General features: G+C 37.9%; 1 protein-coding gene across 6 annotated transcripts; it reads left to right on the top strand.

Annotated features, from left to right (window-relative positions):
- The first annotated feature begins 55967 nt into the window (after positions 1 to 55967).
- LOC149794364 (uncharacterized) lies at positions 55968 to 134448 on the top strand. 6 transcript variants are annotated; one of them, XM_089968532.1, is made up of 18 exons: positions 55968 to 56099; positions 69048 to 69834; positions 70909 to 71011; positions 73802 to 73947; positions 80607 to 80756; positions 81108 to 81202; positions 91223 to 91366; positions 101422 to 101562; positions 109752 to 109888; positions 110509 to 110739; positions 111543 to 111667; positions 112672 to 112896; positions 116791 to 116881; positions 117422 to 117673; positions 118128 to 118284; positions 118939 to 119067; positions 119861 to 120046; positions 130580 to 130720. In XM_089968532.1, the coding sequence occupies exons 2-18, from the start codon at positions 69062 to 69064 to the stop codon at positions 130588 to 130590; spliced, it is 3096 nt and encodes a 1031-aa protein (XP_089824658.1). In that variant the 5' UTR covers positions 55968 to 56099; positions 69048 to 69061; the 3' UTR covers positions 130591 to 130720. The 6 variants fall into 6 exon arrangements, with proteins under 6 accessions (XP_089824658.1, XP_089824657.1, XP_089824656.1 ...); XM_089968531.1 differs by having other exon boundaries at positions 110509 to 110763; XM_089968530.1 differs by having other exon boundaries at positions 110509 to 110772.
- The last annotated feature ends 9731 nt before the right edge of the window (positions 134449 to 144179 follow it).

Genomic DNA, 144179 nt, shown 5'->3' with positions numbered 1-144179 from the left:
ATTGTGAATGGATTGTAACTATTGATAAAAGAATACATTAATTATATAAGGTAAGTGTCTTTGAGTTCTGATTTTAAAATAAGAACGTACACTCACGCATCATATACAAGTACTATATGGGTAAAATGTTTTTTTTTTTTTTTTTTTTTTTTTTTTTAGTTATTGGCAATTGAAATTGTATTTCTTTTGGAGAGAAGTGGGTGGCCCTGAAAAGGGACTTTGGTTTTTTTTGGTGTAGGGGTGAGTTTAAGCAATCAACTTTAACTGTCTTAAGCCTTTGCCACGGCCGATGCCTACTTCTGGACTGTGTGCTGTTGATGATGATGATGATGATTTGGTTGAAATCACTAAGGGTGGTACGGTAGGCTTAGTCACAGGGTTGACGTGTTTAGCTCGGGAAGGTCGTATTCTCTTTGGTCGTAATAAAGAAGTCTGATACATTTGTTTCAGACTTCTTAACTCCGCTAAAATGTCCAACAGTACCGTGACCGTTTGATTTTCACCCTCTTGTTTCTTTGCTGCTACTTCTTGTTGTTGTTGTTGTTTTTTTCTTACCTCTTCTTTTTGCTGCTGTTGCTGTAGGAGAAAAGCTTGTTCCGCTTCCTTTTGTCGTTGTATAAATTTCTCCAATTCTTCTTTCTGTCTCTGTCTAAAATTCTCCACTTGCGGCAATGAAAAAGGTAACGAAGGTTCCGGAACAAATTCTTGCGAGGTAAGAAAATCCACAAAATCCCAATTTACCTCTTCTGAAAGTAAGTCCGGGTTCCCTTGGGCGGTCTCCACTGCTGGTGCACCCCAATGGATCGTTTTCTGAGTTTCCGTCATGTTGAATCACTGTCGCATAGACTGACTACACACAGGCTCTAGCGAATCTATATAGACCACGTGACGTCACAGACTGTTCTCTTCGGATTGGATGCGGGCTGACTGAATTTGTAACGCGTGTTCGGATTGGTGAATGAACTCAATCCGTTTCAATCCTTCCTCTACCTATAAATAAGCGCAGTTCACTGCATTGATTCACCTGTTCTCGTCGCCTCAAGATGTGGACCACAGTTGAATCATCCACCCTTGTGTCTTCAATGATATTTAGGACGGACATGCTAATGTATGTCCGATCCAAGTGGACCGTTGTCCACAGGACAGACACCAGTCTGTGGATACGTAGGATCTACGTAGAAAGACAAGGATGCCTCAAAAGAGTGCTGATTTACGGTCCAACAGTGAGACGCAGCCTAAGGACAAGAAGAAGACCAATGCGGTGCCCTTTATGTTAATGGATACATTAACATAAACCCAAAGGCCATTTTCAGGGCCACTCATAGGTCTCGAAAAGAGATTGACTTTCGATTGCCTACCCTTTTTTTAAACAAAATTTTTAGAAAAAAATCCCATGTTAAATTCCCCTTGTCCCTAGACAAGCCCAAACTCTATTCCCCATGTTCAATTCCCATTTGTCCTTAGACAGACCCACACTATAGTTCCATGTTAAATTCCCCTTGTCGCTAGAGTGACCCAACAATTTTCCCCATCTTAATTTCCCTTGTCGCTCAACAGACCCACGATTTATTCCCATGTTAATATCCCTTGTCGCTAGAGTGACCCATGATTTTTCCCCATGTTAAATTTCCATTGTCGCTAGAGTGACCCAGGGGTGTTTTTAATGCTAATTCCCATTGTCGCTAGGGTGACCCCATTCACTACTGCTAGGGAATCGTACCTAATAAAGGATTCAATGGTTGTCGAAAATGGGAGGGAATATCTTGAGGTCGATTATACATTCATTCTATTGGAGCTGTGCGGCGTGTTTCTACATCGCGACATTCGGGAAATGTGAAGACCGCTGAACCCGAAGCAAATGGAATCCGTATTAACTTTACATTCGGAAATGACTTCGCCTTTAGCGCCACCTTCGTATCTGCCGTTAGTACCGTTAGCACCATCTTCGCTAATACCTGCGGAATCTGGAAGGGCACCCTCGTCAGTACCGAGTCCATCCAGGAGGGGATCATAGCTATTAACCGATCTATCAAAAGCGATGAAGACGAAAGCGAGACGGAGATGTCTTGAAGCGTATGAAGCAGAGTACAGTGTGATCTCTAATTTCTTTGATAGTCCACTACACGACACGGATCCAGTTGTCATAATACGCCCGCTTTCGATCAATTGGAAACGGGACGTGTTGTCATCGCCATCGCCTGACAGTGAAGCAAACTTATTTTTGTCTTAGCTTTGGTTGCTTTATTTACCGACTGAGTATATCTTACGGGATGAATCGGGAGGTGATTTTACCATCAGAGTATAACATCTGTGTATCCCTAGCACTTAAAAAGTATCCCTTTGTTAGGCTCCGTGGTGGGCGGGGAGCAACAGGTGCTAGATTTTAACCAAAGCAACATGGAGAATAAAAAAACTGAAACGAGTCATTCCCACGCTGCATGGTGATACAGTCAAAAGATGTCTCAAGACCGCTTTCGACACACTCTCAGTTTGTAATTGAAATGAGCATTAAGGGATCGATTGGCATACCAAAATGTATACAAAAAGTTAAAATCGGGCTGCCTACTGGTTGAGTGTGAGCGACGAGGAAAAACAGAAAATACACAGAAAATGAAAACTTTCTTTGATATTCCAATAACCTCATTCGCTCATACAATACTCAATACGTCCAAAGGCGTAATTCTCTGTCGTGACTAGGATGGAGTCAGCAATACAGAAATCATCGAAGGGATGATAAATGAAGGTGTTACTGCCGTACGTAGAATTCGCATTAAACGTAATAACAATTTGAAGGACATCAACACCATTATTCTTACGTTTTCAAAACCCACAATACCTAGAGTAGTCAAGGATGGTTTTCTACGAGTTAAGGTTGAGATATACATTCATAATCATCTTCGGTGTGTTAGGTGCCAGAAATACGGCCATCATGAAGACCGATGTTCGAAAAGCCAAATATGTGGCCGATGCGGAGACCCTTCTTTTCGGGAATCCGAGTGTGGAACAACTCCGCATTGTTTCAGCTGTGGAAAGGAGCACGATGCCAATTCCAAGGATTGTGATACCTGGAAACAAGAGAAGGAAATACAGAGGGTAAAGTACACTTCCAACGTCCCCTATCCTGAGGTCAGAAAGCTTGTATAAGCTAGAACATACCACCCTGGCCAAGCTTCTCAACAGTGGTGAAAAACAATCTAAAAACAACCAAGGACGTGCAAACACAAACAAATCCACCTGCTTCACCATCAAGCTCCAACACGCCACATTATACAGCTCAATAGAACACAGTTTCTACTCAAACAACATTCAACAACACTCCACCAAAAAAATCACCAAACAGTAAGAAAGATCTCAAGGAAATGTGATGCAATTGATGGCAGCTATCAAATAGATCTTGAAAAATCAAATTAGGCTCAACAAGGATATATTTTATATACATTTACACCGCATGTAGCTCCTGGATATTTAATCGTACAAGAACCTATTAATCCTGTTTATCTACGGTGTCATAATAATTTATTATCGCGAATACATTCCAAACTTACTGACCAGTCCGGACACCTTATTGATTTTCGTGGAGAATTTCTTAGTATAAATCTGTATGTGAAATCATAGCGTTTTAATCTTAACGAATTGAAGACCATGGATCTTCACGTTGTTGATTGATTCATAATCAGGGAAATAAAATATTACAGAATTTGTTTTTTTTACGATTCTCGTTCAGGTTTCAGATATATAATAATCAACCTTTGACTGTCAAGACAGCCTGATTTCATAATTTGATGGGGTATAATAGTACTAAAATAATGAAAATCAGTTAGATTTCATAATTTGATGGGGTATATAGTACTAAAATAATGAAAATCAGTTAGATTTTATAATTTGATGGGGTATAATAGTACTAAAACAATGAAAATCCTACTGAAAACAGAAAAAATAAAATATTACATAATACGTTCACCCTTGAAAGCCAAGGAACAACTAAATATATAACAAAATTTATTTTTTTAATGACCATTTGTCAGATTTTATAATGTGACAGTTATATTACCCATAATGTTTCAGATTATCAAACAATTTCATCAAGTTGATGGGTATATTACCCATAATAGTTCAGATTATCAAACAATTTCATGAATTTGATGAGGTATATAGTACCAAAATAATGAAAATCTTACTGAGAACAGAAATTTTTTTTAATAATAACCCTTGAAAGTCAAGGAACAAAAAATATATTATAACAGGATTTATTTTCTACTGATTCTCGTCCAGATATTAGGTAAATGATACTCAACCTTGACAAGTCAAGGCAGTCTGATTTTATAATTTGATAGGGTATATGGTACTCGTAATTGTGAAAATAATACTGAAAACAGAAAATTACATAATAAAAATTATTATCAGAGTAAATATTACAATCTTATTCTTCACTGATTCTCAAATTTGATAGTGTATATGGTACTCGTAATTGTGAAAATCTTACTAAAAACAGAAAATTACATAATCCCTTGATAAACACTATTATCAGAATAAATATTATAATCTGAACCCCTTGATAGTCAAGGATAAATACTATTATCAGAATAAAAACTAAAAATCTTATTCTTCACTAATTATCGAATTTGATTGGGTATATAACACTAAAATAATAATTATAGGACTGATTTCATAACTTGTTGGGGTATATAGTACTAAAATAATGAAAATCATTCAGACTTTTATAATTTGATGGGGTAATAGGTTCTAAAATAATGAAAATCTTACTGAAAACAGAAAAATTATATAATAAAAATAATCTGAATCCCTTGAATCTTGACAGTAAGAGGATAAATATTATAATCTGAATAGTTATTCACTTTCACTTTCACAATCCACTTTAGAAATGACGTTGTTAATAAAGTCACTGACGGCACTTTCAATTTCATTATCATTATGGTCATTTGTGACTTTGTCAATATTTTCACTTTCACTATGGATCGTTTCACCAGTAACAGAGTTACTTGCAGACATAATCTTTTGTAATTGTCTTATACGAGTGTTAATAGCATTTTTTTGTTTCGTATTCGTGAGATAATCATGATCTAAATTTTTCGATAGCGCTTGAGAGAAATACGAATTTTCCAACTTCAGTTTCTTTGACAATAGTCAGCGATCGGAACATAGCTTGCTGAATGAGTTTAATAAACTTGTATTTTGATGGTAGTGTATATCTATCTTCAAATTTACGTTCTTGTAATGATTAAAAATCAGAAATAAGTTTTTGAGGATTAAGTTAATCAGATATTTTTATGCCGTCATGTTTTATTTTTTTGTATTGCAGAAATAATAGCGTTGATATTTTCATAGTTCATTATACAGTATATAATGTACACACACACACACACACACACTCACACACACACACACACACACAGAGATATATATATATATATATATATATATATATATATATATATATATATATATATATATATATATATATATATATATATATATATATATATATATATATATATATATATATATATATATATATATATATATATGTATATATGTATATATATATATATATATATATATATATATATATATATATATATATATATATATATATATATATATATATATATATATATATATATATATATATATATATATATATATATAATAAAATAAAGTCATCTTTGACCGTTTTTTTTTGTTTTGGACGGCACAACATACAATGTTTGAGTTAATTCTATCACAACATACAATTTTATTTAACTTAATTCTGTCACAGCACAACATATTTGTTTGATTTAATTCTATCATAGCACAACATACAATTTTATCTAGCTTAATTAAGACGGCACAACATACATTGTTTCATTTAATTCTATCACAGCACAACATATTTATTTGGTTTAATTCTATCACGGCACAACTTACAATATCTGATTTAATTCTAATACAGCACAACATATTTGTTTGGTTTAGTTCTATCACAGCACAACATACAATATCTGATTTAATTCTATCACAGCACAACATATTTGTTTGATTTAATTCTAGCACAGCACAACATACAATGTTTGATTTAATTCTGTCACAGCACAACATATAATTTTATCTAACCTAATTCTATAACAGCACAACATATTTGTTTGATTTAATTCTATCATAGCACAACATACACTTTTATCTAACTTAATTAAGACGGCACAACATACATTGTTCCATTTAATTCTATCACAGCACAACATATTTGTTTGGTTTAATTCTATCACGGCACAACTTATAATATCTGATTTAATTCTATCACAGCACAACATATTTGTTTGGTTTAGTTCTATCACAGCACAACATACAATATCTGATTTAATTCTATCACAGCACAACATATTTGTTTGATTTAATTCTAGCACAGCACAACATACAATGTTTGATTTAATTCTGTCACAGCACAACATATAATTTTATCTAACCTAATTCTATAACAGCACAACATATTTGTTTCATTTAATTCTATCACAGCACAACATACAATTTTGCTTGATTTAATTCTCTCAAGATACATTAACTTACTTCTGATGGCACAACATACTTTTATCTACTTTTGTTCTGACGGCACAGAGCTCACGTAATGGGCGTGGCTTTTTTGCTGTTGGTATTTGTATTTTCTATATATTATTATCGCTGACAAAATCTAAATGAAACAAGAAATGTGACTGATTAAAAAAATAAAGATAATGGTTTTTAAAAAAACAATCAGAAAGAAACAGCAAAAAAAAATAATTTATTTAAAAACACAATGGGGAGAAAAACAACCCAAAAAATATAATTTATTTATAAACGAATAAAATACAGGGAGATAACTTTAATCGCTCATCGTATCCTGGATAGAGTTATCTCCCTTAAATAATGCTGAAATTTGTCACACCAACGATAAAAACTTGAGATTTAGCGATGAAGAATATATATAAAAAATTAAACAAATAGTAATTATTATATTAGTAGCAACTGCCAGGGATATTTTTATATTTGTTGGAAAACGCCGATCTGGTAATATTATCTGCAACATGTTTTACCCAACGCATTGAAATATCAAAATATTTTCTAGCTGAATTCATTGATTGAAATATAATTTCTTCACCAGTCTCTATATTTCCGGATTTAACAAGTCTTGCAATTTTCGAATGATTGCCAGTATTTCCAAATCGGCTGTTCTGGCTTTGTGTGATAGCGCGTACATTATTTAAATGATTATCGATTTTTATACCGTTGATATAATCGATCACAAGACCGTCTTCAATTAATCCATGATGACACCCGTAAATAAATTTATGAGAAAGATAGTGCTTATTTCCCTTAGTATTAGTCATGAGATAACCAGTATTAGTGATATTTCCGACTGGCCTTTTTAGTCGACAGTTTCTAATTACACCATCACGGGATGCTTCGTAATTCGTTTTGATAGATCTCGAACAAATTCATTTTGCTCCAGTTATATATAATAATATTATTTGTCTAAATAATAATTTGTCTAAATCTGGCTAGATAATCTTTTACATTTCTTATAACTTTATCATCATTTATTTTATCATCCTTGACGCTGTCAGTGTTGTTATTTCTTTTTATCATAATATCGCTTCAGCTCTCTGTATTTTTACCACCACATTACACACACAATTGCTTTTCACCTCTAACCCCAACACCACATCGTAAACACGGTTTTGGTCCATAACTCCCTCTTCGTACACTTTGTAAATGAAGTCCGCAGAATTCATTTACGCAGGCTTTGTTACAAGGAGTTGTAGAACCTATCATTAACTAACTGCATTTATTCTTTGTCTGAATCATTACATATACAGTTATATTTCAATTTAAATGTATATTTGTCTCAATTATGACATGGAGGAGTTTGAGAGATTATCTAAAATCGAGCCTTGGTAAAGGAAGTTTCCTAAATCCAGATTCGATCTTGACAGAAGAACCCTTGACTTACCGAGGCGATCTCTGGTTGATCCGACGAAAACTCTGATTAAAAGTATTCGTGACGCCAAGAAAGAATTGTGTGACAATAGTGCATCTCATGTGTGGTCTACGTTTAAAATTATTAACAATAAAAATGTTATTGATGCTACAATGAACGACAAACGAGCGGCAACGATTATTAATTATCTCGACAATCAAAGATATCTTTTCAGAGTAAAATTTATTGTATTCGATGATACTTGGATTATCCGTGACCCTGTCCTTCATAATGAAAAAATTGTTACGTTAAATAAAAATTCCAAACCAGGAATAGTGACTGGTATTGACAAACTGTATTATGAGCGAGCGTATCCTCTAACTGCAGTTATTTATGCAATATATCCACTGAATGACAAACCTAACGTTAATGATCTCAAACCAATGCAATTTTCGTCCTCCTTTACATTAAATTGTGTAGACGAGCGAATTACAAAACACTTCACAAACGCGAAGCGTGGAAATAAACTTACAGATCTACGACGTGAAAAAAATATACAAATGGCTGAATCAGTCAAGGATAAAGGAACTACAATAAACGACATTGCTAAGTTCGTAAAAACACTAAAATTTCCATCAACGGTAAAAACAAAAACAGGAGAAGTTTTATACGAATCAAGATATAAATCGAAAGGAGCTCCGATAAATATCGTTGATCACAATGCGCACGCTTGGACTTCTGAGGTGACAATATTTCCACAAGATCGAACTGTTAAATTTTATAACGGTGATATGTTTGATTTTATTAACGAAATAAGTAAGAACGACCCTATATCAGTATAGTTATTTCAATGCTCCGATGGAAACTATGACCAATTTTTACGGCCTAATGGCTTTATTTATCGTACAGATTCTCTCCATGAAGAAATGAAAAATATTGAGTTGAAATACACTGACCCTGACGATGTTACTGAACAATTATTAAATTGTTGTTTTACTGTTCCATCTGTTGCGGCTCATTTTGCTAGAGAGAAAAATTCGTGGAAACCGACTCGATTTGATTTTCTAGATGATATAACATCAAGTTGTATCGAATATGGACACGATGGATTATGGAATACTAAATACGATTATAAAAATAAGATATCACTCGATATGGTTGCATGTTATCCCGGAAGTTTTCTTGGATATGGAGAATGTTCGAAATATTTTAACAGATTTGGACATCCTCCACACGAAATGACCACAGTGTCGATAAATGGACCTCTACCAGATTTTGACTTAACTGGAATTTCTTGTATCGAGTCATTTAAAGTTGCCGAAGATCTCCATATGATTTGTTATGTCTGGTTTGTCAAACATTTTTCAGAGAAAATTTGGGCACCAATAGTATTATTACGAAATATGCCTGATTCAAAAATATTGATTGAGTTGATTGTAAATGAGGCAATTATATCGTATAGTTCGCAGAAAGAAGTTTGGTTACCACAACAAAATAAATATTCTGATGATGAAAATCCTGATATAACCGATTATGAGAATAAAATCGCAAAAGATCGTGGCAGACAAATAATTGGTAAATTTACCCAAGGAGGATCATATGATCATAAGCGACATTGCACGAGACTGATTATATGTGATGCTGAACTAGATTTTATAATTGCTGATACAACAAAGAAAAATACTTTTATAAGTCGAAGTGATGTAACTTATGGGACGGAAATAAATTAGATACAATTATTAGTTATACTGATGGTGAGTCACCGCAGTTTACTCATTTAAGATCTTCGATGTTGGCTTATGTTTCTGTAAATCTGTTATCGATGGCGAACGTATTTTCTAAGTCCGCAGTTAGAGTCGCCACGGATTCATTCAATGTCATTAAAGACACAGAACTGATAAATGTATGCAATCTTGCATCATGGGGTGAATGGAGAATAAAAAATGAGAAGATACTATGTTATTCCGAATCTGCAGATGTTCCAATTAAGGATAGTTATTACAAAACTAACAATATATCAAAATTGTCGTCTGCACCGACGGTATATGATCCTATAGTTCGGCATCAAACAGTTTATCTCAATGAACCAGGCAGTTGTGGTAAAACAACACGTGTGATTTAATTATTTCTTCGTAATACTTTGTATTGTGTTGATACGATTATTTTAACACATACACAAATACTCGCCAGATAAATAAACGAACGAGGAGTGAAATCTTGTACTTATCACAGCTTTTGTCGATGGAAAGGAGATTCATGGACTCCTGAATGAATGGTGAAAAATATATTGCAAGGATTATTATTTGGGATTAAATATATACAGTATCAATAGAAACAGTGAAAATATTTCTTGATTGGCTATTGTTGATTAATACTGCAGTAATAATGTGTGGCGATCATGGTCAACCACCACCTTTTGTTGGATTGTCTCCGCATGAATGGTAAAGGAGTTTTGTTGATTATTATGAAGAAATAACCGATGATCATAGAGCAGGTGATCCAGAATTAAGAGAGCTTAATAAATTAATCCGACTACGACCAAATAAATTTCATAGTGAAATAATACGTAAAATAATTTCAGAAACTCCTATTAACGATTTTATGCAAATGTGGAGACCAGATGATCTGATAGTTGCAAGTAGAAAGATAGTTCGTGATACACTTCAAAAACAATTATTTATGTTACTTAAAGAAAAGTCTTCAAACCTACATGTACCATTGTGTTATCGCCCAGCAGATACGCGATGACTAATTATTGAAGTTGAAATTCAGGATCGTCAGAAAAACAATATCTTGTGTTAAATGATATTGTTTTAGTTCCTGTCAGTGTTGTTGAGAGCGCATTAACTTCTGACTCCGTCAAGGACAAATTTCCATGGACGCAAGGATATGCTATAACGATTCATTCATCGCAAGGATTAATCATCTCTGGTACAAATGTTTGGATTATTGATGACCGTATCGAATGGTCAAATTTAGTTTATCTTGCAGTATCTAGAGTTAGGAGAATATCTCAGCTACATAGGGTTATCATACATTTTACAGAAAATCGCGAAGACAACAACGAAGTTGCTGTTGGTGATAAAATAAGAAAAAAATTAGTTATAAACAGTGTGATAAAAAATACACAATTTTGATCTGGATGTTAAATTTATCATGACGTTAAAACAACAACATAATAATCATTGTACAAGCTGTTACACGGTAATGTTGTGGAACAATATTCTTAATAATTCAAGACAATTTACCGTAGATAGAATCAATAGTAGTCTTGGTCATACACGCGAAAATGTAATGATGACCTGTCTTGAGTGCAATAGACGTCGAGGTGCTAGCACGTTACAAAAGTGAATGCGGCGGTAATTGGGTATCTTCAGGAATTGCTTGTAATTGTTCACATACAAATCCACGTTGAGGAGCAGATGAATTTAATCTGTATATTTCAGGTCTACCCGTGGATCTTACCACGTTAGACATTTTATGTGCCTTAATACTCCAAACAGTAGTTTGCCAGGTTCATATAAATATCTTACAGTCACATTACTTAATACTGGTTGTTTTGAAAATTCATGTCGCTGTATTGGTATGTGTTTCTTTTTGTAATTACATTAATAGGTTTCATGACAGTTGTTCGAGTAATATCGTTTTTTAACGCACCTATTACACTTGGTAATCTTGCAACCCATTCGCGAGATCTTATATCTTTCTGAATTATTTCCTTGGCATATTGATATCCAAATAACCGCTCGGCAAGTGTTCGATTAAATCGTTCAACGATTGCATGATTACGATGAATTGCAGTATGTCCTTGTCTGATTTTGAGGTTATGTTTTCTCAACAACGACGATACTGCACCAAGAAATTCTTTACCAGGATCAAATTGTAGTAACTGTGGCCATTGCAAGGGTCCTCGTTGATAAATTAGTTCAAACGCAGATACAACTTCAGCTGCTGTTTTAGTTGCTAGTGGTTCTACTTCTTTATACTTATTTGCAACGTCAATGACACTTAATGCATATTTGTACGTTGACTGACGTCTACCAATTTTGATAGTATCGTGTTTTAAAAACAAAATATCTGCTTGATGAACATCATTGGGAATGCTGACATCAAAATTGCGTACTAATTCGTTTTAGATGGTGGTAGTTAATTTTCCATATTGCCTGTCGTGCTAACCACGCTGCGGCGGCACAACGTTGACATTTGCTGCATCAGCGAGTGTACTAATCGCTGCTCTACCTTTCCAATATCCTCTTGGGCTATAATAAATCGATTCCATTATAATAATCGGTTGATTAATTACCAACTCCGAATAATAATTTACCTTTCATCGCAGATCTTATCAACCAATTAGACAATAATTCTTTTAAAGATTTATTTTTTTATGGGATTTAATGCATGAATCAACTTCACATCTGCAATATGTCGTTGTTGTAAATTTTTTTTTTTAGTAGCCATTTCATGAATATGACATGCTTTGTCAATAGCGTTTATTGGATATTCACCAGGCCTTGGTTGATCTTGTTCATCAAGTCGGATATCAAGCCGTGTTCCAGGACCGCAATAATTATATCCAGGAAGGTGTTTTTCTCCAGGGTATTTAGCCCATGGAGTTCCTGGTAATTTTCCTAATGAAGTAATGATATCACCACCGCCAGTAAAATTACCGGTAGTGTTACGAATATCTGATTTAATTCATATTTATTTTACTTTAATAATGGTAAATTTTGGTGCAAACACGATCACATTATACCCCCCTTTCGATATCGCAATTCCGGTTTTCCATTACGCACATTTGTTAGTTTTAATAGAGATGCTTTGAGAGAGATTTCTCAGTTTTGGGCTTTTTATACTGATGTCAAGTTATTTTGTTGTAGCCCGGTTTATAGTTCTAATTATCTTCAAGATCAGTTTGATTTCGAAAGGATTAATTCTTTATTCTCTGGAAATATTTTAAGGAGTGCTCACGGAAAGTTTGGAAAGACATTGCTTAGAAGTTTAATTTGGATTTCCAACACCGGAGTGCCATTATTTGTATTTCTACAAGGAACTGTAGATAACCACAGTACTGCCTACAGCATACGTCATCGTCATCCATCTTGGAATTTCCATCACGATTCGAACTTGAAATTATTAGAACATTTATTACTAGGACTTTTGCAATTTAATTCGTGGATTATTCTTAAATTATTTTGGATTTGATTCTTGAAACCGTAAGTTCTTCTCCTTTTTTCATTTTTACAGAATCTTTCCAGGGAAATAAATTATTTGTTAAATTTTGAAAAGCTTGTTGTTTTCACTCTTTCTGTATTACTGTTTATTCGAGCCTAAACACGTAATAGTGGAAATAAATTTATATTTTTTCGTACAACATCGCACACATTTACCTTATTTTTATTATTGTTGCTAGTCCACGCGTGGATGTAAATGCTCTACATCGAACACAATATAGATCCATATTATTTATTATATTTATATAACATGGATGTCAGTGATTTCTCAGCGACACGAAAGCAAGAACCAGTCAAACATCGTCCAGCGCTACCCAATTCTATCAGAATGATAATAATAGGTCCATCTGGAAGTGGTAAGACACAATTATTACTTAATTTGATAATGAGATGACTCAAATGGGATAAGTTGTATTTAGTAGCTTCGTCAGTTGATGATCAGAGATGCTACGAAGTGATTAATGATTTTAAAGAAAATGCAAAATTACTGGACGAAGATGGCGATGATATTATTAATTTTGTCACCGATATTGATGAAGCACCATCCGTAGACGACCTTGATTGATTTATTAATAATTTAGTTGTATACGATGATGTGATGCTGAACAAACAATCAAATCTAGCTAGAATATTTTCACGAGGCAGACACAAAAACACGGATGCGATTTATGTTACTCAACGATATACACAGATACCAAAAGTGATCAGAGACAACTGTAATATTTTAGTTGTATTTAATGGAGTTGATACGCATACGTTGCGAAATATTCATCAGACTTCGCGACATGGATATAATTAAATTTTTAAACTTATTTTCGCGAGCACAGTCAACCCCACACGGATTTATAACAATAAATTTACATGATCCTCGATCACCATATCGTGTAAGTATTGATAAAATATTTGGTTGAGAGATTGATTTAATTACTCACACAATTATAGCAGCAGAGAGGGTGCGACCTCAAGTTGGTTCAATTTTGTAATATATTTGCGTATTATATATTTTCAGTTCGGGAAAAAGCAAAATAATAAAATGAACTAACCCAATTACAGAAGCCTCCACTGGTGGTTAGAAGGCTCAATGTTAGCGTTATTAACGTTATTTAATCGTCTTTTTTTTACAAGAATTTATTTCAATGTTGGACCCTTCCAAAAAGTTGTATGTTCGCCCTCTCTGCTGCTATTTAATATCTCCGTTTCAAAGTGGCTTTCGATATGGCCGCAGCACAAATAACCATCTGGTTAGGCTGGAAACATTTATTCGCTGCTTTTGTATCACGGATGAACATTTAGTAGCGGTTTCTTTGATTTAGAAAAGGCCTATGACACGACATGGAAGAACGGGATACTGAATAGCCTGCACGATCTGGATCTAAAAGGCCGTATGCCCTCTTTTATATCAAACTTTCTCTCAAACAGAGAATTCAAGGTACGAGTCGGTTCTACCCTGTCAGATATGTACGAGCAAGAGATGGGTGTGCCCCATGCAGTATGTTATCTGTAAGGCTTTTCAACATAAATTAATAGCACCACCAAATGTTTAGCTCCTGGTGTGGATTGTTCTCTATACGTTGATAATTTCTTAATATGTTATCGATCAATGCACACGCATACAATTGAAAGTAAACTTCAACAAAATATAAAAGAGGATTCAAAATTGGCCAGTGCCAATGGTTCCAAATTGTCAAAGGCAAAAACAGTATGCATACATTTCTGTCAGTTATGAAGACACCAGATATACCACTTGTTGAAGAAACAAAATTTCTAGGAATTATCTTCGACAAAAAATGACCTTCATTCCACACATAAAGAAGTTGAAAGCTATATGCTTGAAATCTCTGGATTTACTTAAAGTAGTAGCGCACACTGACTACGGTACTGATAGAAGAGTCACCCTCAATTTATATAGAACGTTTATTCGCTACAAACTGGGCTATGGTTGCGTTGTTTATGATTTAGACAGAAAGTCATATATGAAGATGCTTGACCCAATTCATCAGCCAGAAATAAGATTCGCTTTTGGAGCATTTAAGACATCTCCATGTGAAAGCCTTCTAGCTGAAGCGAACGAACCACCTTTATCACATCGTAGAGAAATGCTTTCCGTACAGTGTGCTCTCAAATTAAGACCAAACTATTGAACTCTACCTTTTCGGCTGTATTTTAACCCAAATACAAAACATTGTACCAAAACAAATTATATACCATACCTTCCTTTGGCATTAGAATATCATTCAGCCCTGACAGTATAAAAATGGGTCTTTCTAAAATTCAGAAAACATGCAGTTTCAAAACACCTCCCTGGCTACTTAAGCATCCAAAAGTACTTTCTCCGCTACAAAATGGAAAAATAATCTGAGACAAACCCTCCCATCTTCCACATTTCCCATCATGAACTCCTTACGGAATTTAAAACCTACACAATAATTTATACTGATGGATCCATGAAGAGTAAATGGCTGCTGCAGCCTTCTTTACTGGAAAACGTACAAGAAGAGTTCGCTTACCAAATGGTACATCGATTGTTTTGAGCCGAAATCAGATTTTCAACGTTGCAACTTGAATGACCTTTGATAAGTATTTTAAAGGCCATTTAAATAACTATTTGAATAAGTGTACATTTTACAGCTTGTAACATATCTGTCATTAACTAGAATAAACTGTTTAAGGGACACTACATGAATTACATGTGAATAAACAAATACCTATTGTGATGTAAAATTTGCATTTGGAAACAAATAGATGCTCTCAGAAATGTCATGTCCATCATTTACTTGCCAACGTAGTAGTGTAATTTTAAAACTAAAGGCTGACCATACTATCTAGGGGAAAAATAACCAGTTCATTATTTCTGAATCCAAGTATTTCGCACGAAGAAAGAAAGGAGATGTTACGATTCTTGTAGCTTATCATTAATGGAGCTTTCTAATATGCACATAAAAATTTGCTGAGAAAGATTTGATTAACAAATATCATTGTGTTTACATTAACTATTTTTGCGTATATAAAGAAGGATTGAAAATCATTCAAATATATTTGCATTTCCACCTGTATACAGATATATTCTGAAATTTGTAGAAAATGCCAGAATTATGTTCATCAGATCATATACAAAGTGTGTGTGCGTGTGATTTGGATTTTTTTAAACGTAGCTTTAACAATTGTTATGTCATATCGCTACGATGTCTGCAGTGTGGCAGTTTATAGCGATGTCTAGCACTGGGGCGTCATGCCGCAGACATGTAGCATGATGTCCCACCCAGTCACATTATCCTGACACCAGGCCGACCAGTCCTAACACTAACATCTTAATGCTGAGCGCCTGGCGAGGCAGCTTTTAGTACCATTTTTATAACTCTTTGGTATGACTCTGCCGGGGTTCGAACCCAAGACCTCTCGCATCCGAGGCGGACTCATAAAAAGACAGTCCCCCGGATTACATTTCAACATATACGTTCTATACGTTTGGAGTTGTGATAGAAAGTTTAGGATTGTTTGGGATTTATTTCACAATACTGTAAGTTCCTCTTATATTTTTATAACTCAGAGAATTAAATTATTTGTTGGTTCTACACAAGTTGTTGGTTTTGCTTTTACTGTCTTTTTAGTTTAAGACCTACAGTATAAACAGTATATCTGTGATGGGAGGCTTTAAATTCGTTGAACTTGTTATGAAATGAAGCGACTTTGTTAATTACTTTTTAATTCGCAAATGTAAACTCTTTTGGGAGGTTCTGATAACCACAACAGTAGAGTTTTTAGTCGATCGACTTGGCTCACTGATGGTATAATGATGGTATTTTGTATTTTTATGAAAATGTCAATACAGTGTATTATAGAGTTAGCATCCGGCATTTGTCTGAAGTCTGAACCTCTATGGTTTTGTTGGAATTGGCTTTCTTAAGAAATAAAATACTGCAGTGCTATCATTTTTTTTTCAACCAAGGAAGGAGATTTGTCCAGCGCAGAGTAACAGACATGTTAAATCATATGGCGAAATCTCTGTTCAGTAATCCAGGTCGTAATAGCATTATAGTCAATAGAAACTGACGCTCTGAAGTAATCTTTCTTTTAAGGCCAAATCGGGGCCCTGAATGGCCGAGTTGTCTAAAGCGCTCACCGTTACGGATCACTGCCATATCATCTCTGTATGCGGCGGGTTCAAGTCTGGGCTAGGCCAATGTTTGTACGCTAGAAAGCTTGCCAGTAGGTTCTCGTGGGTCGGTCGTTCTTTCATGTTTTTCCGGGTTCTTCCTCCACCAATTATACTGGCCACCATGTAAAGCCTATCGTCTGCTACAAAATGGCGTTGAACACCATAACAACAACACAATAATTACAACGTCATTAAGGCAAAATCTCCTCTGATGCCTTGAAAATTTATGAATAGTCTTTGCAACTGTGTGTGTACCAGCCATCTTCTGTTCACTAAAGATAAAATATATGCACACAGCTTGTCAAATGTGAATTTTAACTTGAGTATTGTATACACCATCATGTGTTTTCAAGAGCCGGTCTAAATCTTTATATCTTTATCTGTATTGAGCTACGGTCCTTCTGCCTAATGTTTCAACCTCCTTATGAAACCAAAAACCTATTTTTATTATATGTATACCACTGTGGTTCAGTGCATGCAGTTTCCTCCATAACTTCTGTAAGAATGATTTTGCAGTCATTTTCTTTTCTTTCTTGATTTGGAGATTATTTGTCATGTAATATAGATCTTAAAAAAATAGAGGAATGCATCTGTATTAAAGTATGTTGTTTATTATAATTTATAAAACAACCGAAAATGGAAAAGTAATAAAATTATAACCGTACTGATCCTTAAATAATAGTGGCATACTGTTTCTCTTAAAATGTTTAATCTTTTCAGCAATAAATTACTCAACGACACTTTCTTCATTATTATATTTTAGATTGGAGCTCTATTTATTGTTGTAAAGGAGAGAAATCCAGGACAAACATTTGGTCCCAATTTGGGTTATATTTTTCATCTTTGGCGACAAGTGCCATATAATCGAAGAAATATTAAGTCTGAATTTTCTCTGGGCTGATTTTAAACTAGTGAAACAGTACATAAAAAAAAATATTGCCGGAATGGAAGTGGATACATATTTCGTTATGCTTGGTCTTCTATCTGGTGATCAGCTGCTAGTTATAGAAGTGGTAAGTCAGGTATATGAACATCTCTTTAGATTAACCCTTCCTGCTTTTGATTCTTTTCGATAATAAGGAAAAACATAACAATAGTAGTTTCTTAATGTATCTTAGAAATAACATTTTCCTTTCAAATGCCATGATATATGGTTGAAGTTCAAAGCACATGCACAAATATTTTAAAATTTCGTTTCTTGGAACTAATTTTATTGCCCCAGTATCTTTTTAGAGACGTAAATGACAATGTGAATGCTTACCAGAGTGTTCTTTATGCTTTAAATAATAATATAGTTTTAATTCAGCTGGGCATTGTTTTTGCTGTCAGACAGGATATGTAATCCAATTTTTACATTTAAAAAAGACTAACAGAGTTGCTAATACAGAAAACAAAACACGTTATCATTGTAAATTGTTTTCGTAATCATAAATATAACACACTGATCTGAAGGTGCTGATATTTATTATTTTTAAAGGAAACTCTTTTATTACGAAAATGGCTAACACTGAACACATGGAAATCGAAGCACCGTGAAGAGGACGAGAAGTATCGATTGGTATTTAACTCCTTCCTCCAGCCAGTGTATGCAGTCAACGGCATTGCTGAAGAAACACAGATACTGAGTTGCATAGGTATTATATAGATCAAATGTTTTTGTTTGCTATGAGTTTCGATACATGTCATTTTGGCGATGTAGTTTTTCATATTTTACAGGAATACAGACAAAAGAATGACTCCAAAATAGGAATGAAATCTGATTGCTTAGTCCCTTCGTTATATATACCTATGACGACTATATTTCCCAGCATGCCTGCACGTGATAGATCGTACTACTGAATTTATTTCAAAATTGCCTATTCATGTGACCTAGTCTAACCAATGGGAAATTACTAGATTCTTGTAAAACAGTCCAAACCCAAGCATCCAGTGAGAAGTTAACCCAAAGTTGTCAACAAGTCTTATTATGGGTAATTGTCAACACCTACGTAAGTATCTATTTATAGATCCTATGTAATGGTACGCTCTTAATATTCATAAAACAGACCCTAGTCAGTTAGGCAAAATCTAGAACACTTGTTTCCATTCAAAAATGTGTGCGTTTTACTGACTACGTTTCTTTTATTTTTTACCACTGTGGACTGCTTATTATCAATACGTGCGAATACATCATGGCTGCTCCTCCAATTGTAAATCTGCATACGACACTCCTTCTGGTTAAAAGTTCTGCAATTTCTGATCGATACCACTCCACCTCTGTGTGAAGAAAGATTTGTGATGCTTTATTGACTGTTTATACTTATAAAGAAATGTCTGTAGCATGTGACGTACACTAAAATTGAAAGATGTATGTGGGAGAGAGGTTTCGGCTTAAGGCTTGGGCGCATAAACTGGCTAAATATCAAAAAGATTTGTGTGAATAGAATTTATTCAAGAAAAGAACCAAACGTGAACATGACATTTAAGCCAATGTTATCAAAAGGGGCAGAAGAACCCGTCACAGAGGCAAACCAGGTTCAGGATGGTACCGTCGTCCACATTGTCGAGGCAGATACATGGGAGAAAGGATTAGAGACAGTGAATGGTGGTGTAGGGACTAAAAGAACATTATAGGGTGTCCCTTGATTTCCTAGGAAATATGTTCAACGAAAATATTATATAGTGACTAGTTTGTATTCCGCTTTGACAATTTTAATTTGCATCTTTTTGATGAACATAGTAATTTGGCTTTTAGATGTTGTCGCATATTAATAGTTTTGCACAAGCAATAAAGGTGTCCTCGTAGTATAAAATCTCTTGTGTTGTCTATGTTATTCTCAGAATTCCGAACACCACAGTTATGGCTATCTCTACCTTACCTTTACTCTTCTCAAAATAACTGACAAAAAGTTAGTCAAAGTTGAGGGACACTATCTGTGCTATCATTTTAATATGTTGATTGGTGGACTGAATGGTTCAGGCAAAACATAATTTGTCAAATGTGTGATTTAATATAAAGACCATTTGATTAATCGAGGACCCCAACGTATCTTGTGGTGCTGGAAAGTGTGGCAAGAGGCTTTTCAAACCGAAAATACCCATCAGTCAAAAGAAAATGTCGGTGGTTCAACGCGGAGGATTTCTACCAATGCTGATATTACCTTTGCATAAAGGAGTGGCTTTTCCGTTATTAGGTTCCATTGTTGGACAATTGTTAGGAAGCACCAAGAGATACAGAGGAAGAAGATATTAAGGAGACCTTTTCTGGAAAGACGTCATAGATGTACTTTGGAATATTATGGAAAGACGAAAGCTAACTTTAGTGCCCTACAATCGATAGATGAACTCCATCGTTAGGAACAAAAAATCCGGACCCCTCATTTACCTCCGAATCCAATTCTCAGCGGGATATCAGTTACAAAAATCCAGGAATTCATAAACCGTACTGAGTTGTCAGAAACGGAAGAAAAAAATTGGTACTGCTAAATATTGCAACATCTTCAACTCTTTCACGAGAAAGTTTTAGACGAAACACAGCTAAACCAACTCTAAAAGATTTCAAGGCGATTATGAAAAGCAAAAATCCAAACGTAACGAAGACAGAGGCGGCTAGCAAGATGCAAGATGAAGAATAAGGCTCACGAGAAGTATTTCAAACTCCGTCTGCTCTCATATCCATCATCGAGTCCCTTGCAGATACCTTCCCTACTCCCTGACGAGAAGAAATAAAAGCTTGGGCCAAAAAGATGATATAGACTTCTTTGCCAGAAGTAAAAAGAATGAATGGAAGACAGAAGTGAAAAAAGACGTCAAAAACACACTCAGTTTCTACTCATGTGGCGCGTCAGACACGCAAAGCAGTCTTCAAACAACACGAAACAAAGAACAGTACCAGTGAGTAGTGGGTGATCAATTGTAGAGCCATCATGGAGAGCCCTTTAGCAAGCATTTATTAAAGTACTACCCATGCGGAGAGTTCAAAAATTGTATCGTGCTGCTAAAACTAGACCTACAAATGTACGTTGTAAGGCGATGACTACTAGAACCAGTTAATTACACGTTGCACAAACCCATTTAACGAAATCTTTCCAGACGTCAAAGCAAAATGGATGTCATCGATCATTAATGGCAAACGTTAGCAGATGTCTATCATTTATCAGCCTACAATCGCGGTTACAAATATTCGTTTTGTGTCATTGACCTCTTTTTCAAATTTGCTCGGTTCATTCCTTTGATTTCCAAAACATGGTGCGAAATTATTCAAGCTTTACAATTGGTGTTGAAATAAAAGAGTCATCATTCTCTCCGATGGCAAACAGGCAAAAACACATGATATCTGAATCAAGCTTTTCAAGACGAATTGAAAACGAAAAATATCCACTGTTTTGCTACCGCCTATCCGTAAACGAAAGCAAGTGTCGTAGAAAATATTCAGCGCACTTTAAAAGAATGTATCTCGAAATACTTTACAACCAACACACTTTCAAGTACATCGACATATTACTTCGTCTCGTCAAAACTCAATCAATCGTACCATCGCAACATCGGATTGGTACCCGAGAAAGTAACCCATTAGAACAAAGTGGCTGTGTTTGATCGCATTTGTGGAATGTCTCCTTCTACCACCAAGAAACATGGACTGTTAAAGACTGGATATTGGGTTAACATTGGAAAAAACAAAGTAAGCGCACCTTGGACCAAAGTTATTTACCTGCCTAAACCAGCGAATTGTTTTATGTCACTGGACAAATATGTGGACGTGATATTGTCATCTATAAGTTGGGAGACATAAACGGTGAAATGTTAAAAGGAACTTTTCACTATCAAGAGTTACAACGAATAACTAGAAGAGATGACGAAGAGTACGATATCGAAAACATCATCGATCAACAAACACGTAAAGTGAGCAAACGTTGACTCAAAGAAGTGAGAGAGTTGTCGGAAATGATATCCAACGAGGTTTGTTTCTTTGATTGCTGCTTCAACCGTCGTTGACTATTAAAAGAAGCATACATCATATCGTTCAACATAGCAGCTACCTCTCCTTCTCAGTGTTCCTCTCTTCAAGAATATAAAAGCAGCCTTTGTGAGTGTTCTCTGGAGAACGTGTACCTAAAACACAAAGCGTGTTTTTCTGCCATTTGATTGTGGCGTATTGTGTCACTGGAACAGTCATCACCAATTTGTGTTTGCAACAAGGCGACAAATAATTGCGGACAATGTTACTCAGCAGCTGCATCGATTACCTTCTTCACAATCCTTCCATGAATTATTCTACAGGCAGTATAAACGGTAGCCTTGCCGCTGACACCAGTCACCTTAACAGCTACAGCAACAACAACCCTATTCTTTATACTCATTTGAAAGCAGAACCATCGAACTATGAATAATCAATTTTATTTAACTTTACTCAGTGACAGTTCTATGGATCTGTTTCCCAGCAACACTTTATGTTATTTCAAATTACTTCAGGCTATACAATTTGATCAAAACGCTCCTTGGGAAGTTGATTATGTCAATTGTCCTGAACTTTGCCTCTATGCTCAACAAACAGTTTAGCAATGCCCTAGAGAAAGCGAACAGGGGCCCCGAGTGGCCGAGTGGTCTAAATCGCTCTCCGTCACGGATCACTGACATCTCACCTCTGTCTGCGTGGGTTCGAGTCTCGGGCTCGACAAATGTGGATATGTGAGAAAGCTTGCCGGTAGCTTCTCGTGGGTCGGTGGTTCTTTCCGGGGTTTTCCTGGTTATTCCTTCACCATTAATACTGGCCGCCATGTATAGCCTATCTTGTGCTGAAAAATGGCGTTAAACCCTATAACAACAACAACAACAAAAAGAGAAAGCGAACAAAGCTGTCAAGATTGATTACCATCCAATTACTCATTGTCTGATAATCCGTTTTATGGATGTAAAAACAGTAACCATTACTTTTTGTCCTGTTTTATTTGATATTTTGGGTGGGATCCCTACCAAACCTCTCAATGAAGACGGCAAAAGCAACGAGAAATTCTTCAAGTGGAGATAAATGAAGGAATCATCTTAATGTTTGTGTACTCCGTTGTGGTCGAGTACAGCGTGGTAGGAGACACAGAAGCGCCGTTACTGAGAGTCATTCCTTTCAAAGTGGATTATGCCACCGATGCTTGCGAAGAAGATAGATCACGTATCACGTTCAACGTGAATTTGTACATCCGCATTATTTCTTGTCAGTATGTCTTATTTTGACAGTTTCAAACTTGGTATAAAAGGAGATTTGGAACAAATTGTTCCATTCTCCGAAGGAAAAGTAACGGTGAAACTACATTTAAGAAACAGATGCTCTATCGAATTGATACACATTTATCCAGTTTATCAGGGGGTCGCTAGACAGCAAGAATGATATGCTCACATCTTATTTTCGTTCGGTGGTCCCATATTAAAACCAATTGTGACTGGAGGATTGCACGCTTTGAAAGATGCCGCTTTGAGCAAGGCAAATCAAATATCCAGATGACATCATCGACAAAGAAAGTCAAAAGTCAGGTGTGAATTGATGAGTCATTATTACCTTTGGAAACATGAATGGATACATGGGAATTTCATTTCCTTCTGAAGCACATTTGGTGCACTGCTTGTTCTAATTATGTGGTGTGTGCTACAATGAATGTCTTCGATGCAAACAATGATAATACGTTGAAATTATATAATAATCACTCAGAAGGATGATATTATAAAATGATCTAGTCTTACTGAAGGTAGTTGAAGTTGAAAGAAAAGAAGCCAATATGAGAACAAGCACACGTGTTGATGTTGGTTGAATGTATGGGAAAAGCATAGATTCTTTCCCCGAAGGATTAATAAAATTGTCAATCTTACTTGTTTTGCGTAATCACGCACTTATTTTGATGTAATTTATTTCTGAAATCAAGTTAGGCTCGCTGCTAACCCTATGCGCTGGTCGATATAGAATGGCGGGCAGCTTGGCTCCTGGATGCTGGACTCCTAGCTGGTCGTAACTGGATGATGGGCTTCTGGGCGGGCTGCTAGGCCACCGCGCTGGTCGGTACTGGATGGCGGGCTGCTGATTCTCGACTGCTGGTCGATCGGCTGGGTGGGCTGCAATGTCTGATGGTATGACTCAGTAGTTATAGGCTTGAATACCCCTATATGATATAATATGTAGCAGTGTGAAGTGGTTTGCTCTCATCGTGTGCAGGTGAATGAATCGAATGAATGATAGAGAGGACGCCATATTAAGATACGCGGCAAAAATCTCTAGTCAAGAAATGACTCATCCAACAAGGAGAGCCTTCGAAAAATGCAATATACCATTTAGCCGGATACTTGTCCCATTACAACCAGGGGGAAAACATTTAAACTATCAAAGGAATTATAATTAAACAGCATCCAAGATGAAGAACCCAAATATTTTGATCCAACAGACTCCAGTAATGGATTTTGAAGCAACGTCTCTAGGAAATAAAACTGAAAACATAATACTTTCTTTAATAGAAAGTACAAACACAGGATATACAAAAATATTTACAGACTGGTCAAAGTCAAAAGAATTAAACAGAAAGCAGGTGCAATTTATATACAAGGAAAACATTGTGTCAGGAAACATATAACCTAATGACTGCTCAATATGTTGTTGGCTTGACTTCGCTTGCGAAGATTAGAAAGGGGTATGTCCATGTTTATTGCACGCGCGCTGGTGGCTGACGAGCCCTATACGTGACAGGCACGTCCGTCCACAGAGGTTGCGGGGGAATGCATGGGTTGTGGTGGGTGCTGCCGATGGTTCCCGGATTTTTCTTTGCCATCGTTTTTCCTCCAAGATGGCCCGTCTGTTTTGTTTAAAAGTGACAGCGGCCTGGTGAACTGTACGTCGCCAGCTTTCACGGTCAGCAGCTGGTAATGCCCATTGGCGGTGATCGATGCCACAGGTGGTGAGGTTTTTCTTAAGGTGTCTTTATATCTCTTTCGAGGTGCCCCTCTATTACGACGGCCAGTTGACAGCTCACCATACAGTGCGATTTTTGGCAGGCGATGATCCGCCATCCTGAAGACATGATCTGCCCAGCGAAGCTGTATCTTCATGAGCGTGGCCTCAACGCTGGTGATCCCTGCTTGTTTGAGGACTTCAATGTTGGTGATGAAGTCACTCCAGTGGAAGTTAAGGATGGTGCGGATGCAGCGGTGATGGAAGCGTTCAAGGAGGCAGAGGTGGCGGCGTAGGTGACCCAGGATTCGGCGCCATATAGGAAGGTGGTCAGTACGACAGCTCTGTAGGCACTGATCTTTGTATCTCTCTTGAGACTGGCTTTGTGCCAGACTCGTTTATAGAGTCTGCCGAAGGCGCTGTTTGCATTGGCCAGTCTGTTGTTTATTTCTTTGTCGATCTTGGCATCAGAGGATAGCACACAGCCCAGGTAGGCGAACTGGTGAACTACGTTCAGCTTTGTCTGGTCAGTGAAGATGCTTGGTGGTCGATACTCTTCCTTGGGAGCAGACTGGTGAAGTACCTTAGTTTTCTTTAGGTTGACCTCAAGACCAAAGAGCTGGCAAGTTTCTGCAAAGCAAGATGTTACGCGCTGTAAGGCAGCTTCCGTGTGGCCAGCAATGGCGTTGTCGTCTGCAAAGAGAAGTTCTTTAATCAGTTTTTTCAAGGTCTTGGTGTGGGCATGAAGTCATCAGTCCGAAATCGGATATAGATGCCATCTTCGTCATCAAGGTCTTCTGTTGCTTCTTGGAGCATCATGCTGAAGAAGATTGAGAACAGTGTGGGGTTCTAAAACGCAGCCCTCTTTCACGCCATTTGCAGTGGGGAAGGTCTGTGACAGGTCGTTATTGTTTCTGACCTGACCAAGCTTGTCTTCATGTAGTTGGATGACCATGGTAAATAATTTAGGAGGACAGCCGAGCTTTTTAAGGTTTTACCACAGTCCAGTTCTGCTCACCTTATCAAATGTCTTCGCCAGGTCCACAAATGTGATGTACAGTCCTTTGTTTTGTTCTTGGCATTTTTCCTGAACTGTCTCAGGACGAACACTGTGTCAGTTGAGCCCCTATTGGCTCTGAAGCCACATTGACTCTCTGGAGCATGTTCTTCTGCAATGGTGGGCACCAGTCTGTTTAGTAACACTCTATCATGGATTTTGCCTGCAATGGAGAGCAGAGTTATCCCACGGTAGTTTGAGCAGTCAGACTTTTCCCCCTTGTTTTTGTACAAGGTGATGGTCACTGCATCTCGGAGGTCTTGTGGAAGTTTCCCTCGCTCCCAGCAGCAAACGAAGAACTCGTTGAGTTTGGTGTGCAATGCTAGGCCTCCTCTCTTCCATATCTCTGGTGGGATACCATGTTTTCCTTATTGCCTTTCCTGTCTTCAGCTGTTCTATGGCTTTTACAGTCTCTTGCATCAAGTTTCATCTTAGGTGGCTGTTGTGGGATGCGATCAATAACTGCCTCCTGGACTGTACGGCTAGTGCTGAAGAGGGTGTGGAAGTGCTCTGATCAGCGGTTCAGGATAGATTCTCTGTCAGTGAGTAGCTCTTGGCCATCTGCACTCCGTAAGGGGCTCTGTATTGGGAAGGAAGGACCATACACTGCTTTCAGCGCTTCATAGAAATCCGTGTAGACACCAGTGTCACCGTACATCTGGGTTCTTTCTGCAAGCTTTGTCCACCATTCATTTTGTATGTCTCGGAGACTGCACTAGAGGGAGCTGCAGTTAAGGCGGAAGGCTGCTTTCTTCTGTGGACAGGATGGTTGTGCGAGATGCGCTTGGTACGCTGATCTCTTTTTGGCAAGCCGTTCTTGGATTTCTTGGTTGTTTTTATAAAACCAGTCTTTGTTGTTCTTAGTGGTGAATCCAAGGATTTCTTCTGAGGTTTGCATAATTGCAACTTTGATGTGATTCCACATCTTTTCCGGAGGTAGAACTGGCGGAAGATTAAGTTCTTCAAGTCTAGACTGCAGGCTCTCTTGAAAATCTGTCTTGATGTCTTCAGACAACAGGTTTTTGATCTAGACCTTCCTTTTCGGGGTACGTCCTTGTTGTCTGGGCCTGGGCTTGAAGTGGAAGTCGAGCTTGCATTGGACATGACGATGGACTGTTTGGCACTGTGTACTGGGCATCACTCTGGTATGAAGGACATCTTTTAAGTCCCTCTGGCGTACTATGATGCAATCGATTAGGTGCCAGTGTTTTAATCTAGGATGCATCCAAGTAGTTTTCAGGCTGTCTTTCTGTTGAAATACGGTGTTTGCGATGGTGAGCTGTAATTCTGAGCAAAATTCAAGAAGCAGGCGCCCATTGTCATTGCAGTCACCCAAGCCATGTTTCCCAAGGACGGCTTTCCAGGCTTCTAAGTCTCGTCCCACTCTGGCATTGAAGTCTCCGAGGATGATTATTTTTCGCTCTCTGGGACGCTCTTGATAAGCCTGCGCAGGTCAGCGTAGAATGTATCCTTTTCAAAAGGATCTGCTTGGAGTGTTGAAGCATATACACTGAAGTGTGGCGTGTTGTTGGTTCCCTAACGAGAGACGCATGGACATGATGCGGTCGTTGTGACTAATGGGAAGGTTTGTTAACTTGACCATGAAACCGACTCCTGAAAGTCATTTTTTCTGTTTTTGGTTTTCCTGACCAGTACAGAATGTATCCAGCGCCCAGTTCTCTGAAACTTCCCTCCTCTGAAAGGTTTACTTCGCCAAGTGCAGCAATGTCAACAGTAAGGCGAGATAGTTCGTGTACGATTAAGGCAGAGCGTCGTTCTGGTCTATTACTGTTGGTTGAGTCTAGCATTGTTCTGATGTTCCAACAAGCCAGTTTTAGTCTTTTGCCATTATGTGAATCAGGTGGGGCATGCCTTGTTTTTTCTGTTAAGTTTCGACCGCGTTGGAAGATGCATGTTGGCTGCGTCAGGCCAATTGGAGGGGGGAGACGAGCTTTGGTTAGGTCACCTTTTTTAGGCCCCTCTCCACGCGGAGCAAGCAGTGCTGTCCCCAGAAAAGGCTGCTTGGTGACTCATGCTGATGCCGGGTGATGGTGTCGTCTCCCGATGTACACCAGACGGCCAAAGGCCTGAGTCGCCTGCATGTAGGATTGGGACTGCGGGTTACAGTGACATCTTTCACCTTCCGTTTTCGCCCTTTTCCCATCGCTGCAGGGCTTGATAGATTCGAACCTAAACAGTAGACAGCAGACAGTTCCTTAATGTCTGCGCAATGGAGCTTTTAGGTGGAGTGCAGTCTGCGCAAACTGACCCCACCCTTTAAACCAGTGGTTCATCTGCCATGGCTCAGCAAGCCAGGACGGTGACTGCGAGTTCCGCGGGCCGTAGGTTTTATATCGGAGTTTCACTTTCCTAGGCAGATGGCCAACCATGACTGAAGAGATCTGCCTTTCCTGCTATTTCGAACCATAGCTGTCGCCACAGCCGCAATCCACTAATACATGTGGTGCGTCCTGGTCCCGAACACTTGGTCGTTGATCTGTAGAGACCTTCCACCCTAGCCGGTGACTTCCCTGTAGAAGTTCATACGCCTAGTGATGCAGTGTTAACATCACACCCTCAACGTCGTTTGGCTGCCAGCTTAAACGGTGTACCGGGGTATGCCAGGAATAATTCCTTCTTGGAGGCAGACGTGAGAGATTTGGGAGCTGGATGAGGACCAATGCGTCGTCCACTCAGAGAATCTTGCGGCCATACAACAAAGGTACTACCTCTATCTAGAGCCCCTTATACCGCTCAATGACTGCTTAATATATACTGTTGTATTTTGGGCAATTACAGAAGCCATCAAATGGATACTGGACATCAAAACCCAGAAAGCAGTCATACTTAGTGACTCCTTAAATGTTTTAAGAATCCAACAATTCACAAAGCATATCTATTTTGCTATAAGAGACAAATCTAATCCTTAAAAAACTGGACCAAGCTCAACAAGCAGTAGAATTCATGTAGATCGCATCCCACAGAGACATCCCGGGAAACGAAAGAGCAGATAAGGAGGCTAAAGTAAAGCTACAAGAAGGAGAAAGCAAGGGAATTAAGTACAGCGTACATAAAATTTACAGCATATTTATAAGGAAAATTGACGCAAAATGCCAATCTATTTGGAACACCACTAAAAAGGGAAAAATGTTGTTCACGATCCAAAATCAAGTCCATCGAAGCATCACACACCCCAAAATAAACGACATCTAGGATATAAGAATAACCAACCGGATCAAAACAGGAAAAACACTTTTAGGGGGCAGTTTTGGCAAAAGCTCAAGGGAAACTTTGTGTCCCCACTGATCAAGATTAGAAGACTTACAACATGTCTTCATTGAGTGTATACATTATACAACACAAAGGAAACACGTCCAGGACAACCAGTAAGAAAACCCATGTCCGGAATTATTAATGCCATCTTGTAAATACAAAACGTTGATTTATCACAAAATTCTTAATTTTCTTTCAGAGATAGGAAGAAAAGGTAAAATATAGGTCCCATCTCAACAATTAATTGACCCAATTTGTAAGCATTCACTCCTCCACTTCCCCATATCCATTCCACATTTACATACCTAACTCTTGGCAGGCCTTGTGAGAGGGGCAGGGAGAATAGAACAATTGATGGAGGACGCGGGATGTCGGGTCGCATAGGGCCCAGTTCTGCTTGTGTGCAGATTCAGACCCAACATCAATTTCGACAGGGTCCGCTGCCTCTTGTACGTCTACCAGTTGTAGAGGACTCTGCCTATTGGGGTAATGCACATGTGAACGGGCCTAGAACAGTGGTGTTACATTAGAAAGTTAATTTTTAATAAAAAACAAAATCTTTAAATTTTCAATTTTTTTAGCACACATCATCGCAATTATTCTCATTTATGACCTGTTGGTGGGTTAACATTAACATTAACGTTAACCCACGTAAGAAGAAATACGGCCATTTGATTCGTCATTATTATATTATATTGCAATATAGAAATAAAACCTTAAAGAATCTTCAAAAAAAAACCCCAACAACAACATAAGGATATAAAGATCTATACATAGCAAGATTGGTGTATTGGTGTACCCCTAAGAAATCTGGTTCTTAAATTAGGACTAATAAGGTGATTAAGGCATAAAACCATCAGGCCCGGTCTCACAATGAGACAACTTTGGAATTATTCAATTAAAAACTTGAGATATTATTCATGTCAGTTACAATAGGTAGTAATTAACCCATCAACGGATCATAGCCAATTCACCATAACGTACAAGAGAGTCAATATGCATTATTCCAAACTTCGGCAAGACGGCAAATATTACGTTCGGAATAGGGGGCAAATTAGTACCGACGGATTTGGATCACCGTCTTGGAGCCTTGGTGACTCTCTTGCCCCCCCCCCCTTCCTCACCTTCCAATGCCGGACATAGAAACTGACGAGTGAGCGGTGCTCGCATTAAGGCGTAGGGGGTGATGCTCTGATTCCCATCGTGCGAATAACTAAAGATCTCGCGGTGTTGGAATGAACGAGACGCACCTGCCCGAATGGGTAAACGCGATTATAATTAAAGGTGAGTCGGTCAGTCAGTCAGCCTAGATTCCATTCATTCATTCATTCGATCGGCAGCGGGGAGAAAAGAAGTATCGCATAACGACAAATGGAGCAAGCGATGGATTTTATCCCTGCTCTGGCCACGAGTGCGATAAGAGGATCCAGAGGAGAGAACTATACAAGTTGTCAAGTTACATTTGCCACAGTAATATGCAATAACATGATTTCACATCCCAATTTAGAAGGCCAGGACAAACTTGCATTCGCTGTATCAACTGAAAACCCATTTATAGCTGATTAGATCAATCCAGGAGATTCAAGAATCTATAGTTGAAGATCATGGACTATCCTAGACCACTTGAAGTCAGTCTTCTAAGTAACAACTTAAAACAAACAGTGCGTGTAAGAGCTTAAAGAGTGGAGCCAAATTTACCTAAGGGTTCCCATGTTGGCTTGGGAACCGATTCGAAGCAACCATTTCTTTTTATCAACTAATTTGAGAGATTAGCACACCGTTTGAAAGTTATTAAGTTCCCTATCTCGACTTCGAAAATGTTGTGGGTCGCTGAGACCAGTTATCGGATTTGTCGGACATTGATGTACACTTTGTTTACAAAATTCCAAATGATATAATAGGATGGATAAATTTTAACTTACTTAACTTACAATTATGGCTAACACAGAACTGGCACATAGGAAATGTCCAATAGGAAAACATGGCAGAATTTGACCATTGTACAACCATGTCGTTTCAGGTAACATTCTTGGTAGCGTTGTGCCTCCTGTCCGGGTCCCTTCATCGCCTTTCCTACCAGGACATGCAAAGACGAGAGTGTGGGACGTGTTCACCACGTTTAATAATCAAATGCCTCCGAGAGTGTGTACGCACGGAACCGTGAGTGGGGTATGAATCCCCACCGAGCGTCTTAAACTGATACACACTGTATCAAGAAGAGTATGTGCGTAGTTCAATTCCCAATTCATCATATTTCCCTTGGGACTTTATTGTCCTCAACTGAACATAATACTATGTATGCATTAAGTTTAGCACATACAGGGTGGTTAGAAACCATAATCGTCAGACTCTGTCACACAATGTGGTAACGAATATTATACAAATTACAATGAAGAAGAAAAGTTGCCAAAGATTGGGGCAAGATCCAATATCACGAAGTTAAATCCAAACAGCCAATAAGCACAGATCCAGCTTTTTCAAAGTTCAGTGAAAGGCAACAATTTTTGAACCAAAGAACCCTGGATGGAGTGGTTCCAACCTGTAACAGCGCACCTCTTGTCGATGCTTTCACTCCCAGACTATAGCCAGACATGAATAAGGACGAATGTGTGCAACGATTTCCATTCGTCATGTACTCAAATACCCCCTAAGTGAGTGCCTGTTCAGTACCAAAGTGTTGTTAGGTGTGAGGCTCCTTTCCCTCCTGACGATTAATTAAGTAGTATTCTAGGCGTACATTAAAGTGTCGGCTGGCACCATTATTATGCCTACCACCTGTTGAGAAACTAGGTAGTTAGTTTTGCTAACTCTAGTAAGTCGCACATGTTCGAATGGGCAAAAGCGACCATAATCCAAGACTGACAGACATACAGACAGTCGTACCAGTAACAAATAGAATAACGAACTTAGATATAAATCATAGTTAAATGATAATTATACTTTATTAAAACGTACAAGTAGCAAATACTTCAACTTTCTCCTAAATAAAATATAATTCTTCAACGACTACTTATTATTCTTTTAATCCTATTTTTTTGCACAGTAAATCAATCCAAGAATAACCCATCTGTTATTAATCTTCACACGTATCAAGATGGTTACACCCCAAATTATCATACCCCGCTAGATAATGTGGAAATGATTTTCAAATACAAATATAGAGCCCCTAGAACTATGAAAACGGAATATCAAATTTACATTAAGAAGGTAGTCCAACATCTAAGACCATCAGGACCAGCTGCATGATTCGGCAAAGGTTACCAGTAAATTAAAATTAACACCGTCAAGTTTAGGTCCCTAAATTTACAAGATGTAAGGGGGTTAAAATCCTAGACCACCAGGGCCCTCCACGGAAAGCGGAATAAATTTATATAATGTTTAGGAAACGTTGAACCCAACTGATTGTATCAACTAAATTTAACCTATAAGAAATAATACATAAGGTGGTTAAATTCAGAGTCCATCAGGTCAGACTGCATAGGGTGCCGAATTTTAGATCAAAATTGAAACTCAAAACCTAACGTCGGGGTCAGCAATTACCAAAATGCCACAATCTACTTCTTACTCATATAAAATAAGCTCTCTATCATCGTGTCTCCCTAATATAATACAAGTATTGAGATTCTCTACCACACTGCAACACAACAACATCCTTAAATTTCGGACAAAGAAGCAAACCAAAATTATACCCATGGATTAAGGCGTGCCCTAATATATGGTTGCTGCGGCCCTTGTCCCCTTTCTCCTCCCGACCATGACGGACTTGGCAATTACGAAGTGTGCTGTGCGCACATAAACGTGTGCAGGAGTATGGCTCTAATTTCTTCCAGTACGATACATTAAGATCCCAGGGGATAACTCGTCGCTGATGCCGGATTGGGCGAAATTTAAAATCAGTCAGTCAATTGTACAATTCGTCGTCAGTCAGACAAAAATGGCCACAGACCAACCTTACAAGATTGGAAAGTTGCAAGAAGCAGTAGATGTCATGGTGGACATAGAGCGGTTACTAGAACAAGTAGAGGCTCAATGGTACACACTAAGACGTTCGCCCGGACGCCGTTGCACTTCAGAGAGCTAAGAGTTAATTAAAGAATAGATTGATGAGGAAGCTAAGAAACCCAAAGCTACCTTGACCAAATATAGAAAGCAAAAGGAAAACGAGAATAACAAAAAGACTTCCACCGCCTGAATTCTGATTGGATCAAGGTCCAGGAGAAATTCAGGAAGATGGATCATGCCGACTGGATCCCTGATAACGGAGAAAAACCTAACAGACGGTGAAAGTTCAGAGACTCCATACAGAGAGGGGAAGACTTGGAGGTTAGGGAGGAAGATTTAAAAGAAGGACACCCAAAGTCCTTTTTCAGGGGCCCCTATGATCTTTAGAAAAGTGAGATACTATTCCAATATTGCTTTTGCCTCGGTGTTGTGGGTATGTGTGTGTTGTTGTTTATGTTCACAATTAAACCCTTTTACATTACCATTTTCACTACACCACAAAAATCCTTCTGCAATGTAAAACCTTCTGCCTGATGTATCCTTCAGTCCCATAAAACTTTTGACAAACAAGCACTTCTCTCCCTATAGAGGATACCACATGTTAATTCGATGGACAGATTTAACATAGGTTTGCCCAAAGTGGCACATACCGTGATGAGTTAGGATACTCTTACTATGTCACCCCAAAACTGGGTTCAGCAAATCATTGCACTTTTTCCATTTGCTTCATAAACACTTCTGTCTCTATAGAGGCTCCTACATGTTAACCATATTGGCACATTTAACATACGATTTCCCTTTGGGGCCCAAGTGGTTCCCACTACATAAATTAGAATGATTAATATTCCTCTGGATCCCCTTAGTCGGCTTATATTTTAGTAAATCTACCCTTAATTATGGAAAAAGGTCAACCACACAATCCACATTAAATATACATAACATATAATCATGGACAAAATCGAACGCACAATACAAATTAAATGCAATTAACATCATGTGTATTAGAAGTAAACACCCTGTTCATAAATTGTGTTTAATGCTTTTGTTAGATGCATTCCCACCCGGCTTTAATCACGTTGAAGTGGAAAACCTTTCTTTTCTTCCTAAGCAATTATGAAAATTACCCAAAACACAGATTAAGCCAGGTGAAGGAAATCAGATAAAGAAACCTTGTAACTTTAGAACAAAGGGGATCATCGCATAGGCCTGCTACTTTATGCTAGGTAGAGGACTGACGGTGTCCAGAAAAGTAAAAAAGTACAACAATACTTAAACATTGTTAAACTAGGCTGTTGAAATGTTCAGTTTAAGGTCTTCTACCTAAATCTCTCTATCCCTTTTGCAAATGTGGCAATGTAAAATTATCTGTCTCTGTCTTTCTGTATAAAATTATCTGTCTCTGTCTTTCTGTATAAAATTATCTGTCTCTGTCTTTCTGTATAAAATTATCTGTCTCTGTCTTTCTGTATATATATATATATATATATATATATATATATATATATATATATATATATATATATATATATATATATATATATATATATGCAGAAAGACAGAGACAGATAATTTTACATTTTACACACACACACACACACACACATATATATCTCTCTATCCCTTTTGCAAATATTCGTTTTTACCATATTATTTCGCTTTGCATGTTATAGCTTATTTCATATGTTGCAGCAAGTTCATATCTCCGAGGGAACGTTCAGTTTTCCGGTCCGCTTACCGTGGACAAGGTGACTTATACACTTTTAAAGACCTGTTTAGTTATGCAGGCGAGGAATTGTCTAAATACTGACATGAGCGTTTTGATGTTTGTGATAAACTCGCATTTATGTTGGGGGTGATTTAAACTGAATGAATTTCTGTAACATTCCTTTTACAATTTCTGACCAAAATGAGAATCTTGTATTATATATATGTAATATGTATTCATTGGTAGTATTTTCTGTCATTATGTGTTATGTATAATTGTAATTTGTAATTGAACGTTTCCAAAATCAATTTTATTGTTTATCTGACTAGGTATACTGATTTTAGTTAACAATCTAAAGTTTTATTCTAATGTGAGTGAATGACATTGGTAATTTCCCATGCAAAACGGGTGTAACTGACGTTTAAGGCAAACTTTGTTGTAAGTTTAGTAACAAACCTTGTCTTGTTCACAACTTAGATTGTTCGAGAAATGAAATTTGACCCACAGCCTGGTTCTGTTATTGTGTGTTAAATTTTTATTTATACTGTTAGCTTGAAAAATTATTCATTTTTGCTTTAACAGTTTGCAGCACAATTGTTCTTATTGTTGTCTTCAGGTTTTGATTTTGTTGGAATTATTTTCTCAAAATGTTATTCTCTGAAATTACAAAGTGCTCAATAATATTCTTGAACAGAAATATTAAATCGGAATTATAGTGAATTCAGACAAGGAGATCTTGTTGACAGATCTCCACGCTACAGGCCACTACAGACACATCAACATTCGGAGTTGAAGTTTTTGTTAAATTTAATTAGAGTTTTTTTCATTAGAACTTGTCAAAGAACGTTTAGGACTATTTGGATTTAACTCATAAATAATAATTGATCAAGTCGACATTTTAAACCTAACATGCATTGCAAAATTGGCAATTTTAGCTCTCAGTACTTTTTTCAAATGGATTGGTTATTGATATTTACATGTTTTGGTAAATATTCAAAATTTGCATCTTACCACTTTACTGAAATACTAGACAACTAGAGACGCTTAATAATAACAAATATCCTGAAGGGATGGGTAAATTAAATCAGAAGATGTTTGGAGCTCAGGAAAAAAGGTCGAAGGAAAACGTAATGAAGAGGTGTGTTAATGACCAAATGATAATGAAAAAATGTTGTCGGAAGAGTATGTATTGCCAAGCACAGAAAGTACATCCAGGCGAAGTGACTTCACTGAATAATAAAAGGAATAAAATGCGTCTAATTTTCGAGAGAATGAGGATGTGTACTTATGGTTAGCATTTCCCAATCAGCTGGGGTAATCTCCTTTGATAAATATTTGATTTGTCCATGACGTAATCTTCAGATTGTAAGTCTACTTCGTGTAATGTGTGAAGTACCACTGATGTAGTTTGTATCTAATAAAGTTACCTGGAGCAATTTCTGAAATGTCTCTGAAATAATCTTCATCATGTATTTCTACTCGAAATAATGTCTTTACCTCGTAAGTCAACTTGGACTTACGTGTGACCTGTTACTGAAATAGTCTTCATCTATTAAGTCTACTTGGAGTAGTATCTGAACTGCCTTTGAAATAATGTTTGCCTTGTTGGACTAATTAAGTAATGTTTGCAGTGACACTAAAATAGTCTTCATCTGACAAGTCTACTTTGATTAATGTCTGACTTATCCCTGAAATAATCTTCAGGAAGTAAGTCTTTATGGAATAATTTCTTGTATCGATATTTAATTTATACTAAGTGATTTTCGTCCATGATTGAAAATTGCAAATATAATGTCTACATGGCCGACTTTTGTCAATGATTGTTAGTAGAAAACAAGTGCGTACAACCATTTGTGTTGAATGTTTTTTTTTTTTTTACAATCGTATTAGGGTTTTCAATTGGATTGTTTCAGATTTTGTAACGTCATAGGACAAGATAAAATGTGTATGAATAGAGATTGATAACAATTAATTCATATCTGTTTAAATATAAAGTAGTCTTCAAGAACGACAATCTTCGTATAATTAAAATTAGTAATTTATTTCATTACAATACAACGTGAAAGAATTAAAAATAATTTACATTATGGTATGAATGCCTATTTCATAATATGATCTATCAATTCCAAGAGATCCGAGGTAATCAGAAGACGTTAGTAGTGAAGTGGGATACTATAGCCTCAATGGGAATTAGCATTACAGACCCTCCCCCTGGGAACATATAGCCTCAATGGAAATTTAACATGGAGAAAAATCGTGGGAACATATAGCCTCAAGGGAATTTAACATGGAGAAAAATCGTGGGACGATATAGCCTCAAGAGGAATTGAACATGGGAATAAGGACTGTATAGCGTCAAAGGAATTTAAACAGGGTGGGACTGTATAGCGTCAAGGGAAATTGAACATGGGTTTTTTTTTTTTAAATTGTTTTTAAAAAAAAGGGGTAGGCAATTGAAAGTCATTCTCTTTTCGAGAAATGTGGGTGGCCCTGAAAAGGGCCTTTGGGTTTCTTCTGTTTCTTCTTCTATTTCCTCCATTTCCTCATCCAGCCCCTAATCTTTTCCCAAATTCCTTTGTTCTTCTCTTTCTTTTTCTGGTAACCAGTCTGGGTGACCCATAGCCCTGAACTTCTCTTGTATCTTGATCCAATTTTGATTGACTTTGTCAAAGGCCTCTTTCTTCTTTATTGTTTCCTTATCCTGTCTTTCTTGACTCCATTTTTCTTTTATCTTTTTCACCTCTTCAGTCATCACCTGTTTCATTATTTCTTCTCCTTTTTTCAACCTGTCCAGTCCCCTCTTCACATATGACAACTCCGTCCAATACGCTATATGTTCTAGGAAGCACCGGACTTGGATGACATAATCCAGTGCTTCCTTCAAACTCCCCACTCTGACATAAGGTGGGTCAATAAATCCTCTTGATTTGTTGACTTCATCTTCTATCATTCCTTCTATTATACGTCTGGCGGCCTTTAGACGTTCGACTTGACTGGTTACCAAGTGTTCTTTATCTTCATACTTCCATTCCTTTTGTATCCTTTCTATAGCATATTCTGCATCTATCATCCAGAAATAGATATGCCTCAATTGATTAAATAAATCAGTCACTTGCGTCATCTTGTCTAGATTATTCTGTAGAATGGTGCGAACGACGAACTTTGTAGGTTCTTATAGTTAAAGCGCGGACGTGAAGGAAAACATCCCTTAAGACATAAAATTGATATTACCTAGATCATGACCAAACAACGCGCGGACGTGAAGGAAAACATCCCCCTACTTTCTCATTTCGTATAATAAAACCCAAACTATACTCTCCACATACGCTAAGAAACAATAAACTAACCCATAATGTACTATTCACACTAACTTACGTGAGCGGTTACAAACACAAACACACAAACACATACACTCGCACTATAAAAAAGAGTCAGTGTTTATATTCACACTACTCTACCTACACATATTGGCAAATTGATTGTTATTTCTTTTCTAGAGTATTGGGTAGCCCTGAAAAGGGCTGTTTTATTTTTTGGAACTTCATGGACACCTGGTTAATGATGGCACCTTCCAGGCCTGGCGCCACATACACATCTTGTTCTCCAGTTGCTTTTTACTTTTTTTTGGGGAGAGAGCAGAGGCGGGATAAATAGCTTCAGAATCCCAATTTTCTGTTTCTGGGATTCTGAAATTTCTTCTCTCCTTTTCCTCCTCTTCTTTGTTTCTTCTCTCCTCTTCTTTGTATCTTCTCTCCGCCTCTTCTTTGTATCTTCTCTCCTCCTCTTCTTTGTTTCTTCTCTCCTCTTCTTTGTATCTTCTCTCCGCCTCTTCTTTGTATCTTCTCTCCTCCTCTTCTTTGTTTCTTCTCTCCTCCTCTCTCATCCTTCCCTCTTCCACAATGGCTTCCGCGGCCAGTTCGTTCAACAGGCGCCTGGCATATTCCAGATGCACATGAAGTTCCAACAGTTTCGCTAGTCTGGTGTTCATTCTGGTGTTGATCAATCAACAAGGGTAGCTGGACTGACGAGTGACTTTTAATTTGTACTAAAAGCGCGGACGTGAAGGAAAACATCCCCCTAAAAACATAAAAGTGATCTTATCTAGATCATGACCAAAACAACCCACGGACCTAAAAGAAACACTCACTCACTTTTTTATGCTACCCATTCCTATTCTAAAAAAATTTTCATTAATCACCTCAATATACTATTCACATACGTAAAGCAATCCAATCAAACCCCCAAATCTACTCTCCCCACACCTCTAACAGCAACAAAAAAAAAGACATGATCTTAATCTACTATCCACACCAACGTACGTGAGCACTTACAAACACACAATCCTATACACAAACACATACCCTCACACTATAAAAAAAGAGTTAGTGTTTATATTCACACTACTCTACATACACACATTGGCAAATCGATGGTTATTTCTTTTCTAGAGTATTGGGTAGCCCTGAAAAGGGCTGTTTTTTTTGTTTGCTATGGCAATCTTTTAGTTTCTAAGAATGCGACGTCCTCTGAGGATAGACTTTCTAACGATAGGTCTGCTTCTTCGGAAAGAGAAGAAGAACTCTTTGGTGTCGATACGACAATCGACAAAGCCTCTGTCAGGTTCAGGTTCCTGCTGCTGCTGCTGCTGCTGTTGTTGTTGTTGTTGCTGTTGCTGCTGCTGTCTCTGAAGTCTGTACTTCTCTGTCCATTCTTCTTTCTCCCTGTTCACTTCTTCTCTGAAGAGCTCTTCTATTAGGTCTTCAGTGACTTTTAACATTCTCACATTCTCTATCTCTTCTGGCTTCGGTATCAGACTGTGTCTGACCCTATGCAAATTCACGTAAGCTTCGTTTAGCTTAGCTAGTTTGGAGCACATCTTCGTAGGAGGATGAGTCGACAATGGATGGTTAGACTGGAAACTGACCCGGTTCTTAAAGTTAAAGCGCGGACGTGAAGGAAAACATCCCTCCACGGTTTTCGAGTCGCAACGTTCAATGAGTGTCATGAGAGGGATAGTAAGAAGTCAAAGAGCATCAATCAAACATTCTTATAGCCAAACAAACGACAAAGGCATTTTTTTCAAAACACAACATTTTTGATTCAAAAATCACTTAACACTAACCAACAACTCTAACATTTTTTAAACAATAATCCAACCATATAACATCAAACAATTTTTCAAATCTCTAACAATTTTTTCAAATCACAAACATTTTTTTCAATTTACACTCTACTTTAAACAGGGCTGACAACGTTGTGAATGAAATTGTGATTTCCACTGTTGGAAATCATTAGGCCATTGATGGACACTACGTTTCCTAGCTTGAGACAAAAGATAAGCATAATGGTCACAAAACCATCGATCTACTTTCACATCGTTTCTAGAAGAAGAACGAGGATCAAAATGAGTCACTAAATGTTCTAAGGAATAGCCCAGGCTGCGATGATGCAGAGAATACACACAGTACTGTCCACACACCAAGGAATCTGTGCCTTGTAATTTCACATTATTGAATCGGGTTGTCTGAGCATTTCTTCTCATAAAGTCAATGATATCGTCTTCCAAAGGGGGCAATCCGTACGAATCTAAATATTCCACACATCCTTCTTGAGGAAAGTAGACGGCTACCCAGTGGGTTCCTGGGAGATGACTGTCGTCCGTGTTGATCACATAAGCTAGATGGTCTTGAGGTTTGCGATGAGTGAGTTCATCTTTAGCACAGACGACAGGATTCCAAGAAGCCGTATACGAACTGTGGTTCAAAAGGTAATAAAGTTCCCAGGTATCCATGTTTTGTGTGGTTTTTTCTTCTTCTTCACAGGTAATAATAAGTCATCAATTCGATCCTGACTTTTTGCTTGAAAATGTCTGACAAATAACCGTTTCTTCGTTTCGTCTCCTCACTATGATTCAGGAGAACTTCGATACGATCGATCTCTTGAGTGGCTAATGGTGGACAAGAATGTTCACTCAAGTGTTTATACCACTGATGCAACACGACTTCGTCCGAGATGAGACTCCAAGCTTCGTCCAGATACTCGTCCAATTTTTCTTCTTGACTCAACATCAAGCATTTATTGTGTTGAATTTGACTGGGATGATCGTTTTGACATCCATAGCAATCTTTCTTGATCAATTCCGTTTGGCAAAACAGGAGACTAAATGGGCTTCTTGTTCTGGCCATCTCGACTTCATCATGACAACGTCTTCTTCTTTGTCTTGAGATTCTTTTTCCACGCTCACCTCACATTCCATGTTCAAAGTTTCTCCACTAGGTAAAGAGGGATAACAGTCTTCCATAGCTTCTAATAATCTAGAATGACTTCTCTCAAACTGTTGATTTCTATGGTATTATCGAATTCTGCATACAGGATGACGTTCACTGTCTCTGGCAGCTCTTTTGCAAACTGAAGTTTCACACGAATCTAGCCAGATTTTATAGGGTGGAAATGTCCCTCGTCGCTGCCTTGGTCTGGAGTGAAATCGAAAGCCCACAAAGCATAGCCTCCTGCGTAATCGTCGTACCTAATGCCGTGACTGGTGTTGGTTCCTAACTGTCCGGTGGCTTCGTACAGGGACAAGTACGATCTCAAGTAATTCATCTTCTCGTCACTAAAGTCAGATTCGAAAGGTCTGGTACACAAGGTCTTGCCATCGCGACTGACTTCGATTTTCTTCACTTTGAAGTGTTGAAAGTTGAAAGGATTTTGATGGAAGGCTCCGTTGAAGGCTGAATTCAGGACCATACCAAGGATTAAACGCTTGGGTAACTGTCCCTGAAACAGATGATCTTCGATTATGGAATGCTGTCCAGCAGGAATGGCGAACGTTTTCACTTCCACGCGTCGTATGGGATACTTGGCGGTCGTTCTGCTCAACGTCTGACTGATGTCATTTCCCACTTTAGGTAACACTTCCACGCGTCGTGCGTAGAGTTTGGCCTCCTCGATTTTGCTTTTAGGATTGCCACCAGTAGTAGCATCAGCATCAGCCAACAAATGGAAAGCGGTACTGCTACGATTCAGTCTCAAGCGGACATTTACCCCGTTCAGCAAATATTTCTCTTGCAACCACATGTCCAAATGCAAACGATCCATCAGTTCTAAACTCTTTCCACCTAGGATTTTGCTTCGTCTTTCCACAACGCCGTCATTGTCTTTATCTGTTTCGTCAAACGCCTTCGCTTCGTCAGGTTCCCATAGCACGCAAGCATTGAGATGGGCGTTCTTGGCATCTATTCCATACGTCAAGAGATTTTCCAGGTAGGCACGGTAAGGGTAAGTATCCATGCTGCTGCTGACCAGTTTGTTATTCAAGTACAAATCCACTGAGCTGAACAAGGAATGCATGAAATTGTTGACGGGAGCTACTTTCTCGTCACCGTCTATAGCACTTCCATTCTTATCTAGAACTTTGATTTTCAAGTACAAGTAACTGCTATTCAGATCGATGTAATCTTCGGGCTGTCCTTTGATTTCAAACTCGATGGGAGCGGATTGTTGTCAATGTCTGCTATGTGAATCTTTTTGGTCTGCTTATCCGTGACCAAATTGAGGTCTCCACCCAAAATGTCATACAATTCAGGGCAAAATTTAATACGTATACTTCTATCCTCACTTTCAAATCTGATGAGTAGACGGTGAGACAGTTTGTGGTACTCCATGGTGACACGTTTATTTAGTTTGGTCAGAACTTTGTCAAATGCTGCATAGAATTTGTCAGCGATGGCCTCCACCAGATGTTGACCACTAAAATAATGGCCTGAGTTAATTTTAAAGTGATAAACGTAAAGAGGAGGAGAAGTGTCACTGCTGTTACGGGGTAATGGCTCCTTCGCAAGAAATAATCTATGTTGAGGACTGTTCATCATGTTTTGCTGCACTGTTGGGTCCAGAATTTCGACGTCAAAAGTGTTTTGAGTTTCAGTGATGTTTTTGATTTGTGTTGGGTGAATCATTTCTACCAAAGGCACTTCCCAATGAGCTTCGTGATCTAAGGGGATGGCCTGAGGTAATTTGGCCGTGTAACAGCACAACGTGTTGTGGGGAAACACCTCCATGGAACTGTCACTGGGTAAGGTTAAGTAAAATTGGTTTTGGTGACTCATAATTCCAGAGTTCTGTGGCTGTGCGAGGAGTTAGTGGACGTCAGAGGCGTGTCTCCGCCCAAAATGGGGTTGTTGTTATTGGAGTGGTGACTGACACTGGCACTGGACACAAGGTTCCCGTGGTTCCCGTTCGAAGAGAATTTCAGGGAGGGATTGGGAAGCAGGTAACCGATGCAACAGCTCAATAAAATGGTCCACAATTGTTTGTCTCCTTGTTGCAAACTCAAATTGGCAATGGCTGCCCCGATGACACAATACACCACGAAGATTTGGCAGAAAAAGACGATTTGCGTTTTAGGCACACGTTCTCCGCACCACACCCACAAAGGTTGTTTTTGTAAATCTTGCACAGAAGAACTAGGTGAAGGAGTGGTCGACGTAGCTGCGTCTGTGTGGAAGGGCATGAAAGTCACTTCTTTTTATAGTCGATGACTTGCGAAGGGTCGATCCAAGAATCAAAACTGGGTGGATATCCTTTCCAACGTACTTTCAATTCTTTGACACGTCGTTTGCCTACTTTACGGGTTCTGCGTTCGAGAATGCTTTCGATGTCGTACACGTCGTCTTCTTTTTTGGTGACACGTTGTAACTCGGGTAAATAAAACGTTCCTTTGAGCACTTCTCCGTTCATGTCTTCCAATTTATAGACGGCAGGATGACGACCATGCACTCGTCCAGTGACACGAAACAATTCGGTGGTCCAGTTAGGTAAGTAACCTTTGTCGAAAGTTCGTTTGGTTTTGCCAATGCGCATCCAATCTCCTACGGCCAATTCTCCACTTTTCTTGGGGACAGCCCTCGTCGTGGACGTTCCAAACAGGCGCTCAAACACCAACACTTCGTTGTCGGGAGTCACTTCTTGCGGGGCACGTCCGATGCTTCGATGGTAAGATTGGTTGTACGCTTGCACCAGGTGCGGTAAGATGTCGATGTACTTCAGAGTGTGGTGATACGTAAAATATTTACACATGCATTCTTTCAAAGTGCGTTGAAAACGTTCCACGATGCTGGCTTTGGTTTCGGGATTCTCGGTGGTAAAAAAATGAATGTCACGTTTCTTTAATTCTTTTTGGAAAGCTTGGTTCAGAAATTCGGTACCTTTGTCCGTTTGCCATCGAAGCGGGTGACGACCGCTTTGTTTCAACACCCGTTGCAGGGCTCGCACTAACTCGCTGCTCGATTTGGAAGTCAAGGGTACGACCCAGGCAAATTTGGAAAAGACGTCGATGACACAAAACAAATATTTGTAGCCACGATTGTAGCTGGCCAAATGAGAGACATCGGCTAAATCAGCTTGCCATTGATGATCGATGCCTTCCACTCGGGTGCGACTTCTGGCAAACTTGCGTCGAATGGGTTTGTGTAAAGTGTAGGTAGCTTGTTCTTGTAACCATCGTTGCACTTGAGGTAAACGGAGACTTTTCAGTCGCGTTTTGGCAGCACGATACAATTTTTGAACTCCTGCGTAACCTGCAGGATGCGAGGGATCGTAGTAAATGCTGGCTAAGACTTTTTCCATTTTTTTGTGTTGGTTGGTGTGTTAATAAGACACCCACTCTTGGAGGATGCTACTCTTTTTCTCTTGGGGTATTTTCTTGGATTGCAATGCTTTGCGTGTGCGACCAGCAATAGGTGTTGAAGAGGAGGATGTCTGAGCGGGGGATATCGGTTCTTGTTTCACTTCTGTCTTCACTTTCTTTTTCTCTTGTGATGAAGAAGGGGTGGCCATCATCTTTTTAATCCATCCAATTCTGGAGGTAGGTGGTGTTGTTAACTTGCATACTTTTTCTGGTGGAGTTTGAAACCCTTCTTCTTCTTCTTCTCCTTTTTCTGTCTTGGTCACTGGTACTGGTACTGGTACTGGTACTGGTGATGGTGCTAGACTTTTCATCAAGGTCTTAAAATCTTTCAGAGTGGGTAGAGCTGTTTCGTCTAAAGCTTTTTGGTGAAAGAGTTGCAGTCGTTGCAAGAGTTGACCGTACTTTTGCGATTTTTCTGTTTCGGACAAATCTTGAAGATCCATCAAGGACTGCAATTCGTGCTTTAACTGGGACATCTCGCTCAAATGGGGATTGGGAGGGAAATGCGGGGTGCGTTGTTCTTGCCACCGATGGTATTCCATCCATCGTTTGTAAGGCACTAAAGCTAGTTTTCGTCCTTCCATGGGGTTGTCAGGGGTCGATTCTGAGATCTTGGGACTTCCGAGGGCCTTTTTATCTTGCTCCCACCAGTCCTCCCAACATGGTTCCCAAGACTCCTTTCAGCAAGGGACCTAACAATAGGGGTAAAATACCTCCACGTTGGAGCAACATCTTCTTTTTTTGAGGAATGGGAATTTTCTTTTGAACCATTTTCCGAAGAACGTGACGATGTTTGCTTAAGCATTGTTTCTGGTGTTTGGACAAAGGGATCGTGCCTTTCAAGACGTTCAAACAGCATTCGCACACGGTATTGATGACCTCTTTGGAGGCCGATTGAATAAGTATTTTTCGTAGAGGTGGAGAAGCTTTGGACAGGACAGATAACATGTCCCCATGTTTGACTAAACGAGGAGGTAGTCCTTTTCTTTTCTTTCCTTGTGGCTGTTTAGAAGAGGGATGTTTTCTGGAGGATGACATCTTTGAGTCTTCAGGAGCACCAAAAACACTGATACCCCCGACTTGGTCACAGGCCTTTTTTATACTGGAACGCGTCGCCACTGATTGTCTTTACGTCGTATCAGTTTGAGGACAGGCATGACACGTCGTGCAGGGGTACGCAACGGACTAAATCGAGCCAGTTCTTGCTTGGACAAATCCAGTAAACTTTGTAACATGCCCGATCTTTCTTGGACTTTGATTTTGGGAGAAGGTACTTTGTGAGCAGCAGCCACTGCCACTAAATTGGAGGGTCCTGCCACTGGGGAAGTTCTTTTTGGGGTCATCAACGGAGAAGTTCTTGGTGTGATCAACGTCTCCAAGTATTCTTCAGTTCTTGGTGTCATCAACGGAGAAGTGGATGAACGTGAGGCTGCCGGAGACGCAGTCACCGCCGTGGCAGGTCGTGGTTTGCGAGTGTAAGGTTGCGTCCTGGCCGAAGAAGTGCCTCTTTTGCGACTAGTTTTCTTCTGTGGGCTTTTCTTTTTCTGGGGACTTTTTCTCTGTTTCTTTTTCTGGGGGCTTCTTTTCTTTTTCCGGGGTGGTGGTGGTGTCTGGTAAGAGGAGGGTCCCGCCACTGGAGAAGTTCTCCTTCTTGGGGTCCTGGTCTTTTTCTTCTTCTTGGGGCTTCGTTGGACTTTTTTCTTGGGGAGAAGTTTGGGGGCATTAGGATCCCATCTTAAGAGAGAGCGAATGATGACCCCTCCTAGAGTACCGCTCCCTCCAGGTTTCAAAATGATTTGTTTTTTGGTTTGAGTGTCGATGCGGGGATCGGCCAGTTGGACCAAAGCGACTTTGTTTCGATCAAAAAAGCGTTTGGTTTGATGAGGAATCTGAATGATTCCTTGGAGTAATTGACGTGCCGTCACCGTGAACCATCGTAAGACTTCTTTGAGACTAGCTTCTAAGACACGAGCTCGTATTTGTGGATTTTTTTCTCGACTGATGCCATACAAGGCACGAATCAATTTGACGGGAAGATGCGACTGAAGGGACGTGATGTTGACGTTGTGTGAGACAGACGAGAAGGGTGTGAGGTTTTTATAGATTTTTTTTATGTGAAGTGAAATTAAGTCGAGGACGGAGACGTGTACAGGACAGGCCCTCCATCTTGGCACCAGTGGTGAAACAAGTGGGTAAGAAATCGCAAATCATCGGGGGTCGTAGGTTTCAAATCGACGAGTAAATAGGCGTGTGGAGTTTGAGTGGCATCGCGTACGCCTGAGTCAGCCAAGGTGTTCCTAACTGTTTGGCTAAGACTTGCACTTGCGATTTATCTCCAGGGCTTTTAAACAAGACCACGTAATGTGCATTGAGACTGATGGTGCGATGGGCTTTACTTTGTTGAAACAAATTTTGGGTGATGTAAACGACACTGGCATTACGGTGATGCCCTTTGCGCGTGAACCACAGTTTAATTTCTTCTTCGTCTTCTCCTAACATGTCGTCGAAAATGACCAAATGGGTTTGACGGGAGTCAGAGACGATGCCGTCGTCTTCTTTAGGAATGCCTTCCACAAACACGATGGAATCGCCTTGACTTTCTCGCAAGAGGCTGTACGCCGATTGCCACTCTTTGTAACACCACACGATCCGTTGAGGTGGCCGATCGATCAAATGATGTTTATGTTCGATCAAACGTTTGACGAATTCGGTTTTGCCTGAACCGCTAGGTCCAGCAATGAGCATGTTAAAAGGATGGCGTTTGACACGCACAGCATCCCTTTCCATGATAGGGGTAGTGACACTAAAGTTCCCATGATGCTTTACGGCATCGCTAAGGTCACAACGTACAGCATCGTACCGATCGCAAGGCTCACAATCGCATTCCACTTCAGAAGCCTCACACTTGAATTGTGCCTTTCTAAACAACTTGTTTTGTGTTTCTCTGAAAGTATTCATCTTGTTCGCTCGGTCTTGATAGTCACAATGAACTATCGATCTTACCTAGGGTTCCTTTTTATATACAGACCAATACCGACGTGTCCATACGGTAAGGTGAAATGATTGGGAAGTCGAACTCGCTTCTGGTACACGATTTGATAGACTTTTTCCAAGCGCCGACTGACGATGTGGTGAGTGGGTAAACGTACAAACTTGTTCGGTTGATAGATGGTCACTTGAAAGTTTGCATCCTCTCCCGACTGCAAGGCTTCTTTCAATACCCCAAAGTTGACCACACGACTGGTACGATAATTCAGAGTCAGTCCTTTCACTTTGCACGTCGTGTGCACTTCTCCATGTGGGTCCCGGTATTCGTAGCCGTAATTTTTGGGACCGCCACTGACGAAACTTAGAATCTTGTCGTCGGGATGCTCGTCTGTCCAGGCTCCTAAACGGTCTCCTTCGATGTCAGGGTGCTGTTGACTCGGGTGATGGATGTAAATGCAACTGTCCGTGTCAAAGTACAGGACGCGTTCCCCTAACAGTTCTAAAGCTTCGTACAATTTTAAGCGAGCATGAGCTGTCACGTAAGCCGCAATGATGACATTTCCAAAAGGGTCGTCTTGTACAAAGTCCAGATCTTCTTCGTAATTGACCAAGATCAAATCCTCACGAACGACGTCCACGTGTTTCATGTATTTGGTTTTGTCGTGAATCATCTGGAAGTAGCGGGAAGGTTCTGTCAAATATTCCGTCTTGGGTAAACACGGTCGTTGTGCCATTTTACCCCACAAGCAGTTTAACATCACTTTGGCAAACGATCGCCTGCTTCGTTTTTCTCGATGTGGTCTAAAGTGATGCCTTCTTGTTCATAGTATTTCTCTTTGAATTGTATTTGGTCTTCGGGAGTGTGACACCAGGAAGGATAGCCGCTGGCTTCTTGTTTCAGTTTCAAAAAGGCATCCACGTAGTCGGCGAAAATGCCATTCTGACTGGGATCACCGTTGTGGTATTGTTGTGTCTTGGGAAAGTGGCAAATTTCGTACACTTTCTAACAGTTGGTATCCCATGTCCAGAGCTTTGAACAATTCCACGCTGACCCAGGTTCCCGTCAAAGCCCGTTCTTCCTGGGTGTGCTGACAAGGCTGATCTTGGTTGCACGTTTCGGCACAAGTACGGCACAATGGAAACATCAGTTTGCCTTGACAATGGTGAGGTAACATGGGATGGTACAAGTCTGTGGGCGGCAAAACTTTGCATTTGATCAGACCTTCGTATTGTCGAATGTTTTTCAGGTCGATGTGTTCCGTCAGCAATTGTGGGTGCCCTACAGGAAAGCGACAATATTTGCACACGTAGGGATACAGCGAACACACGTCCAAGTATTTGATTTCTTCTCCTTTCTCTTCGTCGGCTTGGTACAGCAAACAGGTGTCATTGGTCCTTCCTCCGTACAAACTATCCCTCGGGTTCAGTGGGTCCATGAACTGGTAACTTTCCACGAGGCGTTTAAACTCGGGATCGGTTTTCATACGGTGATCGTACTCGTGTTCCCACATTTCCACCACTTGGTATCCTTGCTGTTCTAACTTTAGGCGTCGCTGACAAGTGTCCTGGTACAAGTCTTCCATGGTTCGTTGTAAAAACTGATTTTTAGTGCCACGGTCAGGGTAACAGACGGGACATCCGTGAAATAAGCAACCGTTAAACTCGTACACGATCTTGGGGTTTTCTAAGTCTCAGCCATCTACCGAATACGTTCCGATGGTCTTTTCACCCCCTCCGTTGCGAGCATGCTGAATCCACTTGTCTTCCTTGTCGCACAAGTAATGTAACCAACGTAGGGCTTTGACCGAGTATTGACGTTTGACATAGTGGGTCGTTTGAGGACTGATGACAGCTACGGTGTTTTCAGGCATGAATCGTTGCCGGTACACTTAGGAACACGCTTTGGCATTGGTGCAAGCTTCTTTCAAAGGATCGACCCCTCCGTGTTCCATGAACAGTTCTCGAAATTTTCCACAGCAACGCCGTAAAATGTCCACGTCGGAACGACAATACTTTAACATTTCTTCCTGAAAGTCGAAAGGGTCCGAGGCGTGAGCCTGGTACCAAGCGTAGAAATCTTCTCGTTGTTCGGTACGCATGTTGTCGGGGTCGTAATAGTGAGCCTCAGGTAAATGGGGTAGAACGGCGTGTTGATTGGCTTCCGTATTGAAAAAGTGTGGAAAGTACCCTTTAGCCATTTCTGTCATTCCAAAGGTTTTAGGCATTCGGCTCAAAGGCATGGCCAAATAGCTCATCGAATCTTTAAACTGTACTTGTCCCACTTGCATGAAAATGATTTTGGCTCCGTTCAAAGTCACTTTAGGACGCTCGGTGCCTTGTTCCGTATAGTATCTCAAAAGAAACTGTCCATCGTATCCGGAAAAATTGTGAGCCATCACCGTGGCATGACGATGACAATCTCCGTAACGTTCGATGTCCTCTTGGCTCCACGTCTTGTCGATGGGGTCTAAAACCCATTGGGCAAAATCGGCTAACGTGTTCGGTCCTCGAAAATTTTTTTCATGCCCTCCGGGAATCTTGCTGCAGTGAGGGCAATGACTGAAAATAGGTTCTTGAATGCACTTCTCGCACGCTCGATGAGCCACGCAGAAATTAGGAATGTGAATGCCAGTCTCTTGCATGCATTCGAAATCAAAAAAGATGAAATTGCCTTTCTTCTTGCGACCGTCCTCTTTCTCTGATTGGGGTTGGTATTTTTGCACGTAACATTGGTGTTCCAAGTCCACGATGTGGTGACAAATGTGACATTTTTTCTTTGCTCGACATACGTGTGCCTTGGCATTATTGGTAAGTATGCCTTGTCCACAGGTAGGGCACAATCTCAGCAGTTGACAAGCACATTTCTTCTGTGAACCTTGCGTCTTCAAATGTTGTTGGTAGCAGGTAGGGCTGACAAACGTGCGCAGACAGGTTGAACAAGGCACTGGTCCTTCGCTCAGACAGGGTGGAGAGGCCAAACATCCTGAGCATTTCAATCCGCAATGCTTGTGTTGCTCTCGATTATTAAAACCATGGTCACATATCTCACAGTAATAACCGTATCCCAGGAATCCGGTGATACTGGTAATGGTATCGAAATGGTCATCGTGATAATAGACATGAATGTATTTTCCGTCCTTAAAGTCTTGGCCTCGAAACAACAGAGGTCCGCGCACTTATTGAGGGTACACTTTCAAGGTGTATCGTGGAGCTAGGGCATCTTGCAATGTTTGCATCTCATGAATGCCACAGGGTGTGTCTTTGGATAGGTCAGCTTGTTGCATCAGGAGTTCTGCTTCGTTTCGTTGTTTGGCTTGGTCCGATTGTCGAATAGTTTTCCAGGCTCTTTTCCATTCTGTCGTGTCGTTCTTGTTGGCATAGGTTCGTCCCACCACGATGGCTCGGGCTAAACACATCTGGTCTTGAGGGTTGTGAATTTGGACGAGGCTACGCTTAATGCTGCGAAGCTCGTTCACCAATAACATCTTTTTGCGTCCGGTCCCTTGAGGAGGAGAGACGTGAGTCATGTCCAGTGTGGCTTTTCCATCGGTGATGTCAAACTGGTCATTGGATTGTTGCACGTGTTGAATCTTGTCCATGACTTTGGAAGCGGTCAATTCTGCAGGGGTGCTAAACTCGATCCAAACAGGGGATTTCAAACCGTCGTGTTGTATGTAAAGTCTCAAGCGATCGTGTTCTTTGGGTTGACATTGTCGCTTGAGTGCGGTGAGCAAAGAATCCCACACCCCAGTGATGAACCCTTCTGCTTTCTCTAACGGTACTTCAGCCTTGAAATCTTTAAACTTCACCGTGTATTTGTAAGCCGTGGTTCTAAATTTTCTAGAGGAGCACTTTTCCGTCTCTCGAATGGAATAGTATTTTTCAGGGTTGACTAAGGGTGGTGAACTTGGTTTAGAGGGTTCGGATTCTGGTTCACTCATGTCCTCTTCAAAATCACTATCATGAATTTGTGCCAAGACTTCAGCTCTGGTACGAGGCGATAGATCACGTTTCTGCCTCTTACTTTCTTCTTCTTTCTTCTCAAATGAATAGGATCGTTTCATCTTGAGTGAAAAACGTCAAATGACTCAAGTTTAAACACCATGGACTAATTTATAGTCATGGCAGACCAGCGTATATAAAAGGGTGTGTGTCTTGTCCTTTCACTATTTATTTCACTCTCTAACCGAGCACAACGATGGAGGAGACTACGCAGATGGAACGTTTCGTCAGAGCTTTGTGAGGGGTCATTAGAAAATTCTCTTCAGACCAGCCGACGGACTACTCTCCTTCCTTTCGAGATAAAAGTCAAGATACTTGCTATATCTGTCAGAAGAAAGGGCATTGGTCTTCAGAGTGTCCAGACCGTCAAAAAAAAAAAAAGGGGCTAAAAATGACAGAAGTCAAGATACCTGTTATTATTGTCAAGAAAAATGACATTGGTCTCCAGATTGCCCAAAAAAGAAACAAGAGGAGTCAGAAGAAAAGAGGGATTCTTCAGAAGAAGAGGGGGATTCTTCGGAAGAAGAGAGGGATTTTTCAGAGGAAGAAAGCAGACAGGTGAAGAAAAAGAAACAGGAGAAGAAAAGAAGAAGGGAAGAAAGCGAGGAGGAAGAAGAGGAAAAGAGTGTGACGGCGAAGAAATTTAAAAAACAGAGAGACTAAACAAGGAGAAAGAAGAAGTCAATGAACTTTTTAAAGTGTTCTGTTGTGAATTGTGAATTGGATTGTAACAATGGATAAAAGAATAAATTAATTATATAAGGTAAGTGTTTTTGAGTTTTGATTTTAAAATAAGAACGTACACTCACGCACTCATACACAGACACGTGCTATAAGGGTAAAATGTTTTTTTTTTTTTTGATTTTTGAGTTATTGGCAAATTGAAAGGCTATCTCTTTTCGAGAGAAGTGGGTGGCCCTGAAAAGGGCCTTTTTTTGGTGCAGGGGTGAGTTTAAGCAATCAACTTTAACTGTCTTAAGCCTTTGCCACGGCCAAGGCCTACTTCTGGACTGCGTAATGTTGATGATGATGATTGGGTTGAAATAACTAAGGGTGGTACGGTAGGCTTAGTCACAGGGTTGACGTGTTTAACTCGGTAATGTCGTATTCTCTTCGGTCGTAATAAAGAAGTCTGATACATTTGTTTCAGACTTCTTAACTCCGCTAAAATGTCCAACAGTACCGTGACCGTTTGATTTTCACCCTCTTGTTTCTTTGCTGCTACTTCTTGTTGTTGTTGTTGTTTTTTTTTTCTTACCTCTTCTTCTTGCTGCTGTTGCTGTAGGAGAAAAGCTTGTTCCGCTTCCTTTTGTCGTTGTATAAATTTCTCCAATTCTTCTTTCTGTCTCTGTCTAAAATTCTCCACTTGCGGTAATGAAGAAGGTAACGAAGGTTCCGGAACAAATTCTTGCGAGGTAAGAAAATCCACAAAATCCCAATTCACCTCTTCTGAAAGTAAGTCCGGGTTCCCTTGGGCGGTCTCCACTGCTGGTGCACCCCAATGGATCGTTTTCTGAGTTTCCGTCATGTTGAATCACTGTCGCATAAATTGACTGCACACAAGCGCTAACGGATCTATATAGACCGCGTGACGTCACAGACTGCTCTCTTCGGATTGGATGCGGGCTGACTGAATTTTGTAACGCGTGTTCGGATTGGTGAATGAACTCAATCCGTTTCAATCCTTCCTCTACCTATAAATAAGCGCAGTTCACTGCATTGATTCACCTGTTCTCGTCGCCTCACGATGTGGACCACAGTTGAATCATCCACCCTTGTGTCTTCAATGATGTTTAGGACGGACATGCTCATGTATGTCCGGTCCAAGGGGACTGTTGTTGATAGGACAGATGCTAGTCTATGGATGAGAAGAGTTTACATAGAAAGACAAGGATGTCTCAAGAGAGTACTTGTGTATGGACCTGCAGTTAGAAGGAGTTGAAGAAGAAGAAGAAGATGTGACAGATGCCATCTATGTTAATATTAATATTAATATTAACATAAACCCAAAGGCCCTTTTCAGGGCCACCCACATTTCTCAAAAAGAGAATGACTTTCAATTGCCTACCCCTTTTTTTAAAAAAAAATTTAAAAAAAAATCCCATGTTCAATTTCCCTTGACGCTATACAGTCCCACCCTGTTTAAATTCCTTTGACGCTATACAGTCCCTATTCCCATGTTCAATTCCTCTTAAGGCTATATCGCCCACGATTTTTCTCCATGTTTAATTCCCTTGAGGCTATATGTTCCCACGATTTTTCTCCATGTTAAATTCCCTTGAGGCTATATGTTCCCACGATTTTTCTCCATGTTAAATTTCCATTGAGGCTATATGTTCCCAGGGGAGGTCTGTAATGCTAATTCCCATTGAGGCTATAGTATCCCACTTCACTACTGACGTTCCCAATGGTATTCCGAATGATAAAGATAGTATACTAATTTGTCAACAGTGCAGAATAAGTCACTGTTTTAAATCCAAATGTATGTATGTGAATTCACCGTAGAATCAAAAGTCCTCACTTTGTACGACTTCTCATAACAATATATGAACAATCCGTGCGATAGGCTTTTTCCTGGTAAATCTACTTGGAGTAATCTCGCAACTGTCTTTGAAGTGGTCTTCAACTGATCTTATACTTAAATTAATATCTGAACTGGCCCTGAAGTATTCTTCACTCACTGAGTCAGCTTGAAGTACTGACTGAACAGTCAATGAAACTGGCTTCACCTAGTTAGTCTCCTTCGAGAATTGTCTGAAATGTTCACGATATCATCATTACCACACAAGTTTACTTGTAGCAATTTCTTAACTATCCATTCAGTGGTTTTCAAGTGGGAAGTCTGCTTGTAGTGATGTCAGACCCATCCATGGCACTGCCTTAGCCTTGTACATGTACTTTGAGCAGTGTCTGATCTGTTCCAGAAGAAGTCTTCACTTAACAGTTCTACTCTGGGCAATGTCTGGACTGTCAATTAAACAGTTTATACCTAGTAAGTCTATCTGGAGTAATTACTGATATGTCCAAAAACGTTTTCACCTGGATTGTCTAATTGCAGTAATATCTGAAATGCCCGTGGTGTATTCGACAGGTGATACGTCTACTTACACTAAATTTAAATATCTCCCTGACGGAATATTCAAAATACGTCCTCAGTGAGTAAGCCTCAGCTGTCCATGAAATAATCTTTGTCAGGTACGTGTAGTTGGAATGATGTCTGAACGGTGATTGAAACAGTCTTTACCAAATAAACCCATTTTTTAAAAATGTCTGTTTGTTCATCATAATTATTTTAGATTCTGCCATTGCCTCTTATTCATAAGTTGCAAACCATTTTATTGAGGGGGTGGAGTTGAGATTACGTTGAGCCGGGCTATTTCGCTTTATTTTACGTCAAATTCGTTTATGGTCCCAGAAATATAATGAATATATTCGTTTGCTGTTTTCTTTTGCTGGTGTTCGGTGATATAAACCATAGCAAGACTATTTTATTTTCAAGATATGTGAGAGTCCGTAGTTCAAATTTCAAAACATACACCACTTTCTAAGTAAACTTAAATGGTCCATCCATAATAATCGATGTGACATGTATCTGTACTTGCATCCATGTTTTCAATGTACATATGGATACGTATATGTTCATTTGTCATTAATTATGGCACAAAGCACTGGACAGCAATTCTACTGTTTATGAAGGAGTAGTCATTTATCTTATTTATAATATTATTAAAGTTCCTCGTGGGAGTCTTCACGGTACTCATACCTGTGATTAAATATTACGTTTCCATCAGTGTAAACGATTAAGCGAATAAATGAAACTAGACGGTTCATATCATAAATAAATCACGTTTATAATCACATGAATGTGAACAAAGTTTCAAACGGGTAGCTCTCTAGAGGGTTCGAGACTATAATAATTAACAAAATGTTAAACGCCTCCTGATTGGCTACAATTTAAAACTACTGCAAATACTGTTTACGATAAGTACCCGAGGTAGCTGCCTCAGTATGCTATTACTGCGTGGATGTCTGGGGCTGGTTATGTTCGGCCTACTGGTGTATGTAAGCTGAAAACCCCTTCTCTGTGTATACATTAGACGATGGCCATGTCGAGGGGAAACGTTATTTCTTAAAGGTTGGAAGGTAAGGCGAATTTGATGCAGGCAGTCACTTTCACAGTCAAGTATCTGAGGTCAAAACTGATGTTAAATTATTTATGCTGCACTATAGTTTGCGATATCAGTGTTGATTGTCACATATAACTCAAGAGGAAGCCTCCTTCCTTATGTGTGAAGCTGTCTTCTGCATTGTTGTTCCGGACCTTTTTGTCTACTTGTATGTGCGCCTGACAATACAACAGACGAATAAGGTTTAATTCATCTCATATTGCATTTGATAATTGTCCGACCCCTCATCAGCCGGTGGATTGGTCGAGAATGTGTTAATGAGGTAAATTTGAGTGATATTTAAGAACTAATGTCATAGTAAGAGGGTGGGAGTGCGTAGCAGTCTAAGTACATGAGACAACATATTAATCAGCAGAGCTTGTTCTGTCCCTTGAATCTGGTTGTATGTGCCCCTGACTGTAAGACAAGCGATTTAGACTCGTTCCCCACCGCCCCGCTTTAACTTTGTATCCACTTCCGTTACCTTTTCATTACATATAGTACATAAATTATTTTATTGTTAAATTTTCAAACAATGATACCTGTTCCTGCGATCATAATTATCAGGGTGGACGACTTACATTTCAGGACTAAACATAAACATAAACGTGACAGAAGCGTCATCGCTGCAACCATCTTGGGGATATTAATTCTTTGAATGCTGGATATAATGTGGAGTAAGTTATCTGTGCAGCTTGGTTGATGTTATATCTGTAAATTGTATTTTAATTTTGTATTGCTCGATATAAAGCCTGACTTTGGAAAGTATTCTTCCATTAACCGGTTACTACTTTTATCGGATGAGAGATGAGATTCACGTCCCTTGTATATGGTCAGAGGTCATTTAAAGTGACATTTTAGTGTCTGTTTGTTGGACATTTTAGCGTCCATATGCAGGAACATGTTCGCACTTGACAGTAGACATCACATTTTCAAAGCGTAGAAAACTATAACGTCATCAAGTTTGGTACATTGTCTACATAAAATTATACTTAAAATTAGAGGCGTTTAACTTAAATAACACATGTACTTATGAGCAATTAATTTGGGAGATCGTTTAATTTCCGCTACATAAAATATTACGTTATTTTTATTTGATATTTAAACACAGATCAGTTTTTTATTATTTTACGAATAAAAATAGAATTGATAACAACAATGTATACATGAAATAAATAAAGTACATAAATGAAATAAATAAATACATACTATTCTGGTATGTACTGCAGTACAGTTCTGTGTTATGTATGGAAAACAGGAATGCAGATTTATTGTATAGTTAATAAAAAAATTGCAAAAATGTCTATCTCAGTATGAATCACAAATTGTAATCGGTTCCGTCTTTAGCGGGAAATTACCAGAAATGTTGAACAACACACGAGTGAATAATGTACTATTAAATCATCGGAATTGCTATTAAAAAGTGCTGATAGAAGCGTTACCAATACTGAAACTATCTCGTGCGCCCTCGTTTGATTGTCATACCAGTGACTTATTGAGCAGATAACAGTTCTGCAGTCGTAAAATTCGGAATACCTAGACTTGTAAAGGTATTGAGAAAAAATATGTGTTGCAGCCAGCTGCACGGCAAAACACAAAACAACGTTTCTCTCCATACATTTCCTAAAGAACTAAGGCTAGATGTTCGGATGCAAGGGATTTGCAAAAAGCTAGAAGCTAGGACAATACTTAAGCAATGACAACTTTTACACCTGCAAGCTGTCCGTTACAATATCATATACAACAATCCATGAAGTTCTCTTTCTCTAAACAGATGTGTTCTTGGATCTTGTGCTCATAATTCACACTGTTACATCAGGTAAGAGGAAAAGTAGGCCTAAATGGCCGATACTGAACTATACAGGACGGTTACTTGTCACTTTTAACATAAGCATCGCCACTGTTGGCATCCATGCTAATCATATCTCCGCGTAGGGAAAAAAACAAAAAACAAGTGCATTCTGACAAAGGGAGCATGCAAGGGTAAGCTAACAGTGAAATTATTGATCTATAACCATACTCGATCTTTCACACCAACAATTAGTTAATTTAGGATTTATAATTATATTCTTAGGTAGAAAACATTACAAGAACTTTCTATAAACCCACACAGTCAGTTGCATAATCTGATAATGCACTTTCATAAAGGAACGTTACAGTACTTTGTACTACAGTTATGCTAGGAACATATGCTCTGTATAGCTGTATCGAACTAACTTATATAATCAGTTGTCACAGCTGTGAATGATGAAATATAGATATCACTAATCAGAAACAAGATATGACATACTAATGTACCCTTGTACATACGTGCACGTGTGTGGTTTCCTACTTTTAATCACTCAGAGACACGATAGGGCATATCACTGAACTTTAGCGTATATGTATTTGTGTTTTCCAGCTTCTAATCACGCAGGGACAAGATATAACATACTGATGAACCCTTGAAAAGGGTGCGTGTGTTTTCCTACTTGTTATCACTTATCAGAGGCAAAATATGGTATACTATTGAACCCTTTATTGTTTTCTACATGTGAGTTATCAGAACAGGAGTATTTGAAAATTGATTTTGACGGAAGGGATCTCTGCTGTTTAAGAGTTAAGTCTCTTCACTTAATAACTTTCTTTACATTCTTGAAACTGAACATCATTTACACATCCCTGACCTCATGCCTTTGCAGATCAAAGCAATTCAAGATAAAGAAAAAAGTAAAGAAAAAATGTAAGCAATAATTGAAAAATATCCTCAATATTTAAGATATAATGTGCCAGTTTGAAATATATATATATATATATATATATATATATATATATATATATATATATATATATATATATATATATATATATATAGGTATGAATCTATGGTCATAAAGTAGACAAGAGAACAAGAGAGAAAAGCATAACCAATATGATATGTAAAACTTACAAAATAATTTAATCCTCTAACTTAAAAATGAAAATATAAGAGGGACTTACAGAATTATGAACTAAAACCAAAATAATCCTAAGCAGCTCCTTACAAGTTCATAAGAATCAAGTTTTCAACGCTTATTTATAGCTCTATATCTTGAAAATAGAGTATATACCTATATATCCATGGACTAAATATTTTCTATACTACATCTTGTTTATAGATGATCATTAAAATTTACAGTGATTAAAAAAAATACAATCAATAGAGGTACAGTCATGTACCATAGGTTACACAATATATATATATATATATATATATATATATATATATATATATATATATTGATAGATACATAGATATTGTAGATATTGGTGGGTGGGTGAACTATAAAAAATATATTAATGAAATGGTTTTCATATGTTTTTGAATACTATATTTTGACATACGAAAAAAATATTATCAGTTCACCATCATGCCGGGCAAAACTTCACCTGTGTTCGCCTAAAGAATTTATGTTAACTGTTGAAACCAAGCATCTGTGCAATTAAAGCAATAACGGGTCAACGTGTCATCTTGTAGCCATATCGTTTACTATTTGCAGAAGGCATTTGACTTGCCACCGTTCATTTTTATAGGAAGTTATGCCCCCCTGTCAAACGATGTTGAACATCCAGTGTGCTGCATAACTCACTCTGTCCTCCTTTATGATTTGATACGGTAAACGTTTAGACAAAATATTAGGATCTATATTACTACTTTATCAACACGTCCATAAAATGTGTTGCTTATTGGACCCCGCACTGTGATCAATCATTTCGACCCCAAGATAATATTATTTTCTTATCATGACATGCTTAATAGGTCCACCTCGCTCATACTGTAATAAAGCTGTAATACTAATCTGACTTGCGTTTGACAGGAAAACAAATATCAAATTTTTATCAACTCATTTATTGCTCTGCGTCAAGGAGTCAAGTATATTGATTTCGGAGGGTATTTATGACATCTTGAGACAATAAATTCAGGCAAATTCGAACGAGAAAGATTACCCGACTTCTTCAAAATGGAAAGGATACAAGTGCAAGGAACAGGTTATATATACAAATTTAATGCCTCATCCATCTGCCTAATTTAAACAAAATCATACACAATAAAATAAATAAGTGATGTCAACTAGGCCCATATTTTGGATAGCTGTATTAAAACATAGCATAAGATAAGATTATTATTCACATGACCTGGAAAGTTAATGGCAGTTCATATGAAAATAAGTTTATGCACCCCAATCCCAAATTTATACCTCCAAGTTTCACATTCGAAGGTCAATTTTGACAAGAATTGATGCAATCGGGGCAAACACAAAGCCGTTTTATATGTGATAATTCTGAAAAACATTATGTACTAAACAGTTTGATGCTGTTCAAAGTAGTTGTCACCCAGTCTGCTTTTGAAATATTCTACTTTCCTTGAACCCACATGTCTGCTGCTATGAGTGGCTGACGCATCTTCCTAGCCGACTATTGTTATTTCACAGTTTACATACCGCTGTGTAACTATGTTAATTGTGTATGCCTCACACCAGTTTCAAGAGCAACACAAACCCGAAACACATAATTCACAAATACATCAATCTCTTTAATTATTAAAACTAATATCTGAAATGGTCACATCATAGCCTTAACTTAAGAAATTGGACAGGTGCCAATTTACCAACCAACCACCTGCCACCATAAACATTTGGCTTAAAATAATTTGTCAAAAGTTGTCCACATATTACATATTAAATATTCTTTTACAATGGTATAAAAGAAAACGTATTGCTTGCAAAACTAACTGTTCTTACTCTTTTAGAAAAGTGACCACTTTGCGGTAAAAACATTATATCGTGTACATTGCGAGTTCCGACGGACTGTGTATTTCCTTAAATATTTGAAATGTGTGCAACCTCACTTGCTTCGTGTATTTATCACTATAGCATCAGAACAGAACCATACCTCCTTTACAATAGTGCTTGAATGCCAAGAATGGGTTTTGAGTAAAATTTTTTAGGAAGGAATGACACAAATGATATGTTAGTCGTCAGTGACAAAGCTGAAAAGGCTATCTAAACTGATGCAACTTTACAGAAGAAACGTCACAGTCAAGTAAATAATATGCTCTAGAAGTAACTTTTGATATAAAAGAAATAGCTTCTAACCTTTCATTATTGGTCTGGAGATGCTAATAGCGGCAACAATATTTGTGTGTGTGTGTGTGTGTGTGTGTGTGTTGGTGGAGGGTAATCGCAACAGTCGAGTTAATCAGGAGAGATTAACGTTTAATCCACAAACATTAGGCCATGTTTGAACATGGATATACTGCTTTGTAGGAAGTGACATATCACATAAATTCAATGATACATGCCCAATGAAGATGACTGTACATATGCAAATAATTCATACGAATGACTTTAATGATTTCTGGAGTTTAGAAAATAATAGTAAATAGTGAGATAAGGTTTATAACAAATATTCATTGTAGAAAATTCAGTTCGAGATAAGAACCATTTCAACTATTTGGCTTATAATACGTGCAGAACAATAATCTGCTGCAGAAGCTAAATATGTCCACGAAGGTACATTTAGATCAGAATGTAGTTCAAACTAATGCTTCCGTCATCATGACTGACCAGTTAATCCTAATGTTTTGCCATGCATCTTGAGACCTGCAAAATGACAAGTAAAAAGTAACGAACTTTTAATAACTTTTAATAATCAATAAAAACTTTAGAATTTCCTAGGAGAAACTGTATTGTTAACTGCAGCAAACTTTCTGAACAAATTAGAATGTTTCAATCCCATGAATGTGAAAAGGTGTTTCCTGTTGTGAACATCGGTGAAATACAAGGTATGTACCTTTATCTTCAGCTGATAAAGGCAGAGTAATTGATATTGGCTAGGAGAATCAGTATGTCAAGAGGAAATAATTATCGGCTCTTTTAACAACTTACATTCTGTGTATCAAACGAATTGTTGATAGACTGCCTTGAGGACATCACGAGTTTGGTACAGAGAAAGCTTGGTATACAAGTCAAAAGAAACAAAGTAACATGAAATTATAAGCAAGTTCATTTTCCATGACTGCTCAGCCATGACAAGCAATGAACATACATAAGGCTTAACCCAACAAAATATTTACATCATAAGATGCATTTAGCTCAATCATTATATCCAACAGATTATGTCACTTATTTGTAAGCCTTTTCCCCTTTGATAACTGACCCTAGAATTTGTAAGACATATGCATAATATTGACACATTTCTTATAATCGCTCAAATGTGAGATAGTAATCACTGATGTCAACTTGACAGTGGGGTCATGAAGGTAAAATCTATGCTGAAATTTACATTCTTCTCTCCCAAGTATAGCCCGCAAAAAAATCCCATATGCATCACTGCAAAACCATCTACTGGTGGCATTCACCATTCACAACGGTATGTTAATTTGTGATTCCTCTGAAGTGCATCTGCACCTGTGGAGTTTAATTAATTTTTAGAATGCGTGTTGACATGCTTTGCAAATGTTTCTGTGTGTCAGTACTAAAATATGAATAATATTCATTGCAATAGGGGTGCATATATCAACACTTACATAGAGAGCAAGAAAATGCATTATAATTCCCATTATATTCTCATATCTAGCAAGTTAAGTCTGATCTATGCTTCTATGTCATGAGAAATATAGTTCTAACGTTAAAGTGCAAAACGCAGTTACCTCCCCTCCAACTGTGTCTTACATACACTTGTTGTTGTTGTTGTAGGGTTTAACGCCATTTTTCAGCACACGATAGGCTACACATGGCGGCCAGTATTAATGGTGGAGGAAGAACCCGGGAAAACCCCGGAAAGAACCACCGACCCACGAGAAGCTACTGGCAAGCTTTCTCACATGCCCACATTGGCTGACATACACTTGAGAGTGGTATGTGGAAAAAAGGAAGGTAGTATAATAAGGTTAATCCATAAGATTACTTACATATTACAAAGACAAAGACAATTATAAAAGAAGTGGCAGACTGGCAAATCACATTTTTATATTAATGGTGTAAGGAAAGGGTATTTCTCACAAACGTAACGCCGCATTCACCTGCCTAATATGAAAACAAAATATATGGAAAGAAAAAATTCACAAGTGAGACCAGTAAGGTCTATTTGTGTGGATAGCTAGATTAAAACAAAGAATACGAAAACTATTCACTTGACCTGAGACGTCCATGGCTTTTCATATCAAAAGAAGTTTATGGAATCCATCTCCAAGTTTATTCCTGCATTTTTCACGTCCGAATGACATTTTTGACACCATTTGATGCTCACAGTACAAACACAAACCCTTTCCCTATGTGATAATTCTGACAACATTGTGTACGAAACAGCTTAATGAAATCGAAAATACTTTACATCCATGTCGTTTTTGAGATATTCAACTTGCCTTAGCCGGCATATCGACAGACATAAGTGACTAGCTCTTCAAGACTGGTTTACATACCGGATATTAACCATGGGATGTATACATACCTCCCATCAATTTCAAGAATACAAACCCGAAACACTTAATTCCAAAAATATCTGAAATAAATGCACAATATAGTCTTAATTAAGAAATTTGACAGGGCAAAGTAAAGAAAACATCACCTGCCACTAAAGCCGACAAGCCGACATACAGTTATAGCACTAACTTACTGTCTTCTATGTGTGTAAGCCGAGCATGCGTTTTTTTTTTTATTTTATAGCACTTTGAGTTGGGTACGAAGATGTCAGTTGCATGAGTGTTTTTGTGTATACCAACAGGGCTTCAACACTAGGATACATATTTTATAACTTCATTTGACGGCAGTCTACGTTGCATTCAGAAATGTCAAAAGTTTCATATAGCACAACTAAATTCACATGATATACATAGAGGGAATTATGACAATAAGTTTATTGAGATGTATTAAGCAAGTCAGTTTTATACCAACCTGACATGATTATTATACTCATTTGACATGTAAGGGAGGGAACTTGTGTTAGAACTAAACTATCTAGCCTGGGCATACAGTTGGATCTGAAAAATGTGCCAGTTATTGCAAGAAAATAAATAATATTGCGCTGTCTCCTAGCTTTACTAAAGGAAAATCCAACATTCACGCTACAATTACAGTACTACTGCGGGCTCCGTTACGGATCACTGCCATCTCACCTCTGTCTGTGTGGGTTCGAGTGTCCGATTCGGCCAATGTTGGTATGCGAGAAAGCTTGCCAGTAGCTTCTCGTGGGTCGGTGGTTCTTCCCGGGGTTTTCCTGGGTTCTTCCTTCACCATTAATACTGGCCGCCATGTATAGCCTATCGTGTGCTGAAAAATGGCATTAAACCAAACAACAACAACAACAACAACAATACTACTCCTGCATTAAATGATTACAGGACCTAATTCGCTTCCCTCCTGGAATTTATTTTGTTATGTTTATTTCAAACCAAAACGAATTAAATGTGAAAGTGCGTTTAAAGCTAATGCTTGTATAATGTATAAATATATCCATTAACGTATGCTTTATCACATGATACCAATGAACTTGTTTCAGGTACTTTTTCAAATATTTGGAAAGACAGAAATGGGCGATAGACATATCAGTATCAATAACTAAAATAATTTATATTGTTTATGTTTATGAGGAGATTCCGAAAGGGCAATCGAGAACAGGAAGAAATGGACAGAATTGGTGGTGAAGTCATCTCAGGTGCCCCAATGACCTGGTGTGTTACAGGAAAGATGATAATGATATTTATGAAACTTAATTTCTGTATCAGATACCACTGGCATGGCTGTACTCCAAAGAAAATGGAATGAGGGTATAAGCCAGATCCATATAATTGCGACAAATGGTAGAATGCGATTTTCCCAAAACATGAAAAGTATACAGTAAGAGAAGTTAAAGTGGACACACATTAGTTAAGTGTCGACAATGTGTTCAGTTGTCTGAAATAGATTACACACACACACACACACACACACACACACACACATATATATATATATATATATATATATATATATATATATATATATATATATATATATATATATATACATGACTTTTGTAATTACTAACATCTAAACTCTAATAAGTCAAAATGATCATCAAAAAAAGTCCAAACAGCAAAACAAACTTGCATGTTTTTTTCTTAATCTTGATATGAAGATGGAAATATTTAATCATCGTATAGAGGCTCCCTGCAGTATGGAGGACACCACATAGATCACAAAGTGATTATGAATGGAACTGTTAGTACGAACACGTTTGTCAGAGAAACGATGTACAAAATCTAGAAAATGCTATCTGAATATAAAGCTAATAAATGTATAGTAAGGTTTGACCCTCATGCTCATTGTCATATATTGATATCCATTTACAGGTTATGTTCATAATATAATGCATAATATTATTTCACTGGCAAGTGCTTGTCGCATGTCATTCACTCAAGATCCTATATTACAGCCTGCCTCACCACCATTGTGCATCTCTTATCAGAAATCAAATAAAGCCATACCAAATACATCGTTTTTATGTTCACTATAAACAGACTGAATAAATTGTAGCACGACATCACCTGAGAACTGGTTACTTTGTTTGGATTACATTTATGATGAATGATTATGGTGGACCAAATGTCCATATCTTCGTATACATGAAATGTATGTTTAACATAAAGAGAAAGTAAACTCACATCATTATATTATTAATTAATAAACAGCTAAGACATTTTAATAACGCTGGCAAACGGGCTATTTCGGCCATGGTCTGGACGTTCATCGTGACAAGCAGAAAGCAGTATAGTTCCTATTAGCAGCTGGAGATGTATGACGAATCAGATCTGAGACACAGGATGAAAGTACACCTCTGATTTTATTTTCGAAGTATCTTCGTAGTCACCGAGTTGGCTGATGTTATGTTGTATATCTACAGGATCTAAAATGGATACAACTATGAAAGTTTGACATCACGACAATACAAGTTGTTTCTCTCTTTGAATGGCAAAATGCAGTGTACATATCGTTCGTCTGACAATCTATTTATCTTGATTATTAATTTATTGTCTTATTTCTTCTCCCTCTACGACGTTAACGTATGAATTAAATCTTGGATTTCAGTTTTATGCGATTAAATGTCATATCATAGTTCCACAATAAACAAGCTAATATACAAATCTCTCAATTATAACCACACTCAATATTTATGATAATTGTTTAATGTCATTTAATACAATGGCAAGTTTTTCGTTTGTTGCTTTAGGACCTAGAAACACAAGTAGGTTATTTAGTGCTGAAGCATTTGGAGTAAAGTGCCTAGCACAAGGACACATCTAGGTGGCTGTCGTAGGATGGTCCAATCCAATGGTAGGATTCAAAGCATCACCCTTTCAATCGTGAGTTAACACGCTAATCACTGGGCCACCCCAGCTCCGTTACTCGTAACGGCGTTCATTATGTTCTTATCCTGGGTTTTTCATGATACACCAGGCGGTACCTGCATGAGTTATATTACCAAATATTTAAACATTTGACAGAAAGCAACAGATATATATATATATATATATATATATATATATATATATATATATATATATATATATATATATATATATATATATATATTACATCTACATATGCCCTAGAGAGTAAGAAAACTTCTACTACCCTTGTATTTAGCGACGCTTTAAATTCGAAAAAATGTGAAATTTTGTTACTTGGACTGAACTGATAAAAATTAGTGCGAAAGATGAAGTCGGAAGTCAATGAACTAAACAATTATGACCGAAATCCAATCTTGCGCCTGAGTAAGAATTGTAAATTCGAACAAAGGTCTGTTTTTATGCAATTTTAGAAAAATTAAATCCTTTCTGTAAAAACATAAATATCATCCAAAACCTACATGGTAATAATCTTGCTAAATTTGCAAGATCACGAACTAAAACGTAATTAACTTCCCGTTGCAAAAATACATTTGCCTCAAATTTCTAGAAAAATATTGCAACATTGAACCAAACAATATATGCGTATGTTTGAGATAATTGATCTGTACGCATCATGTCGAAGTAACTGCTTTCACTCGGGGTACATTGTTTTCGATTACCCAAGCAGGAAATAAAGCTGATGAATATTGCTTTGTACAACTGGATCTGATTCATTAATGTACAGCAGCGAATGGGTCAGCAATATAGGTGCAGATAGATATGAAATTGAAATGTTTCACTATTTACTATAAAAGAGTCACTGTTCGCTATGCATAATCTTAACGTTTCAATTGATAATACACTTTTCGTCTGAGCTGCACGGTGGCATAAATTAACTCTCATGCTAATTTCACGGGAGAAGTCCATCTGTAGTAGCCACTGTATTATGTGTAATTAATGATAACATGGCTGCTTGTCTCAAATTCACAGGTTAACATGATCTAATTGAATATTAGGCCGTCATATAGGGCTACATGTACATATTTTATTCAATATTGCTTTAGAAAATTACTTGATACGCTTTACTATAAAATGAGGTGTGAGGCAGTCATTTACTTTACAGCTGGCTCTCATATTACTAGAGATGACCAATACTCAGGGACAGACACTAAAGATTATGAACAGTGTTAAATATGTTTGCAAAATCGGCAATTTTTGTTGCAGAAACAGTAGATGGGCCAGTGTTAGAAACTGGCGATTATAGACGACATACAATATCAAAGAATTATATTCGTTTTCTTCGTTTGTAGATATGGACTTTGCATAATGATTAACAGTATTACAGTCAACAAGTCACTGAATAGAGGTCAAGCAAAATAAACGGGATTTTAATGGAACAATGTATTATATTACAATAACGCAGTTATTTGTATAAACTGTACCAGTTTGACACAGTCCTTGGCTAATTTAGTGCTCTTTTTATTAAAATGTAACATAGTATCACATCTAGTTTTGTTGCTTGTTAACTACGCGAGGATTTGCGTCCAATCCCACCACACCATACCCCAGCCACGTACGTTAAAAACAAACTAATAGTTTAATGGTATCTAAACGCCTTTACAATTTCTCAAAATCTTTCATTGAAATTTACGACAAAATATGGCAGTATCCCCAGTTTTTCTTGGTATGCCGAAATGTTTTCGCATTAAGATAAACAAGTTTCCATTTTAGGACATTTAATGGCTGAATTCCATCCTAGTTTACCAGTTGACTATATATATATATATATATATATATATATATATATATATATATATATATATATATATATATATACGTGTGTGTGTGTGTAGAGAGAACTATAGATCATTATTAAATTCACATGGTTCTTGCATCCATACGACCCTACCTGCTGTACAATAGGATGGAACGTGTAGCGTGGAAAAATAGGAATCGAAAGAGGGAACCCTCTAATACTGTTAGTAACAAGGGAGTGTGCTCGATATTTCTGCTTAAAATATAATTTATCTATACAGAACGGGTCCAATTCAGTAGAAATTTGGCTAAAGTTGAAAGGCCATCACGATTGTAACAACTTTCTTGTTTACATATTCTATTTGATTCAAAACGTATTTGATATATTCAAGGATAAGGATTTTGACTATAACGAAGTCAGTTATCGCGTAAATGTTATTCACATTTTCTAACGGTTTATATTATTTTAATTGATGCCGCCATTCAACATTTAGTGTTTTGACTAAACAGTTAATTCAAGTAAGAAACTAAAAAAATACGACAGTTAGAGTGGGCATATGTTTAAAGCTTTGTTATGTCTTATCAGTCCCTAGATTTGATAGTGTTTCAATGGACCAATATAAATAAATGACAATTTCGCTGCATTGATCGTCATGAATCCAAATCTAAAATCCCCGTATGACTTTATTTCAATTTCGAACACTGAGCATAAAATGCACCAATATCGTTCATTCCTATTTTGATACATCTTAACATGTTGCAATGCATCTTGTGTTTGCCTAGGTTTATTGACTGAGATGTACAGGATAACATCAAATCCAAGTATAAACAGCTTTTACTTCAAGGGCCGATATCTTTATCCATATGGAAACTCACCAGCTATTGATCTCACAGGAGGCTGTGAGATACAACAGGATGTGGATTTCCTCTTACTAGCGTGTGGTGATATTCGTAATATTCTGTTCACACTCAAGACTCTAGATGACCTGAATATAAAGCCCACAACTCTCAGTTTTCATGTTAATGATATTGCAGATGTCATCCTCGCCAGGAATTTAGTTCTTCTTGCTATTTTGGACAAAATAGATCCTGAAGAAAATGAGGACATCAATTTTCTATGGTCTGTATGGTATGACATGGCAATATCAGGAGAATCCCTACAAAAAGTTAGGCACATATTCAAAGAGCTTATTCAACACGGACATCCACGGGTAACATTCATGACACAGGAATGTAGCGAAGAAATAAAAAATGTCTTGAATTATTGGTTGGAAAGAAAATTTTCCCTCAAACGCATCACGCATAAGCGAAATGCAGAATTTGAAGAACGTTTGGTAAACGCAAAGGAGACGGAAAAAAATATCATACCATTTGCACTTTATGGGGATGCTCACTATAGAAATTGGGCACAGGAAGTTGGATACTTTGTGGAAACAGGATCAACCTATAGGGGAGAACATATGCAAAGGTTCAACAATCTTGTGGCAAATCCAACACTGATCTGTCCTCATGTAGATGGCTGGAGGGTTCACCCTAGTGGAACTCCTTTCCATTCATACAAGCTTTTTGGGTAAGAATTTCCTAACATTAATAATGTAACAATGCATTAAGTGTTATTTTTATTTATACATTTGATTTTTTTGGGGTGGATTTTGAAAACCCATACGTACTGAGCAAAACTTTAAGTAGTTTTTTCTACAGAATTAGTATCACTTAATATACATGAACTATTACATGGATCAAATAATTTTACATTTCAAAAATCGCGTATCTTTCCTTGAGTAATTTGAAATCCACGGTTCGATGCCTACATTATTGTTCATTCATATATTGGTGAGTAGAAAACCTCTATCAAAAACTTTGCTGTTTCATATATCTATGATTGAAAACTTAAGTTTTTACACATTATTTTCCTTGTTTTGATTGACATCAGCTTGTACTTGTGTACATATCTGCAACAATTTCTTTTTCTAAGCTGAACATTTGTCGGTGAAATTGCCTGCTCGAGGTGGGTAAAGGTATGATGTTTCTGAATATATGAGGGATTTAATGAAGTAGTAAAATAAAACATGCTATTTTAATGCATTCGGTTGAAGCGTTTGAGAGATGTTTGCTTAAAGGAGGCAAAACATGTAAAAAGGAGTCGTATAAAAGGCCCTGGCTTGTGTCTACTTGCTCTGATATTTGCATTTCAGATTTAAATTGTGCAGTGTTAATAATGCCATGCCAGTTCTTTTGGGTATTCCATATGTTTTGCATCACCACTGAGTATAATGAAATCAAATATGCACATTTGGACCTGAAAATGCTCTTTGTGAATGACCATTTAAAAAGAGTCCTAAAACGACGATTTCACAAATTATTATGTAATTTCAAAAGAAGAAATGGTTATAAATGAAGAGTCATAATAAAACAAATAGGAACAAATGAACACATATAATTTAATGACTTCAGTTGGACTCATGGCATCCCTAGACAATTTTAAAAAGACATTTATCGCCGTTACTTTGATTAGAAAGTTTTGTACGATTTCAACTGCCTTCCTTTATAAAATCTAAATCTAGACATTTGAGTTTTGCTCTAAAATCACTTTTAGTATATACGCAAATTAACGGAACAACCTTCATTTCTTTCTACGACACAGGCTGACGGAAGGAAAGAGCCTTTTTGAAAATTGTCTCTCCCAGTTGAAGATAATGGTTCAGGCATGGAAGAAGTGTAGTGCAACAAATAGTCCTTGCCTCTCGGTAATTTGTCACAGTACCAAACCTTCACACACACTTATACTGAGATGGCTATATAAACAACGAATTCACAAATTTCAGTTCCTTTTACTGAGATGTGTCTTTTTGCACACATTTGTTTTCGTATTCCTAAATCAAAATACACAGAAGTGCTCTTGATAAGGTGCAATAACATTCGTTCAAAGGACTTCAAATCACTCTCTTGTTCTACCTCAATCATATTTATGTTCTTAAAGATTTAGACGGTTTAATATTGACGTTTTATGTCTTCATGTATTGCTGCAGTGAAAGTAGGTTGGTCAGTCGAAGATAAGACACATATTATCTGTATATGTATCAAACTGCAATATACACATATTAACACAATAGTTAATCATAAATAGTTTAATATACGAGAACTATATATATATATATATATATATATATATATATATATATATATATATATATATATATATATATATATATATATATATATAAAGGGATAACGACAGATTCTTGGAAGTTTTCCTCTTATAGAATATTTGCAAATACAATGGCCGCGAGAAATGAATCTTACAAAGCTCGTTGTCTCCAACCAAATATCAAGTCCCGTTGATCCTTCCTAACTATATCTCTCACACATAGAGGGACGGACCGAGACAGAGACAGAGACAGAAGAATACAATGAGAGAGTTAGAGTGAGAGAAAAAACATCAATTTTAAAGTCATATATGTTAGATTGTGATATTTCGTTCTGAACGCGTATCGGGTAAGTACACCGGCATGCTTCTATAACTAATATAGTACAGAAAAATATTGCAAGAGTGTGTTTGAGGTACAGACAAGCTAGTCAAGCGAAAATTAAAACTATACTAAATGAAAAACCCTCTTGGGTTTATACACACATCGATCGATCTGGTGAAGGTATTTGGATCTATGATCCATAACATTCCTTTGAAGTGGACTGCATCCAGCAGGAGTCAACGTGAATCAAGGGTTTATTAAGATAAATGTAATCAATCCATAACGAGCAATGAAAGACTACTTTTAACTAGCCGACGATGAAAAATGGAGAAAATGAAATGATTGATCGGGTACCATTTATCTTGTTCTACTACCACACAACCCATAAGTAGGTCAAACTATCCAGAAAACTGGACCATCTTTGAATCGTGTGACACATAAAGTTACACCTCCCGCAAAAACAAGTAGTAGCCTATGGCAGTAAAATAAAAAAATCATAGACATCCAGGCCAATCGCTGCCAGGAAATACAGACCGCAGCATCCACCGGAAACGTCCGCGGCATGTACGACGGGATCAAAAGAGCACTCATCCTCACTATCACCAAAGTCTACCAGTTGAAGGTACCCAGAACAAACCAGTAGTAGCCTATATCAGACCGAATAGAGTTACAGACATCCTAGTCCGTATAAATTTAGTATCAATCATATTACAAGATCATATTTATGCATATGGGTTTTAAGGTTATAATATGTACAAAACTTATAAGTATCGAGTTTGTCATTGCAGGTACTTGGCGTGTGTCGCAATGGGTAAACCAAACTCTGCAGTTTGAAATAACCTCGGCTAAAAATAAACACTGTATGCGGAAGCGAAACCAGAGTACAATGTTGGCTCATATATAAGGCATAAATATCTTACCGCACACATTTGAGTGACACATCTGGATAGATGGCGAGTGTGTGTGTATGTGTTTTGGATTTTTAACCTAGCGTTAAGCCTTTAACAATCATATCGCTACGATGTCTGCAGTGTGACAGTTTATAGTGATCTATAACACTGGGGTATCATGTCGCAGACATCATTTCCCACCCAATCACATTATCCTGACATCGGGCCGACCAGTCCTAACACTGACCTCTTAAGTCTTTGGTATGGCTCGATCTGGGTTCGAACCCGCGATCTCCCGCATCCGAGGCGGAGGCTCTAACAACTAGGCCACCATATCGGTCGATGGACGGCGATAAGGCTCCTACGTAGGTCAGTAAGAACTAGGTTGCATTTTATCATTGCGATTCCAACTAATAAGTCGCGACATCATCCATAATCAAACAATACTTCTTTTAAGCTGCAAATATGTATAGTCTTTTTGAAATACAGCGCATTTGTTTGTAGTTATATCCTGTCTTATTTTTGCTAGGTATGAATTATAACGTTCTAACGTATTTAGGTGATATTAGTTACATTCTATAACAATTTGCCCCATATTATAGTGTACTCGTAGAGAAAATGTAGGACCCAATTTAACACGTTTCTGTCTGTTTTATTTATAAAATCAGAGTTTGAGGCACATACATAAGGTTTATAAGCAGACATTGAACCAATAGTTTTAGAACGTTGGTGCGTGGGAAGAAAATTAATCTCTTTAACGTGACAAATCATTTACATGATATAAGCATGATTTCATGCATACAATATTTCCCAACTTGGAATAGTCTGGATCTTTTCTGTAGATATCGTGTTAACGGTATTTTTGACAATGATTCATTTAAACGTTCATTTATCATTGTTAATTAACACAGCAATTTTACTTCGCAATACCAGGATATCTACTCACATTGAACAAACCATTTACAAACTTTTAGAATTTTTCGAAATATAGTTTCTTTAAAACAGAAAAACTGTAGATATGAAGATGTTACATGTGTCTTTTGAACTGCCTGAATCAGAATAATATCAAACTGACATAAAAAATTGGTAATAAAATAAAAACCCTATTTATCTGGTCCCTTTCTTAATTAGATTTATATTGTTTACCTTTCTTCAAAATGAGTCATTTACATTAAAGGTGTCATTTTGGCTTGGTGATTGCTTGACGCTCTGCAATCACACCCTACCATCCGATGTGAAGTTTGACTTCATTCATACATCTAATATTCAAGACCACGTGGGCTTACTGAACCTTCTTGCATCATGCTCAGGCCGATTGAAATCGTAAGCATAAAAGCCACAATAATTATGAAAGTCAGACAACAATAACTGAAAAGGTCAAAGAAACTGTAAATATTTTGTTTGGTGCATAATTTAAATGTGAGAGTCACTTAACGTTCAGTGTTCATCGAAGTATCCTTGCTGCTCAGTTCAAACACTGTTTTTTCTTAATATGATTTCAATATTTAAATAATTACAAGTTATTTAACTATGTGCATGTGTGTGTGTGTGTGTGTGTGTGTGTGTGTGTGTGTGTGGTGTTCAAAGTACGCAAGTAGTATCCTTGTTTGTTGTTGAAATTCAATTGATATTATGCAAGGTGTAACTTTATAAAGAAAATTATTAATGCAAACATTAGATGTAAATGTTGTTCCAGGAAATAAATGTTGCTTTGTGCAATTAGAAAGAAATTTAAAATTACAATTATTTCTCAAACGCAACTTCGTATATTCATATGAAACATTATCTGGCATGAAAAGGAAATAGGTTATATGTGCGTTACAATAGGCAGAACTTATGCAGTATCTTACTCATTTGTTCATCGTAAAAGAAATGCTAAATGGGAATATAAGTGCTGAAGTTTTTAACTTTTTGTAAATAAGCATGATTGCAGGCAGGTATGTATTAGTTTTCATCATAATCGTTTTCGTCTTCTAGTTCTTATAACTTTACTTGTATTTTGTGAGGAAATTCCTATTTGATTATTTACTGGTACATAGCAAGTTGATAAATTAGTCTAATTTTGTATATTTCCAGTAAAACTTATTATTTTTAAAGTGTGATAAAGAATTTAATCTCTCTGACCTATTTTCGTGTAAATTGATTCATATTATACACCCCCATCCACCCCCTATATATATATATATATATATATATATATATATATATATATATATATATATATATATATATATATATATATATATATGTGATGTGTTCATGCACATGTAGAAGAGGGGTGTAAGTAACTGTCAAATTGAGAAAGTGAATGAAAACGATGGTTTTGTATTATTAACTTGTTTGATGAGGTTGTAAAATTAAATGTGCATACACCAGCCTACTCTTTCCGACATCGATAGAGTTGAGAGGAAAATAGAGAGTGAAAGGACCGAATACCCTAGGTCAGTCATGCAAATATTACAAAGTCAAAGTATATGGGTACATAATTAAAACAAAGACAAAAGTTGTGTTTGATGCTGGCCACTTTCGTGATTTTGTATTGAACATAAATTATATTAGTGAACCAAAAAATTTACAACATAACTATGTGGACAAAGTCTATAGCGTAAACGTGCTACGAAATTGAACAATGAGACAGCGTGTAATACAGAAATTTTTTGAGGCTGCAACCGCCATTAACAGAAATACAGCAAATAATAGAGCTTGCTGTATTTCTGGCAGCCACGAAAAGGTAGGTGGGGCAAAGAACAAAAATGTCCAGCATCAAAGAAAAAATCAATGTTGATCAAAATTAAACAGGTGTTTTCTGTATTGCAGGGGCAGTAGATAACCCTCATATTCCCCTGTAGTTAGGATATATCCTTTTGCCTAACCTTATGTATTTCTTAAATGCATCTGAAAGGGCATATTGGGTATTGAAACTGGGACAGAGAATTCGGTCAAATTGTCTGATGTGAACTCTTTATATAGCGACCAAGCCCGCTTATACGTGGTTTGTGTAGCTGGGTGTAGGAAGTTTTTAAGCAAATGGTCAAGCGTAAGCATCGACGAGTCTGTTACGTATACCCAGTATATGTTATGCCCTAACCAATATATTTATTTTAAAGCAAGAGAGTACAAATTAGCAAATGAAATGCATGATTTTTGTGTCCTTGGAGGATTGCTTGTTTATGATTTCAACTAAGGCTTGATTGTCAGTGTGGAAATAGATACATTTATTGGATAAGTGTTCTCCCAAGACCTCAACTGCCAGAACGATGGAGTAGAATTCTATAAGCGTTATATTTTGATATGCCCATGTCTGATCCCAGATACCATATAAATAGTGTGTGCCTAGGATGGCACCGTATCCGACTGAGGCAGAAGCATCTGTGGACAAGTCCAACGTGTCGGAGGTCAGCCAAATATCAGGTAATAAAAAAAATCTACCGTTAAAGCCGGTTAAAAAGTTTTGCCAGGCCCTTAAATCTTTCTTTACCTCTATTGTTAATCTAATGTGGTTTTGAGATGCCAATTATCAAGTTGATGAGTCGCCTAAGAAAAGCTCGTCACGGCAAAATAACTGCGCAAGAAAAGTTAAGAGTACCTATAATGGATTGCAGCTCCCTGAGAGTAATTTCATTTCAATCCATATATAAAAGTACGAGTTTATTACATTTTTCTAGTCTGTCCGTGGGAAGGCGAACCTCCATTCTCACGGAATCCAATTCGTATCAGAGTTGCGTCATGGTTGTTGTCGGGGCAAATGTTTTATCCGCAGCCATAGGAACGCCGATGTCGGCACATACAGTCAGGGAGAGATCGTGCTTATGCTGGCATTGGACACCAGTTGCATCTAGTATCAAAAATCGCCCAAAATATGCGTCATGTGTGTTATAGATAACTTTGTGTTCGTTATCCATTGAAGAGAATTGCTAAAGGTCTCAAATATCTGGCAACTGGAACTACAACCCATTGGTAAGTATTTGTCAAAATACTACATGTTGCGCCACAAAAAGCCAAAACAATGATATTCCATGGGACAAATAGGAAGAATACGGAAGCATTTCATATGTCTGTTTTTGCCATAAAACACCCCATACCCAGCTGTTTTATACATGTAGTGGCATTATCAGTGCCTTCGTAATGTACTGCTTATTGTTGAGTTGGAATTCCATCGTTAACCGAATCGTCCGGTGGGAAGTAAGGGTGATGAATTAGTCAGGAATTTTCTTTTCGACTAGACCATGGGGCGAAATGTGTAAATTGAGAAATGGTTATGTACGAAAAGGCCATGCAAAGCGACCCGCTGACAATTATTTCTGTATCTTTTCTTCAGTAATTTGGGCATTAGTTTGAGCTGATTTCAGATTATTACATCGTGTGTTTACAATGTCCCCTTAAACCTCACATGAAAACCTTTTGAAAACCTAAATGCAGGAATTACTTTGTAGCAGGATCAAAATCGTAGAGCAAATATTGCAAATGGTCAGATTTGACCGGGGTGGGCAAAGGATCAGCACTATTTGCGACAGGTTTCTTGTTGTTCGGGTTAGTGGTTCGAGGTTGTTTGGATCGTTGGAAACGATAAAGCTGGTTGTTAGGTCGCTGCAAGTGCTGGCTGTATTGTGGAAGTACCTTAAAGGCAGAGAAATTGGTTTGGGACAGCGAATGAATGAGTGTCCCCCTAAAAAATTGAAGCACTTGTGCTGAAAATTGCATGAAAATCCCGATGAACAATGATCGCTTTTGTGGTAACTAAAACAAACTCCTTTCGGATACTTTATGTTTGTAATTTGTGAAGGATTGTTTTCTGTGTAGTTTTTATGACTCGACACTAACACAGCCTTCATGTAGAGTTCTAGATTCGTGGTACCCCATTTAGCTTCCCCTTTTGCAACCAATTGTCTATATTTTTCATCATAGTACCTCTAATCAGCGCGTCTCTCCTCAAGTTTAAGCACAGTTTCCGTGTGGTTGGGAAGAGAGGTACTACCAGGGGATATTTGTCACATGGGACACTAGTGAACCTGTTCCAAGCGAGAATCCACTGTCCTATTGTGAGATGGACGTTCCTAATGTTTGGGACAATGGTAAGTACAGGACCAGTACTGTGCGTATCTAACTGAAATTTGAAACCAGCATCCTGCGAGTTATTCATGTGGGTAGAAAAATCTATGTATGAGCCCGCCCATATGTTTGCCTTAACTTTATCAGGGATTAGAGTTGATGGTGTGACCGACGAGCTTACAAATTTTGACTGTGAATGCCTCCCGGAGGCAGAAACGATTTGGACAACGTTACCTGTATCCACAGCTGTACTTGTAAGTGAAGCCGTGGTTTCCACTATGGCGCGGGAGACCATGGATGCTGCGTATGTGTTGTCTGTTGCTATGGAGGGTCCAAGTTGAAACCCAGTTTGTAGACTATTTTTCGTGGACGGCCTGCGCATAGCTACTAGCTGATCATAATTGTCATGGATCTCCTGTGTCACTTGGGTGGTGAGCCTTCGCTGGATGTTCCAGGTTGAGGGTTGGCGGCCGTTGGTGTTGACAACGGTGCCTTCTTTCTGGGCCTATTCACCGCCTCTTGGATTTTGGATCTTGATGGTCTCGCTGTCTTCACTGCCATTTGGGATGCTGCCGCAGCTTTCTTTGTAGGGGGCATTCTGTACGGAACTATCTGGTAAACACACAGACCAGTGATACGGAATCAACTGGTAATCATAAAATCCAGTGGTACGGAACCAACTGGTAAACACACAAACCAGTGATACGGAATCAACTGGTAATCATAAATTTCAGCGGTACGGAACCAACTGGGAAACAGAAGGCTAACATAAAATCCAGTGGTACGGAACCAGCTGGCTAACACACAATCCAGTGGTATGGAACCAGCTGGAAAACACAAACTAGTGGTACGGAACCAAATGAAAGAAAAGGGTCCTACTGAATACTGCTAAGCCCGAAAAAGCCACACAAAGCCTCACAAAACCATGTAAAGTCAAATCAAAAAAGTGCACTTACATTGTCAATTACATTGATGAACAAACCAATCAAACCGAAAGACCACCTGTCAACACAGTTATGTAGAACGAAATGACAGAAAATTGGGCGACAAAGTTCGAATTTCGAACAATCATAAAGTATTGACAAAATATGACACAGTCATGTTGGAAATGTTTGTTATTATTCCACAAACGGCTCCTATGACCGACCATCGACAGAAAATGCAATCTTCCAATATATGTTACAACGAGTTGTCAATTTTTATCTACTTTCGCTATATTCGACACCGCATAACAAAGATACACAAAGTCAGAAAAAGTCTTATTAGGAAGGTGCACCTATGCTGCAATATCAGACCGATGAATAAATCAACCAAACCGAAAGACTAGGGTTATACATATATCCCCATTAATATTCCGCGAATTGGTAGATAAATTAATTTGGATATCTGAACTTAAGTGCAACAATTTGGCACACTAATGCTATACTATTTGAGCTGTTGAAGCTTGCAACAAACGTGGAGTCGTTTGCAAATCCTATTCGAAAGTATTTTAACAGTGTAACAAGGAAAAGAGACGGACAAAGTACTATTAGGCACATATGTTGATGAAATGAATTTATGCAAGAGACGATGGGAAGTATATTTACGTATAGTTTTATGGTTCTCTGGATTAATTTTGCGTACGACAGAGAGATCGAGCCTGATAATTATGTCGACTATTCTGCCCCCAACCCTATGCATATACATTTTAGAATAGCGCCGAATATTAAAATCGGGACGCAATCGATCATCTATTTCTGATTTCAAATGATGCTGCAATCTTGTACAGCTAGAATGACCCAGCATGAGTGTTACGTAATGTATAACAAAAGAAACGTTAGCAGAGTTTGTGGAATGGAAACAAGTTAATGTAAGTAAATACTTAACTTTCAGGACGACTCGTCTGAGTCAACATTTCAGGAAACGAGGAAGGTAACTAACAACGTGAACCTCTAACAACAGAGTTAAAAATTTCTACAGAAAAAGAAAACACGTCCACACCTCAGAAGGAAATTGGCTGAACTGACGCCACAGTCCCTTGCAGAGAGAATCCCTCAGCGCGCAGCCGGTGCGATTGGCTGGACAGAACACGTGATTAAAAGCTTTAAATATATTGGCCCTTGACAGAGCGTTACACGACAAATCTGGTGGGAAATTGTAGACCCAATCACACCTCCCATAAATGTCCTTACGCAAGCGTATATATATATATATATATATATATATATATATATATATATATATATATATATATATATATATATATATATATATATATATAGTGCGTATTGCACTTTTTTGTATACAACAAGGAAAAAGCAATCCAACCTGAACAATAGTAATTATAAATAAACATATATTGGGATTTTCGGAAACATCTACATTTATGTTGAATGAGTAGTATTTCAACAAATAGTCATAGCAAAAGAAAACGATATTTATATTGTCAGAGAAAACAATACAAGGCATAGTTCAATAAGCAGACAATAGTAAAGGAAGAGGACATTTGTACTATTGGGGACAACAAAACAAAGTAACAGAATTAAAGTAGAGATAATATGATGGAACTGATATTATATATCACATATAATATGTAGGAAGTTGTTTTGAGAAGCAGTGTAGTGAAATATTGTAAACAAGTGTCATGTTTGCACTATCAAAAGAGAACAATGACAGCAAACACAAATGTGTGAATAAAGCACAGAATTCTTTGTTAGAACAAGAATAATGACTTTGTAATTTTGAAAACTCGGGCAACTTTGAGAACACTGTAATGCCTTTCCCTGGAAAAGAAGCGGGGGAAGTACATTCGTGGGTAGTAACTGTTTTGAATAAAAGCATCCAAATAATATTGATTATACATTGCTCTAAGTTAATGATGTGTTTTCTCGTTCTGAATTTTGTGCGTTATCTACTGCATATTGTTTTAATTGGGGACCAATTATCTTTTCTAGATCTGGGGTGTTGATAACGGAATCTTTACTCTGGGCAAATAAATTTTCATCCGTGCAGGAATACCTAAATGCATGTATTGGCATTCCACCCACATATTTCCCTACTATATTTGGTTTGCGTGTGGCAGAAGACTTCACAATGGGTACAAGGTAATTATACGTTAATTCCCTTTTGAAACATGAATAAGCGCTGATAAGATAATTTATATTTAAGGGACTCTAAATTGTTTTATTACTTCTTTTGGATCATGTGGAAAGGAATAGCAGATGTCACTTATTTTCGTTGTCTCACATCCTTTAACATGAGGATACCTGTATGTATTATGTTGCTATATTAAATGTTGATAGTTTAAGTTTTACAAGTCAGATACGTTAGGGGAGATCCCAGATGAAACATTGTGTTCTGCAGATCCCATGCATTAAGCAAAGGTGTCTGCTTTAAATAAAATCAGTGTTTATTAAATGACCTTCATTCAACTAGTATTCTTATAATTTACCCAGTGAACCCAGGAGTGGCTTCCTGCACGCTGGATCAGAAATGGTTACTATTCGTTGGCTAGAAACTGGAAAGGAAGCGGAGCGAATCAGTATATATGGTAGGAAAATAATGATTATATATTTATAAGTCTTTTATGTACGTTGCTTAATATTGGAGACAAGTACGAAGAATATGTTGCTAAAATGATTCTAACAAAACCAAACTCTCGAGTTGATGCTTTCGTGCATGCTGTTCATTCATTATATCAACAAAATATTTAATAATCTGGAACATTTAACTCAAAGAAAATCACCTTTAGACTGTTCTGTGTAATTTTGTATGAGATATATTGGGTCTCTTTCGAGGTTTTTACACTTTTATCCTCGACTTAGTAGTTCAAATAAATCATGCCATAATATCACATTCTGATAGCCGATCATCGAAATTGCTTATTTTCCGAATATTGAGGCGAAAACATTTCCTCCTTGTATACATATTTCCCATATCCACACGGAACCCGAATGTGTCTAACGTTCGCTAGCACAGTATATATGAATGCATGTGCAGCTGCTCATAGTACAAACTAAAAGTTACTATCAAATGAAATATATAAATAAAATACGCCGCCACCGCATTTTCCTTAGTCAGAAATCGAGGCATATGGAAGTTAATATTGAAAGTTATATTTACTCTAAGTACAGTGGAATGTACTATCTATGTATCCCATTGGAGGATGTATGCCAATATGCAATACAATTATATATATAGAGAAAAATATTATAATTACAAGTTAGAAACTGATATTTGACATATATGGAGAAAAAATATTATAATTACAGGTTATAAACTGATATTCGACCCCGCTTACGGTACCATTTGTATTGCCTGAGAATATCAACTCCCACATCCTATTTCCTGTAGCTGGAGCTGGGATGGCAACATTGTATGGCACAATCTTGAACCGTTCGCTGGGTTAAACCACAATGTTTACTGCAGAAATTAGGGCCATATTGTCATCTTTATAATATACTGAGACCTCTAAAAGCATCAAAATTTCATCTTTTTAAGTTCCTTTTAGCATTGAAAGCATTGCAGAATGATGCATTTGACATCCGGGTAATTTTTCAGGTATTATAGAAAGCTGACGTTCTCATGCAATCTACGTCAGTAGTCTGTACAGTTGGCTGCCTGATCAGATTGGTATAAACGGTAGTGCAAGAGAACATAAGGCAGTCGACGCTGCACTGTGGTCGCCAGTTGCTCAGTTGAATAAGTCCACCTATTATAGTAACGTTAGAACACCAGCTCCGCTATCTTCTGAATCCAGTACCAAAGAGACAATAATCGTCTTTTCCATCTATATTATATTGCCCAAGGACAGTAAATCATGCCCATTACATCCCCTTGATGCTAGCGATGAGGTCAGGATGGTTCTAAAGTAACATGATTACATATATTCGGAGAAACACAGTTTATTGAGAAATTTTCGTTCTCTTTGAAATAGGTTTCCGGATCGCATTAACTTTAGGAGAATAAGTAATAGCATCCTATTTATGGCATGTGGATCCTTGGATGACAGATGGGGTGCATTTTGTTTTGAAAGATTACCCGCTATCCTAGCTTGAGAGTAGCACAACCGATAGTCCTGTGACATTTGTATAGTATATATAGACTATGATTTTCCTGTCAAACCAGCAAACGCGACAATTTAATCATGGGTTGATTGGATTGGTGTCAACTATGTCTAGTGGTCATCTGTGCAACGGACATTGAACCTACCAGATTTACATATTGACTCTGGAAAGCTAGATCTCGGAGATGAAAGCTGAAGATGGTTGACTGTCTCTGATCGAAATCTTATGTTCGATAGCAAGGTCCACAAAATTGCTTAAATCTCCTGAGCTGGGGCATTCATAAGTTGACTCTGTCATTGAATTAGGTGTTCCGTTTTTAACCAGAAGAAATAGACACAATTTTTTTCCGTGCACTTTAAGTTATGCCAGAGAGCAAAAAACAGGGTCTTGTTTGTGCATATGTATGCAAGAGGGAGGGTGTATCTCAACTTTCTGATTGCACACTGACCGCAACCTCTTTTTGTCTACAAAGCCTGGCTGCGTCATTACGACCGTATAACCATCTGATCTGAACTGTACATAATTCGAGTCTATTGAGTGGGCATGCAACTTCTTACATTCATGCTGAAGCTAAAGCTATCGAGAACATTATTTGTATGATAGTAACTTGAGCAAGGTTCTGATTAGAGGCTAAAATTTATCGGAACTGAACTACGTCAAAATCCAAAGATAGATTCCTCTTTAAAGGCTATCGCAGCCAACCATTTTCCTTGAAAAGCATAAGAAAAAGTATGTCAGCTTAGGGATAAAAACACTTAGAGGAATGATGTTGAGTTTGCATAAGTTCTTGAATACAAGCCACTTTTCCTCCTAAGCCTTAATAATGGTTGGCATCCTTGCTCAAGAGGTTATATCAACAATCCACAAATCTCCTTGGACAAAAACCAAGTAAGGTCATCTGAAGAGGATGCATGAAGGAACGACCCGGCTGAATCAGATTGGCTGTCGAATTGGTTATTTCGAGAAGCTGAAAAAACTCTGTCAATATGATATACTCCATGTTTGAAACGGACTCTATGAGTTCAAAGATCCGTACCAAGTGAATGTGGGGCAGTGGTACAATATTGAGATTGGTAAAAACTCCATACCCATGTGGCCGAAATATTGGGATGCATGACAGTTGGAGTTTTCCAGGTTCGCCATAAGACCTAGATGACTCTAAAGGAATTGGTATAGAACTTACCATATATTTCTGGTGCATTGTTCCAATATGCTGCCAGTCATTGTAGATGAAGTAGACCTAAAAGAGAGATGATACTTTTTAGAACCTTTGCAAACGTCTATAGGCGGATGTTTACACCCAACGAAAGGATATAAAACTGGTACATGTTTCTTTGGGTGAACGTGGACGGGAATATATACATCCGTTAGAGCTACACTGACGGCAAACTCGCCAACTCTGATGGAGAGTCAATTAAATCGTGTCGTCTCCAACATTGTTGGCAGAAAAATGTATTGATTGATATGGATTAGACTCATAATAGGCCTGAATTGCCGTAGGTCTTTTTTACAGGAGAAAACCTGGAATAGAACCCCGAAGAATTTGGTTTTCATAAAATCTCCTACAATAGCTTGTCGATAAGCAACCAAAACATCTGCTGCACGATTGTTGACTCCTGCACAACGTTTGCAAACGAAGCCATAAACTCCAAGGTATGATCATTACTCGCTTTATCGGCAAGCTGAAAAATAGTTAACGACGCCAAGTCTAACATTGATGATGTGATATCGATATTACCTGTTTCAAGTTGGCGTCAAAGACATTTAAAGACAAAACCTACAGGACCTGACCGTCCCGTAGGCGTGGCAAAACGGACTGATCTATATGGAAGATCCCAGCATATACCACATTGCACGGCAATATAGGCCTGGATGCTAGATATGGTACTGAAGTGATCAATGTAGACACAATGTACGATTGTCTGGATTGATGGATTACTTGGTCGGCAGCCGGGACGGCATTATAAAACATCACGTAGTGATGAAATGGATCATTAGATTCGGTCAAACCCCATGCACTTGTACTTACAGGCCTGGTGGTCACGCTGGGACATGCGGAGATGGGAAGCGGCGGAGAGAACTTATATCCAGCCGGACAATCTGAAAATGGGGGGACGCTCCCCATAAGGTCCAAAGTACCCATACACTTAGGAGACGGAAATAGGGGCATTAATTACCACATATTTAATAACTGTGCCTTGGCCTACTGAACTAGTCGACGCATCTCCAGCTGTAACGAAAGCGAAGTCGGCAAAAATCACAGCCCCTTGCTCTTCCTATTAGGATGACGTAATGGTTGCAGTCGGTATCGTATCTTCATGTTGGGTACGAGGAGGGCTCAGTAGCGTCCTCTAATAAGCTCGTGGCTATTACCGAATAGGGGTAAAGGCTTAATAAGACCGACTGCTCTGTGCGAGACTTGATAAGTTTCTCTTTATTATTAATGCTCTTCCGTAAAAATGTGAGCATAATATTCCCGACCAAAGAGCGCAGATACTGCATGTTACAGACGGTGCACATGTGGTGAAGGCGAGGTACTCGTCATGCGTGACCTCATTGTTCCTAAACATTGTTTGCATTTGGTACATTTTGTAATCATATTTTAAGTGAAATAACAAAACCGAAAATTAATAAACTAACAACTCAAACCTGTTAATAAATCGCAAATCCAGATTTGTTACTAAACGATTGAACAACAAGCAATGAGCTCGAACATAAAAGAAACAATACGCATCAGCTACACCGTGTTGCAGCACAAGGTCAAAATAAATAAAGTCCTCGACTGCGACAAAAGTCAGATAAATATTTATCAAAATCGACAAGTAGTATGTACCACCTAAAGCAGTGTCCATTTAATGCCATATAATCCTACATTTCTGGATAGATAGTTGAAAACCTGGATCAACGATTTACAGACAATTTTCGGGAGGCTTTTCCAGCATAAGACCTACAGAACTGTACCGAAAGCTCAAAATTGGTGTTACCTGTAGGCTGGCTGCAATAGACGGAATGCTCAAGAGTTACTGCCCTTTGCCAATTTAATATACATGGAAAAGATTATTTTTATCTTAGGAATGGATTCAAACAGTAGCGGAGCTTAATTTTCTAAAGTTAATACGATCGGAAGAACGGGTGATTGCATTGCTCGATTGAATTTTCTGCTCTTTCAGTACCAATTATACCAATCTGATTAGGCAGCCAACAGTACAGAAGAAGTTTCAAAGATTGCATCAGAACATCACCTTTCTGTAAAAGAGAACTGTAGCTTTAGTGGGCACTGGAATGCCACCTTTATTCCGAGGTGTCTTGAAACACTACACACATTCATTCATACTTACATTTATACATACATACATACATACATACATACATACATACATACAGACACACACACACACACACACACACACACACACACACACACACACACATACATACATACATACATACATACATACATGCTGTGTGTGGCTTTGACTATGAAATTTATATATTTAGCTGCTATACGCTAAAAGCTTGATTCGACATTTGATCCGATATGTTCCCATAATCCGACCCTGATCGAATTTTCACAATATCAACGAAAATCTGAGGCGGGCAGATATGCCATATGTAGCAGGGATGGAGTGTTAAGATAACAAAAACAATACTTACTGGCATTGTAAACACATATTCAATAACAAATCTTGAATATACTGGTACCTGATAAACTGGTGTGCTCACAAATGTTTTGAGGACAATAAGAACGACGGCAACAGACAACGACTATGTTTTCTATATATTTGTCTACACTGTACAATGATTATTATGAAAAAACGCAGAGTCAAGAATTTTAAAGGCGATTATATGCAAAAAATAAAATAATATTTATATGTAGTGGTGCGTAGAATAAATTTGCATAAAATGAACTTTAGGTGTCCCTATCTCACATGTCATTAACTCACCTACGATATACTTCGGGAAACACGGGAACAAGAAGCAGTTTGCCCTAAGTAGATATTCTAATATATGTTCATGATTGTGATTATCGCATTCTATTAACCTTTTGGTCATATACTTTCACATGAGCTACATAAATGCACAATGTTGTAGTGGGCCTCAAACTGGTAAATTGAGCCACATGCATAGACGATTACGACTGCTTTCTCCCCAGTGTGCTGTATTGTTCTTTTGTCGCATATACACCCATAAACAAAATCACGCGTTTTATTTTCAGTACGATGATAAAGAATCCATTATAAAAGACGTTCATAAATTGGTAGGATCATAATTTTTTGTGATCATATATGTGACCCAGTTTGTTAACTGTAAACAATGCCTGAATCAACCTGAATTTTAGATAGAAAATTTAAATAACTCATGCTGATAATTCTTTGTATAGGTCACACTGGGATATTTCCATTGTACCATTGAATGAATATTACATAATTCTTTGCATATTAGCAAATTCTTACTCTCCAAAGTAATAATAATAATAATAATAATAATAATCATTATCATCATCATCATAGTAATGTGGACTTTATTCAGCGCCTAATCTTTAGAAACTCTAAGCGCTTTAAATATTAAATAACACAAAAAGATATACACATCAATAAGATTACAAAGCAAGCAGTAAGGAAGTAAACATTATAAAGTCTCTTTAAGTTTTAGAAGCACTCTTGAACTATATCACAGTGTATTTCTGTCTAAGATATATGGGCAATTCGTGTAAGTTTGTAGATGGTGTATACACATGGGTGAGGTCTGATAGGTATATTGGACTGGAGCTAGTCAACATAATATGAGACAGTGATCAGATTTTGTGTTAAATCCTGGATCAAACGGACAGCTAGTGAAGGTTGCAAACCAGGAGAGGTGTGTTCATTTCTTTGTGCTTTAAAGATGATCCGAGCAGCCGTGTTTTTAACTTTTTGACGTTTCTGTAGTGGATGTTGAGACAAACCAGAGTGGAGTGAATTACAATAGTCCAGTCTTGAAAGTACTAATGAACATACAAGTGTGTTATTGGTATCAACGGGAAGAAAATTGCAAGTGGAGAGAATGCGTCTTAGCTCCAGATATTCAGCCTTGCATATTTTCATTAAATGTTGGTGTAAGTAGAGCGTATTGTAAAGGATGACACTAGTTTTGTACTGACGGTGTACGTCCAATGTTGTTATTACTGCTACTTATTGTTTGAGGTAAAGGGTGTGAATGAGAAATTCTTGTTGTGATTATCATGATGGTTTCATTTTTATAATCATTCATCTAAAGCATGTTACATGTCATCGATGACGCCTAGGATGGAAGCCTCAACTTCAGCAGGGAGTTAGATTTGTATATTTTAGTGTCGTCAGCTTAGAATTTCTGAGACACCGCATGTCGATTTATGACACTTGAGAGGGGCTGCGTGTATAGAATGAAAAGAACGGGACCGAGGGCAGAGCCTTGTACAACAACGGAACAGATCAAATGGGCTGGAATGTTTTCCATTTACGGACACAATTTGTCCTGTAGACCAAGTTGGACTTTAACGATAGTAAGGCTGTATCGTGAATGCCAAATACATGCTGGAGACGGTGATTTAATATATCATGGTTTATTGTGTCAAATGCCCTAGACTAGTCAAGGAGGATGAGAACTTTTCCATTATCCAAAGCAGAGAGAAGATCGTTAACTACTCTCTGAATGGTGGTTTGAGTACTATGGCGAGACGAATATGCAGATTGTACATTGCTTAAAATGCTGTTCGAAATAGAATAGATACAAGTTGGGATACAGCAACAGTTTTTAAGATTTTTGACATGAATGCGAGGTTAAAACAGGGCTGTGGTTCTTTAAATCGTTAGGATGAAGTGCCGGTTTCTTCAAAAGAGGCTTTACAATAGCAGGTTTGTAACATGATGGGAAATCTCCAGGTGTGAGAGCGGTATTGATAACATCGGTAGTGAAGGCAATATTGAATCTAATCACTCAAGCAGCAGTGATGTCGGAATCGGATCTAGTTCACATGCTTTTAGGACAATCTCTAACATATGACTTTTTTGTTTCTGATGTTGATGATGATGATGATTTTATTATTATTATTATTATTATTAGTAGTAGTAGTAGTAATAGTAGTAAGGGTATTATTATTATTATTATTATTATTGTTTAGTAATAAGAGTAAATTCTAACCAATGAACGAAATTCTTGCGTAAGTGATATCATCAACAAAACATTGGACATCAACAGAGTAGATGATACGGTTAAGAATCCATACTCAATTTCTATTATTTATAGTTAACACATAATTTAGATAATACGTATTGTATTGTACACATGAGTATCATCGAACTCAAAACATGAATGGCATTGGTATATCTAGGATGCTAAGCGCTACAATTACTGTTATGAATTCCATATTTTACACGCTACATAAATGTAACACATGTATGTAAAGTAAGTATTATTTTGTCCGGAATTCCGTCTCCGATCTCCTTGTCAAGTGATCTCGTGACTCTTTACTATTTGACGAGTTGAATAATTACAAGAAGCAAACCCGCTATCTTACATTTACAGCTGGTTCGAGTATATGGGCAACTGGGTGTGGTTTGTAAATACATCTTTGCTTTAGATATGTCCCAATCAACGAAAATTGCATTGCTTGGAAAGAAACCTTGGTGGCCGATAGGTAATGCTCTATACGATTCCATAAAATATTTATGGTGGGGAATTAGTAAGGCATATAAATGCACCAGCAAACGTTCTTAACTTGATCGCTATTAATAAATAAAGAGTCTGAAATTTGTCAAACGTGGAATAATACCACATTATGTGCACTTTAATGGGTATGAAAATTCGTTATCATTTCTTAACTTTAAACAAGTATATTATTAACTGCGAGCCTCATTAGAGATATCAATATCGTATACACGTTTCTTCCTCAAATACTTTCCCCGATCATAAGAAGGATAACCACAAGCCTGTAAATCCTGCCCCCACCAAGCTATGAGAACTAAAGGTTACCTGACCACATAGGTAGCAGTTAGAGTGATTTCTCCTTCAAAAGAGGAAATGACGTCATAAATCTCATCAGTACTCCAGTTCTACTTCCGCTGATGGTAGATAATAGGTTATCGATAGAGACCATGCAAAACCAACGAGAAGAGAAGAGTTTCTTGTATTCAGCGCATGAGGAGAAACCTGTCACCTGCACTGCTAACAAAGCCCCAGCTCTTGCTTCTAAGCTTGAACTATATGAGAATTTCTTTGCGATACCAATAGGTCTGATGCATCACGCATTCAACGGCGAGTCTTCTCTCATTATATGTACTAGCCAAATGTAGATCATTCTAGTCCAACTCATATACTGTCTCGCACGATGCAAATAGTAGCCGGTTTTGTGGGTCACATATCCCGTAACCCGATCCAGCATCAATAACTTGACAACGTCAATGAGCATAAGATGGGCAATTTCGTGAAGATTGGCCACTCGAATCAGACCGCACAAGGTCAACACCAGAGTCTATAATACCTTTCATGTCAGATAAGGGAATCTATTTGTCTAGTATTCCGCCTCGGCATCAGAACGGCGTCACTCTTGTGGATCCGTCACCCAATTATGGCGCTATAAGACACCCTGTTAACTAGACTAACGTTTATGATTCTGCCTATTTCTCAACACAGGTTATGATTTCCTTCATAGCATGGTTTATTCGTTCTGCATGGAGAGAATGAACCCAAGATTAATTGAAGTTGTTACACATTTCGACTCATGATGTCGGGGCAATCGCAACAAGCATTGTAGCTGAGCGTTCCTGTCCCCAAATTGATATTATGCAAGCTGTGGGATGGAGGTCAGAGTTGACTTTCTCTAGTTTCTACCAGGAAAATCTTTTTTTCCAAAGGTTCACAGACCTGACAGAACCTATAACAACAACTCAACAAGTTAAGTTTCTGTATCGCTCGGCAGCTTCTAGATGAGACGATAATACGACTTCTACTGGATCTACAGGAGAAACCTTTTCCTTTTCTCCCAAAACCCGCGTCTTGGCATATGTATTCAGTACGCCAACCGGGTATATCAAAGATTTAGACATGCCTCATATACCTTGGGTGACAGGAGATTGTCTATCTGCGTGTTAAGGGAATGTAACACCCTTTACCTCCAACTTATTCACCTAAAGTGTTATGCCCGAGTAATCTATTTCAAGAAGTAATTTTTGGAGTGAAATATTTCTTCGATAATATCTTACCGGTCATAATATGGAAACATTCTCCCATTCTTACCGCATTTGCGTCTTTCTATATCTATGAGGAGATCATTCTGACTAACCGCCACCTATATGGTCAGACAAGTTTTAGCTTTAGTGGATAAAAACTTTAGCCTTGTAGGGCTGGATTTTCGGGGTAATGGTTGTACTCTTAAGGTATTATGATCGGGTAAGTATTATTGAAGAAACATATTTCATTTCAGAAATTGGTTTATTTGATATATATGCGTATTTATGCAAATACAAATATGTATGGTTCCTTTGTAGATTCCACAGATTTGCTTAAAAGCTTCAGAGGTCTTGTACAAAGCTGTATGCCTTTCCATATTCCACCGTCGTATGCATGTGTCAAGATGCCCTCCACGCTTGTGCAGATCGTAAGAAGAATGAAGGACAACATAGCTGGAGGAGGTACGGTTCCCAAAAAACATGTTATGTATATCTGTATTGTATTCTTGACCTTTTTGCATGATTGCAGATTGTAAAAATAATGATCTTTTGTAAACAACAAAAATTCCAGAAATCCTTCGAATATCTTCGTGATTTCAACCCATTTTCCAGAAAGTTGATATATTAGAACGTAGCAATACATTATTGTGTAACTTTGATGATCATTTACGTGCATTATTGTTGTAGTTATGCAGTTGTGCACTTTGTTTATGCTGTCCTTGTGTTTCAATGTATTAATATTGATATGTGTTTTTGGTTGTTATTCGCGCTCATTGCGTATATATTTCCACTTGATTAATGAGTGTAGTTGCGATTTATATACACTTTATGTTTGTTAATTTCCAAGTTTTGGTCGTTCTTGTAATTTCAGTTAAACAATGACGACGAAATGCAAGACGTAACAGCAATTTAAGACTAGCGTCACATCCTCAACATCCAGTGTGTGCACATTGTGCTCGGAAAATGGTCAGCCAGACACTGCATCGATTGCTTGCGTACTGTGGAACATTAAAAATGGTCCCTCTGCCCTCTAATATTAGATGCTGACTGCGTCTATTACATAGGTAGAATTGGAGGAACAAGGTATTGTGGAATAGCCTTCCTCTTGATTCTTCCAGTTGCAACATTGGATATGATTTTGCACGTATGTCCGTTGCAAATTTAGAATAGATAATTTAAAGGTAATGAAAGAATATCCTCCATATATAGAGGCAGCCCAGTGGGCGTAAGTACCACTCTCCGCATATCTAAGCATTGTCCTGGGACGTGTAAGCCAGACTGACCAATCCGCTAGATAAAGTTCATGCCTTGGGAGTTTGCCGAAAGAGCAGACAGCTATCACGCCCTGGGAATCGAATATTATGATTAACAAGGTTATTAATAGTGCTGCACAACATTCTAAGGCTAACGCTTCGACGGCTTCTACCGGTTATGATTTGGATAAAAGAGACGCCCTGCTTAGATCATCATCCCTTAAAATGTACCATTCATTGGTACTCCGTGAAACACCCATTTGTTGCTGGTTATATTCAGCGGCATAATAGAGGAAGTGAGGAAGCAGTAGCAAAGAAACCGTCTCTATATCTTGTGATGTCTCCTACTGAGTGATTTAAACATAATCAAACTAAGACTCAGTGGAGTTATAATTATCGGCAAAAAAGATGAAAGACAGAATACTCTTCAGTAGCAGCACCAGTTTGAACCTCAATCAAATTTCAAAGACTGCCTTATTTCTATCAGCGCTGGATGGATATATTCTATCAAAATGAATAGGTGATCCAAGTCGTTTTGAAGGAACTTCGGAATTTATTTATCCAGCCCTCTCACACTCGTCTTCCCGTATGATGTCGCATGTTTCATCAGATTTGGAGAATGCTGAAATTATGGAGATGGACATCTGGTCGTTGCTCGACAAGCGGGCTGTAGAGTATTTTCAGAAACTAAACTATCCGCTTTTTATCCCAGGATCAATGTAGTGTCAAACGCCAACTGAAGGCTTAGGCTCATCATTGACCCCCTTGACCCCAGTCGACTCCAGAAATAACGTACAGTACCGAAGTTCAAGATGTAGACGACTCAGTTTGTCAGAATGTCCATTAAAAGGGAAGATTATGCGATCAGCCATGACTTCAAAAATGCACATTTACACGTCCATATTCACTCGCCTGCGCGCAAAGTCCTTATACGTGTCTAGCAAAGAAAACTAGATCTGTTTCGTGCATTCCATGCTCAACGTAGGTCCATGGGTGTTCACAAAATTTGTCAACTTTGTCGTCATCCTGTACACGTTGACTTCGTCAACAACGACTGTGAAGGGCAGGAAACGATCTTATGTCCCTTTTAGGTTATGTAGGATTTATAGTGTACGGACATAAGTCGGAGTTTGTCCCTTCCCAGCGGTTTGTCTATCAGGGCATGGCGTCTATCAACGGCCTCAATTTTGTCAGTCTACCTTAAGTACTTATTTTACGGAGTAATAATCTCGCAAAGTGGATTTCTAACATGGAGTATATTAAAGCAGGAGAGTTCCTGCAGCTACTTGGCTTCCTCAGCGCGTCAACGAGGTATCAGATTTGATTCTGCTTGCCCACATTTTTCAAGAATATTTTTAAGATGCCTAAGTGGCAACCCATTTTGTCGTCTATTCAATCACAAAAGCACGAGAAAGAAAAAGATTTACTCACCTTGGAAATCCCCCGGAAAAGCCTCAACCTGAAATTAAGGTATTTATGACACCAGTTCGTATGGTTGGAGAGCCCATCTTTTGCCATTCCTGGGCACAGTCACTTGCAATTCGTGTCCAGAGGGATTATCTACATAAAAGCTATAATCAAGGCTTTTCATGACTAGAAGGAGCAACTTGTTGGCAACCTGATTCTGTAGCTGGGTTGGGTGGGGCGACCAGATCACTTCATCTATCGAATCTGATATAGCAATAAAATCTCCCGATAAGAAAATAAAACAATTAAATAACTTCTCGCTTAATAATTTAATTCCTTCTTCATTACTCTTGTTATATATTGGAGAACATTCAAGGGAAATGTACGTAAATTCCATGATCATATCAGCATGCGAAGCTGACGACTTTAATAGCAGAACCACTCAGACATTAAACATATCTAATACTCCTTTTACAGCGTCTTTTATTACATCAGATATGTGCCCCAAAACGGTTACTGCTACCGAATTCCTACCGTACCAAAAGTTTCACGAACACAACTATAAGAAACATAATCTGCAAGAAAATTGTCAAATTGCGCTAATTTTTTCCCCGTGTTTCATATAAACCAGTGATGTCAAATGTCTTAAATAATGAAGAAAAGAGTTCTGGTGTTAAAAGTTGCTAAGACCTCTATATTATACTAAAGGATGTCTCGGCAACATATGTGTGATGGATATTCTACAAAGCATATGGAATTCCTTCGTATAAAGGAGGGATACATCCTGTGCTGAGATTCACTTCTGTCGTTTCTGTAGCATTTCCATAAGAGTCATCTTTTGTATGACCATATCGCAGAAAGTATACTAGTTTAAAGCTGAGCGGATCATCGTGTAAATGGATGGTTGTATGGCGTTTAGGCTGGTAGAGTATTACATTAATATAATTAGGTAATTAATCTAGGAGAAATATAATTTTCTAAAATAATTTGCTTTCTCCTTCGAATATATTCAACGGTCTAATGTTGAGCATACAGCTTACAGCCCAGGTAATTATAGAAAGGGGAATATTAAATTACTCATATGAATGTTAACCCACTTTTCTTGCTGCGTGCAGCATAATCGAGGATTAGCCTTGGAAGGAGAAATAATGAGATCTTCTTACCACTAAACGTCTCGGACGAATCCAGACCAAGGTTGTACATAGAACGGTACACATTAATAGCAATCGGAGCAAACATTTCTCCTCGAACAGCCAAAGAACACAGTAGCTACTTGTGGGACAGAGACACTCAAAGGGACAATGTTTGCTGATTTTATTTTTTTTTAATTTTTATTTTGCACTGCGGACTGATCGGGCCGTCCTCATCTTGAATACTGGTGAAAGGATAAGTTGAATTGAATGACTGAAATCAAAGATTGGTCTGAGTTTGTCATTGGTCTTCCTGACCAGAAAAAGATTGAAGTAAAACTCAGAGATTGTGGATTTCAAGCATCTCTTGTTGTAAAATCTATTCCTTTTCACGTCCTCCAGTATTTCCGTCACGAATGGAGTGGATGAAACAAGAGGGGTGAAGAAAAAACGAGATCCAAAGTCCATCTAATACAATTTGGATCACCAACTCGTCTTACGGGAAGATATCAATCCAGCTGTGTTTGAAATAGAAGAGTCTACCACTTCTCGTCAATTTCCTTGATTTTTTCCGACTGTAGTAGAAGACGATGGGAGCGGTTGACTTTTTGACAGGTTTTCACCCTGTATACCAGTGTAAAAGAGATTGGTGGTGGAAATTCTGAGTTAGACAACATCCGATAAATTTCCTCTAAAGCAATACTCAGTCCTCTCCATGGTGGCATCTGAGCTTGAACTATCATACTAGTAATGGGCAAGATGTACATCTGTAAATGCATACCCAGAGGCATAGAAAAGGTGAGGCCGTCTTCTCTAAGTCTGTCACCGTACCGTTTCAGAGGGTAAGTTGTGTGTAAATGGCTAGCCGTATATGTAGGATCCTAGTTTTTCGGACTGGTACGGACGTCTTGTCGAGACAAAGTACTGCCTGTACTGGAGGCGGCGGTTGTACAGCTAGTATTGTAGACAGCAGCATTACTGTTGAGGTGGTATTGATTGATGAACGGACGGATCTATCAATATGATCCCCGGCATGTCAAACATTCCACGGTTCTGCTTGATGAAGTTTGGTACGGTATATCATAGAAACCAAGGAGTCCCTGAACGGTATGGATTTCGAGCCGGACGGCTGGACTGAACGGTCGATGCATAGTACTGCATCAAACGGAGGTGCGATTAGACGGTACGGCTCATTCAATACATTGATAAACCTTATGCGGCCGGACTTACAGATCCTAAGGCCATGCTGGGACATGCGATGGGATGTATGTCCACTGGGCTGCCTAGAATTGGGTGGAAAGATTTACCCCATAGTGTTGAAATTTTCGGCTAAAACAGTCGAAGACTGATGACAGGAAAAGTTGGCATGAACTAACTAGCTCTGTCGTCGCCTGTTGTACAAAACGTACACTTCGTCGTCAGTGTTATGTTCTGACACAAAGAGAAATAAAGTATTAATAGTTCACGACGTTATGAATGTGAGACTCTCGTTATACTAACAGATACTCAATACCTCAGTACTCTCAGACTTTCTTTGTTCTTTGAACTTGTCCTTAGTACTGTCGACCATTTAGTGTCTGACCCATTAGAGCACGTGTTGCGTGTATCTTTTAATGTACACTTGGTACAGGCAATGCATGGATCATGTGAATCCACGCCGGCCTTGAAATCTTTTCACTTTGCACACTTGGTCGTCATGTTTATATTCTAAAATGACAAAGGAATCAAGAAAGAAAAAAAATAATAATAGTCAACAACGTTAACCATGTCCGATTCCGATACACTCGCTATGCTATGCGTGTGTTAAAAAATAGCCACGGTATTTCACAAGAACCCTATAACCAATGCTCTCACACTTGTGTATCAATTTTCCTTACTAACGAACCATCAGCTGAGCATATTGTATTGAATAAACCAAATTTGATTTTGATCAACATATCCCTCGAATGACCACATTCCAAGATTGTTTATTGTTGTCTCTTTAGATGAGTGCTGATCTAGACCTATAAGTCTTCTTGCAGCTTTTCTTTGATAGACTTCTATGTCATATATATGTGACTGAGTCAAGTTTGACCACAATTCACGTCCATACATAATAGCAGTCAAAACTATTTTTGACGAACTTTTAGCACTGTTAGCTGGATTCATACCATCCTTTCCTATGCCAGTTCCAACGAGGGAATAGGATACTGATCTTCCTATATCACCTGAACAATTCACTGTAGTAGTATTCGAAAGGTCAGAGGAGAGAGTGACCCCAGCATATTTTCTTGACGAAACATTACGAATCTGCTTATCTCATAGTACGAATGTGTTTTCGTGCAGGATTATTTTCTTTGTTTTTATCCGCATTGTATCTCAGTTTCCACTTAGGTGCATATTCATGGAAGCTGCTAAGCAATATACACGTCATTAAATCATTAAATGTTGAGGATAACAGAGTTGCGTCATCAGCTAGTTGACACATGAGATTCGTAAGGTACCAACTTGTATTCAACATTGTGTTGGTTCTAATACAGTTATTAGGTCATTTATTATGATTAAGCATAGCCACTTTGATAGCGTTCTTCCTTGTCCTACCCATTTATTTACTGAGTATTTGTTTCGAATGTTGGCCGTTGTGGAGAACAAGGGTCCTAACATCACAGTTTTCCTTTGACTCGAAGAGAGAACAGATTATGGAAAAGGTCATCATGCCATACTGTACTGAAGGCCTTTGCATTGTCCACGAATGTAGCTTATACTTTTGAATGACCTTCAAAATAGTAAATGGTGGGCTACTCACTCTTTTATATTAAAGGCTGCAGTGATAACACAGAATTTGTTGTCTGTTACTTCTTCAATATTTGAATCCACAATGTTTTTCACGGTGTTCCTAATTTCATCCGCAAAAGATTGGTTGAAACGAATATCAGTTGTTTCGGTTCCTAGCGTTTCAAAATGTTGACGCCACGCGTCATAAATCAACTTGAGGGTCACAAATTATGTCTCTTTCTGCTTTTAGTTCAGCTTTATCTTGATTCTGTTCTTTCTTATGCAGTCTTACTATTATATAAAACTTCTGTACATACAAGTATGCAGCTTGTTCTAACTCCTCTTGTCAAATTATCCTTATGGCTTGTCGAATTGGTCTCTATACTTTTTCTTCGCACATTTGTATTGTGGATAGGAAGTATATTGCATACCACGGGGACGTTCGTCTTTTATCCATAAGGCATGTTTTGTTCTCATCTCTTTATGCAGTTCAGCTACATGAAGGAATTTCCAGTCGGGTTTTAGATGCGGCTGCAGGGTTTCCTTTGGGAGACTTCTATCAGCTGAATTGCGTAAAACAGCCGCAACAGAATTAAGGGTGTATTTTATATCTGTAATGTTGTGGAGATGTAGTTTTACCGAATTTAATTGTTTGTTGATTTCAATTTTGTACCGCTCCAGCTGTTCTGAAGAAACTTATCTGTAGTTGATTGTAACTGGATAGTTCCAAAAGTGGATTCATAGAGTTCCTTAGGAACTTTCAACTGTGCTCGTACAGGTAAGTGATCCGAAAGTTTTAAATAACGATTGTCTTCAACGTTGTCACAACTGAATAAATGTATTTTTGAAGAGGGTACAATAATATTATTGATAAAGGACGAATGTTGGCCGTCAGACAAGTAAAATGCATATTTTGGCATTCCAGAAGGGGTTTACCACTTGCAGTGATTAGATGCCTAGTTTTAAGAAGGGAATGTAACAAAAGACATTTGTCATTCTTACATTTAGGAACTACTTATTTCGGGAGCTCTGCATTGAAGTCACCACAAATAATTAGAAGACCTTTCTGGCTATACTCATCCTAGTGGCATTCTACAGTTTCCAGTACTGCCTTATAATCATCTATAAAGGTATTGGTGGAAAGAAACCACACAAAGAACACGAATAGCGCGCAAACTAATTTCAACTGCAATAATTCTGTTGTTTCCTACGTTTTAACCGGACAGACCGGCAGCGATTTTCAATAGAGAATTGCAATTCCTCCAAATCTGAAGGGACGTTTTCTTACCTATGGACAGGTTTGAATTATGTTATCCGGTCTCGCAAAAGCAGTCAATTCTCTTTGGATGCTTTCTAAAAGTTGCATCTTCTCTGGAGCTAGCTAGTGCTCCTGTGTGCAAACAATATCTACATTATAGAGTAAGGAACAAAGATAGGGTGTTCCTGACATAATGCCCTTCGCATTCCAAGTCATTATGATTAGAGTAGTCATTCAAATCATAACCAATCTCTCCACCGTATGCAAGTTGGGAAAACAGGATCAATCATACCATTCCCTTTAGTACAAACTTAGGCAAAAATCTCTCTTGTAAGGTTCTGCCAAGTAGCGTTTCCAGAACGGTAACAAGAACCGTATAAGTTTCTCCGTTGTTATTTGACCACCCTTTTAGCACTCGAATATTTGTAATTTTCACTCTGTGGATGTATGAATGTCTGTATGTTACATGTTTTAGCTCCTCTGGGCCACAGTCTCCTTTATCTCTAGAGAACAACAACGATTTTGTTTTTGTAGTTTTATTGACTCTACTGAAAACCACTTCGCTGATTCGTACCTGTATTGGGTTAGATACATTATTTGTTATGTATGTATGTATGTATGTATGTATGTATGTATGTATGTATATATGTATGTATGTATGCATGCATGTATGTATGTATACTTGTAAACTATTCAACAGAAAGCATCATTAACACTTTATAAAGACAAGATTTATTTATTGGGCTTAGCCTCTAGTTTTTTTTGTGTAAGATGATAAGGTGTTATTCGGCCAGTTCTAGAAAGGTATCCCGCACTAAAATGTTCAGCTGTTTCTGTAAAATACGACAATTCCATACTGTACAACAAAGCGTACACTGATGGCTGGATAGGGCGTGTCCATTTTAGAGGGCAACATAAGCAAAATAGTATAGATACATTTGAACTTATATATAATGTATTTTATCGAAACGTGGAAAAATGAATGAAATATATTAGGAGTTAATAACATTAGAGATACCCGTAGAAATACATTCTCATCAAGACTCAGTTGAAAGGCTCTAAAAGCGTCTACATTTTCAATAATCGTGTATTATGGTTTGAGAGTCAGAGAATATCAGGCATCAGAGCACGCGTCTTGATATTAGTGATCAGTTACATATGAATGGATTTCAATGGAATTAGCTGCATATATACAAACATTTAGAGTGTTTCGTGGTTGATTTTATAGTCTAATCTTCATTATTAAAATTTGTGTGTTTCCTTGGAACCTCCCAATACACTCTATGAAAGTGAGAACAGACAGTACATTATTGCAAAAGCAATGGAAATTGGCATTGATGAAATCCTATTTATCTTGACAACATTATTATTTATGTCTTGACATCAAATGTATTCTTCTTCTTTCTTGTTTTAATGCTTTCTTTCTAGCAGACTAACTAATTATTGTGTGACAGGAAAGCTTACTCTTTTGATGTTATGTTTAAAAGGCTTCCTTTCCCTTAATTTTTTATATTAAATCGATGTATTCCAATGTCTTTTGTATGTCCATGACAATGACAATTTGTTTCAGCAATTATTGCCAACGGCACATAAACGACGTTATGAATTGTAAAATAATAGAGAAATCAAATGAATCAAAACGATCGAGTGAGTTATTATATTAGAGATCATAAGCTACTATTAATAAAACTAGGAAATTATTTAGTTTAACAAGTGTTTCCATTTCCATACCCATTTATAATATCTGTAAGTTTGGGTGATCGCTAGTATAAAAAACTTTTCCTTCCACGCAGAGCCATAATTATGGAATTTTGGTTTCCTTGTGTAAAGCAAGAGACATTTTTCCTTGTTATTTCGGGATTTCATTTCAACTGGGCATATTTATCCAGCAAAAGAAATCTTTTTATGTATATCGTACAATATTCGTATTAAAGCTGGGGATTGAACCTGGTATCAATGACATTATGTTCAAAAGTCTTTGTATGATGGTAACTGACAAGACAAAATTATTAAGATCTCTCCGAACGCGGTTTGTACTGTTCATTGTACAATATATCAAAATACAATTTTAGAGTTTTTACTTCAATACAGGCAGACTAAAATGATTGCAATCTGCACCGATAGTTGGGCAATCGAATTGGTAATACCCAAAATAATGTATAGTTCTGGAATCACGAAGCCACATAAAAAATTATTTGCAATGTCCTGTTTTTTATCCTTTGTTTGCTGGTTAGCAGGCTAACTATTTCATAGTGACTACGATGTTTCCTTAAAATAGGGTGAAACTCGGTTATATTTTGTGGAATGAATGCAGATACTAAACAAAATGTGTACATGAAACATGCTTGCTTCTTTGGATTTATACTTTTACCGAAACGAGAAACACAGTTACAGATGATAAGTGGAAAAAATCTAAAGTTTTGACTGAATATCCTGATGAATAAGACTCTATAATATTTATTTTTAATTTATGTTTTGTTCAAATCAATAGTCGAAATTGTCTTATAGCTTTAATTCCGACTTCATTCATAACTTTCAATTTATTATCTATTATTTTGTGTTTTCGGTACCATCAATTATACAGGGATCATCAGTTCTCTCGGGCAATTTTCATTTAAACAAAATGGTTTTACTCGTAAATAATTATGTCACTTGAAATTCAATGTAATTAGCTGTTTTAAATTTCTCGTTATATATATTTATTTTATTTGCCAGCGAAAACTCTGCTAGATATCATCATTGACGCACAGCCACAACTTCAGACAACGTGCGGTGAGGTATTTCATCCCTACGAAATCTGCCTCAGGGTCACGTGGCTGGCATACAGAGACGAGTTCGGACTCACCATGCTTAAAGGTACATTATGTTCTTGTAAATCAGATATCAACGTATTTTTATACTTCATTCTATATTTTCATCATCATCATTATCAATCGCTTAACCCAGGAGGTCGTTGGGACGCCACAGTTGACTTTACAACCAATTATATCCATCGTTTCCTGCTCTCTACTGCCCTTTGGGACTCTCCAAATCCCATGCCTGTCCACTCCTTAATGTTGTCTTCCAACCTCTTTTTCTGTCTGCCTCTTCTTCTGCACCCTCGCACTGTGCCTTGCAAGATTCGTTTTTCCAGTTTAGATGATCTTGAGACACTTCAGTTTGCGCTTTTTTACAGTGGTCAAGAGGTCTTCATAGGGTCTGATGGCTCGTTTCATCCTGTTGTGGACCTCTTCCTTGGTTACATTGCCAATGTATGAGATGCCCAAGATCTTGCGGTAGCATCTCATTTCGAAGGTTGAATCTTTCTTTGTAGATCTGAAGTGAGCGTCCATGTTTCACAAGCATACTGACATATGGATATGACAATCGAGCGCATTAGCCTTATTTTGGAACCAAAAGCAATTTTGGTATCTTTCCATATTGGTCTCAACCTTGTTATTGCGGATGTTGTCTGGGTAATCCTGCAAAGTAGTTCTGGTTTAGTGCCCTTATCCGTGATAATTGATCCCAAGTACTTGAAACTTGTGACTCTTTCCAGCTTCTGTCCACTGACCCTTATTTCTGCACTGATGTCATTGGTGTTGTGTCTCATCAGTTTGTTTTTTGGCGCTAATCTCCATGCCGTATGTTGTAGAGGTTGCGTCGATGCTCTCAACCAAGTCAGTAGGTTCTTTTGCATTTCCTGCTAAGCCATCAATATCATCTGCGAAGCGAAGGTTGGTGATTATTCTTCCTCCGATGCTGAGAGTGCCCCTTTGGTCATGCAAGGCATCCTCTATGATCCTTTCCAGGAAAATTTTGAAGTGTGTAGGTGATAGCATACATCCCTATCTGACTCCAGCTGTTGTTCGAAACCAATCTCCTTTGCTGCCATTGATGGGAACAGAACAGGTGGCTTTGTCGTAGAGCTGCTCAACAGCATACACCAGGTTTTAGCTGATGTTGTACTTCCTCATAGTTGCCCACAAGGTCGTATGCCATACCCTATCAAAGGCCGTTTTGAAATCTAAAAGACATGGTTTATATTCTGCTGAAGCTGAAGGTATTTCTCGGAAAGAAGTCTGAGATTGAAGATTTGTTCTTTGGTGCTCCTTTCAGCTCGGAAGCCTGCCTGCTTTTCAGCTTGAGGCTTTAGTCTGTTGAGAATTATCTTCAGCATGACTTTGCTGGGGTGACTCATCAGACGGATGGTTCTGTAGTTTTGGCATAGCTGTAGGTTTCCTTTTTTGGGAAGCACGTTGACCAAGGATCGGGTCGATGTGGTGGGCCATTCTCTTGTGCGCTATATCGTGTTGCAGATTGTTGGTAGGACTGTGACCATCTCTTCTCCTCCTGCTTGAATGAGCCCTGCTGGTATGTTGTCAACGACGGCTGACTTTCCTTTCTTTAGTGACCTAACTGCAATTTCTACCTCCTTACGAAGAATGGGGTTCATATAAATTAATTCTGCCTGAGGGCAATTTAGTACTGCTCAGTATCATTGAGTCTTATGATTGTACAATTCTGAGCAGTATTCTGTCCATCGTTTGATGGTGGTAGTTTTCCCTTGCTTATGGGTTGTGAGATCTTTCACCAATTTATATACCATTTTGCTGTCATTTCTACTTAGACTGTCTTCGATTTTGCAGCATTGGCTTTCCGTCTAGGATTCCTTTGACTTTTTCATGCTTTTCCCGATCAAGTTGTGTATCTCTCCTTATTGTCTATTCCTTCATGATCTCATTTTCCCTTGTTCAGTTCTCTTCTTTTGTCACATAGTTTAAGGACATCAGTTGAGAGCCAACGTTTCTTTGCTCGATGATATTTGGCAATGATCACGCTATCTGTGATAGTCACATTTGTGTTGAATGTGGTTGTTAAGGACTCTAGGTCGGTGTCTTGGCTGTCCAGGGCTATAGAATGTGCAAATTTATCACCTATCATTGGTTGGAATGCGTCTGTGACTTTTGGATCTTTCAATTTTCAAGGTCAAATCTGATTTTTGGTTGTATGGCATTTTGATCATTTCTAGGTAGAGGCAAAACGTTGTCATTAACAAATCATGGTCACATTCAATATTTGTTCCTGGAAAACGTCGTGTTCTGGCGATATTCAGTCTTGTGAGGAATCGGTTTTTTTTCACTAAGATGTAGTCAATCTGCTTGTGATATTGTCCATTTGGACTGTGCCAGGTCCATTTTCTAGATGTTTTGCGAGGGCCGAACGTGTTGGCTAGCACAAGATTGCTGTAGGAGTCAAACTCTAAAAGCCTGAGTCCTCTTTCATTTGTTTCTGCATTGCAGAAGGGTCCACAGGTGCTTTGCCAGTTTGTTTGTTAATCAACTCCCACTTTTGCATTTCTCTCTTGTTGTGCAAAACGAATGTCCTTCTTAGGTGAGTTGTCAATGACATCTTGGAATTGGTCATAAAAATTATCCAGTTTATTGTCATCGTTGTTAGATGTAGGTGCATAGGCCTGTTTGATTGTGATATTAAAGGGAGTCGCTCTCAGGCGGATGCTAATGAGCCTGATTGAGACTGGGCAGAAACTCATAATGCTGTTCACAATGCCCTTGTGGACATTAAATCCAACGCCATGACTGTGTTTGTCCCCTCTTTCGCTGAAGTAGAGCTTATGCCCTTCATCTGTTGTTATTTCGACAAAGTTGTTCCAGCGCACTTCGCACCTCGCAGAGACCAATACTGTTTCACTTTTACCACTCCAACACATGTGTAGGTTCTTTCAACTTTCCCATAGCTCTCAGTGTTCTAACGTTCCATGTACCGATAATGATGTTAGATCTTGGTAGTGGGGGCACCAGTAGCATACTTGTCAACTTTCCCATAGCTCTCAGTGTTCTAACGTTCCATGTACCGATGATGATGTTAGATCTTGGTAGTGGGGGCACCAGTAGCATACTTGTCACCTCCCTCCTGGTTGCAGCGGAAGGTTTGGTCATTGTTGACCCGGGCTGCCACCGATCCGATATGGAGAATTGTTAGTTGTTTTCATGTGGGGTCTCAAGGGCAAGATACAGCCTGGTGGAGTCCGTCCATCTCCATACTGGATGACCACAGCTGAAATCCACTGATATAATGTGGCACGCTCAGGTCCTGAGCACATGGTCGTTGAGCTCATCTCGGAGCCCTTCCGCCCTGGCCGTTGTCTTCATCGAGGAAGATGTCCGGCCGGTGATGATGTGCAATCATCACATTATTTTACCCAAAGTTGGGAGTCTCGTGGGAGTGGGAGTGCCTTATTCCATCCCGTACGCACTTTTTTGCCATGTAAACTGTCCCACAGCAGTACGTGATGGGTATGTATCTGTGCTGTGGTTTTCGAGAGAATGGACTGCGCTGTAGTGGTTCCCTACTACATAAACGACAAAAATCGGTCTTCATTAATAAGTGATGAGAAAAATAAAGGCATGAATAATGTTATTGGTAACAATTCAGCACTCCCATCAATGGCGACCCATAGCTCCACATTTCATAGCTGAAGCTCTTCATTCGGATTGGTATGTCTGTAAGGTTGACACCAAACAGTAAACTTGCTAACGTCTATGCAAAACCCATTTTGACTGACAGGAATCAAACGCAAAAATCGCAGTGGGTCTTGTGTTTGGCGCCTTGGACTCCATTTTGCCATTTTGTACATCTGCACCAGCGTTTTCTGCAAAGTTATTAGACCATCTAATTGTATATGATTGAGAGTCAGCATTATCAGATGTATCTTCGATAAACATGATAATTGGATTACCTAATCTTGCCTAACCATTGCTGTATCTGGCGAGATAAATAATCGTGTTGGCAATCTCGGCGTTGTCAAGAACTGGTTTGATTTCCTTTGTGTCGTTTTAACAACATGCACTTTTGAACAAGATGATGGCATTGTTAACAATTCCAACTGTGCACATGACGGATATTTTTTACAGGCGCGTTTTCTTGCATTCTTCTTCCTTCTTCTCAATTTCCAAGAAAGCCTCACATGGATAAAAAAATAGTCGTGTCTTGAACTTGAAATTCTAGTTTTCTTGATCCACCAACACAGGAACGCTCATGTCAAATGCGGGATGCAATGTACCTTTGAATTGAGCCATGGTGAATTTATACATTATTGACCTTGTTTAATACCTTTTGCGAGACTCAAATTTGGAAATCGGATAGGCGTCGTTTAGCGTCTTAATTAATAATTGTATCAATCGAGCCTGGCATTGCTTCTGCTGAATGTAGTCTGATCACCGTTGGTTTTCGAGTCAATAATCCCCTCAGTCGATCTCAAAATGATTGAACAACTTGAAATCACAGATTGTTTTGTAATTGATCAGCAGCATTGTTTATATTATCCGCAACTCCCATTCCAACTTTTTATCAGTTGATGAAGGGCCCTGATAATCTTTTTGACACTGAAAACAATCCACGAACGTAAGTAAACGGGTGTTCTTGCGTTGACAACACAGTCTAGTATCAAACATTCACGTACGTATTTGAATGTGAGGTTGGTCTTTAATACAGAGATATCTTGACAATGTTCCACTGTTTAGATCCACATTGTCTCCGGCCTGATCTACACTGGTTAAACGGATATGCGTCAACCGACTATTATGACAATGACGACACAAAGGCGACGCGTAAATAATTGGTAACAAAACACCAGGTTCTGCATTTAGTGAAAAACCAAACAGAATACAGACATGGGGCGTTACAACTGAGAAAGCGCCACTTTCATAATTGTAACTGATGGGGCACGTGTTCAACTGATTTGAGTCTTTGAGGTAATCTTGACTTTATCAGGCTCGATATAATATCCCATACGTAAAAAACGTTAGTCGTAGACAGTATATTCAGGCCAACAGAAAATTGATCTTAATCATGACCGTTTGATGTCAACCAATTCGAATGAAATCACAGAGTTGATTGTACACGTTCTCGAATAAAAATATTAGTCTTTGCTGGTCAACAATGTGATTCTTACCCATATTTCTTTATTGATCGATGCCATATCGTAAACGCCCAAGGGAGGCACAATATTACTGGCCGCAGTGGAACATACTTTAGTGTTGGCATATATCTCTATCAACGAAACGATCAACTTGTCCCTATCTGTCAGGAGTTCATTTTGATCATCGGTGTAATTTCCTAATTCATCTGTTGATTTCATAATTGATAGCCTTGGTGTCTTTTCCGTTCAGGATTATGCGAGAACCACTGTCATTGCACGGTTTTTCGACTTTAAATCCATCCTTGTTTTCGATTAAGCGGCACAATAACAAGCGGCTGCATCAAACTGTCTGCTTTAACTACTGAGATATCAGAACACTGTAACACCGATATTGTTCATGGATTCATTTTTGATAAAATTTCTATAGCGTCTCTGCCTGGATTTTAAGTGTGTGTGATGATTGTTGAATGACTGTCAAACTTTAATACGGGTGCTTTTAATTGCTGTGCTTTGGTGGCTGCACCAGTAGCACTGGTATTTGTGATACAAAAACGACCATGCTCATACTCAGCAACCTCGATATCAATAGCAGATGCAATACAACGAAGTGTTTGTTCATTATCGACAACGCGTGCAATTTTGGTTCGTCAGGCACTTGTGGGAATTTAGATATTGCTGTTTCATGAAGCTGTCTCAGTCTGAATCGGTAGAACTGTAACACCTAATATAAGGTATGTCTGTTTTTTCTTTTGCACCTATTGGTATTCCATTTTAAGTTCAAGTGCAAACTGAGTCGGTTGTTGTAGATTTGTGGATTATCCAGGACAATTAGTCGTGCTTGTGGTAGATCCGATGCAACTATGAGTCCTACAAAGCAAGTTTATCGGATTTTCATGTACAGATTGAAATTTTGTATTCTACGATATGCGCGATGGGCATTAGTTGAATTAGAGCCGGTATGCTTATATATATATATATATATATATATATATATATATATATATATATATATATATATATATATATATATATATATATATATATATAAGAATAAAGCGTTTTCTATTTGCAAATTTCATCAATAAATTGTTTTAAGTCTCTTAACCTAGATGCATCATCAATTTAAATCGCTTCTATCCTTGTTATTTTCGTCAGCGATGGACAATATTAGTGAACATATCCGCATGGCCGGCAAAACTGATTATAGGATTTGACTCCGAAACCATATGTAAGACATGGTCGAGCACCTAGAACAACATGTAAGGCTAGCAAATGTGATTTACGGTATTTCATAATGGCATGTTCTGCTACTTAGTTGATATTTTCTAGGCATACACCTCCGCAGTGACTTCGTCCCAGCGTTATTGAAGGTTTTATATACACACAACATTATCATATTAGATGGCTTTTAATAGTCGCTGCTGTTTGCCTTCCAGCTACGGCTGTTTTATATCCGCTTATGCATAATTTATTACACTGATATGCCGGTTAATATCCCAATTATACCTAAGAGTTTCAGGGAATTAGATGTTGGGTTTACATTAATTCGAAATTGCGAATCAAGCTATGCAAATGAACAAGTTCGTATTCGACATTATAAAATTCCTTTGGAAAGCTGAATAAAATATATTTTAACATTGTATAGGCCCAAATGAACTTAAATGACTCATCACTGATTATTACACGTAAGCGAAACCAAAACGTTGTACGTTTGTATTCAATAACGTCAAATGTCCTTGATCGTTTGCAAATTTCTTCAATAGCCTTTGCTTATATGTTTTCATCCATACCTTGTGAGAATTTATTCCAGTGCTTGCGCTGTTCTGCTTGTGCATTGTTGTACCACATTTCATATTTCATTCGAAGATTAGTTGGTACAAATGTCATCGTTGTATTAATACTAAAACATCTCTTTAATTGGCATACCCTTGATGATCTTGAAACAAATATTTTCTGCCACAGTTGGTATCAAATATGCCTAACGTGTTCGCAGCCACATAAAATATCCACAATATAATGGCGATACATAATCCAATTTCTGTAGCAGAACTGCAATTTGTGGTATAGTAACAATCTATAATATTGGCTTCACTGAAAACATTACCATGCATTATTATAATAAACGTGTCTACTACAGTTGTGTGATAATGGCGGTTTCGGTGGTTTCTGATATTGGTCACCGCTTTCTATACCTCATAACTTGGTCCTCTTTTATTGTCATATATGGACAAATGTCAAAGAGTACAATGCACGAAATCACATGCATACACATGTGATTATTGTTAGGATAAGCACAGAGTCATAGCGGATAAAAGGCCGTGACTTATATCAGTAACCAAGGGCGGTCTTGAATCGCGTCTATTATATTAATGAAGTACGTTCATGTTTTACATTAATCAAACCCAATTCCCCTACCTCTTTTTACCAGTTATCTCCACTGTGCTGAATTTTAAAATAAATCAGCCTATACTCCTTACTGTTGCCCATTGCGTAAAAACACTGACCAACATGAGCACTGCATTAAGAACGTCGCTGCTCATAGGAAGAAACTGATTGACTGTTCAGATACGAATCATCTGAGAGTCGAATATATATATATATATATTGCATGATTCTTCTTTCAATATCTCTATAATATTATTGACATGATGGATGTTCGTAAGGCGTGTTAAATGAGGTTAGTTACACCATACGGTTATTGTACGTATCGTGAATTTCGCCTGAAGTGTGATGTGAGATTAAATGCAAATTGCATTAGATAAATAGTCGTCTAAAAAGTCGTCTACATAGCCGCAAATACTGTGAATATTTCCTCGCTTTAGTACATATTAATTTAAACTGTTAAGGATTTGTATTATAATCAGAAAGTCACTTTATTGGTATAAAAACGATTAAGGATATAAATTAAGTTATCAAATGTAGGCTCATTTCGGGGACAATCTGAATGGAAATTGTTATGAAAACAGACACAATTTTGAAATGAAAGACTAATGTTGTGCATAACATGTATTGTCTTTGAAAACGAGTAGTTTGAAGAGAATATAAGATTGTTGACTAATGATCACTTAATGTCATTATTTGAATGCATATGTCGCTATTTATGCTGTTTATTAATTTTCATTAGATCAGGAAGAAGCAGAAATTTTGCTATTAGGAATCCAGGCACAACCACCTCAAGATACAGAAATGGGCATTGGAGCTCTCTATGTAGGAAAGATCTACATGAACGTTTTGGATAGATTATCATGGACCAGTTCTGTGGTTTGTATCAATAAAATAATTTCTATCAAGAATCAAATCACCAAACTTAAGCTTGAATTACAGAACTTCAAAATATAATACTCCTGTGGGGAATGATGAAAATAAAATACTTTTTAGAGAAATTGACATAAAAAGTAGAGAAAATTAAAATTTAAAGGATTAGAATGTTTCCTTTTAAGAAACCAAGCATCAAGAATAGAAGACAGTTTAGGCTCGGCAATTTGATGTTAGATTATGGCACATTTATATTGAATACACTGCTTGAATTCTGATATCAAAAGAGATTTTGATTTTCAATTACATAAAATGGCAAAAAATCGTTTGATTTACAAAAATAATATAAAGTATTATTTAAAATAATCTTAATTCATTTGTCTCGCTAAATATCTGTGCACGTTGCTCAGTAGTCAGCATGCCATACTCGCATCTATATTAATGCCGGATAAAATCCTGTCCAGACTAGGCTAGCCGGTCGCGCATGTACTTTTCTTCAATTACCTCAGCAAAACATATATCCGTGTGTGTGTATGTGTCTCTCTGCGCGTGTCTGTGTTTGTGTGTGTGTTTATCTTTCTATTTTAAATGTTTATTTATCTATCGTCTGTTTTTCCGATCTATAGATCTCGCCAAGTGATCCATGGTACTTCCTCACATCGATAGCCTACGACATGACAGGAAAGATCACATTCTTGTTACCGTCTAAAGTCTGGAACTCCTTGAACAATTCAGCCAGCCTGTCAATATCGTCAAATTTTTATGACCTATATCCGGTATTTGTATCGATGTCAATTAAGAATGATAGCAGGGTGCAGATTATGGGTCGCATGCCCGTATCCTCCAAACCAGTGCCAGTAAGGGATATCGGAAATTGTCTGGTAAAATTAGTAAATAAAATTTCAATTCATCGGTGTACAACAATCGTATATCTATCTATCTATCTATCTATCTATCTATCTATCTATATATATATATATATATATATATATATATATATATATATATATATATATATATATATATATATATATATATATATATATATATATATATATATATATATATATATAATTTGGCTTTTTCAGGGTGCGTTTTCATAATCCATCTTATGCGATAAATGGAAAATAGAATGTTTCTATACATCATGTTATGAAAATTGTTTTAAATAAATGTGCATGAAATATTACTAGAAATATGAATGCAAATTATATTTCTCTGTGTAGGGAATCTACTTAACCGCTGATGTAGGTTCAACATATTGAAGAATAAAGGCACTTAACATATATATCTTCACCGTGTGCCACATTACTGTTCGTGTTCCCTCATTCGCTGTATTTTCACTTGTTTATTAGAAAGTTTGTTTATTATTTGATACATCCATTACACTAGAGCCTTACAACCTTTGGATAATAAAAGCCGTTGATATGACGCGAGAAAACAATTGTAAGATATGAAATGTGCACTGAAACCTGATTTTATACTAAAAGCATTTATCTTTATGATGTTTATCGCCTGGAGAAATTGTTCGTATGCTATGGAGTAATGCAAAATTTGAACATTAGCATACAAATGGCTATGAGTTGAATGAAAGAGACATAATCTTAATCTGTTTTTGTATTTGGGTTTGTCTTTGATTACAGATTTATTTCTTTTCCAGACAGTAAAGGAGTATGAGAACAGGTATGAAATACACATGAAACTGCAAGAAAGCCTCCAAATTTCCTCCAATTTCAAGGCTGAACTTGGCTCAGATCCGACAGAGGTGATTATAAAAAGTGATAAGTAAGTAAACTTTTAAGAATTTAATATCTCCTTTCTAAAGTGACCTGCTCAGTCTGGATCTAAACATCGTCAACTCACTTTTATATCAAAATTGCCTTCTATTAGGGAATGCAAAGTACCAGTGGGTTCCACCCTTTCTGATAAATACGAACAATAGATGAGTGTGTGCAACCTCTTTCCTTTCAGTATTTTATAACCAACATATTCACCGTCAATCACCTTAAATTTTCCTTTATCGTCCTCCCTAACCACTTTTTACATTCCAAGTTGATCATTATACTTCATATATTATCCTCACCAGCTCATCGTTTTGTTTTTCCTCACTGGTTGATAACGAACCGCATGTCATGCATAAATCCATATCATATAACCTTTATTTGTGGCGTTATATAGGCTTGCAGTATTGTTGAGCCCCAAACCAAATGATGAATGAATGAATGAATGGCACAGCTTAAAACAAAGACTCAACCAATAGTGAAAGTTATCGTTGTCGTGATCGTTACAGCTTTTTAGATTTAATGAGACAATGGATCACTTGATACGTTAGTTTATTTTTCAACTGATTATCACTTCTCTTGACAGATTATCCCATTTTGAAATAACACGCTTCATGAAACTTACACGAAACTTGTTGAAACCAAAGTGACTTCATATGGATTTTTTAAAAATACCACTGTGACTTGAATGTAACTTTCAAAGGGTTTATATGATTTTCCGACCTTCTGCTATCAAATCTACCTTACATACAGTTACTGCCATTAATTGAATAAAATACGGGATTATCAAATGGCAAGTGAATTATTGGATTTGCGACAAAAAATAAACACAACCTGCTTTTCGATTAATCAATTACTCAGAGTTAGGACCGACAGGTGTCACAATTCGAGACATCAAACATGTCGCTCATGACGGTTTTCACACTTCGGATAAAGAGTCGCGATGTTAAGAGGAGAAGAGGATTTCGGACATTTTAAAATTATGTGTTCTGTATTTTTCTGATCTAGATTTTCATCAACACACAAATTCCTATGTCCATTACAAGATGTTCACACCGACCTAATCCTGAATGAAAACACATTGCAAATAACAGCAGAGAAAAATCTCGGTGTCTTGATGGGTCCATTAATCTTGAAGTACAGACGTTTGGACATAGAACACTACCCCACTGAAGGAAATACTATAACGAAATTTGCCAGACTCATCGCCAGCAACAAGATATATCAGGAAAGGTTAATATTTTGTGCCTTGTATATCGTTTCATGTACTGTAAGTAATATTTTATTCGTGGATAATTCTCAGTAGTAACAAACATATGCTTGCAAAAGTGAATTGGGTTCAAGTGTTTGTTTATATGCTTGTTACGGCGATCAATCATAGTCATACAAGTACAAATCCAACATCATATACCTTGCAGAATCGGCAGTAATAGTACCAACGTTTGTAATAACATATGACGTAATATGACAGACAACTGCACACATCTCATGTTCGCCTTTTGCTCATTCTCGTATCTCTATTTTTATGAAAAAGACAATGCAAATGTAAATATTTCATTATGTAATTTATTACATAGTCTGAAAATTCTCTGAAACATGTAAGTAACTAATATGTGAGAGAGCTGAAACATTATTTAGACTTTTTAAAGAGTTTTTTCTCTTCGCGTGGACTGTGGTCCATATACAGCAAATAAAATAAAATGAGTCACAAATTAATTCAAAGTACTGTTCTGTTGTGCTATATTGCCTACAAATGCATGAAAGCAAAAGGTAACAACAAAAATTGATATCGAAACACTTCCCATATATATCGGTGGTACATTCTAGAACAGAGACCATAGTAGTACATGTAATTACTTCCCACAACTAAGTCAAGAATTGAATGCTTGCCGGTCGATTACGATGCAGTCATTTATAGCTTCATCTTCATGTATTTAGAGAGAGTTGTAGACATGTTACATGTCACTGGGATAGATGAAATCTGAATTAAAATAATCAGCATTCACTTAGGTCAATCAGATCGTGATCAATTATATATTTGTCCGAAGTACACGACTCACTCTTGTTTTTTCTGTCTGTTTAGAAAAGCATTATTTCTAATACTTTGTTGTCTGTCATTTTTTCTATCTTGTTTTGATTGCATACTTTATTTTCCGGTTTAAACTTACGTACAATTTTGTTTTAGTAAGTCGGTCGAACTACATGTATGTTGTGAATATATTAATCAAACTCTTCAAGATCAATCCAGATCAATGTTTCCGAAAGGGGCATGCTTGCATTGCTGACTTCTAGTACTCATGCGTTCCATATTTTATGGTGATCTTGAAGAACCACATTTATATCATTTATCAGTTTTCTGTAATTTAGTAGTAAGATTTTTAGAATCACCTTAGTAATGTAGTGTTTAAATAGTAGTAAGGTATAACAGAAGCGTACTATTTTTGCCAGTAGTTGTTGAAGTGATTCTTTCCGTTTTTATGTAGTATAAAGGAAAGGATCATTTGCGATCATTTGCCGATACTGAGATTTTTTCAGTAGTAAAGTAGTAAAGAACTATTTTTTCTTTTGTTTTATGCAGAAGTAAGGGAATTAATTAGTGTTTATGTTGATTTTTGCATAAGTAGATAACACCAGAATAATAATTTTGAATTAATCAGTGATTAAGTTTGTTATTTGTTATGCATGATCGACATAACAAACATCTTAAAATCACCAAGTGTCTCAGCTCGTTTATATATTACTAATATTTACAATTGCCGTTTGCTTCATAGCTAACATAGTCCATGTTTCTGTAAAGTAGTTTCTTTCACAGCAGCGTTGCTATTGGATGTTTTATACCAAATAGATTGACCATCGAGCATTCTGGTGCCAAATGGTAAATCAGTAACGCCGTTTATACATCTATCAAAAATTATATCGCATGCTATATACTTGCCACGAGGCAGCATGCATTATTTTCTTCGGTTCATATGGCGCAGGCAAACATGCATTAGAATTCACCTGTGTTTAGCAGTCTTCCAAAAACTTTCTTCATGGTCCAATAAATCGTATTATTATATACTCCTTTTTTCTCAGTTAACTGTACATTATCAAAATCGTACATTATTTTACGATATTGAACACTTTGATATTGCACGCAAGTGCACGAAACGTGTGTCTAAAATAGCATAGTGTATTAGGAACTACTTTGTAAACAAACCATGTACATCCATGTAGTTGACGCTTTAGGTATTAGTTTGTAAGATTTGTTTGTGGATGAACTGAAGCAGCTGTTTCGTTCATTGGAAAGTGGACATGATAAAGTGAACAATATGAACGTGTTTACTGAGTCACAAATGGAACTTTCAAACAAGCAAATTAAAGAACGTAATATTCGCATTGCCCACAACAAACGCGAAAGAAGCAGAATTGAAAATACCATTCTGAACATTTTTTTATAGGAGAAATGTTCCGAACTTTCCGTAAATGGAATGGTTCAGACTATGACCAGTGTTCTCTGGGGTATATAAAACTAGCATTGAAAAGCATACTCAGGGCAAGGGCTATTGTATATCTATCAGAGGTGTACCATTTTATCAGAGAAAGTACTTGATTTGTGAAACATAATGCAAAAGAAGTTTTGGTAGAAAAGTAAGGGCCTTATAGATAATAGGCGAAGACGATGAAGGATTCTTATTTCCGCTGGCTGAATGGATTGTCACACACTAGCTGCTTTGTAATTTTCCGCGTTAACTTTGTTGATACATTGCTTCGGATTTAGGCTTATTGATGGATGCCATACAGATCATAACAAGGTTGGCGTCCCTACAAAGAGCATGCAAGGGACAAGTCATAAACAAGTGTTCTTTAAATATACTTACGTTTTTGCATCATGAATTTCCTCAAAATATACTTTTATAGTTCTGCAAATCCGAATCACATGAGTTATGTCATGGGTTCTAAAGCTTGAGTACACACTGCGAAACTGTACTGTAATTTCGACTACATTTCCAACTGTAATAAACTACATTCAAAATGAACTGAACGCGATATTCCATAGCGTCTTTCTGATACTTACAACTGAAAACGTTCAAATGTTTCCCACATTATGAGTCCAACCATTCATTGACAGAACATAAGCATACACGCAGCTGAGTCAAAATTCGTCCCTTCCCTGCTCAAAACACAGACACATATACTTAGTGTGGGATTGACACAGCTAACAAATCCAGTCCATAATCAGCGGAATTGTGTAGAATCGACAACCCACCCATCACCAAATTCATTTATTCCAGACCAACTGGAAAAACTGCCGCAATTCACATGCATTAATAATATAACTATAAATTTCAATTTTAAGTAGACCAAAACGACAATGTTTTTAAAACTTATGTCGAGCGCACGACCAATTTCAAAGCTCGCTGGGCCGTGCTATGTGCCAGTTATGTGCCACTTAATATTGTTATTGTGTATTGATGAGTCTACAGTTGTGTATTAATTTGGAATATGGCATAAAGTTATTTACTTTGTTTCTTGTAGTGTAATTAAACCTTAGGTAGAGTAAAACATGATAATATAATAAAAAGGTTATTGCTGTTGTATGGGAAGCGACAAGCTCATTTTATTGGTTGAATACTGTACTTCCAAAGGTTGTGTAGTATTGATCCCAACAAAAATCGTTCATATTTTCCCATACAAATGCAGTAACCTATAATTATTGTATAGAAGAACTTCTATCCATCATGTACCTCATGCCGAGACCACATTACTCATTGTGGTTGTGTAAGACATTTTCAAGTTTTACGACTCTGTATATACAAAACGTAATATGCTAAAACTAATATGCATCACAAGAGAATTTCAGAAAAATGAATACTATGGTTAATGTCGTCGAATATTCCTGAATTGTGATGAAAAACAACACAAACGCCGAAAATTCTGTGCAACTAGTTTCGCATTTAATTTATGCTTCTTCAGGCACGAAATGCTTTTTTATGTCGAATATTCCTGGCATTCTTTAAGGAACTTGAAGTCCTTTTTGATGTAATGATATTTTTATCGGAATATACTTACTTTTCTATATCCACAAAAATTGATATGATATTTATATTTCTTAAAAATGTATTTTATCACCCCTTTTTCTTTCAGAAAAACGAGAGATGATCATTGCAGGAATATTTCATCACATGTTCTTAACATGCTACAATGGGCAAAGAAATTAACACCAAGCAAGCTGTTGGTAAAAAGAAACATTTCATGGATTTATAATTGCAATTTTATATCAGACGGTTAATTTATGCATGTATATTTGTATTAACAACACCTAAGTACATAAATATGTTTAGAGACCTTTTCTTGCATAAAATTGTGTAGTTTTCTAGTTACCCAATATATATATATATATATATATATATATATATATATATATATATATATATATATATATATATATATATATATATATATATATATATATATATATATATATATATATATATTTCAGTGCACGTAATTACTGACATTTTTGTAAATCAACTACTGAATGAGCATCTATTCATTAAAATTTGAAGCTGTGGATTTATCGCTGTTGTACTATGACAAGAAAGTCACAATAACTAGTCAAGAATCATGTGTCTGCATTAACTTATGTTGTTTATTATCATATACAAAATAAAGCAAACAGACAAGTAATAAAATTCAAATAATGCTGATCATAATATAATAGTAACATAACGGTTATTTCAGTCACAAATTACATTTCCTTATTATTTGATTTAAGTTTAGAGCTCTATTCATTGTTGTAAGCGAGAGAAATCCAGGTCAAGGATTTGGTCACAATGTGGAAGATATTTTCATCGTTTACGACAAATGTTACATCATCGACGGAAAAGTAGTTCTGAATCTCGTTTGGACTGATTTCGAGAGAGTCAACCAGTATATCAAAGAAGGAAGAATTACCAGGATGGAGGTGGATACATATTGCTTAATGCTTGGCCTACTGTCTGGTGATCAGCTTCAAGTTACAAAAATGGTAAATGAAGTACTTTTAAACACTCTCTTTTGTATATAAATATTTGCATTTGATTCGTTGAAATAAGAAGGGAAAATATGATAATAAAATTTTGTAATGTATATTAAAGGCAGAAATGTTCTTTCAGTTACCAATACTATACGGATGTAGTTTAATGAGCACGGAACAATATCTTATAATTGCAATGTTTATTTGTAACTTATTTTCTTGCCTCTGTGATACACTAGCTCTCATTATAGTGACCCAAAGACAGTTATCAATGTTTTACCAAGACACGTTTTATATCGGGATGTCTTTTTACTTAAACTCGAGCATTTTCCTGCTTTCAGACAGGCTATTCGCTACATGATTTAAATTAAAAGAGTAGCATAATCGAGAATACAAAATGTCAAAACGTTGCCACAGTAAATTGTCAGAGTAGTTATGAAGGTGCAGATTTGTATTATTTTTCAAGGAAGCTCTCTTATTACGAAAATGGCTAAAACTGAACACAATGAAGTCTCAGCAGCGGCAAGAGGATCACAAATATCAATGGCGATTTAACTCCTTCCTACATCCATTGTATGCAATCGTTGGCATGGTTTATCAAAGACAGTTCGAAAGTTTTACAGGTATTATCTACGTCAAATGCCTTTGGGTTAGAAACCAGTGATGACAGATGCCATTTTAATGTTGCAGTTTACATAGTTTACATGAACACAGTACGAATTCAGAAATGACAAATTAGTCATTAAGATTAAAAGGCTGGAAAAGCTCGGGTTTTCCACAATACTTCCATACAAAGTTGTAATTTGATACTGGATATAACATTATAAATGTAACACTTATGAGTTTGTAGCTCTTTAGTAGCAGCACATTTCTGTCGTCCTACTATGTGGCAGTATCAGCAAATGAAATACTTAGGAACCTTCAACCATTTTTTTTGAATTTTTCAAGCAAATATAATATATATCAGTCGTTTATGTTTCACGTGGTTGTCAACAACAGGCTACCTTACACGCTTCAGTTTACTATATATTCTCATTCAGCACAAATTGTCATACATGGAATACATTGTAAGTATTGATATCTTTCCCTGGGTATTCAGCTATGTAACACAGGAAAGTAACATATAAATCGATATAACACGTGCAAATAATGCTTGCCATGAAGTAAATTTGCATTTAAATTCTTTATATGTCTTAGAACACATTGTTGTGTTTTATGCCTTGAATAAGTGATTTAATATTAATAAAAACACTAATCTCCCCATCAACATTTGGTAGAAACGCATAGAATATGCTCCAACTGCAAGCAACATTCAGCAGACTTGAAAGCATGCAAGCGATGCAGATCAGTATTCTACTGCGGCAAACAATGCCAGAAAGATGACTGGACAAATCACAGAATAACATGTAAGTCAAAAAAGCATTTCTCTTATGCCTCGTGAACTGCTCAATGTGTTTCATATATATATATATATATATATATATATATATATATATATATATATATATATATATATATATATATATATATATATATATATATATATATATATAATTTATTCATGTATACTGCCATAACTTTCCAAAATTCGACAAAGATCTGTTATGTTTATTCTTTAATCCTCTTTTAAGTACTTTAGCATCTATATATACATTGAAAAGTTTAGTCATCTTTTTGTCACAGGAAAAGGGTCTTGCCGCTTTAAATCTTGGGACTTTCTGAAATGATTTGTTAAAATCTAATGAGAAGGTTAACTTCTTCACAATCTGTATTATTCTGTCTTATTCTGACGTCTTAGAAAACAATAAAATAAAACTGTTATTTTATTGGCATTGTGAGAAGCACGATAGTCTTCTTCTTGGGTAATGGTTGAATGATACTAGATAGTAATTGCAATGTAAACTGCAAACGGTTCTAAATTTATGGTCTTAAAATACTTAATACAATCACAGGAATTTGTATTTTTGTCACTGTCTAGACAAAGGTTTCCTGTGCATGATTGTCCTAAAATATTTCGATATTCAGCATGCGCAATCTATCTTCAGATTTCTGTCTCCTTAGAATCGTGAATAAAAGACAATTGTGATGCTCACACGGCATTTGCGTCGTATTATACATGGCAGTAATTAAGTGTTTACTCTTTAGTAAATTAATACGTAATCACAATTGGTTGTAGACATGTTATCTCTTGTTATGCAGGCACAGTCGACATACATACAAGTAGGAGCCATTCATCTGCTATGAAAAGGCTTGAAAAGCCTGAAAATGTATGCTCTAGCTGCTCAAAAAAAGCCCCAAACATGAAGCGCTGTGCAAGATGCCAATCTGCATTCTACTGTAGCAGGGAGTGCCAAACAAGAGACTGGCGAAATCATAAGCAAATATGTAAGGCTAAATGATATGTTCTAATGCTATCTTTTCCATCCTGGGAATTTACAAAGTTGTAGAAAATTTTGTCGTTGTCTTCATTGTTTGCTTTAACAATGAACACCGAAAATAATTTGGTCAAGGTTAAAAATAGTTTTTGTATCTTTTTAATATGTGCATACATCACGAGAGCTATTTCATCACTGTACCAAAAGTAGATTATAGGGACCTTCTATACAGCCTTCAGTGACAGTGTGAAAGTGCAGGTGTGTTTCTGGTATACTGTGGCTTGGATCGTCATGGACATGCGCACAGATTCTAAGTAGAACAAGACCATCATACCAAAAGTGGTTCTCTGTGGTGCTTCGATGACGGTGTTTACATTGTTACATTTAAATATTTTGATTTGTAAACTGTTACTTCTTTTTTTAAATACATTGTATTATTATACTTTTAAAGGAAGATCCGTAAAAGAAACATCTTTACGGGGCGGAGATTGTATTTGAGGAGTGTTAATATAGCCAGCACAGCGCACATTGACGGAACAACTAAGTCGTGAAAAATTCCTTTCTTAGATGAAGCTATGCAATGTTCATATAAAATGTAATAATCGTATCACAACTGTTTCATGCTTGTACAGATAAATTAGCATTCCTACCCATATTCATGAGTCATAATAATGTTCGTTATATCGTTATATTATATCTCTTTCCAATAAGGCACATTCAATGAAAGATATTATTTATTATCTAGTCCAATTGTCTGAACCTTAAAACCAAGTGTTATTTTGTCATGTAACAACGAGCCCTTTCCAGAAATACAAAAATAATCAACAAAAAACTACTTTTAAAAAAGCAATTAGCTTTATTGATTACGATTCGTTGTTACGTGAATTAAATATTCTCAGAAGGCAACGAACGCATAGGAGCCGATGTAGCTTACCTACATCGTCAGAAGCAACTGAGTATTGAGACCTGGAATCAATCACGATTCGTAAACACTTTGAATCATAGTATAAGAAGAAAACGACTTTGAAAGACTTACATTTGTTACTATAATCTTTTAAGGAAGACATTGTTAAATTTCTGTGTGAGGCACATTATAAACATTGGGTGATAAGTTCATTCTGATTTTAAATTAAGCTTACATTCTAAACAAAGTCTAATTTTCTACCGCAAAATGGGAACAACAATCCTCTCTAGCTTTATTCCGGTTGCTCAAGATGAAAACTAGCTTTGAGAATTAGTATGAAGCACCACTCATCATTCTACTGTGCTGAAAACTTGGATAAAGTTGCAAAATAAGAAACAGTCACGTGAACACAAATTATTATCTTTGTCGCACAATATGAAATATTTTAATCTTTGCTAATATTTCATATATTGCAAGATAATCGTTAGTATCCACGGTGTTCCTAGCAGAAGTGAACACGCCTAAGGAATCCTAACCTCTTCAGGCCACAAAGTAGCAGTGCGATGGTTGTCATCTTATCTCAATATTAGAATATACGCTGTTAGTTGGATGCATACTGTCTCGGATGTAACAGAAATCTCGATCGGAGTGACACCGGTATTAATTCTAGGGTGTCTCTTTTTCATTGCGTAAAGTGCTTCAAACCGTCTTGAGTGTGGTGGTATGCATATAAATACATCACAATGTATTATCGATAAAGAGATTAGCATTTGCGAGGAAACACTAAAGATTTACAATGTGCTATGAAATGGATATATGACAATTCATTTACCTTAAATTTACAGAAAGCACGGTTAATGATTATCTGATCATCAAAAACAAGCCGCCACTTATAGAGATTTGTATATATAAGTAAATCATACAAATACTGAAACTCTTAAATGTGCCAAAGCTTTAGATTTCCTTACTAATAATAGGTTATTGTGGTCCTACTACTTTGAAATACTCTTGGAAAAGCGGGATTTAATGTCGAATGACCCGAGCGTGAACGGATATGATCACACCCTCCTAATCAGTTACATCATGTATCTGGAAGAGAACAACCGGTGCGACGGGCTTCTAATGGGCGTTGGTCAGTTTATATGGAGCAATCTCACACAAGTTGAGATAGGCAAACTTGTACACGAGTACTATAGCAAAAGCGCCATCACCTGGTTCTTAAAATTAGAATTGGAATAATCAGATCAGTGTTATTATGCATACAACAATTATCCGTTCTCACCGAAAATAATGTTGATGACCCGCACGAGGCTATCCACGTACCAATGCTGATTGTGAAGTAATCCCGGCGTACATTCACGGAATCCACCAAACTGGTTCCGAAGCTGAACAATTATTTCATGCAAAACCCCTGCTTCAATTGTGGATGCGTGTGCTGCTGGTTCACCGGGTGCTCCGGTTTCGTCGGTGTACGTGGATGTCACCGTACATCTAGACGATCACCGACCCGAGAAATCCTCCGTCAAACGAGTTTGAGAACGACTTCTTTAAACTCATGAATAATTCGCATTTAAGTTTTCAGGGCAAACTTGGCAGGCTGAGCGGATCGCGCATTCGATTCGCCTAAGAATATTTGACGTCGGACTCTGTGCCGTCCACAATAAAAATTAAAACTGAAGTTGACAAAGCCCACCTAATTTGGAGCGTCTTTACGTGACTTGTCTAAATTGTTAATGTACGAATTCTAGTATTATGACATGGTCAGTTTGTAATATCACGACCACACCAATATGTACATGGACATGGACTCGTTACCAATGCTTATTATTACATCTAAGGCTATTCGGACAAGGGTGCGCCGTCGTTCAGTGCGAGTTTGATACCAAGTAGGAAGCAAGAAAGTCGTGGATAAATTCAAAGATAAAGCCAATCAATGAATACGCGGAAGTACGACCCAAAATGTGCTCTACGATGTTTCGCAATGTTGTTTCCAGAGGATCAGGCAAAATAAATAAGAATGCCAAAGGAGTTTCCCAGGCTGTTGTCGAGAAAGGTGTCCGTGATATATCTATGTGATAAACTATGTTAACCGTGTATAATTTGCACTATATTTGTTTCCCTCGATATAGAATATATTATCCTTCTTGAGTTTACCAAACGTGACAGAAACGTTACATTCAGAACAGCCATGTGTATGCGATTCAAGTGTCACTGAAAAATGGAACAGTCTGTTTGAGGAAGGCACTCAATATATATATATATATATATATATATATATATATATATATATATATATATATATATATATATATATATATATATATATATATATATATAATAGTAATAATAATAACACTGGTCAACAGTGAAATCATTACTGACTTGAAAAGGCCCTAATCTGTAGTATTTTGGTGTGCCGAACACGAATATAACCGTGAAAAATTTGTATTGGCTCTCGTTTTGAAGATATTCATATACCTCATTTTCTATGTTTCACTGTGTAAATTTCTCCAGTAGGACTGCAGCAACATCCGGAATAATGATGTAACATTGCATAATACCATCATGCTCACATCATCCACAGTTGATTGCATCATTTTCTGATGCAATGCAATACTAATGCCATGCGGCTGCTGAAGTAAGTTGACGTCAGCAGTGTACTATACATGTGTAGGCCTATTATACTAATGCCAGGCGGCTGCTGAAGCTGACGTAAGCAGTGTACTATATAAAGCCCAATCAGATAGGTTCAGCATTTAAAATATTTTAGACGTTGTGCGAGACAGTTCAAGCTACTGTTACATAAAACTTATTATTTTATCCATTTACGTACAATAAAGAACAGTAATGCCTCGAAAGTGTGTTAATACCGCGGACAATTTTTGCTATATTTGTGGGGAAGTGACATTTGCCAACCAGAAGAAAAGTATCAATTCTCAAGTGAAGAAGGCATATCATCTTTACTTCGGATGCAAGGTTGGTGACCAAGACAAGCCTTGGGCTCCGCATATATGCTGTGCTACATGTACAACACAGCTTTCACAGTGGTTGAATTGCAAAAGGTCATCAATGCCGTTTGCAGTCCCAATGGTGTGGAGAGAGCCAAGCAACCACCTAAATGACTGTTACTTCTGCTTGGTTCCTCCTCTTTCCGGCGGAATAACGAAGCGAAAGAAGTCGAGAATAGTCTACCCAAACATTCCGTCTGCATTGAGACCAGTTCCACATGGTGAGGGACTTCCTATTCCAGAACCTCCAGCAGAATATTCTCTTGATTCATCTGACGAAGACAAAGGTGAGTCGACCTGTTCTTCTCCTGGTCCATCAGCATGCAGTGATCCAGATTTTCACTGTGGTGCATCATCAACCCCACACAGAATAACACAGGAAGAACTAAATGACCTGATTCGTGATTTGGACTTATCAAAGAACAAGGCAGAATTGCTAGGATCAAGACTCCAACAATGGAATCTTCTAGAAGAAGATGTCACAATTACTGCATATCGAAAGCGCCACCAGCAATTGGAGCCTTTCTTCAGAAAGGAAAGTAATCTGATATTCTGTTCCGATATTGAGGGCCTCATGAATGCTTTAAAAATCACTCATGACCCACAAGAATGGAGACTATTTGTGGACTCTTCGAAACTGAGTCTCAAGGCTGTGCTTTTGCACAATGGAAACATTCTTCCATCTATTCCAGTAGCGTATGCTGTCCACATGAAAGAGACATACGATAACTTAAGGCAGCTACTGAATTCCATTGAGTATAACAAGTACAGCTGGCACCTCTGTGGTGATTTGAAGGTAGTTGCCCTTTTAATGGGACTGCAGCAAGGATATACAAAATACATGTGTTTCTTATGCGAGTGGGATAGCCGAGCAAGGGAAATGCACTACATGAGGAAGGAATGGACTCACAGGCAGAATGTAGCCATTGGAGAGAAGAATATCCAACACCCAGCTCTGGTTGAGGCTCAGAAAATCTTGCTACCACCCCTTCACATCAAACTAGGTTTGATGAAGAACTTCGTGAAAGCCATTGACCGGACTTTGCCAGCATTCCGATACCTGCATGAAAAATTCCCTCGACTCAGCGAAGCAAAGATTAAAGAGGGAGTTTTTGTGGGTCCTCAGATTCGAGAGCTTTTCAAAGATGACCGGTTCAACAACTTGCTGGAAGGTGACGCGAAACAAGCATGGAATGCTTTTCGCCTAGTTTCTACAAACTTCCTCGGAAATGTTAGGGCAGAAAACTATAAGGAACTAGTAGAAGACATGTTGATGAAGTATAAGAAACTTGGCTGCAATATGTCTCTAAAGATTCACTTCCTTCATTCCCATTTGGATTTCTTTCCTAGCAACTGTGGTATTGTTAGTGATGAACACGGCGAACGTTTTCATCAAGATATCGCAACAATGGAACAAAGATACCAGGGAAAATGGTCCACTACAATGCTGGCTGACTACTGCTGGACACTCCTCAGAGATGCTCCCGAACAGCTGTACAAGAGACAGGCGAAGAAATCTAAGATGTAGTCAATGACTTGATTTTTTATAGGTAGGCTATTACAGTTGACCTTTTACTATTGGAATGCATTTCGTTATGTAAACATTAATTTCTTGCAGATTACAAAAAAACTAGAGCCAATTTTGCAATTTGACTGTCATATTCGTGTTCAGCACATAAAAATTGATAAGAATTGACTAATTTTATTTCAGTAACATGACTTTTGTAAAAATTTGTTGTCCAGTGTAATAGGTGCTTACTATTTTCGTTGCCAGTTCTGGTCAACAGCTTGTATGCCTCGTGACTTGTGACGCAAGTTTATTCCTATGGGTGATCAACTGTGAGCGTCTCGAGCGGGAAAATCCTTCTGGCTGGAATCCAGTATAGTTATTGTTCAGTCTGCAGTTATAATGGCTGACTCATTAAGTTTAAGTTTTTGTTAATAACATAGTCCGATCTAGATCTTTGATTTGCATTCCATTAATTCTCGAAGAATTATCGAGGAATTTTTTGGGGATTAAAATCTTCAGCAGCCTAACGCTCATCTGAAAGCGAATCGAAGTTTTCTTGGTGAATGCGCTATTTAGTGATTATGGATTTGGTTTCTTATGGATAGGAGGAGCATAGCGTATGTTTTTGCAAGCGCTATTAAGTTTAAATATTAATTCTTTTCAGATATATATGTCTAATGGTTTAGCGTGTCATGTCGCATCGAGACATTCCAGGTTCGAATCACGTTCGCGGTTTTAATATTTTAATATTTTTTCTTTACATTCTAGAATATGTCGAGCTCAGGATAGGATGCCCAGGCAACTGAAAGTCAAATCTGACTATATACTGTATGCGTTAATTACAGTATCTTTTAGGCTCTCATAATTCTTTGACATGAAGTCCTTTAAAAAATCTCCTCTGAATAGTCTAGGATGTCGTTTGGTACCCTAGTGGCTCGTTTGTGGCTGCTTAAACGCCTCCGTAATTAACATTGACAAGACACGTATATTGGCTGTACTAAATACCTGAACCAACGAAGTAATGATAGCGGATGTCTTTGAAGCTTTGCGCTATACTGTCATGCGCGTTTGCAAGATTGATCCCTTGTGCAGCTTCTCGTCGCCAGGAAATGTCTGGGCTGCATTGTTCTCGTAAATCTGCATAGAGTTGGAGTTACTGACATTGCTCGAGCGATGTTGAGATTGACTCTGCCGAGCTCACAAATTTCACAAGGTGACTTCACCCCTTCAATAACCGCACAGACAGTTATTATCAAGGTCAGCTACACGTCTAAGCTTGTAATATGGAGACTTCTTTCCAATGAGTGAAATTTTTCCACCGAGAACATTCTTGGCCTCCTTTGATGGCTCACCTGGCTATTTTTTCTCCGTTGACTGGTCATGCGATCTCGTTTGAATCATGGATGAAGTCCATGTCGGCGCGTTGATGTGATGGATATCGTTAGATGCCGGAAATATGTTGCATCGACTGACTCGGTTTACATATTCTTCTCCGGGCTCTTATCTTTCACTGGAATCCACTTGCATATGCATCACTGTTCTAGTACCGGAGTAATTGTATCCCTTGATATGTGTTTCACCAGGATATTCACTCTACAGTGTCGCAGCAGTGATAACACTGTCAAAACATTATTTCCCGCTGAACCGGAAAGTTAGACGTTTTCGCCGACAGCTATTGAACAAAAACGTCTTTGCTCCACATTTGGCGCAAGTTCCAACAATTGAGGTTCTGTCACTGCATGTATGGTTCTGTTATTACGTGTTCGAATCTTTGTCAGAATCGCGGTATTCTTCATGCGCGGAAATGCACACCGGATGAAGGCATGATAAATCGTTTCAAGAGATGACATTTAAATGACATCGTCAGGAATGGTAAATCAGCCGAAAATTTCTCCGTTATTGAATTCTTGGTTAGGAAAAGTCTCAGCTGCCCAAGTATTGTTCCATGCTTCCAAGCTAGATTCGTGCGTTAATTATTGTTCCAGTCGGAGATAAAAAAACTCACCTGGTTCTAATATGATCATGACGTTTCACGTGGAATCGGATGTACGTGATTGCGCCATCCGCGGACGGTCATAAGTGTTATGACGTACTCAGTTATTTCACGTAGGCTCTTGCGTCGTCGGGCTTCTTTCCAGGTTTTTTTAAACAATTGAAGAAGCTTTCACCATTGACGACTTCGATTCAGTTTGTGCATACTCTTGTTGTGCACGATGATGTTATGCTTGACCGGCTTGACCCTCTAGGGGCTGACACACAAACTTATACGTGATCTGTGACATAACGGTAGACAAACATGCCCGAAGTGATCCGGGACAACTGTAACATGTTGGTAATATTTTGAGTAATCGACTGAAACGTCCTCGCAAACACTTATTGGATTTGGTGTGCTATCAACATTTCGTGCGATGCGTTTTGGCATATGTTTGCGCCGGTCAACCTTACAGAAAGGTGTTATACGATACCGACGACGTATACAGTTTCACACTGGCACATCTCAAAGACGTATTCGATTTCATGTTGGAAATTCACTCTCATATGTTGACAGATTGAAGCGTCAGAGATTTTCAGCATTATTCGTTTACAGCCTTAGACCCTGATCAACATTCAAGAATATCATTACAAGTGCACGTTACTTCTAGATACTTACTCCCGTCTGAGGTTTTCCTGGAAATTGATGAAAAACGTGTACAGGCCGAGCATACTAATTACCCTGATGCAGGCAAGGTTATATTTGTCAACAAAGGAATAGTGTCGTTATTCATCATCGCAAGCTATCTCATCGACAGAAAAGGGAATCGAATCAATTCTTCACAAAGTCGTCGATTTTGGTACTTGCCAGATACAGCAACAATTATGCGAATCCTCCTCCCCCACCGATTTAGCTGTATAAGATTTAACATTTTATCATTCCAATTACAGCCTAGGATTTGCTCAGCGTCGAGCACAACTTAGTTGATTCACATTTTGTTTTCTTGTGCGATTCCACCTAGTCACATATTTCGGGTTTTGTAGGCATGTCTGCAAGGCTATATATGGTACCATACACAGTCATATTAACCAGAAAGGACAACTCCGACAACGGTAGGATTTGAAGCCGTGGGGTTTTGCAACTGACAAACTTGTGTTATAGAAATTATTGTTGTACATGCCTGTGATAGATTCATTTCTGATTACAGAATCACGTTTGTGGTCGTTCATGGGGTCTGAAGGCATATCATTGCTATTGTTTCTCGCGCTCATCACAGACTCGACAGAAGAACACGTTTAGCAGTTTTCATGGTAAACAAGGTATCAGCTCACCACGACACGTGCTTGTGCTATTCCAGATTACGGCTCAGGTGAACGTAGGGCAAGAGCATAATGTCATGATATTTGAACACGTAGGTGTGTCTGAATTTTCATAACAGATCATCAAGAACCTTTGGATGAAATGTTCCTTGACTTCAAAACCGATCCTGTTGCACGTGCATATCACAAGCTGTGGTCGTACTTGCGTCGGGACCAAAACGTCGATACGGTTCTGTAACTTTGCCAGAAAGACTTCAATATGTTGTACCCGATTTATTACTTTTCTCTTTAGTGTCTCGACTTGTACGAGCAGTTTGTGGTTGACGTGTACTTCATCGCGCATGTAACTAATACTATTGGCAGCGGTTCCAGATGCATTGCTGTGATTCTCTTGGTCCGGAGTTCTGAAGGGTGCGTGAAAATGGAGTTAACAGACCTTCGTATACGCTCAAATATAATCTCGCCGAGGGCCAAATAGAAACCGACAGTTGGGACCACCCTGATATATCAATACCTACTTGAGGACAACTGGGAATCATAGTATTAACACGCAAACCGCAAGATCCCTGACTATACAGTTGGACCGGAAAGCATCCATCGATTGTTTCTACACCATCAAATCTACAACGATAAAATACCTCGTTAATTATATTGAACCATACTTGGCTCAACCGGTTAAAGAAAATCCCAGACTGACATTCACCAAAGACGCACTTGTCCGTCTGACAGTTCGATTACAGAAGCGAGCGATCGTTTACGACACCACATAGGAGTTTAATGAATGCAGCTCTAGGCAAACCTAATAGCGTGCAAAAAGTCGCCGGAGATGTAAATAATCTTGAGGATAATAATTTTTATTATTGCATGAAAGTTGTAACATGTCAGATAAATACTTGTTTGGAAGTGTATATGTGTTTTCGCCCGGCTGTGAAGCGTCTGGTCAAGGTCTGCTAGTCTAGCGGTGACATTAAAAATAGAAGAACAGTGATGGACCCTCAAGACTTTTTACGAGAAAAATAATGACGCAGAACAATAGCTGCAAGATGAAATCACCAACATATGTCGCACTCGCTAAATACCAGCGCGCGCGTGTTGTTGCAGATACTATATGCGGCATCGTCGCCGGACCACTCTTGGTCTTGGTGTTGTTGCAATTGCCACCACGGCAACTATCATAGGTGCAAAGTTGGATTTGCCGTCGGAGCTATATCGGTTGCAGCAGTAGTCTTATTCGGCGCTGGTTAAATAATTTAATTACGAAGATCAAACAGTTACCACGGTCGAGTTCAAGTTCTGTGTTGGCGAAAATGGAAACTTTTAGGTGACTGCGAACAAATACAAAACCACGTAGAAGATGCAAAAGAGGAAATCAATCTGCATGCGGTAAAAATTGAGAAAACGGTCGCCGATGCCTTCAACGAACTATACCTGGGGAAGAGGAGGAGGGGATGTGTTCTTGCGCGGGACATACAAGGGTGACCACCCATTGGAATACACTCGTGCTTCAACCGCGAGCGATGAGAGGGTAAAGTCATGGGGTATAGAAGGTGTCGACTCAGATCGGTAACAAAAATCTAAAACGCGTATTAGTACACTACTACGTGACACCATCCTGGGCTCAAGTATCTATCTTTATTTCTCATTTTAGTGACAAAAGACTTGTTGTAATTTTTTGAGAAGTTTTTAAAGACTTTAGGTTTATATAGAATCTTACACAACCAGCACGTATTTTATTGAAAATAGGTCACATATTGAATATTGATTATTTATGAGGAAATGGAAGATTCCGCAACAGTGTTTCTCGTCTGTTTATTTTATGTTTATTTGCAGGCACAAGATAAACACAGCCCACTTCATGTCCTACGCATTATTCCCATTCTGAGATCTTGGGCAAGATTCCAGTCTAGACTCTTATGCCGATCATGTGTAGCTAAATCATTAACACCATTTTCTCAAGAGCAGAAGAATATTAACAACGTTTGAATAGCAATCATTTTTACAATAGCTGAATAAGGACTGAACAGTTCTAAGTTTGTCATAAATGTGTCACTATTGTGGAAACCGTAACCGTCTTGATCATGTAATTTTTATTTACTGTCTTTTTCTTGAGTATTTTTAAGGATTTGATTGAATCACACTAAGACCAATGTCTGTTCATGCATTGCAATCTATACTGTGTATAGTCATATCAGATGCAAACTTATGTTACCTGCAGAACTTATTTTCACTGTTATTCTTTCGTGATTGGGACAAAAACCGAAATGTAGGGAATACACGATGGTTCCCAAACTCAAAACATTTAATCACTTTTTAAAGACAGGAGCACAGTCAAATACATGTTCTTCGTAGAAAATGAAAATTGGCATACATATGTTTAAAGTAATGCAAGCATCGTCTTGATTGTGTCGTTATGATGACTTGTAGTGGAGACATATTGGAAATGCTTATCACCATGCTGAATAGTCAGAAGTTGCTCGAAACATACTGACCATATAGACGAAGTAAATCTTTGGTGTCCGATTGGTATGGATATTGCCATATTTATTTTAGCTCTGACATAAATAGTCACAACTTACATGAAAATTTAGAAAAGAAATTATCTTTAAGCAGTTAATAAATTGGTTTTGATATCAGTAGAAATTTGAGGTTCAAACGGGATTTGTATGCTACGCAAGTTGTCAAATTACTGTTCAGCAGTAGTGTAAAACTCGCCTTACCCGAAAAATATCCCAGTCCCCCACATTAATGGAAAACAATAAAGAGTCATAAACAAGCATAACCGTGACTGGAATAATTACGCGAGTATTTTAAAATCTTCGTGGTTTTACCCTGAACCATTTTGCCTAGCCACATCTTAGCTCACTTCATATTTTGACATATATAACTAGCCGAAACACAATTATGAACGAGTAGCCCCTTCAGAATGAAAAAGTAACTGCCCGTAACCAGCAACATCAATTGGTCATTGAGAAAGTTCTTTATGTAATACGCTATGGATTTAATATAGGAACCTCTATGATATTCACGTCTCTTGTCTTTAAAGAAAAATGTATATGTGAACGGACTAAACGAGAGAAACTTAAATTTATTGTGTCGTTAGTCTCCCGAGGCATCAGTGATCATTCCCAACTTTGTCCCAAGTTAATGTAACGATCAATCTGATTTAATAATATTCTGTTAGCTGCATCTGATCAGGTATGTGCCAAGAGTCGACGTATAATTCAGTAGATCGACAACCCTGGTCCAGCAAAGATCTATAGACATACGTCAAGTGTTTAAAAAAAACATCGCACACACACACACACACACACACACACACACACACATGAGTTTGAAAACTGCATATAAATCCAGATCATATTTATCTCTATGCTTAATTGTTTGTTTTGCTGGATGATAATATGGAAATGATTCAGTTTGTTGGTACACCTTACAAAAATATATTATCATTAAATTGGATATAGTATTAGTAGTGGGTAGATTCCGTTATGCGATGATATATAAATATGTCAGGAAAAGGAAATTTTGTTAATATTTAGATTGCTGATTACGACATTTTACTCTACATGTAAACGAAGAATAACTAAACACACAGAGTTATTAATCCATTTCCAGGTAAATTTACAAAACGTGGGGATATAAATGTAAAGGCGGTCATGATCCTCCATTGAGTTTTTTTTTTACAATGAACCTCCATTGAGCTTTTTTTACATTGAACATTGTTAACAATGCATCGTATATATAGCTTTTGAACCCTAAGGAGTGAATGTGCCGCTTGTTCAAATACATTTTAGCGTTGCATTTAAACAATGACTACCGAACAGCATAACTTTGATATTCGAGTATATGACGGAAAATTTATCAATTAAACGTGATTTTCCTTTCATCACATGTTAGAAAATGCATACACACATTATATTAAAATGAAAGCAACATTAATAGCTGATTGAACTGACTATAAACTGTGTGAGAATCATTATGTTGTTAAATCTGAAGATTCGGCTTTCGAGCAGAATATATAGGCACTTTCAAATTTCAGATTCTATAAAAATCCCATCCTTCAGTTTTTCATGCAATGTTGTGCTTTTAAAAGAAGACACAAAACACATATAATTACAAAAATAAAGTAAATAAAAGACAATTCTTTAGTTATGGGACAACGTTATGCGAATGGTAGGTTTCGTTATTAAAGCTCTGTCAAATTGTTATGACATCTTTGTCTATAGTTTAGCATAAATGCAAATGTTTTGCATGAGGCAAACGTATTACTTATTGTGTTCTATAGGCACTTGCTACTGCCTGTCTGCTATTTGTAAGTAATATTCAGATACAACACCAATGCCTGCAACCGTTGTTGCGCAATTTTTAGCTCATTTATAGTATAACATAATGTTATAAATTAGTGCCAAAACATGTACATATGTTAATTTTGAGTGATTATGCACACTTTTGTACATTTTCTATCATAAGGTTTTTTCCTTCATTTGGACGAGTAGCACATAAGAATCTTAAAATAGTTAACATATTTTTTCTTTCTTGTATATTCTCAAGGTATTTTGTTGTTTTAGTGCGAGTTTCTTTTTATACTATAACAATTGAATGATAAAACTTTACATTAATCATGGAACACATTGTGCTTCAATCCTCTATATTCATTTAAAAATTTGTTTAAACCCCCTTTTAAAGAATTCTTTCAGTATTTTGTTACTCCTTCATTCATTCTGTATTTATAATAGCTTCTTAATTTCAGTTTACTTCGACAATCGACTTTAAGTAGATATGTAATTTTTCAAAGTTCTGAATTGATTTTCAAATCTGAATTTATTTAATACAACGATTCAGACACCAACTAATGTCAGTTATCCATTCGTGGAAGTTTCAGCTGACGTTTTATGCCCCTACAGGTTTAGGCATAGTGGTTTTCTTGTATTTCATTCCGTCTGGATGTTTTCGGTTTAAGTAATTTGTTAAGGCAATACGGTGAAGTATTCTTATTCCATGACTACATTTTCAGTCGTATAATTGTGCCAATCTTCATAAAAGTGTAAGATAAAACAAAGCATTCATCTCAGCTGTGTATCTTTAGTTCTTGTTTGGGCAAAATATATATTTCACAAATCTTCTCTGCATGCAATAATTAGAGAATGGAATATAGTTCATGTTTAAAAATTATATATAGTAATTTTAAAAATTTGTATCATTGATGTCTGACCAAATAAGTGGTTGCTTTGAAAAAGTAATTTATGCAAATGCATCAAAGCAGAGTCTTCTGTTTTGTGTCAATCTTACATTAATCGAACTGTTAAATATTAATCGCAGTTAGAAACACCATATTTACAAGTTGAGAAGTGGCACCAATCGATTTACTTTGAATGTACACAATATATTTAATTATCAGGAACGGAAGTAGCAATATAATTGTTCCTAATATACATCAAAGTTTACTTAAGCATGCGCGAAACATGCATGCCTTTTACATGCTTTAATACGCAGCTTGCTTGTAAACATCTTACGGAAAGGTTGACAGTTTTCTCCAGAAAAATGTTCTAAAAAGGCTTGTTCAGGTCATTAATGCATTAATGTGCTATTATATTCTAGCTGTGGCGGTATGAGGCCTTTTTAAATGTTGCAATTTCATATTAAGTGTAATTATTTGGCTTACATGATTTATCACATGTACTTAATTTGATACTGCATATTCCCGCTAATTTTTATATATATATATATATATATATATATATATATATATATATATATATATATATATATAAATATATATATATATATATATATATATATATATATATATATATATATATATATAGTAACACAAATCGTTACATATAATGTATGTTTAAATTAAATAAGTCTCATAAGTGGAAAATAAACTTCTCAAAGCAGATATTTTATATGATTACAAATAAACCATTGTATCTAAGAATTGTTCTGTAATGCGTGAATGATAATCGCATCATTAACACTGTTTACAGTTTAAAAACTCTAGTAGAACGTATGTGTTGGACTTTCTGACAAAGAGTTACTTCCGCATCGCTTTTGGATGAGCTCTATGTATACATTACACACATGATTATTTTGTCATATTATCTACCATTTCATCCAGCAATTAGTTCCAATCAGACCAATTGTCAGGATGATACAAACGCATAGCGTTGAACTTGGGTTGTGCTATCGCTAGGATGACGAAAATGCAAACCCATAATACACTAAACTGTCAAAGGAAGATACTACTGTTAGTAGGGTTGTGCATGCATGAGTGTGTGTACGTGTCTGAGTGAAATTTTAGAACAGATTATATTAGTATTATTCTGTATCATGTCTTGTAATAGCAGATTACGGTACAGCTATAACACTGGGTTACGTATGTGGCAGATATTTTATAATCTTTCTATTCATGTCCGAAAGCTTGTTTTCGAAGTGAAGACAGGTAGTGTGACATTTTCAGTTTGTTTATATATTTGTTGACTGCGTTATAAATTACGAGGTGGGTGGTAAGGGTGGTTAGTTAACCCGTTATCTATCTATCTATCCATCCATTCATCCATCTATCTATCTGTCTATCTATCTATCTATCTCTATCTATCGAGATAGAGAGAGAGAGAGAGACTCGAGAGAGAGAGAGAGAAAAAGAGAGATATTCTGCATTATGCAGATCTTACATTTTAGATGTTTTATTTGAAAGATCAAAACTTAAGATTTAACGATTGCGTGTGTGTATGTGTTTGTGTTTTTGAGAGATCGATTTTGATTTCTAACGTAGCTTTAACAAGTTTCCAGTCATATTGCTACAATATCTGCACTGTGGCAATTAAAGTGATGTTTAGCAATGGGGCATAATGCCGCAGACATGTAGTATCATGTCCCCCTCAGTCACATTATCCTGACACCAGGCCGACCAATCCTAACACTAAACTCTTAATGCTGTGCGCCAAGCGAGGCAGTTGCTATTAATATTTTAAAAGTCCATGGCATGACTCGACCGTAGTTCGAACCCGCGACCTGCCGCATAGGAGGCGGACGTTCTTAGGCCACCAAAGCGGTTTGAAGACTGGCTACGGCTCTTGGTGTATATAAAAAATTACCTACAATAAGGCATCAAAATGTAATCAAAAGGTTTTATTAAAGGCCCATTAATTTTATTAAACTAACGGAAACATGATATATCATTGAACCACAAACTAAGGAAGTAAACGTGGGCATAGAAGTTAGATGAGAGCGAATTTTGTATATTAATAATAAAATTAAGAAATAAACCACATATACTAAATGCGTATTTGTGTGATCGTGCCAGTGTCTACTATGGTACTCCATGCCGCTGTAGAACGCAGATTGGCAGCCCATACCAGCTCTCAATGATAGTTCTTGTCCTGTGCAGCTTGAACAAATTATAGTAGATTTTATTATTACAAGTTAGTGTCAATCGCATAAAGCTGGGCGTCACTTGTACCATGCTCAATAAGATTGAAATTTACAAGATATCCTCACTCAATATTCACAGAGTTGTTTTGAACAGCAACAACAACCAAAACAAAACAGTAGAGATCTACAGTGGACATGGCTGAAAACATGGAAATCCTACCAGAGAAGTTTCGCCTGTTCGCTTTAGTTGCCAATATAATAAATTCAAGAAGGACATTGCGAGTTCGGTGACGCCAAAAGCAACACTACATTTCTATAATCACAAAGAAGACTAGCAAGCTTTACCATATTATCTGAGTAGTGAAAGGGGATACCCTAGCGTCAATAGGAATTAGCATTAAAAAAACCCTTGGGACAATCCAGCGTCAATGGAAAATTAACATGGAGAAAAATCGTGGGACAATCTAGCGTCAAGGGGAATTTAACATGGGAATAAATCGTGGGACAATCTAGCGTCAAGGGGAATTGAACATGGGATTTTTTGTTTTAAAATTTTTTTTAAATTTAAATTTAAATTTAAATTTTAAAGAAAGGGGTAGGCAATTCAAAGGCTATCTCTTTTCGAGAAATATGGCTGGCCCTGAAAAGGGCCTTTGGGTTTATGTTAATGTATTCATTAACATAAAGGACACCGCATTGGTCTTCTTCTTGTCCTTAGGCTGCGTCTCACTGTTGGCCCGTAAACCAGCACTCTTTTCAGGCATCCTTGCCTCTCCACGTAAATCCTACGTATCCACAGGCTGGTGTTTGTCCTGTGGACAACGGTCCACTTGGATCGGACATACATGAGCAAGTCTGTCCGAAACATCAAGGAAGACACAAGGGTGGATGACTCAACTGTGGTCCACATCTTGAAGCGACGAGAACAGGTGAATCAATGCACTGAACTGCGCTTATTTATAGGTACAGGTAGGATTGAAACGGATTGAGTTCATTCACCAATCCGAACACGCGTTACGAAATTCAGTCAGCCCGCATCCAATCCGAAGAGAGCAGTCTGTGACGTCACGTAGTCTATATAGATTTGCTAGCGCTTGTGTGCAGTCAATCTATGCGACAGTGATTCAACATGACGGAAACTCAGAAAACGATCCATTGGGGTGCACCAACAGGGGAGACTGCCCAAGGGAACCCGGACTTACTTTCAGAAGAGGTGAATTGGGATTTTGTGGATTTTCTCTCCTCGCAAGAATTTGTTCCAGAACCTTCGTTACCTTCTTCATTACCGCAAGTGGAGAATTTTAGACAGAGACAGAAAGAAGAATTGGAGAAATTTATACAACGACAAAAGGAAGCGGAACAGGCTTTTCTCCTACAGCAACAGCAACAAGAAGAAGAGGTAAGAAAAAAACAACAGCAACAACAGCAAGAAGAAGTAGCAACAAAGAAACAAGAGGGTGAAAATCAAACGGTCACGGTACTGTTGGACATTTTAGCGGAGTTAAGAAGTCTGAAACAAATGTATCAGACTTCTTTATCACGACCGAAGAGAATACGACCTTCCCGAGCTAAACACGTCAACCCTGTGACTATGCCTACCGTACCACCCTTAGTGATTTCAACCCAATCATTATCATCATCATCAACATTACGCAGTCCAGAAGTAGGCCTTGGCCGTGGCAAAGGCATAAGGCAGTTAAAGTCGATTGCTTAAACTCACCCCTACACCATAAAGAGAAAAAAGGCCCTTTTCAGGGCCACCCACATTTCTCGAAAAGAAATACAATTTCAATTTGCCAATAACTCAAAAAAACCCCACCCATTTTACCCTTTTACTACTTGTCTGTGTATGAGTGCGTGAGTGTACGTTCTTATTTTAAAATCAAAACTAAAAGACTCTTACCTTATATCATTCATTTATTCTTTTATCCATTTTTTTACAATCCAATTCACAATTCACAACACAACACTTTAATTAAAAGTTCATTGACTTCTTCTTTCTCCTTGTTTAGTCTCTCTGTTTTTTGAATTTCTTCACCGTCTTTTCCTCATTTTCTTCCCTTCTTCTTTTCTTCTTCTCCTGTTTCTTTGCCTCTTGTAAATAGAATTGTCTTTTTTCTTCCTCTTCTTCCTCTGAAGAATCCCTCTCTTCTTCCGAAGAATCCCTCTCTTCTGAAGAATCCCTCTTTTCTTCTGACTCCTCTTGTTTCTTTTTTGGGCAATCTGGAGACCAATGTCCTTTTTCTTTGCAATAATAACAGGTATCTTGACTTTTGTCTTTTTTAGTCCCTGTTTTTGTTCTTTTTTGACGGTCTGGACACTCTGAAGACCAATGCCCTTTCTTCTGACAGATATAGCAAGTATCTTGACTTTTATCTCTAAAGGAAGGAGAGTAGTCCGTAGGCTGGTCTGAAGAGAATTTTCTAATGACCCCTCGCAAAGCTCTGACGAAACGTTCCATCTGGTTAGTCTCTTCCATCGTTGTGCTCGGCTTGAGAGTGAAATGAATAGTGAAAGGACAAGACACGCACCCTTTTATATACGCTGGTCTGCTATGACTATAAAGTAGCTCATGGTGTTTGAACTTGAGTCATTTGACATTTTGCTTTCAAGATGAAACGATCTAATTCATTCGAGAAGAAAGAAGAAGAAGAAAGTAAGAGGCAGAAACGTGATCTATCGCCTCGTACCAGGGCTGAAATCTTGGCACAAATTCATGCCAGTGATTTTGAAGAAGACATGAGTGAACCAGAATACGAACCCTCTAAACCAAGTTCACCACCCTTAGTCAACCCTGAAAAGTACTATTCCATTCGAGAGACGGAAAAGCGCTCCTCTAGAAAATTTAGAACCACGGCTTACAAATACACAGTGAAGTTTAAAGATTTCAAGGCTGAAGTGCCGTTAGAGAAAGCAGAAGTGTTCATCACTGAGGTGTGGGATTCTTTGCTCACTGCACTCAAGCAACAATGTCAACCCAAAGAAGACGATCGCTTGAAACTTTCCATACAACACGACGGTTTGAAATCCCCTGTTTGGATCGAGTTTAGCACCCCTGCAGAATTGACCGCTTCCAAAGTCATGGACAAAATTCAACACGTACAACAATCTAATGACCAGTTTGACATCACCGATGGTAAAGCCACACTGGACATGACCCACGTCTCTCCTCCTCAAGGGACAGGACGCAAAAAGATGTTATTGGTGGACGACCTTCGCAACACCAAAACAAGTCTCGTCCGAATTAACAACCCTCATGACCAGATGTGTTTAGCCCGTGCCATCGTGGTGGGACGAACCTATGCCAACAAGAACGACACGGTAGAATGGAAAAGAACCTGGAAAACTATTCAACAATCCGACCGAGCCAAACAACGAAAGGAAGCAGAACTCCTGTTACAACAAGCTGGCCTGTCCAAAGACACACCCTGTGGCATTCCTGAGATGCAAAAATTGCAAGATGCCCTAGCTCCACGATACACCTTGAAAGTGCACCCTCAAGAAATGCGCGGACCTCTGTTGTTTCGAGGCCAAGACTTTAAGGACGGAAAATACATTCATGTTTATCATCACGATAGCCATTTCGATACCATTACCAGTATCACTGGATTCCTAGGATACGGTTATTATTGTGAGAAATGTGATTATGGTTATAACAATCGAGAGCAACACAAGTACTGTGGATCGAAATGCCCAGGATGTTTGGCCTCTTCACCCTGTCTGATCGAAGAACCAGTGCCTTGTTCAACTTGTCTGCGCACGTTTGTCAGCCCTACCTGTTACCAACAACATCTGAAGACGCAAGATTCACAGAAGAAATGCGCTTGTCAACTCCTGAGATTGTGCTCTACGTGTGAACAAGTCATACGTACCAATAATACCAAGGCACACGCATGTTCAGGAAAGAAAAAATGTCACATTTGTCACCACATCGTGGACTTGGAACACGAATGTTACGTGCAAATATACCAACCCCCACCAGGGAAAGAGGACGGTCACAAGAAGAAAGGCAATTTCATCTTTTTCGATTTCGAATGCATGCAAGAGACTGGCATTCACATCCCTAATTTCTGCGTGGCTCATCGAGTCAAAGCCCTACGTTGGTTACATTACTTGTGCGACAAGGAAGACAAGTGGATTCAGCATGCCCGCAACGGAGGGGGTGAAAAGACCATCGGAACGTATTCGGTCGATGGCTGGGACTTAGAAAACCCCAAGATCGTGTACGAGTTTAACGGTTGCTTATTTCACGGATGTCCCGTTTGTTACCCTGACCGTGGCACTAAAAATCAGTTTTTGCAACGAACCATGGAAGACTTGTACCAGGATACTTGTCAGCGACGCCTAAAGTTAGAACAGCAAGGATACCAAGTGGTGGAAATGTGGGAACACGAGTACGATCACCGTATGAAAACCGATCCCGAGTTTAAAGTGGAAAGTTACCAGTTCATGGACCCGCTGAACCCAAGGGATAGTTTGTACGGAGGAAGGACCAATGCCACCTGTTTGCTGTACCAAGCCGACGAAGAGAAAGGAGAAGAAATCAAATACTTGGACGTGTGTTCGCTGTATCCCTACGTGTGCAAATATTGTCGCTTTCCTGTAGGGCACCCGCAATTGCTGACGGAACACATCGACCTGAAAACATTCGACAATACGAAGGCTTGATCAAGTGTAAAGTTTTGCCTCCCACGAACCTATACCATCCCGTCTTACCTCACCATTGTCAAGGCAAACTGATGTTTCCCTTGTGCCGTACTTGTGCCGAAACGTGCAACCAAGACCAGCCTTGTCATCACAGCCAGGAAGAACGGGCCTTGACGGGAACCTGGGTCAGCGTAGAATTGTTCAAAGCTCTGGACATGGGATACCAACTGTTAGAAGTGTACGAAATTTGCCACTTTCCCAAGACACAACAATACCGCAAGGGTGACCCTACTCAGAAAGGCATTTTCGCAGACTACGTGGATGCCTTTTTGAAACTGAAGCAAGAAGCCAGCGGCTATCCTTCCTGGTGTCACACTCCCGAAGACCAAATACAATTCAAAGAGAAATACTGGGCACAAGAAGGCATCACTTTAGACCACATCGAGAAAAACGAAGGCAGGCGATCGTTTGCCAAAGTGATGTTAAATTGCTTGTGGGGTAAAATGGCACAACGACTGTGTTTACCCAAGACGGAATATTTGACAGAACCTTCCCGCTACTTCCAGATGATTCACGACAAAACCAAATACATGAAACACGTGGACGTCGTTCGAGAGAATTTGATCTTGGTCAATTACGAAGAAGATTTGGACTTTGTACAAGACGACCCTTTTGGAAATGTCATCATTGCGGCTTACGTGACAGCCCATGCTCGCTTAAAATTGTACGAAGCTTTAGAACTGTTAGAAGAACGCGTCCTGTACTTTGACACGGACAGTTGCATTTACATCCATCACCCGATTCAACATCACCCTAACATCGAAGGAGACCGTTTAGGAGACTGGACAGACGAGCATGCCGACGACAAGATTCTAAGTTTCGTCAGTGGCGGTCCCAAAAATTACGGCTACGAATACCGTGACAAACAAGGAGAAGTGCACACGACGTGCAAAGTGAAAGGACTGACTCTGAATTATCGTACCAGTCGAGTGGTCAACTTTGGGGTATTGAAAGAAGCCTTGCAATCGGGAGAGGATGCAAACTTTAAAGTGACCACCTATCAACCGAACAAGATTGTACGTTTACCCACTCATCACATCGTCAGTCGACCCTTGGAAAAAGTCTATCAAATTGTATACCAAAAGCGAGTGCGACTTCCCAATCATTTCACCTTACCGTATGGACACGTTGGTATAAAACATTGGTTGTAAGAGGATAGTCACCAGAAAGATGACTTCGTCACAGCAAGAATCGAGTGAGAAACCCGATGAGAACTCCAAGTTCAAACCCCCTCATTTTTCAGTCTTCTTACCTGACTATTGTGATTGTGCCCGTCGATTGGACACGTTTCAGAAATGGCCTACGGATAGGGAAGGATTACCTTCTTCGCATGTTTTAGCTAGAACAGGATTTGTCTACTTGGGACCTGAGTCAGGATTGGGATACGAGGTACAGTGTTTCGCTTGCGGACTGAAGTTACGAATGGATCTATGTATCTATAAAGATTCAGCTATTCTGGAGCATACTCGATGGTCTCCGCATTGCCCTTACCTTTCTATGGCCTTTCCACCCATCACACTACGGTACAATGTTGACGGTACCTTAGAGACGGTACCTTCCAGAACAGGACAGAAAAAACGTAAAAAAGGAAAGATGTACAAGCTGGAGACTGCATTGCGACTAGTATAAAAAGGGGCTATGGTCAAGATCGATAGTTCATTGTGACTACCAAGACTGAGCGAACAAGATGAATACTTTGAAAGAGACATCGTTCCAGTTTGGGGATTGTAAAAAAGTTGTATCTTCCTCTAGTGTGACTAATATTGGATGGATAAGACCCAGGCATTGCGACGGAAAATGTCCGGAAGGAAACTGCGATTGTCCATGTGGTTACCATTGTAATTGCGTAACGGAGTTTGCAGACGAGTGCGATTGTGAGCCTTGCGATGGGTACGATGCTGTACGTTGTGACCTGAGCGATGCCGTAAAGCATCATGGGAACTTTAGTGTCCCTACCCCTATCATGGAAAGTGATGCTGTGCGTGTCAAACCTGAGGGATGCGAAAGTGATGCCGCTCGTCCTATTAGACATTTTACCGGGTTTAAAGGGGAATGTCGACCTTCACGTTTACCTCCCTACGGATGTCATCCAGCCCTGAGCAAACTCCTGTTCCTGTCACCCAACCCTCATCGAAACGAACCTGTGAAAGACGAATATTCGTTTCCTGTGCGTTTGTCGGAATACTGCGACTTTGAAAATCGTCTTCAATCGTTCAAAGGAAAATGGCCTAAGTATCTGGGAGGACCGACCCCCGAAGAATTAGCCAGAGCCGGATTTTTCTACTTGGGCGAAGGAGATAAAGTCAAGTGCTTCAGTTGCGGTGTGTCACTTCACCACTGGGAACCTCAAGATTCGGCCTACGTTGAACATGCTCGATGGTCACCGAATTGTCATTACTTACCTTTAGTGGGACCGAGACATTGAAGTAACTTCTTACCATAATAATTTGTTCATGGATACTTTACAAGAGAACATTCGTGCTTTGCCTGTGGAGTTGAGAGAACGCATTTACCGAGAGCTGGTCAAAATACAAGTGAAACGTAAAGAACAATTGCATCCGTTACGTCACCGGTGTTTGAACCACTGGTACCTTCAGGCTATACAAGGACTGATTGAGTTGAAAGTGTTCCATTGGACAGACATTGATCAACGACCTCCTGGTTATAAAAAGGAATGGTTTGGTATTGACGATTCTATCTACTACATTGTAAACGTACTGCATCGAATTCCAGAGGAAGAGTTAACGAATTACCAACATCTTTCACGCAATGTCAACTTGGTGAAAGAGGAAACTTCTGAACGAATTGTAATGTGTAGATTAGTGGTGAAACGATTTAGATTCGACAATGAATTAAAACCATGTTTGTGCAAACAGTACATTTCTTGTGTCAGACCAAAGAGGATTTAGTATGACCTATTCATGGATACTTTACAAGAGAACATTCGTGCTTTGCCTGTGGAGTTGAGAGAACGCATTTACCGAGAGCTGGTCAAAATACAAGTCAAACGTAAAGAACAATTGCATCCGATACGTCACCAGATCTTTAACCACTGGTACCTGAATGGTATAAGAGAACTGATTCGTCAGAAATTCTTTCAATGGTCAGACATTGTTCAAAACTTTGAGGTCGCTAATGATCGACATGTTCATGATTATGGTTACTTCGAGATTCACCTAGTGCAACGCATTGAGGAAGACAAGTTAAAGGATTACAAACATATTTTACGTGGAATCTGCTTAGCGGAAGAGGAAACACCTAAACGAACTCTGACGTTTCGGTTACAGTATGCAAGATTTAGATTCCCTACTGGAGAACGAAGATCTCTGGCTAGAAAGTACGTGTA

The sequence above is a fragment of the Sinohyriopsis cumingii genome, chromosome 8, assembly GCF_028554795.1.
Source record: "Sinohyriopsis cumingii isolate HCF-2022 chromosome 8, ASM2855479v2, whole genome shotgun sequence".
Classification (NCBI taxonomy): Eukaryota; Metazoa; Mollusca; class Bivalvia; order Unionida; family Unionidae; genus Sinohyriopsis; species Sinohyriopsis cumingii.
Note: the sequence above shows the minus strand (reverse complement) of the source record. Positions and strands in the feature narration are given on the sequence as shown.

What these genes read in the sequence shown, in the direction of transcription:
- LOC149794364 (XM_089968530.1), top strand. Translation starts at nt 69,062, where the DNA reads ATGTACAGGATAACATCAAATCCAAGTATAAACAGCTTTTACTTCAAG. An exon ending in CAAATAGTCCTTGCCTCTCG is followed by an intron (nt 71,012 to 73,801) that starts GTAATTTGTCAC and finishes TTTACATTAAAG; the next exon opens with GTGTCATTTTGGCTTGGTGA. An exon ending in GACTTCACAATGGGTACAAG is followed by an intron (nt 80,757 to 81,107) that starts GTAATTATACGT and finishes TAATTTACCCAG; the next exon opens with TGAACCCAGGAGTGGCTTCC.